The sequence below is a fragment of the Typopeltis vanoorti genome, chromosome 9 (genome assembly GCF_054136105.1).
Source record: "Typopeltis vanoorti isolate ZY-2024b chromosome 9, IOZ_Tvanoo_1.0, whole genome shotgun sequence".
Lineage (NCBI taxonomy): Eukaryota > Metazoa > Arthropoda > Arachnida > Uropygi > Thelyphonidae > Typopeltis > Typopeltis vanoorti.
This window is the reverse complement of record NC_143557.1, coordinates 138,243,631-138,387,809: the sequence shown is the minus strand read 5'-3', so window position 1 is coordinate 138,387,809 and position 144,179 is coordinate 138,243,631. Positions and strand designations below refer to the sequence as shown.

The following is a 144,179-nucleotide window of genomic DNA, read 5'->3' as shown; positions in this document are numbered from 1 at the left end:
GAAGTCCAACGCCAAACTAGGACCATAACATCACACCGCCACTCCAAATTTCATAGTTGGGGTTAAGCACTCTCATACGAGACTTCACCAGCCACCGCCACACCCGTAGAAGGTATAACGTGATTGGTCTATCTGTAGGGGGTGTAGGGTGATTGGTCGCTCCGTAACACAGGTTTCCAAGCTTCCCACTATACACGCTCTTTACACTACTGAAGACGAACCCGCATGTTGGTTCGAGTAGGGTGATGCTTGCAGAGAACACATAGCTAAACAGTTAGGCAGATAAGGGAATGGGGTGCTCTTTTCTACACCACCTCTAAGGTAGAGCATTAGGCACGTTTTTTTTAAGTGATATCCCCGATAGGGCTATTCCACTAAGATATTGTAATTTTTCTGGCAATTACGAAACAACCAATTTTTCCTTTAAGTATTTCAAATTTCTGGTAATTTTATAATTTTTAAAATTGAAATATTTAATTTCAATTTCTTAAAATAATAATAATTTTATTCCTTTAAATTTAAAACTATATTGAAACTTTTTTTCCGGTGAGGATTTTATTTTATTGTCAGATTCGTAATTAGAATTTTCTCATTTTCTCTGCAAATACAAATATTTCATCAAAGTCATTTTCTGTTCTGAAATGAATTGCAATCAGTCTTCCTTAAACATGTGACTCCACATCGCATCGAAGCAGTTGAATGAGATAAGTTTTAGGAGTCTGTCGGGCGTTGAACCTGAAGGGATGACAGAGAGGTCGCCATTATGTATCACTTTATTGCTTTCCATAATCTCAAGGAATTTTTGTATCTCCATCGAAAATAACTCGAAGAATTTGTGCACCCTTTTTAGAAAGCGATGAGGGTTGTGAATTATTATCTGTTCTTTGATTCAAAATTATTCCGATCTTTGCTTCTAGATGTTTCGTTTTTTGGATCATCAATGAAATGTTGATTCCAAAAATAATATCGTAAAGAGGATCAGAAAAGCTGAAGACTGTTATGAGATCAGACTTGTTTCTATAATAATTCTACACGTTTGGCTTTTCCTTTTCGGAAGAACACTCTTAGCAATGATGTTTTTCTAACTGGATAAAATATCTCTCTTAGTTAATGGTGACTCTCAGCTGTTCGTTTAAAATAACTCATCGAGTGATATTTGAGAGAGCATTTGAGTGATCATCCGATTTAGTATCGCAAATAACGCTATTTGTATGCAGGAAGTTCAAAGAACAAGAACTCCCTCCATCTGCCATGTAGATGTATTCTAAATATCGATATTTATCTCCAATTCGAATATTTTGGTTGTGTGAATATCGTTTTAATGACAAAATTGGAAGAACGGTATCGATCGATTGAAATTATAGAACCCTTATATTTTGGTAAGACATTATGTAAGAGAGCCTCCATAGCTCAGTCGATATAGACGAAGTCTTTTGCTTCGAAAGACCTGTGTTGAATTCCTGTCAGTGACATGAGAAGCCTTTATCTGGTCTCCTCGACTAAAGGTGAGTTAGTCGGTGTAATATGGAGATTTTTCTCCGGAAACTCAGATTTTTTCTCCTCCAGAAAGGCCCCTTGAACACACACATATACAGACATACGACTCACGAAAGGGCCAAACACCTTATCCTAGAGTTATGGTTGCCGTTGAAGAATATTTGGAAAAACATCGAAAAACACCATAAAAAGGTGTATGGGAGGGATTAACCTCACTCTTTCAATGAAAACAACAAACGATCCACACGCCACGCACGGGATATAGACCAATGTCTTTCCAACCAAGGGAATGTCTGAGCCAACTGGCCGACGGAGACTCAATCATACTACTTCTCCTAATTTATTGCCTCTTTAGCTTTCTCAGTAAACTTCAATGGACTGATTAGTACTTTAATTTTCTTGCCTTCCAGGCTTGATCTCTTGAACCAGATGTCGTGCTATATTTTGTGGTTGTGGGTGTGTAACTACAGATTTCATACAAAATGTGTTAATCTCAGGAGAGCTACCTGGCCAGTGAAATAATTAGATGGTCTAATTTTTCAAGAACTCTCGCACTGTTTTTGAAACGTGGAATGAAGCAAGTTTCTGTTGGAAGATGAGGTCTTTGTCTTTCTGAATCGGGACCAATCTTTTCTGCAAAATGTTTATGTGTTGGTCACTTTCATCATACTGTCAACAGGCACGAGTGATCCTCATGTGCAAAACAATCCCAGATCATCTTTTTAGCTGGGTATTTACGAGCTTGTTGAAGGTGGGCGGGAGAAGTCTTCTCAGCCGCTGATTTGCAAACATAGAGTACTCGCTCTATTAGTACAAAGAAATGGCTCTCATCTAAGAATACGACCTTCTTCCAATTCTCAATAGTTCAATAGCTAAGGTGTACACTTTTGCTATTAGAGCTTCTTTTTCTGCACAGCCTTCGTCAACAGTTTTTTTTTCTCTGCGGGCAGTACTACTTGCTTCCAACAACGTTTGATGGACTGTCGTACGAGACACATTAATCCCACTACCAATTCTCTATTTAAGTCTACAGCAGACAATCTTGGGTAAGTGTAGTAAACCATCTTGAGTAAGTATAGTTTTCCTTTTACGCCCACATTTTCCTTTTCTGTCAGGAGAAAAAGTACCAATTTCCCTATACCTGTTTAAAATCGCATTATCAGTACCCAAACCAACTCCGCACTCACTGTCAATTTGTCTTTGAGTCATGGATGTGCGCTGAGAAAGAGTACATATTTTGAACCCATCTTGGAGATGCACCCATTTTGTAACAACACAAAATGAGCAAACAACTACGAATGTCAACTTATTCATACTATTAAAACCACACAGTACTATTAAAAATCATCTTAGAGACAGTTAAAACACAAAGCAATCAAACAAAATGGTGAGCTAAAACCAGATTAATTTGTTCGCTACCGTATTGGGATTCAGTATACCTACGCCCATTTGTTGAAAGACTGCGTTATTGGGTAACGTGCTACGTCGTGTTTCAGTGGTTCGGCAATTTTCTTCTCCAAAAATGAAATGGCGAATGTTGAGGAGCCTCCCAAGTTCGCTGCAATGTGAAGACAACATTGGTGGATTTTATTATTATTATTATTTAATCAAAGGCATTGTGCACAAGGAATTCCTCCCCACTAGCCAAACTGTGAAGGAAAGTTTTAATGTGAGGTTAGAAAGAGGCTAAGGGAGATCGTTCAGTGCAAACCTCCAGTCCAGACAAGTGGAAGGACAATGACTTGGTTCTGCAAGAGGACTCGTTGTTTGACAGTTCCTAGTTCAAAAACACGATAATTATTCCCCATCGCAATAATGGCCTCCCCCCCCCCAAGCAACTTTTATTTTCCAAAGATGAAATTCTGGCTGATAAGGTATCGTTTTTGTACTGTTGAGGAAATCCAGGCAGAATCGCAGGCGATACTCAAAATAGTCACTGGTAGAGAGGTAGAGAGTTGCATGGAATCATGGAAAACCGTTGGGATTGGTGTACCCAAGCGGGGGACTACTTCGAAGGAGTCGGTAGAAACTAGGAATTAGGGTAAGTAATATTTTTGTATGGTCAAATTCTCCAAAGCTTTGCGTAACACATCATAGTTCTGCACTTTGTCGAACAGCCACCTCCACACTCTTTTGGTGGCGATATCCTCGTATGGGAGATTGTTCGCTTGGACGTCACCCGGTCCTCCCATGTCCATTAAACGCGCGTTCGCTATTAATTCTTGCCTGGGATTGCTTACGAACAAGTTCATTAACAAGTATTACCGTGCACGTTGACAATGGGTCCTGATGGATTTGGACTCTTTCACCAAGAAAACTCCACTCGTCACAAGACTCGCATTGTGCAAGCATGGTTGAAAAGCATATCCAAGCATTCCGCGTGCTCGCTGGACGCGAAATTCTTCTGATTCGAGTCCTATTGAACATATGTGGGATCATGTGGAAAGCAGTATGTGTGTGTTTGTGTGGTTGGTTCGTAATTCCACGCGCACCTTTTAGTAGTGATTTAGTAGACTGATTTAGTAGACTTAACGACAAGACGGAGAGCAAGAAATAAATACAAAGTAAAATTTATCTTTCTTTATAAGTAGTCTAATTGGGATACAATTGCGACCTTTAAGAAAATTTTAAGAGGAATCGTTTTAGATATTTTGTTTTCTTCTCACCTTTATTAAAAAGTGGATGTACAATTAATGTAGAGAGAGAGAATATATAATAAAAAGGTGGTCAGCATGTCTATGAACAGTACAAGGCACAAGCAAGAACGATGACCTCTCTGGTACGGAAGGCCAAAGCTAATTACGAAAGAAATCCAGCAGATGAGTCCAGAAAGAAATTCGGACATCTTTCTCTCTGTTGCAATTAAAAGGAGGAACGATTATTGAAAGATGACTTTAAAAAGTGCTGATGGTAGAGAGAAAGCAAAGCAAATAGTTGAGTTAGTAAGCGATACTTTTGTGTACGACCTTGGTGGTAATATGTCAGTGCCAAGGATGTGACACTGACTAATGGAAGCCGAAGAATCAGAGAAGGTGCTCAGCTTACTGCAGAACTTCAATGCGAATGGAGTTGAGTTGGATATCGACCCAAGTGTTACGAGATTGTGCAAGAGAATTAGAACTTCCTCTGATCGAGCTGTTTAATTCAAGCCTTTGTACTGGTTAGCCTCTAATGCAGTGAGTGGTAAGAGACAAAATAGTCCCCTGCCATAAAGGAGACTCCAAGAGAGAGAACTGGCAAATTATAGGCTAATCAGTATATCATGAGTGGAGGTGGTTAAGGTTTTGGAGTAGTTAGTAAAAATAAGAGTTCGGGACTGGGTGGATACGAATATGAAACTCATTAAGGGACAACTTTGTTTGGTGATCAGTCTTCCGTTAGTAATTTCCTTACTTTTAATAATAAAATGAAAATAGAGTTGGATTAGATTCCACGTTCCAACTAAGAGAACAAAGATGTGGTAATATCAAATGAGTCGTATTTTTCGGTTTTTATGCATGCTGGTCAATAAATTTCGAAACCTTTATTCTATGTATACGCATGCGATTATCTTCCTCAATTGCTTGCACATAGTTCGGGGAGATGTCACAGCCTTTATTAAATGCTTCAGTCAACTGCTGCAGAAAGGAAGTTCTGTTTGTCCCCCCAGAGTTCCCGTACGAAGGCGATCTCGTTCCTGACAGATTGTCTAAGGACCATAGTTAAGCCTCTTAAACAAGCAATGTGGGTTATGTTTCCACTGATTAAACGCCCGGGAATCTCACCTTTTGAGAAAACAGTCAGCCCGATTGTTTTCCAGATTGTGGTCCCAGTCAGACGGGCACCCACAAGAAGCCTTTTTCGAACTCGAAAGATCCTTTGTTTTACCCACTGGAAACAACACTGCTGATAATTACAGAGTAGCAGCAGTTTTAAATAATTGCCTAGAACACGTGTTGATGCATGTGACTAAATCGTTTGTAAGTGATGTGTCCTTAAATCGCCGAAAGTTTCTAATCCAGTGCTAAGTATGTGTGGTGTAAGAACATCATTCCGCACCAAGAAAAGTTGAAATTAAATCTTTTGATGTTATCAGAAACATCAGCAGCTTTAAAGAGAGAGAGTGTGTGTGTGTGTGTGTGTGTGTGTGTGTGAGAGAGAGAGAGAGAGAGAGAGAGATTAACAAAATTCAGTTGAAATGTAAATGCCAATTTTGACAACTGTTTGCTTCGATCTTTACTACACGATACCAAGAGAGATGAATCGTTCATGTACTAGATGGCGCTGTTGGTGCTATTCCTTGTCCGCTGACAAGGAATAATATTATAAACTCTGTTTGCCAGAGTTCATAATATTTCCACATTCCAACTATTAAGTTCTAGGTCGAATCCTGCTTCTGGAATGGATGTTTGTGAATGTTTTCAAGTTCCTTGTTTGGTCTTTGGAGTAAGATTTATGGGAGGCCCACCGCTCCCGTGATATTAAAGTATTGCAAATTGAAAACTTTACACGAATGGAATCCACATGAAAAATAAACTGTCAGCATTAATCGATTTTTATAATAATAAATTCTTAAAAATAAGTAAAATATCTTTTTATTTATTAATTTTATGTCGTTCCAACCCGAAAAATGTTGCGAAAGGAAATATGTCTCGTAAACCACAGCTAGAGTTGGTGCGCACAACATAATCGTACTCCGTTTTGCACGTGTCCTTGAACTCGCCTTAGGACGAACAGATCATGGAAAAGCCACGAGTCATCACACTGGAATTAAAATATGTGGAAGAATGAAGCTCAACATCGGATTTCTGAGTCTTCCCTTGAAGACACGTTTATGATATCGAAATGCATAAATAGCACGTGCAACTTTACCAGAAGGCAACATTGTCCTAACAAAGTGGGATGCAAGGACACTTATCTCAACGGCAATGTGTCTAATCCTGTCGTAATGGCTCCATTGAGTCATGGATGAGCTTATTAAATTCCTCTTCTGTGAACTTTTAATAATCGAGGATAGTTTATGATAATCCCCCAATTATTATTGTTCGGGGATTAAGAAAAGGAAATCTTGTTTCAGAGACCAAAGATAGCCGATACCAAACACATCCGACCGAAGCTGAATTCTTGTCGCATTCACTCTATCCGACTAACAGAGTTAGCACTTTCAAACCAACAGTCTGAGAATGTATTCACACACACACACACACACACACACACACACACACACACACACACACACACACACACACACACACACACACACACACACACACACACACACACACACACACACACACACACACACACACAGAGAGAGAGAGAGAGAGATTTAGTCTCGTTACCACGTTCGTGTGCATAATCTAACGTTGTAAGACGACTTCATTTCTTTCACTCACTAAGCTTGGAATATTATCCTTAATTTGAGGAAAACTGCAGAAGAACACACGCTGTGTACAGGACCCAAACACACATATTGGATGGCTTCAGTCGATTCTGTTATTAATTAAGCAGCAACCGAACCCAACCCTTCTTTCTCCGACGCATTACACAGTGCACTTATTAACATTCTTTGTAATAAGGAGAATATTAATTCTCAATATTATCAAAGAGGATAATTAATAATCAGACTAAAACTCCTTATTAATCAATTCTCCTTCTTATAAAGTCTTTATGAATGTCTCTCGCATTTAGACAGGATTCGAATCCGATCTTTCAAAGTCAAAATTGAAGGTGTTGAATGTTGCTGTCGTTTTTCGTGTTTTAATCGTACACTTGTCATTACGAGAGAGAGAGAAAGAGAGAGAGTTTTTTCTTGCATTGTTCTTAAATATCATTTCCTTCATCACAATTTTCATTGACTAATGTGTGTATTCATCGGTTGCGTTTCTTTCTTAGATCATCTCAATGCAACTGTGTTCATTTGACCACAGTTGCAGTGAGAGGATCTAAAAACATGACTAGTTTTTGTTGTAAATCTTTTAAAATGTTACTAATGGTATTCACTCAGTTTGTTTAATTTTTAGTATTCACTAAAAATTAAACAAACAAACAAACATGAGATTGTGGTCGGTGAAATTTGTACTTCTCACGCTGTTAGGTGCTGTCTACAAGCAGCAGCATCATGCGTTTGTACATCCCTAAGCGAGGAATTTTATAAGGTCGCATCATTCCTATTCAAGCGAAACTGATAACGAAGCACTCACAGTGATAGCCCTTAAGCTAGTGTTTCCCAACATTTTTTGGATCATGCCCCTCCTCAACGCCTCAAAGATTTTGATGTCCCCCCTCTAGCGTAATAGTCATCCAAGTTCTGAAAAAGTATAATATAAACTTTACTTAAATTAAGGGATATTAAATCCCACATTGTTTCAAAGCCGTATAATATAAATATGTACTTTAAATAAAAAAAGGTGAAACTGTTTTTAATTTCACTTTCTTCAATGAATATAAATTTTATATTCCACTTTGCATATTATAAAACATAAACCGAACTGAACTCGGGAAAATAAAATCCAAGTTAATGCGATCCTTGAGCTTGATGTCTGCTGCAAAGAGTTTTTATTTGGGGTACTAATTTAGTCATTTTCAATCTCAAATCCCCTGGTTTGTGATATGCAGATGATTTCTTTTTTTCAGAAGCAAGTTATGTAAAGCGACATTCAACTAAATAAGACGACGGGAAGCGAATCAGAATTTTTTCTTGCAAAACTAGTTGAATTTCGATATATTGCGTTTCTGTCTCGTCAGAAAGCCATGCCATTGCTTTTTATGTTGAATAAAGTTATAACAGACTCATCATTTTGCTTTTCTGAGAGTTCTTCTTGATACTGTATTTATGTTGACTGCTGTACTAGTGATGTCAGCTTTTTTTCTAGGAAAGTCAGGGTTGCAACATCGACAATTTATCACCGACAATGGTGAGTTTTTTGAGTATATCGGTGATGAGGTGACGAATGCAACATCATTTTCGAAATACCTCCAAAATATTCAAATTTCCCCGCTGTGGGGCGTGCGTCCCACGTTGGGAAATACTGCCTTAAGCCCGGTCCTTATAAGGACTGGCTTAAAAGGGCGAAGCAAGAATGCTTTTCATATTCCCCGTTATCTGTAGAGGACAGTGTACGGATAAGGTGTTATTGAGCTATTAAAGCTCTGACCATGGCAGGAGGGTAACAGCAATAGCCGAGCCTCAGTTAGAGCTTCATTGGCTACAGCATTGCTATCCATTACCCTCCATGGGTATTGGATTGAATGAATCAATCACCGCATCTCACGGTCGATTGATCGATTGAATGACCATTGACCATTGACGTTACTGACAGGATGGTTGAAGCACAAGTGCTTTTCATATTCCCCTTTATCTGTAATGAGAGTTATTTGGGAATGGGAGATTTGTGAGCAATTAAGCTCGCCCTCTGAGGGCAGTAGTGTTAGCTATGATCAGTTGAGAGAAGAATAGCCTTCGGTCTTTTGTGTTTGTAGTAATCAGTCTCATTGTAATTGACAGCTTGCACGATTAGTGGGTTTGAATGTGAACTTGACTTCATGAAGAATTTTTCTGCAAGATCACGAAGAAGGGAGGAGATGTATGGAGTGCCGGTTTCTCGGTGAATTTGTGAATTTCTGATGAACCACGGTGCATCCAGGATCATCTTAAGGCATTTGTTTTGGATTCTCTGTAATTTTGAAATGTTTGATCTTGAAGTGTGACTCCATGCTGGTGAGGCGTAGGTAATGACTGGACGTATTACCATCTGGTAAAGAAGCAATTTATTATGTAGGTTCAATTTGCTCGTGCGGTTGATCAATGGGTAGAGCTGAGCTATGACTTTGGAAGATTTGGAACAAACGAGATTGATGTATTTGTTGAAAAGGAGTTTCTTATCCATCAATACCCCAAGATATTTGGTCTCTGAATGCCATGGGATCTTTTGACCACAGAGCAGGATGTCTTCTTTGTTGCAGATCTTTCTTCTTGAAAACATCATGGCTGAGCTTTTGAGGGGCTTTATTTGAATTCTCCAGTTGGTGAACCAGTTTGCTAGCTCATTGATACTTTCTTGGAGTCCAGATCGCTCAGTCCTCACCTAGCAATCTCTAGAATAGCGGTGTCGTGAAAAGTATTAGGGCCAGAAGAGAACCTTGAGGTACTCCCGCCAGGATTTTGCGCCTTGAAGAAACAATTCCGTTGAGTTTTACTTGCATGTATCTTTCATTGATATATGAATATATGAGTTTCACTAGTTTAATTGGGATATTGTTCTCAATTAGTTTGAAGATAAGGCCTTGATGCCAGACCTTATCAAAGGCCTTGGCAACATCCAAAAATACAGCAGCAGTATGAAGGTGCCAGTTAAAGCCATGAGTGATATGTTCTGTTAGTCGGTGAATTTGTTGAACCGTGTTGTGAACTTTGCGAAACCCAAATTGTTCATTTCGGATTATTTTCTGTTGGTCCACTGCTGGTTGTAGTCTTGATAGGATGACCTTTTCTGTTACTTTGCCAAGGCAGGAAAGAAGACTGATGGGCCTGTAGCTTTGGGGAAGTTGTGGGTTATTACCAGGTTTTTTCAGAGGTATAATGTCCGCGACTTTCCAATCAGAGGGAAAGTATTGGAATCTTAAGATGGAATTGGTAATATTAACTAGATGAATTATGGCTTTCCGTGGGAGTAGCTTTATTATTCTATTGGTAATGCCGTCAAGGCCGGGGGCCTTTTTATTCTTCAGATGGGAAATGATATTTATTATTTCTGTTGGAGATGTAAGGGTGATGGTTTCTTAAGCTGACTTAGTGCATTTCTAACTTTACGATGGAGACTTTGTAAATAAGATTGATATTTAAGTTTGCATAAGATGGACTGCATTGATTTTCCAGATTGTCAATTAGGGCTTCTGCTTTTTCTTCATCTGTGTGTGGAACTCCAAGATTGGTCTTTAAAGGGGGAGATCGATTGAGTGACTCCATCGCGATTACTTATATAAAAATGAATTAAACTTTAAAAGGTATAAGGAACGATTTAATAAACCATTTTAAATTGTTTAAATTTTAAAGCATTTTTATTGCAATTTACAATAAACATAAAACTTAAACGCATATTTTATAATAAATATATTTTATATATTTTAATAACAAGCCAGTACAACTATTAAAATAAATTGTATGCGCCGATGTCGTCTAATTATTGGTATTCTATTAACGTAAATTGAAATCTTTCCTCTGTTTCTAGAAGTAGTCGAACAGATTTCTTTAGCACATGTTAAGTTAGGTATTGTTAATTCTGTCGAGGATAGAGGAAGCAGCTGCGGTATAGAAATGCGGGAGAGAGTGTGACACACACACAGAGAGAGAGAGAGAGTGAGGTATGAAAAAAATGTTATGAGGTGGAATATGAGATGTGAAATCGTTCGGCTGTATGCTTTCCATGCTTTCCTCGGCACATTTAAATTTCTCAAGGTCACCTGCGATTAAACTAATGACGATAAAAACCAAAGGTAATTAATAGTTAAACAGCATAAAATAGAAATAGCGTAATGGTTATGCGAGATCAAGTGGGAATATTTTATCACTGATTAATTACGAATAAAAACGAAGAGATTTTACGCATATTGACGAACGTTTGCCATACATGAGACTGCAATTAATACATTGACATGCACATCAATGCCGGATTTTAATAAAAAGGTACTTCTGATAGAGAATTTTCCCAGTTTGCAACATTAGTGACGCTCATTGTACCAATGTTGTGTCCTGAATAATCACAAATTGGGACAAAAGATTAATTCTATTCAGGAACAACTATCTTTGATTGTAGGCAGAGAATGTTGTGCTTTGGCAAGGAAATAAAATTGTACATTAGAACTTTAAGGCAAAACTGAAGAAATATTAGCATAAGAAACGTGAGATTTAACCTGTTTGTACACAGTCAAATAGAGAAATTTATACAAGATTATAATTTAATTAGAGTATCCCATTTTATGTATTGTATAAATGCAAGTGGAATGTAAGCCAAAGTCAAGGGTCACAGTTTAGCCGTCTAGAATAGCGTATGGCCTGAAGGAAAGAGAAATTATAAGGAAAACGAAGGGAGAACGCATTTTCGGAAGAGCGCCAGAGCACGTGGGTGAGTGCCGTGACGTAAAAAACGTAGCTAAGCGCGAGAATCTCAGAGAAAAGATCGAGGATCAAGCTCCCCCCCCACACACACACGACACTTTTTGGTTCCTGTTTCCTGCGCTCGTGGACGTTAGCCAGCGCTCTCCGCCAACGTGAAGATTCCGAGTCGGCCGTAGAAGTCGTGTGAGGCCGATCGATGTTAGCGAAGCAAGGCTAGCTATCTCTTCATAACAGAGTAGCTAAGCCATATCGAGTGACCGGTAATCCAGATGTGTTCCCGCGGTACCAGAGAAAGTCCAGAACGGCACATCGCCTTATCGACTCGGGGAACCAGGCCGTGCTGTTACCGTAAGTGACCCGGAGAATCGCAGAACAAAGGTGCCTTGATGTCCAGACAAGGCTGATGATAGAACAGAAAGTCATTCCATGGGACGGTAACATAAAAAAATGTTAAAGTATCTGAATTCCTATTAAAGATTTGTGTGAACTCTGTAGGCTAATTTGTGTATGGACAGGCTGTAGAGATTATCCCAATTTGGCAATGACCTGTTCCTGTTTTGAAAAATGTCTCCCTAAAAGGGATCTGTGTGTGAGATAACTGAGACATATTGTGAGATATGAGTAGTGATCAGAGAGTGATTGGAGATAATGTTAAATTAAGCCAGAAGTTTGTATGTTTATAGAAAACTCTGTGGATCTAATTATTATGCGTGTATTCTTGTGTTAGTAATGATATCAGAATTTTACTAGGAAAGTGATTATGTTAACCATGTACTTTAATTTTCTCGTGTATATCTCTTAAACCTAAATAAAAATGTTTTATAGCATTCGCCTGAATCTAGCCTGTCTTATGAATTCAAATAGCCACTCATAAAATTATCTAACCTAGCGGGAGAGATATGTGAATATTAGTTGATTTTTTAGACCACGACTGCCTGCAAAGACAAAGCGAATTGAAATTACTCGAATTAGTGTTAGAAAGTTTATTACTGTGTATTACTCTGAGATAGCCACCTTGGATAAGAGTCATCTATCCTATATATTGGCTGGCGCAGCAAAATATAAATTCGTCAATATTTAACAGGCTCAGAGCACTGTTTCAGAGGGTAGATTTTAAGGCCTTGTCCCATACTTCGACAAAGCCCTTATGAGTGAAAGAATTACACGTGACTAAACTTAAGAGCGGCCTAAATTTTAGTTTGTTTAAGGATAGAAGGGTGATAGCTGATTTGCTAGACTTATTGGAAACTTATTACAAAAAGGATAGAAGGGAAATAACTGTGTATGAGTGAGTAGTGGAACATACAAATATATATAGATAGTAAAAGGTAATAATAGAAAGAAAAGGGTACGCAACAAATGGCACAGCCGATAGGATAATGATAGAAGAGATTGAAGTAAGAAAGGATATACTTGAATATAGCGCATCGATATAAAAGCAATAAGCATAACACAACACCAATATACGAGGGTGGTCTGAAAACTTTTCGGCTTAAAATTAAAAAAACGAGTTTATAATTTCAAAATTATTTTTTATTTCGCAACATAATCTGCCTTAAGACTAATACGTTCATTCCGGCGATGTTCCAGCGCCATTATCCCGTCCCTGTAGTGGTTTTCGGTAAGATCTGCAAAATACCCCCTCTCAGCTGCAATCACCTCTTGAATCGAAGAAGAGTTTTAGTTTTGGGAAGAGGCTGAAGTCAGAGGGAGCCAAATCTGGGGAATAGGGTGGATGTTCCAACAATTCATAGTTCAGATCCCTTAATTTTCCCATTGCCAAAACACCTTTGTGGGCAGATGCATTGCCCTGATGAAAGATGATTTTTCCTTCTGTAAACCGGGTCTTTTCAAACGAATTTTTTCGTCTAGTCTGGTTAAAATATCAGAATAATGTTCCCCGGGTATTGTTTTGTCCTTTTCAAGATAATAAACAAAATGCCTTTAGCATCCCAAAACACCGATGCCATGACCTTTCCAAGTGATGGAACCGACTTTGTCTTCTTGGTGTTGAACATCCTGCTTCTGTCCACTGTTTTGACTGCTGTTTGGATTCTGGTGCGTAATGGTGAATCCAAGTCTCATCGATAGAAAAATATCGACGCATAAAATAAGTTTTATTATTGTTGAAACGCCTCAAGCACTGTTCAGAGATTTTCATGCAAGTTCATTTTTGATCTACTGTGAACAAGCGCGGCACCCATCTTGCACAAAGCTTTTTCATTTGCAATTCTTCATGCAAAATATATCCTACACTTTCTTTTGAAATGCCTATAGTCTCAGCAATTTCACGCACTGTGACTCGCCGGTCATCCAATACGTTACCGTGCAATTGATCAATTATTTCTCGGGTTGTTACACATTTTGTACGTCCTTAACGTGGATCAACTTCAAGGCTGGTACGGCCACGTTTAAACTCGGAAGCCCATTTCTTAATTGTCGAAAACGAAGGAGAAGAGAGCCATAAACTTTTATGAACTTCGAATGAATTTCTTTTGGCGTTAAACCTTCTTTTACAAAGAATGTTATAACCACACGATACTTAATTTTATCCATTTCAAGGAATATAGACAGCACTTTTGCTTCAGACAGCTGTATAAAATAAACTACTTGATAGAATGACTTGAAATTTCACAGGTATGCTTACGACCGATGTACCAACTTTGAAAAAAAAAATCGTGCCGATGATGTTGCTATCTATGGTCCAGAACGCTTCAGACCATCCTCGTATATCGTAAAAAGTTTTCTTCTTGGAGTTGATGGGCAAAACGTGTAAAGCAATAAGCACTTTTCTATGCCTCTTCTAATTAACATAATACTTCTAAAGTAAGGGTTTCAAAAATATCTTCGATATATAATATAATATAATAGATAACTAAACGAAGATTTTACAGCTATACATTGCTTCTTTGGGACTAGTTCTTATAAGGACTGGCTTAAAGGGGCTTTTCATCTTCTCCGTTATCTGTAGAGGACAGTGTAGGGATAAGGTGGTATTGAGCAATTAAAGCTCTGATCATGGCAGGAGGGTAACAGCAATAGCCGAGCCTCAATTAGAACTTCATTGGCTACAGCATTGCCATCCATTACCCTCCAAGGGTATTGGATTGAATGAATCAATCACCGCATCTCACGGTCGATTGATTCGACTCTTCCTCGCTCTTCTTTCGGACTGATAACTGATGTGGCATGATGGATATCAGTCCCATGGACTCCGATCCCTTCGTCACTATGAAATAGTCTTGTATTAAAGATTAGCGAGCACCTGGCTCACCCTATTTAGGGCTGTACGGAGGCACCTGAACCGATAAGCAGAGCTGCTTTCGGGCACTTATGTTTCCACCTGTCGTGTTCGTCATAGTTAGATGACTCTTGAATGAGTTGATTTGGATGAACAGCTGCTTTGGCAAAATAAGCAGCAGCACTGTTATGGAGGAACGTGGGAATATCGGCATTACGGTATGAGAAAGCATTTCTGACAAACCACGGAGCGTTAAAAATCATACGGAGGCACTTGTTTTGAATAACTTGTAGCTTTTTGATGTTGGTGGGGGAAGTGTGACCCCATGTCGGTGATCCGTAAGTTAAGGATGGTCTGATAATTGTTTTATAGATCCGTAGTTTGTTTTCAGTGCTGACTTGACTTCTTCGATTGAAGAGAGAATAGAGTTGCACAATTTGCTTTTTTGCATGCATAAACTATGTGGGAGTTAAAGTTTAAATGATTATCAAGTTGAATGCTTAGATATTTGGTGCTAGTTCTCCATGGGATAGCTATGTTAAAAAGTTTACTTTCTCCAAAGTGAGATGCTTGTCTTCTTGTGAAGAGAATGGCAGTGCTTTTATCGGCATTTACAGATATTCTCCATTTCCTGAACCAGTCCTCCAAATTTGTTGCTGCAGTCTGCAAGGGCTGCGTAGCTATATGTGGCCTGAGAGATCTGCTAAGAATTGCCATATCATCCGCATAACTAGCTATAGTAGTTACTGACGTGCTAGGAACATCAGAAACAAATATTGGGAATTCAATTTACGTTCTCTTAAGGAATTTTTTTCTCTTATAAAATAAAAGGTGTATAAGAACATCTTGGACTATTTATTTTATATTATCTCTATTTCGACGATAAGTAATTATTTCATTATAGTTGATTAGTTTATTATATTGTTTATATCGAAGTTCTGTCATTATGCAAATTAAATTATGCAACACGAATTTTTTTTAATTCCTGTCAATTTAGAAGCAGTTATCGTTACTTTTCGTTCTTTGCAAATCACTTCGATGTTTATTCGCTGAAAGACGAACTTCCTACGAAATATCTGTTTCTTTCTTATTGTTCGATCTTCTTACAGTGTTTTCAATCCGCAAAAGATTAAACAACTTGTTATATTGGATTGTACGTATTACCTAACTGTGCAGAATGTAACACAAATAGTACATTTGCAGCTTAAGGGAGTAATACCACTAATCGCTTAATTAATTACAGCGAGGTTTTCAGGCAAATCATCTAAACAACATCGCTTACTTTTGAACTGGTCAATGATTTATTTATTCTATCATTCGTACCATTTTTCCAATTACAAAATCTCCTCTGCACAGGATCGCGTTTTCTCTTTCTTGTATCCTAATCTGCCTTTGAGATTATCCTCCTTATTAGGCAAATAGGCTAAGGGTTATTTGATTAGGAAATCCAGCTGCAGGAATCAAAGAAGGAGGTTTTGGTAAGCTACAACCTCCAGTCATCGGGAGGAGGAGGAGGGATTATCGCCCACCGACTGATTTAATTCATCCTCCGCATCAACACATTTGCAGACCGTAGCAGTAGCATTCGATCCCAGAACGTTGCTTAGATGTCAGCAGCTGCGTCAACTCCTCCATCGAGGCTCGAGTATCTTAAGTACACCGCAGAGAAGTTCATTCTATTTGTCCAACGTCAGCGAATGTTACAGCGTGCAAATTAACGTGCGCTGGTGAGTGGGTGGGAGTTTTCTCGTGCGAAGTAGTGTGCTCGTGGTTAGCCGACTGCATTCCTGAGCCCTCATCTCGTCTTCCCGGGATCAAACCACCCCATCCTACATGCGGATGGTGTCAAAGGGCTTTCAGATTTCCGTGTTTGGTTACCAGAGCAGTTCACAATTATGTGTTCATGTCAAAAAGTTGCAACACGTTTGCAATCCGTAATGGATTGGAATTGTATAAAAAGACCGTGAAACGCCTACTGTCACGCATTCTTTTTTTCATGCTGATATAAGTTTTATTGAATTAAGTTACTTGGTTGGAAGAAACGGAGACGGGACTTCAAAATCTTCACATTATGTTTATGGTAATAAATATGTAAAACGATTAAAAGTCATTTATAAATTACACATGTATTCATATTTATTAAGTCTACTTAACTTAAGAAATATGTATTATTTAAAAACTGTTAATGTTTTAATTAAATTTAATAGTACACCTTTTGATTAAGCATATCAGGGGTATCTAAATAAAAGAAAAAAGAAATGCAATTATTATTGATTATTATTATCGATTTTTGTCAATTATTTTAGCATATTCTTGTGATTGTGATATTGATGAACTAGGCTAGTCGGTTAAGATTTTATAGGATGTGCATTCGTATCGTAAGTTAGATAAGTTAGACGTTATTCAGTGGTGATATCTGGTCTTAGAGCTACCGTGGGAACAAGTTAAGACTTTGTTTCTCATGAGAATTCAACGTAAAGTCTATATTTCCAAGTCGCGCTGTTCATCGTCATTCGAGTGTGTTTTGAGTGTTGATTGCGGTCTCACGATAGTCCTTTAGTGTGATGTATTTGGTGTTTATACGGAAGTCCTTAAGATCCAGCACAGGTAAGCATATATTTGAATATTTTAAACACGAACAATTTAAGACCTGATGACTTTATCCAATCGTTGGATAAGAAGCTGGCGCTCGACCTCCTCAAAAAACTGTTGAAGAAATTTGAGGTAGAGTGGCCAGGTTTTCTAAACCTATATTCAGCGACAGACGACTCCACAGAAGGGAAGACGAACCTGATAATCTCTGCTCCCACTTCAAAACATGATACAGAAACCCATGCTCGGAAAAAACGTAAAACAGCGGAGACTCAGATAAACGAGGGGATGGAAGAAGATAACCACAACACTGACCTCCCAACAACGAAAACGTTCCTCCAATTGTTCTACGGGAAAAAGAACGTTGGACGGCCCTTAGGCCTATCATGCAAAACCACCAAATTGCCTATTCATGGGCAAAAAACGTAGACGACGGAGTTAAAATCTAGCATCCCACAGTAGGCGACTAGCGACACCTCAAAAAAACCATGGATGAGTTAGATATTAAATATCATACTTACTCACTGAAGTCGGAGAAAAACCTAAAAGTTGTACTCAGGGGAGTAACAGAAAACATCTGCACAGCTGAATTACTGAAGACCTCTGCCTCCACGATCACCCACCTGTCAAGGTTAGCAGAATGCTACGGGCTGATAAGAGTCCAATGCCCCTAGTATTCGTTGAGATACCCAAAACACACAGGAACATAACAACGATCTGTGGTCTGAAAATCACTACAGAACCACTAAAGAAAAGAGCCTCGTCGGGACAATGCTACAGATATCAGAAATGCGGACACGCACAGAAACTATGCAGAGCAGACTACAAATGCCTCAAATGTGGGCAAAACCGCCCCATAGCTAACTGCTCAAAACCCAGGGCCTCACCAGCCAAATGCGCGAACTGCGGGGGCACCACCCGGCAAACTACAGAGGCTGCAGTCATTACCCTAAGAATATAACAGACAACAAAAGGAAGCAGATCTCTCAACCCTGCCCACAGGCACCAGAGTTGACGGCTGCCCAGTTGCCTGACACCCAACAAAAGACAACAAAATACCAGCTACCACAAATGGAAAATACCAACAGTCTGGAAAGCCACCGTCGAAGCAGGACATACGCCGAAGTAGCCCGCTCATCCAAAATTATATCCCACAGGACCAAATTCTTCCAAACATGATAACAGTCATCACAGCCTCATTGGCAAACATGCTTCAAGACTTCAGTACGTCAAACCCTTCACCAAACTCCACAAAAAGATTTCTAAAAGAAACTCAAACCATCTTATCAATGCTTGTTAATGAACAAAACTAGTTTACTCCCAGACTCACTACAGATCGCCGTTTGGAACGCCAATGACCTAAAAAGAAGACACTGGAGCTTCACGAATTCTCTCACAGATACAACCCTGACATCATCCTAATTAATGAAACTCATCTAAGACCTGCAGACAATCCAAAACTGGGAGGCTACACAATATAGAAATGACCGACTGGACTACATAGCCGGTGGTACAGCCATATTTATCAGGAACTGCATCAGGCACAATGGAATACTCATCCCCCCAACCTCCAACCTAGAACTCACAGGTGTCGAAGTCCACATAAACTCAACTGGAAGACTTAAAATCTACGCCGCCTACAACTCCACCTCTTAAGAACCTTTTATTTTCTGACTTGTATGCTGTACTAGGCACAAATGAGTCCATCATCGTCGCTGGGGACTTAAACTCCCAACATCCCTCCTGGAACAGCTGAACCACAAATAAAAATGGCCGTATCCTCTTCGGATTAAACAACGCTGTCGTAACAGGACCCACGGAACCAGCCCAACTGGCACAGCCGACATCCTAGACATCGCCATTCTACACAACATCAAATACCAGCACAGCATTCAAGCACTGAACGAATTATCATCAGACCACAACCCAATCCTACTTCACTTAGGGAACAAAGACCAGTCACCTCTCCCCCAAACCTCGATTGTCTGGGAGAAACTTAGGAAAGTGCTACCAAAACACATTGGTCCGTTTCCCCATATAAAAGTCAAGGAAGATATAGACACGGCAATAAAGAACCTCACTAATCAAATCAATAAAGCCATACTAGCAGCCACAGTATACACGATTACCTACAAACAAAATCGTCTCCCGGAAGAAATCATGGACTTAATAAGGGAAAAAAGTAGACAAAGAAAAAGATATCACAACACTCGTGCTCCCCAGGATTAGTGATATATTGATTATTTTTTTATATCTAATACAATTTAATGACGGTTGTGGATTTTCTTCTCGGTAGAACGTGTTAATCAAATATGAGAAACTCTGGTTTTGTAGTGTAGCTGCTAGATTAACGTGATTGAAGTTATCAAATTGCTGATTATATTATACAGGAATACCTTGCATAGCGCGGTTAATTGGTTCCAAGAAGCGTCCGTGCTATACAAAACCGCGTTGTTCGAGGTCTCTTTATAAAAATTTTCAATTTAATTTGTTTATTACAAAAATTTAGGATAATAAAAATGTTTAAAAATTTTTAAAAAATTGTTATTTTTATTAACTAAATAACAAATAAAATCCTTTTAAACTGCTATAAAAGTTGTAGAAAACAAAACAAATATTGCTTCAATTTTAGAATACAGTAATTTACTTTTTACTAAAGTAGTCTTTTAGTGTTCGCTGAACCATCCTTGTCTTCTTTATCTCTTCAAGTACTAGATCTCTGTAGAATTTGATGGATTTATTGAGACTTTGATGCTTCTTTCCAAATTTGGATCGGCATTTATGAGAAAGTCGAAAGCTTGGTTGATTTTTTTCGCAAAAGTTGAAAAGTCAGCAAAGGAAAATTCTTCAACCATGACATCAGTGGGTCTTCTTCGTCTTCTTCCCCTTCATAGGCTCGTTGTTGTTCCAACTCCAAAAACGTTTCATCATCCAGATCATTTGAATGAGAATCAATACATTCGTTCACATTGTTACAATCTAAACTTGTAAAACCAAGATCTTTGCCCATCTGCACAATTTCTGTCGAGATTTCCTCTTTCTGTGTTGCAAAGTCCTTTGAACAATGCTGCAAGATATTATGCCATACGGCTCTCATGTTGCTTTGAGTCACCTCTTGCCAAAAAAAAAAAAAAAAAAAAAAAAAAAAAAAAATCAGCTAACGCCTTTTTATTCCCGTATATACGGGAGTAGGCGAGGCCATTTAGCCCTGTCTAACTTTTGGAGACTGAGTGGGCAGTTCAATCTCCACTGGTACCCAATCAGAGACAGACGGCCCAAGGCTATCACTAATTAAGCGGTATGCAGTGAAGAGAGACGGCTCAAATGTGCCGCCATCTCGTGGTCTCTAACCCTAACACAATATATTTAATGTCTGAAATAATGTGGGTTCTACGGTCGATTTTCTTGAGTTTACAGGACGAAAAACCGTGCCAGAGATCGACTAACTCAGGAACCGGTCGAAAAAAGGCTTAGAAAAATTTCCTCTAGTCGCCGACTAGACTCGAAACCAAGACTTCCTTCGTGCGGCCTAGCGCGGTGGTGTGCAAACGCCACATCCACTGAGCTACACAGGCTCCTAATGAAAATTGCCTCTTGCCAAGATTCATAAATATTTTGAATGGCATCTTTTATGTTAAATTTCTTCCAAAATTCACTCAAAGTCCAAGAATCTTCTTCTGCTGTAGCTTTAATAGCTTGATCAAAGTTCGTCTTAAATAGTAAGCCTTGAAAGTGGAGATAACGCCTTGATCCATCGGCTGCAGAACTGATGTTGTGTTTGGATGGAAAAAACGAATCTTGACATTTTCATCTAAGTCAGTCAATAGAGTTGGATGGCGTGGCTCATTATCGAATAAAAGCGAAATTTTGAAAGGAATATCATTCTTTTTACAATAGTTTTTAACTTCAGGGCAAAAACAAGTTTTAAACCAGTCTTCGAAAATTGAACGAGTCACCCACGCTTTTTTATTCGAACGCCAATGAACGGGTAAATTGTTCTTTGTAAAGCCCTTAAGAGTTCTTGGGTTTTCCGCTCTGTACACTAGCATTGGCTTCAATTTTAAATCACCTGATGCATTACCCCCTAGTAAAAGTGTCAATCGGTCTTTTGACACTTTATACCCAGCTTGTGTTTTTTCCTTCTCTGCTAGAAATGTGCGCGATGGCATTCTTTTCCAGAAAAAGCCAGTCTCGTCAGCGTTAAAAATTTGATCATCTGTGTAGCTTTCCTTCTCAATAAGCTTCTTCAATTCATTGGGAAATAATTCTGCAGTTTTAGTGTCAGCACTTGCGCTTTCACCTTGGATTCCCACGTTATGGAGTCCCATACGCTTTTTGAAATTGTAGAACCACCCGCGACTTGCTATAAACGTTTCACTGGTTGTACCTCCTTCGTTTTCGCTTTCAGTTTCTTTTATTTTGTCATATAGACGTGTTGCTTTTGCCTGGATTATCATTTGACTCAAAGGAATATTTTTCTGATTACAATCTTCAATCCAGATCATTAGAAGGCGTTCCATATTTTCCATCGTAGAAGATCGATTTCTCGTGATCACTTTTGACATATAAGAAGCGGTGCTCATTCCATGTTGTTTAATCTTTTCTTTGCTCTGAATAATTGTTCGTACAGATGGCTCATTCATTGAATTCTCACGCGCTATTTTAGCAAACGAAGCGCCATTCTCGTGACATTTTATAATTTCAAGTTTCTTCTCTAATGTCAACCACTTGCGTTTTTTGTTTACTCCAACAGTGTCATTTTTGTTTTGTCTTTTGTCACTCATAATTAATAAAAAATATTAAATACTAATATTAACGTAAATAATAAAATGCCGCGGGGAAAGAACGTGTTTACGTGAGAACCAATCGAATAACTACTGCATAAGCGTGGTAGTAGTAGTTATTGCAGTAGTTATTCGATTATTCTCGTTTATGCAGTAATAAAAACCGCGTTAGACCAACACCCGCGTTGTTCAAAACCGCGCTATACAAGGTATTCCTGTACTGTATTTAAGAACAGCAGCACAGGTAAGTGGACTGTAATTGCAACGAGGGCGATTCGTTAGGCCTAACAGCCGCTAGAATCGCCGTTGCTAGCATATCTATTTCAGATCCGTATACTTGCAGGATTTACTTGCGTTTATACGCAAATCGTTCATGATGAATGTGTTAGATTTGGACGCGCTCACAGATTCTCTGGATGAAGAGACAGCGCTTATTCTTGTAAATAAACTTCAAAAGAAGTTTAAGCTCAAATGGCCATCAAACATGATAGATCCTGACATCATTATAGACTCTCTAGATAAAGGACTGGCATTCAGCTTCATAAAGAAACTCCTTAAGAAGTTCGAATGGTCCAGTTTCCTAAATTTTAATTCTTTACCCGAGACTGATGAAGATCAAAATGGAGACGCTCCTCAAATGGAGGAAAAACTAAATCTATGGATGAAGATGCCTCCAACACAGATCCCTCTGCCTCCACCAATGAAAAGATGCCATTCTTAGGGAAAAGCAGAGATGAGCCTTAAGCAAAGCCTTAAGAACCACCATGGCCAACTTGCAGATAAATTACTCCACTGCCAAGAACACAGAGGAGGGCATCAAAATTCAGCCCACTACAATGACTGACTATAGAAATTTAACCAACGAGCTGGATGTAAGGTATACAATACCATTAATCCGAGGAGTATCAGAAGACATTGAAACAGCTGAAATAGCTGCTGACCTTATCAACATGCAAGATCTGCCTTCCATAAAGGTCAGCAGAATGTACAGATCAAACAAGACCCCTATGCCTCTGGTATTGGTGGAAATACACAATATACAATAAATACACAATAACAATGACGTCACTGATATTCATCTGACAACAACAAACATTCATGTCACGATTCCTTATCTTATCTTGATCTTCATCTGGTTCAAAGTGTCCCACCAATCACAACACGAATCCTTATCTCTACCATCACCCATAATCCCATACGCATGTTGTGATTGGTGGGACAATTTAAAGGTATACAATACACAAGAACTGAAGCCATTGACACATATACCCCCAGGGAAATTCCTAACATTCCATACCCATGACGTCACACACGATGACGTCATCAACCAATCACGTCACGATTCCTTATCTTATCTTGATCTTGATCTTGTATAAAGCGCATCCCATACTACTGTGGTCACTACCTATTTGATATCCTCTGTGAACTGTAACATCAAAAGAGAACTTTGATGTCTTTTCATTAAAGATAAAGTAATATTATATTGTAAGATTAAGATTCTTATAAAGTAATCTTAATATTGATCTCCATCCTCTTGCTGCCCAAGTATATTTATGTAGGTCTTTATGTTTATAGAAAGAATTCATTATTTTTAGGTTGTTATAAACTACAAAGTCGATCAATTTTTTACCATTCCTGTTTAGAGTAAGTTCTCCATATATTCCTATATTATTATTAATTTGTGTGGTTCCAATTCTTGCATTTAATTCTCCTGCTAAAATTATGTAATCATTTTTATTTTTTTTATTACATATATTTTGTAATTTATTATAAAATTCACTATTATCCACTTCTCTTCCTTCAAAAAAAAAAAAATAATAATTATTAAATAACCTGTTGAAGGTTATTTAACAGATTTTAGTGGATTTTAATGTGCAAAATCTGCTATTATAAGATATTACCCCAAGGAATATCAGAAGAAATTCGTTCCTTTCTGGTTAGACCCGTTTCTGGATGTCTTAATGTTGTATGTCAGTGGGACAAAAAGGAACAGTCCATTAACTTTTCTTGTGTTTTAAAATGTTTTCAGATTTGGTTAAATATATCTCTTCAAATTCCCCAGCTGTTATTTCTTCACTTTGTTCTGCATAAATTCAAACATAACGGGAAAAAGATGAATTCGAAAAATTCATAAAGTTAGGTTCCACCGAGATTTGAACTCGGATCGCTGGATTCAAAGCCCAGAGTGCTAACCATTACACCATGGAACCACACTTCATCATTTCATAAATGAAAACCACTATTCGATTAATTCTAGATGAATAACAGAATAGTATAATTGTCGTACGAAGTAGATTCTAGACGCAGTACAAGAAAAACATAATTGGTAAAATACGGTGCAATAATTGACATTATGTGAACACAAAAAAGGTCAGCTGGGGAAAAAAACACCAATCTATTAACGCAACTGGTATATTATTAATATATAAACAGTGTTAATTATTAATTGATAATTATTAGAAATTAATATTAAGAAAATTATTTTTTTCCATACTTTTCTCTCTCACAAAAAAAAAAGAACGTGCGGAAATGCGTCAGATCAATTATAAAATCAAGACTTAACACGTTAACTGCCCCAATACTAATTTTTTTTCCATCTTCACAGGTCATTGGGAATGATAACAAGTTTACCTGTGAACCAGATACGTATCACATAGCTGTAGCATAATGTGTATGTGTGAGGCACACTTGTTGCCCACGGCAGTCAAAGTGTTAAACATATAACATGAACACAAAATACTGCTACGATATTAAAAGAAATTATGGTGCGTGCATTTCACGCTTTTAGCCCTCTGGTGATTGGAGCAAAACCTAATTCTCTTTATTGTTGACGATTTTTTTAAGTCTGTGCTATTTTTAGTCAACAATAATGATAAGAATTTTTGTAAATTACTCTTTTAATTGTATTTATTTTTATTGTTTTTAGTTCAATTTGTTATTTTATTATTTTCATTTGGCACATTTTAATTAAAATGTTGTAAATCAATGCTTTTTCTAAGGAATCCAATGATTCTTTGTTAGTTGCAAATAGTAGAAGGCAAATCATGGGATGGTAGTTTATTGAATCCATCTGATAGACCAAATAAAATGAAATACAGTGTCGAGAGCCTCCAAGCGTGATTTTCTCCAAACCTTTCCATGGCTTAAATCCCGAACTGGATAGCGAAGGCTACAAGATCACCTGTGGATGGAATTTATTTTTGGAAATAATTTTCAATGATGCTAAATCCCATTAAAAATAATTAATAATAATAATTTGAATAAAATTAAAATAATTAAACAGAAATAAATTAAAATAAAAATATAAATAACGAAGTAAAATATTTAAAGCTTAAAATAAAAATAATGAAGAAAAATATTAAATTAAAAATAAAAATATTAAAAATAAAAATGTTAAAAATAGTTTTGAAATAAAAATATTAAAACTAAATATATTACTGTAAAAATTCAAATATGGTTATAAAGATAAAAAAAAAAAAAGCGTTTGATTCGAACACTCTTGAAATAGAACCCCAACAATTTATAGACAAAAAATACTATTGTTGTGTGTGGTGTGCGGTAGATGGCAGTAATGTCGTTGTGTGTAGTTCGGGAATTAAGTTTTCAGATGTGTGTGTGTGTGTGTGTGTGTGTGTGTGTGTGTGTGTGTGTGTGTGTGTGTGTGTGTGTGTGTGTGTAGTGGAGTAGAGCAGAGCGCCCTCTTGCGATAAGTCCTTGAAGGTGACACGCAATAATAGTAATAATAATGATGATAGTAATTCTGCTTTAAATTATAAAATTTTTAAAAGCTGCCAAGAAATTTTGAATAGTAGTGAGATTAGTTCCCTAAAGATGGCGCCAGGTTAGTGTATTGCGTTTAATAGACATAATTAGTACTTCAGCGGTAGAATAACGAAGATAATAGATGCAACTGCTAACTGAGAACATTCATTTAATATTCTACAAAAAATATACATTCTCATTCAGTTACATTGAAATGCGATGTTAAAAATAGTTATATTCATGTCTATTAATTGATATACCTTGCATTTGAACCCGGGTCACTGATCGATCCGAAATCGATTGTTGTATTTTACTGAAAATTTACTCAGTCAACTTCGATGCCTATCAAGATGAAAATACTGCATGAATATCTTCACACATATCCAGACCACATACTTAGATGTCGATAATGTAGGCAAGGAGATCGAAATACGAAATATCTCGTGGCGGCCTTCGATTAGCCGGCGAGCAGCGGGGAAGTGGGAGAGGTTCGGTGCAATTGAGTGTTCTACGCTTCGGAGAAAATATCCATCAGCAGCAAAAGAATAAAGCAGCAATAAAGGATAAGAAACAATATAAGAATAAAATGAATAAAATAAATTCGTTTGTCTAAATAAATATGATTTTCCAACATGTCTGAGAATGTCATCGATTTCAAATTATTTTTCGATGCCTAAACAGGATAAAGACAATTTACATTTGGAAAACTCCACATTTGTTGATAAGTTCTGGTCCCTTTGCTTCCAAAGACCAGGATTCGAGCTGTGTCTAGGAGCCGAACAAACTTTATATCGGATGCATAAGACTGAGTTAATCAGTCTTATGCAGGGGTTGGAAGACTTTCCTACCAGAACATTGAGGGGTTTCGTTCTGGTCAGAGAATCAATGCAGTTAACAAGCATACTGTGGACTCATGGCCTCGACTTCTGTCTGAATTGATTGATTGCCTGAAAGATTTTTATCGGATTCCTATAAAAGTATGATAAGTTTCGTGTCATTTTTGCATTATATTGCTAGAGGCAAATTTCAGTTACTTCTGTTTAAATCTTCTGGCACTGATATTGAGATCTGTGAGTACTAGAAAGTACTAATAGGTCCTAAATGATTCTAACCAAAACCCAAACCATTCCTTAAAAATCTGTGATTTGATTGAGATGATTTTTCTTCTTCTCTCGAAGAGCAAAGCTAGAAGAATAACAGTGTTCTTTGGGTTGGAAAAGTCCTGATGAAGCTCTTATTAATTGATCCCTTAAAACCAAGAGAATCGTATTCTCACATTTCAAAACAGCCCTTAGAATTGCCTCCGGTCTTTCACTCGATTAATTGTGTATTACTCTCATTACACAGTAACATTCCACCATAAAGCACACCCAATGATAAAAACAATTACGGAAATTATCTGGGAAAAATCATTAAAAATGTGAGTTTTGCAATATTGTATAATCATCTCATCTCATTGTATAATCATATTGTATAATCATCATAAAAATAAAGATAAACGCAGTATTAAACCTCAGGATGATATGCGAAGTATTAATTGTACAAACATAATCATTCTTTGTTTTATAAATGGAAAAAAATGACACTATCTCTAAAGATAAATCTATAAGGATATCAAAAAACATTGGGCTGAACCTAAATGATCTATGGTCTCAATAGTTATATAATAAACATACTTGAGTTAATAATCTGTGATAAAAATATGCAACAAACTTTCAGAATGGATAGATATAAAAATATGTGTCAGACAAGGAAGTGGGTTATCATAAGTTTCCCTTTTAGTGTTCTTAAAAAGAGTCATACAGGAAATGAAAACACAAAGAGCCACCTCGTACTGGCAGAATAAACATAAAAATCCCTGCATGCAGATAACAGTATTAATCACAGAAAGAGGATGCAAGTAGTAAGCAAAAAGAAATAACATTAAATAAACATCAAATAAAGGGATGGTTAAAAAAAAACGAAAGCATTTAAAAACCAAACCATAGAACAAGTAGATAGATTTTTATAAGTGAAAGTGTAATCATCCACCTGTACTGGGAAAGGGGAACATTAAAACGAAGAGAATAGGCACGAACGACCATCCTTAGCATGGACAGAATACTAATTATTAACTTTCTGTGTTTATTCTATGGTAATTTACTTCGGAAACGCAGACTACAAGGTAAAAATAAGAAGACTGATAGATCCAAAATATGGTTATTAAGAAATATCCGACCTGGACAGACAAAAAATTACCATTCAGGTCTTTAGAGATGAACATGACAGCAAGAAGTCCAGCACCATTATTTTAGAATACATACTATGGATAAAAATATACTGCATTAATAAGAAGAGATTATCTACATTAACATCTGTATTAAAATCAAATGATTGAAACCAGGGTCTGGCTAATAAATTTAGATCCTTTCTATCGGGACAGCGTTCACTAATCCAGCTGTGATCCGTTTGAATTTATTTTCTCGGCGTACAACACTGCGTCATATATTACAGACAGAATTACCTCACTGCGAAATCCTACAAGACGAGGTACGAGGTGGTCTAAAAAGTTCTCGGCCTAACTTTGGAAAACAGCGTTCACTAATCCAGCTGTGATCCGTTTGAATTTATTTTCTCGGCGTACAACACTGCGTCATATATTACAGACAGAATTACCTCACTGCGAAATCCTACAAGACGAGGTACGAGGTGGTCTAAAAAGTTCTCGGCCTAACTTTGGAAAACGGATTAATAATTTCAAAATTAAACATAATCTCCCTTAAGGCTAATACATTTATTTCAGCGTCATTATCCCTTCCCTGTAGTGGTTCTTAGTAAAATCAGCAAGAGATTTTCATCCGAGGTCGTTTTTGATCTGCTATGATCATGCGCACACCCATTTTGCGCAAAGCTTTTTTCATTTGCAATTCTTCATTCAAAATATATCCTACACGTGTTTTGGAAATGCCTATAGTCTCAGCAATTTCACACACTTTGACTCGCCGGTCAACCAATACCATATTGTGCACTTGATCAATGATTTCTGTTGTTGTTACACTTTTCGGACGTCCTTCACGCGGATCAACTACAAGGCTGGTACGGCCAAGTTTAAACTCAGCAGCCCATTTCTTAATTGTCGAAAACGAAGGAGAAGAGTGCCCATAAACTTTTATCAACTTCAAATGATTTCTTTACCGTTAAACCTTCTTTTGGAAAGAATTTTATAACCGCACGATTTTATCCATTTCGAGGGAAACAGACAACACTTTTGCTTCAGACAGCTGCAGAAAACAAAATACTTGATAGAATGACTTGCAATTTCACATGGATTCCGATGACAGATGTACCAACTTAGAAAAAAAAATGTTGCCGATAGTGTTGCCATCTATGGTCTAGGCCAAAAACGTTTCAGACCACCCTCGTAAGCCTGTGAATTTAAAAGGGTTTAAATAAATGCTCTGATGGGTCTAACATAAATCCAGAAGTTTTCTTTTCCTTCCCTTAATCCAAGAAAGGATGCCAAAAACCCCTTGGTCTTTTGCTGATTACAATATCAGTATATTAGTAACTGTTTGGCCTATAGATTGCAAAATTTTATAGAGCCAGTTGGATTGTATTTCCATAATGATTAGGTAGTTTTTTTGTCTTTCCTTTAATATGTTAAATAATATGTTTCTTTTAACTTTGTCAAATGCTTTTTCAAAGTCAATAAATGCAATATATGTTTCTAAATTGTATTCTCTTCTTTTCTCTATTTTAATTTTTAGGCAAAAAGCCGGGACCATACATGATCGTCCATTTCTAAATCCATTCTGTACTTCTAAAATAAAGTTTTCGGAATATTTCATTAGTTCGTTACTTAATAATCTGCGATATATTTTGCAACCGGGATTTAGAATAATTATTAAGTCTATAATTTTTAGAATAACTTCTACTACTTTTTTTTAAGATAGAAAATCTTAGAACATTTTTTTATTTCAAACTTAAAATTGTTTAAAACAGAATTTACTTATTTTAATTTGATTATTTCCATTGTTCAAGTTAAGGGATATTACATCCCATATCGTTTCTTAGCCGAATAAGAAACTCAAAGAGTTTCATGCCGAATATAGTAGAAACTGTATAAAGTTCGGCGATTCCAAGAGTAAGCAAATACCTGGATACAGCAGCAACTGACCCTAAAGGTAGTAGTGCAAGCTGAGGCAACTCGTGTCTAAGATGGAGCAAGCTCCGATCACTATTCTTGATATTTACCCATAAGGTGAACTTACCTCCTAGGAGCTGTTTACTGTTCTACATTATGTTCTACATTTCTGTTCTATTACTGTTCTGTATTACTGTTCTACACTACCTTAAGGGTCAGTTGCTGCAGTATCCAGGTATTTGCTTACGCTTGGAATCGCCGAACTTTATATAGTTTCTACTATTCGGCATGAAACTCTTTGAGTTTCTTATTCGGCTAAGAAACGATATGGGATGTAATATCCCTTAACTTAAACAAGTCATATGTCGCCGAATTGAAGCCTTTGGCTCTTCATATATCTAATGATTATTTGCATATATACTTGTGATGGCTTTCAGAATATTATTTGGTATTTGTTTTTCTTTTATCACTATTGTTGCTTTTTTCCATTCTATTGGTGGGTTACTAGTTGGATAGATTTTATTTAAAAATAATAAGAATCTTTTTTTGAATCTTGTTGCTGCGTGTTTATATAGTTCTGAACCCAGCTTATCTTCTCCAGGTGATTTTCCGTTTCTTGTTTCTTTCAGGCTGATTTCTAATTCTTCTTCAGTTATTTCCTTTTCAATTTCAGTAAATGTTTGCTAGTTATATTTTTTAAAATATTTGTCTGTGCACAATTCTGTATAGTAATTCAGAAATTCTTCTAATTTCAATTCGGTCTTTAATTTTATATTTTCTTTAGTATCTGTACTTTAATGGTGCAAAATCGTATATACATCGGGTCTTGTTTTATATAAATCATGTTCTAAATTAGAAACAAATTTGTTCCATGATTCTCTATGTCTTTTTCTGACTTCTATTTTAGCTATGGCTCTTATTCTTTTATATTCTATTTCATCTTCTAATCTTTTACTGCTTAACCATTTGTGATAGGCTTCTTTTTTCTTTTTGATTATTTCTTTGATTGAATCGTTCCATAAAGTCAGCTTTTTCTTTTTATTGAATTTTTTTTGTCTTTACTCAGCTTTCATTTGCGGTTGCATTTAGTATCGTTTTTATATTAAGCCATTCTATTTCTATTTCTTCATTTTATTTTATTTTATCAAAATATTGGTTAATTCTTTGTTCATATAGCCATTGTATATTTGTGGCATTTAATAATCTAGTTTTATAAACAAATGTTTTGAATTTTCTTTCTGTTCTCGTTATTTGTAGCCATTTAGGTGGTGATCGTAATTTTATTTTAACGGGGATGTGGTCACTACCTATTTGATATTCTCTGTGAACTGTAACATCAAAGAGAACTTTGATGTCTTTTCATTTAATATAAAGTAATATTATATTGTAAGATTAAGATTCTTGTAAGATTCTTATGAAGTAATCTTAATATTGATCTCCATCCTCTTGCTGCCCAAGTATATTTATGTAGGTCTTTATATTTATAGAAAGAATTCATTATTTTTAGGTTATTATAAACTAAAAAGTCGTTCAATTTTTTACCATTCCTGTTTAGAGTACGTTCTCCATATGTTCCTATATTATTATTAATTTTTGTGTTTTCCAATTCTTTCATTAAGTCTCCTGCTAATATTACGTAATCATTTTTATTTATTTTATTACATATCTTTTGTAATTGATTGTAAACTTCAATATTATCCACTTCTCTTCCTTCAAAAAAAATAATTATTATTAAATAACCTGTTGAAGGTTATTTAACAGATTTTAGTGGATTTTAATATGCAAAATCTGCTACTATAAGATATTACCCCAAGGAATATCAGAAGCACTTCGTTTCTGGATGTCTTGATGTTGTATATAAGTGGGATAAAAAAAGGAACAGTCCCTTAACTTTTCTTGTGTTTTAAAATGTTTTCAGATTTGGTTAAATATATCTCTTTAAATTCACCAGCTGTTATTTCTTCACTTTGTTCTGCATAAATTCAAACATGAGGGGGGGAAAAAAATTTATGGTATCGTTAGGTTCCACCGAGATTTGAACTCGGATCGCTGGATTCAAAGTCCAGAGTGCTAACCATTACACCATGGAACCACAAGTCATCATTTAATAAATGAAAACCACTATTCGACTAATTCTAGATGAATAACAGAATAGTATAATTGTTGTACGAAGTAGATTCTAGACGCAGTACAAGAAAAACATAATTGGTAAAATACGGTGCAATAATTGACATTATATGAACACAAAAAAGGTCAGCTGGGGAAAAAAACACCAATCTATTAACGCAACTGGTATATTATTAATATATAAACAGTGCTAATTATTAATTGATAATTAGAAATTAATATTAGGAAAATTATTTTCTTCCATACTTTTCTCTCTCACAAAAAAAAAAAAAAAGAACATGCGGAAATGCGTCAGATCAATTATAAAATCAAGACTTAACACAATAACTGCGCCAATACTATTTTTTTTTTCATCTTCACAAGTCATTGGGAATCATAACAAGTTTACATGTGAATCAAATACGTATCGCATAGCTCTAGCAGAAAGGGTAAGTGTGAGGCACACTTGTTGCACACGGCAGTCAAAGTGTTAAACATATAACATGAACACAAAATAGTGCTACGATATTAAAAGAAATTATGGTGCGTGCATGTCAAGCTTTAAACCCTCTGGTGATTGGAGCAAAACGTAATTCATTTTATTGTTGACGAATTTTTAAGTCAGTACATTTCAGTGCTATTTTTAGTCAACAAGGGTAAAGGGGATGCACAAGACTGTAAAAATTACAGAGGAATAAAGTTGATGTCCCACACAATGAAGATCCTAGAAAGGGTTCTTGATGGTAGATTGAGGGAGGAGGAGGAGATTGCAAAGGAATAATTTGGCTTCATGCCTGGTAGATCAACAACAGATGCTATCTTTGGGTTACGACAGATGATGGAAAAATATCGAGAGAAACAAAGGGAGATGCATCTGGTATTTATTGATCTGGAGAAAGCATACGATAGAGTGCCAAGGCAAGAAGTCTGGAGGTGTCTGAGGGAGAAGAAGGTGCCGGAGAAATATGTCAGGTTGGTGCGGGAAATGTACAGAAATGTGAAGACAAGTGTTCGGACCTGTTTGGAACAGACAGAAAGTTTTCAAGTAACAGTTGGCTTGCATCAAGGGTCAACATTAAATCCGTTTCTGTTTAATATTGTGATGGAGGTGGTAACAGAGGAGGTGAGAGAAGATACACCCTGGACAATGATGTATGCAGATGACATCTTGCTGTGTGTAGATTCAAGAGAAGAAGCGGAAACTAAACTGGAAAGGTGGAGAAAAGTACTGGAAGAGAGAGGTATGAGACTGAGCAGAAATAGGATAGAGTAAATGTGTTGCGCAGTGGGCGGTGGCCAGGAGACAGATCTGGAGCTGGAAGGAAATGTCATTAGGAAGGTGAGAGACTTTAGATACTTAGGTTCAACAGTGGAAGAAGATGGAGGAGATGAGAAGGAAGTGGGAAGCAGGATACAAGCAGGTTGGATGAACTGGAGGGAGATGGCTGGAGTGTTATGCGATAAGAGGGTGCCGATCAATCTGAAAGGCAAAATTTATAGGACAGTAATGAGGCCAGCTATGACATATGCTATAGAAACTGTGGCCCTGAGGAAAAATAACATTAGCAGGATGGAAGTAGCAGAGATGAGAATGCTTAGGTGGATGTGCGGTGTGACCAGAAAGGATCGTCTGAGAAATGACTATGTCAGGGGAACAGTGAAAGTTACGAACTTAGGAGCGAAAATACAGGAGGCAAGGTTGAGATGGTTTGGTCATGTGATGAGGAGGGAGGACGAATATGTGGAAAGAAGGGTCATGCAGATGGATGTGCAAGGAAGGCGGAAGCGTGGGCGGCCAAAGAAGAGATGGAGGGAGCTGGTAGAAGAGGACTTGAAGATGAAGAACTTGGATGTGGTGACAGCCCAAGACAGGAAGGTGTGGAGGAGACTCATAACAAACAGTGACCCCACTTAAGCGGGAGAAGCTGCAGAAGAAGAAGAAGAAGAAGAAGAAGAATGATAAAATTTTTTGTAAACTGCACTTTTAATTGTATTTATTTTTCTTGTTTTTTAGTTCAATTATGTTAGTGTTTGGCTCTTTTTAATTTAAATTTTTTAAATCAATAATTTTTCCAAGGATCCAATGATTCTTTGTCAGTTGCAAATAGAAGAAGGCAAATCATGGGATGGTAGTTTATCGAATCCATCTGCTAGACCAAATAAAATGAACTCCAGTGTCGAGAGCCCCCTAGCGTGATATTCTCCAAACCTTTCCAGGGCTTAAATCCCAAAGTGGATATCGAAGGCTACAAGATCACCTGTGGATGGAATTTATTTTTGGAAATAATTTTCAATGATGCTAAATCCCATTAAAAATAATTAATAATAATAATTTGAATAATATTAAAATAATTAAACCGAAATCAATTAAAATAAAAATATAAATAACGAAGTAAAATATTTAAAGCTTAAAATAAAAATAATGAATAAAAATATTAAAATAAAAATAAAAATATTAAAACTAAATATATTACTGTAAAAATTCAAATATGGTTATAAAGATAAAAAAAGCTAAAATTCAAAATAGCGTTTGATTTGAACACTCTTGAAATAGAACCCCAACAATTTATAGACAAAAAATACTATTGTTGTTTGTGGTGTGATGGTAGATGGCAGTAATGTCGTTGTGTGTAGTTCGGGAATTAAGTTTTCAGATGTGTGTGTGTGTGTGTGTGTGTGTGTGTGTGTGTGTGTGTGTGTGTGTGTGTGTGTGTGTGTGTGTGTGTAGTGGAGTAGAGCAGAGCGCCCTCTTGCGATAAGTCCTTGAAGGTGACACGCAATAATAGTAATAATAATGATGATAGTAATTCTGCTTTAAATGATAAAATTTCTAAAAGCCGCCAAGAAATTTTGAATAGTAGTGAGATTAGTTCCCTAAAGATGGCGCCAGCTTAGTGTATTGCGTTTAATAGACATAATTAGTACTTCAGCGGTAGAATAACGAAGATAATAGATGCAACTGCTAACTGAGAACATTCATTTAATATTCTACAAAAAATATACATTCTCATTCAGTTACATTGAAATGCGATGTTAAAAATAGTTATATTCATGTCTATTAATTGATATACCTTGCATTTGAACCCGGGTCACTGATCGATCCGAAATCGATTGTTGTATTTTACTGAAAATTTACTGAGTCAACTTCGATGCCTAACAAGGTGCATGCATAGTATGCATGCACCTTGTGCATACATACTATCTTCAAGCATATATGCAGTATCTTCAAACATGCATATGTTTGAAGATACTGCATGAATATCTTCAATCCTATCCATAACACATACTTAGATGTCGATAATGTAGGCAAGGAGATCGAAATATCTGGTGGTGACCTTCGATTAGCCGGCGAGCTTCGGGGAAGTGGGAGAGATTCGGTGCAATTGAGGGTTCTACGCTTCGGAGAAAATATCCATCAGCAGCAAAAGAATAAAGTAGCAATGAAGGATAAGAAACAATATGAATAAAATGAATAAAATAAATTCGTTTGTCTAAATAAATATGATTTTCCAACATGTCTGAGAATGTCATCGATTTCAAATTATTTTCCGATGCCTAAACAGGATAAAGACAATTTACATTTGGAAAACTCCACATTTCTTGATAAGTTCTGGTCCCTTTGCTTCCGAAGACCAGGATTCGAGCTGTGTCTAGGACCCGAACAAACTTTATATCGGATGCATAAGACTGAGTTATTCAGTCTTATGCAGAAGTTGCGAGACTTTCCTACCAGAACATTGAGGGATTTCGTTCTGGTCAGAGAATCCATGCAGTTAACAAGCACACTGTGGACCCATGACCTTGACTTCTGTCTGAGTTCATTGATTGCCTGAAATATTTTTATTGGATTCCAAAAAAAGTATGATAAGTTTCGTGTCATTTTTGCATTATATTGCTAGAGGCAAATTTCAGTTACTTCTGTTTAAATCTTCTGGCACTGATATTGAGATCTGTGAGTACTAGAAAGTACTAATAGGTCCTAAATGATTCTAACAAAAACCCAAACCATTCCTTAAAAATTTGTGATTTGATTGAGAGGTTTTGTCTTCTTCTCTCGAAGAGCTAAGCTAGAAGAATAACAGTGTTCTTTGGGTTGGAAAAGTCCTGATGAAGCTCTTATTAATTGATCCCTTAAAACCAAGAGAATCGTATTATCGCATTTCAAACAGCCCTTAGAATTGCCTCTGGTCTTTCACTCGATTACTTGTGTATTACTCTCATTACACGGCAACAGTCCACCATAAAGCACACCCAATGATAAAAACAATTACGGAAATTATCTGGGGAAAAATCACTAAAAAATATGAGTATTGCAATATTGTATAATCATCTCACTCCATATTAGTAGTCGATTCGTTTTTGGTTGACAGATTGAAGACAGTTTATTTATTACCTATGTTTGTCCTAATATCGAAATGGAATCAATCTAACCAAACTAAAATGAGATGACTCGATAAATTTCTGTGTAAAGATTTCAAATTTCGTGTTTCTATAAAATACGCGCGCGCGCGCGCGCGTGTGTGTGTGTGTGTGTGTGTGTGTGTGTGTGTGTGTGTGTGTGTGTGTGTGTGTGTGTGTGTACGTACATACACACACAGACAAAGGGAATAGAATCAGTTCTTGCCATTTCTTAATACTGAAAGCTGTTCTAGCTTGGAATATATAGAAGCGTTATTGGTATGGACGCTTTGAAATTTGTATGCAATTCGTTGTCTCGATGCGCGCGATGGGTACGTGTGAATATTGAAACGTATGTCACTCTTCCTCCACTTAAGTGTTAATAATAAATTGTACGAAAGTGAAGAAATATTTTTTTTTTTAAATCTACAATGAAATTATTCATATTTTACTAACAGTTTTGGAAGATATCTTGTACTGGCGTGTATAAAACTGTGTTGAAATCTGAAGGAAGAGATGATTATTAGTGTTTGTAAAATTTACGTATCACTCCGGCACGAAAAGTGCTTGAAGGAGCCATCAAGGTACGATGCAAATGCAATATCATTCCCTTTATTGCTATGACACCCACAGTGTGGGGTTAACACCTGAAAAGAAGTGGTTATTATATTTATCGAAGTAATGAAAGGAGAAAAAGATAAAAGAAAAAATAAACGCAGGGACATTTTTAATGAGCGAAAAAAAAAGTTTTTATTAATCTGTGTTTATGTTAATCTGCATAATACAGTGTGTTTCAAAACGAATGACCCGATTTTAAATAATTATATTTAATAATGAAAATGCGATACAGTTAGAAAATAAATTACGAAGTATGAAGTAAGGCCTAAAGTTTCACTCACCACAATTACAAATACTCGATGTGCTCTCCACCTGCTGCACAGACAACATCAAGCCGATAGCTGATCAAATCGGGACATTCTTTTTAAAACACCCTGTACTAATCATCATCATGCGATTGGAAATTCATTTCTAGTTAAGTTAAACACCTAAATAAATAAATAGTGAATTAACCACAGAAATAACAGAGATAATAATCATAGAAATAAAGATAAACGCAGTATTAAACCTCAGGATGATATGCGAAGGATTAATTGTACAAACATAATCATTCTAGGTTTTATAAATGGTAAAAAAATGACACTATCTCTAAAGATAAAGCTATAAGGATATCAAAAAACATTGGGCTGAACCTAAATGATCAATGGTCTCAAAAGTTATATAATAAACATACTTGAGTTAATAATCTGCGATAAAAATATGCAACAAACTTTCAGAATGGATAGAGATAAAAATATGTGTCAGACAAGGAAATGGGTTATTATAAGTTTCGCTTTTAGTGTTCTTAAAAAGTGTCATACAGGAACTGAAAATACAAGGAGCCATCTCGTACTGGCAGAATAAACATAAAAATCCCTGCATGCAGATAACAGTATTAATCACAGAAAGAGGATGCAAGTAGTAAGCAAAAAGAAATAACATTAAATAAACATCAAATAAAGGGATGGTTAAAAAAAACGAAAGCATTTAAAAATCAACCCATAGAACAAGTAGATAGATTTTTATAAGTGAAAGTGTGATCGTCCACCTGCACTGGGAAAGGGAAACATTAAAACGAAGAAAGTCGACCCGAACGACCATCCTTAGCATGGAATGAATACTAATTATTAACTTTCTGTGTTTATTCTATGGTAATTTACTTCAGAAACGCAGACTACAAGATAAAAATAAGAAGACTGATAGATCCAAAATATGGTTATTAAGAAATATCCGACATGGACAGACAAAAAATTACCATTCAGGTCTTTAGGAATGAACATGACAGCAAGAAGTCCAGCACCATTATTTCAGAATACATACTATGGACCAAAATATACTGCATTAATAAGAAGAGATTATCTACATTAATATCTGTATTAAAAGCAAATGATTAAAACGAGGGTCTGGCTAATAAATTTAGATCCTTTCTATCGGGACAGCGTTCACTAATCCAGCTGTGATCCGTTTGAATTTATTTTCTCGGCGTACAACACTGCGTCATATATTACAGACAGAATTACCTCACTGCGAAATCCTACAAGACGAGGTACGAGGGTGACCTAAAAAGTTCTTGGCCTAACTTTGAAAAAACGGATTTATAATTTCAAAATTAAACATAATCTCCCTTAAGGCTAATACATTTATTTCAGCGCCATTATTCCGTCCCTGTAGTGGTTCTCAGTAAGATCTGCAAAATACTCCTGTTCAGCTGCAATCACTTCTTGATTCGAAAAAAAACGCTAAGAAGAATTTTAGTTTTGGAAAGAGATAGAAGTCAGAGGAAGCCAAATGTAGGGAATAGGGTGGATTATCCAACAATTCATGGTGCAGATCCCTTAATTTTCCCATTGCCAAAACACCTTTGTGGGTAGGGACATTGTCCTGATGAAAGATGATTTTTTCCTTCTGCAAACCGGGACTTTTCGCACGAATGTTTTCGTCTAGTCTGGTTAAAAGATCGGAATAATATTCCCTGGTAATTGTTTTATCCTTTGCAAGATAACTAATAAACAGAATGCCTTTAACATCCTAAAACACCGATGCCATGACCTTTCCAGTTGATGGAACCGGCTTTGTCTTCTTGGTACTGAACAACCAGCTTATGTCCACCTTTTTTTATTGCTGTTTGGATTCTGGTGTGTAGTGGTGAATCCAAGTCTCATCTGTAACAATAAATCGATGCACAAAATCAGTTTTATTCTTTGAAACGCTCCAAGCACTATTCAGAGATTTTCATGCGAATGCGTTTTTGATCTGCTGTGAGCAAGCGCACACCCATCTTGCGCAAAGCTTTTGCATATGCAATTCTTCATTCAAAATATATCCTACGCGTTTTTTGGAAATGCCTATAGTCTCAGTAATTTCACACACTTTGACTCGCCGGTCATCCAGTACCATATCGTGCACTTGATCAATGATTTCTGCTGTTTTTACACTTTTTGGACGTCCTTCACGTGGATCAACTACAAGGCTGGTACGACCATGTTTAAACTCAGCAGCCCCTTTCTTAATTGTCGAAAATGAAGGAGAAGATTGCCCATAAACATTTATGAACTTCAAATGATTTCTTTGGCTGTTAAACCTTCTTTTAGAAAAAATTTTATAACCGCACGATACTCAATTTTATCCATTTCGAGGGAAACAGACAACACTTTTGCTTCAGATAGCTGCAGAAAACAAAATACTTGATAGAATGACTTGCAATTTCACATGGATGCCGATGACAGATGTACCAACTTAGAAAAAAAAATGTTGCCATCTATGGTCTAGGCCAAAAATGTTTCAGATCACCCTCGAAAGCCTGTGAATTTAAGCGGGTTCAAACAAATGCTCTGATGGGTCTAACATAAATCCAGAAGGTTTCTTTTCCTTCCCTTAATCCAAGAAAGGATGATAAAACCCTTGGTCTTTTGCTGATTACGTTATTGGTATATTAGTAACTGTTTGGCGTATAGATTGCAAAATTTTATAGAGCCAGTTCGATTGTATTTCCATAATGATTAGGTAGTTCTAATGAAGCTAATCTAGTAAGCACTTGGTTAGATTTGCGATCTTCATTCAGCAGATCCCCTTTAAAATAAGCCAGAAATCGCGAAGTGTGACATTAATAGAATGGACATTTTACAAGTGTGCTTTGATCCATTAGACGTAGTAATACTATTAAAATTTTTCTTAAACATCTGGTTCTTCTTTTTTGGTGAAATGTTTCGCATAAGACCAAACACAAAATCATAATATCATCTTAATCTGGTTTAGTTTTTCTTTTAATACTAGGTTATTTCAACTCCCCTTCCTTCAGTTCACAGTTGTCCATTTCCTGTCATTACTTCGTCATATTTCCTTCTTTTAAGCCTGTTGAGCAACTCCTTGTGTCTTCCTGTTGCTATATCTCATTGACTTTCGTAATAGTTGCTTTTATCGCAGCAGAATAAGACAGTTGCTCTGTCAGACATATTGTTTACTTTAGATTTCAACTGGTTTGAAATATGAACTAAAAACAAATTTTAATTTAAACTGAACACTTTCATAAAAATTATCCCGTTTTGACTACTAAATCAGTAATTAGTTGACTTAATATTCCACTAAAGGAACTGGGTGTAAGAGTGTTGACATAGAATGACGGATAAAATCCCTCATTTTTGAAAAGGAAGGCGCGTTGTTACCTTTAACGAGATTAATTAACTCACATTTATAAAAAAAAGAAAAAAAAAATCTGAATGTTCCCCTTTGCCTAAGAAGTCAAACTGTGGCGTTTCCAACCAATAATAGATGCCATTCCAAAATCAGTGATAAAAGACATTTTGACAAAACTTGGCATTTTCTAGATAAAGATTTACGGTTGAATTGTTTAAGATCCCCGTAAACAATTGTTTTGGTCAAAGGCCAAATTTTTTAATGTTTTTAAAATAATTACGTAATATTTTGCAATTTGATTTAAGGATGGTGGCGCTGACAGTATGAAATGGACATTTTTTCTTGTTATTATTATATATGTATAATAGTTCACAATTCTACCGATAGATTACTCTCTTGTATATTTAACTAGTTAAGTTTTTTATCACTACAAAATCTGTTAATGTCATCAAAATGTATCGAGCGGTATGAATAAACGCATTGAAAACACATAATCATAAATCGCTATATTTAGTAAGGGATCTTTAAGTATTAATGAAGCTATGAAATAAAGAGTGGAATTAAGTGCTTACCGCCATCTGCTGGCATTTCAAATACACAAAAATTAGAACTTCGATTATAAAAATTGTGGCAGAATTGTTTTTAAGTTCGATACTTAATGTAAGGATCGTTGAACTGATCTTACATTCATACTGGAACACCACTGCATTAGTCATTGTGTTTATTCCTGCGGAAGCATCGCAATCGGTTAGTTGCAACTATTGCGTTAACTGTGCAAACCGAGTTACATCACAAGAATTCGATTTTATGGTTAATGCCCAAGTCCTTAAGGACTTTCGACTGCCGAGTGGTGATCCAGTTCAGTATGGAGGAGATAACTGTTATTGTATGAGTCTACTTAACCAACAATGTAAAGTCCATTTAAATTATACATTTTTGGTCGTTTTATAATAGAACTACAATTTTATTAATACAGACCAGTTTACAATAAAAAAAATTTAAAAAAAAAAACATTTATTAAAACCTACCAGTTTCGCCAGCAAACTGTCTGGCCTTTTCAAGACATTACGGAGATATGAAAGTTAGTAAATGCAAATTAAAAGGAACATAAAAACGTTGTAAACCAAACTAGTAGCTATGGTTACGCGTTTCGCGTGACAGAGATGACTTATTGTTCTTATTCATTATCACGCATGCGTGTTTGTTGTAGACTTGTAATGTGATTACTGGCTAGCTGTAGTTCAGATTGATTGAGAGAGAGGATCAAGTTTTTCCACGAACTGTTTAGAATTGCAACCCGTCTTGCCTACATCGGACAAACTTCAAGAAGTTTAGAAATTAGACAAAAAGAACATGTTGGTGATGTAAATCACAACAGAAGCATCTCTTCCGGCTTAGCACATCATTTCTGCACGTCTAACCACGCGATAGATTGGCAAAACAGCTCCATGCCCTATCTCGATGACAACTAAAGGCATCGTGTATTTAAGGAAGCCACAGTAGTACTAATAACCGGCGGAAACCTCAACAGAAATCAGGGCGTAATTCTAAACAGTTCGAGGAAAAACTTGATCCTCTCTCTCAATCAATCTGAACTACAGCTAGCCAGTAATCACATCAGAAGTCTACAACAAACACGCATGCGTGATAATGAATAAGAACAATAAGTCATCTCTGTCACGCGAAACGAATAACCATAGCTACTAGTTTGGTTTACAATGTTTTTTATGTTCCTTTTAATTTGCATTTACTAACTTTCATATCTCCGTAATGCTTTGAAAAAGCCAGACAGTTTGCTGGCGGAACTGGTAGGTTTGAATAAATATTTTTTATTGTAAACTGGCCTGTATTAATAAAATTGTATTTCTAATGTAAAGTCCAATTTATTATTTTGTTGTTATATTATCGGGAAGGAGACAAACATGTTCGGGTCTTCTAGGTTGTGTGACCAAGCCATAAATATGTCATCAATAAAACAGAATCAACATTTTGGCTTCTTAGATCATTGCACCAAAGGACATGCTCCGTAAAAATCAAATGAATCTCCGATTTCAACCACTTCGAATGCGCATTTAAATAATTCAACTTGCAAAGGAAATCTAGTATGACCACAATATAATTATGAAAGTAAGAATATATATTTGTGGTGTATTTAATCAGGAATAAAGTTAGATTTCAGTTTAAAAACATATAGTTGGTACAAAATGTATTTTAATAAATATACTGGTGTTATGACGCAGAAGAAGCACGTGTGTGTGTGTGTGCGTGTGTGTGTGTGTGTGTGTGTGTGTGTGTGTGTGTGTGTGTGTGTGTGTGTGTGTGTGTGTGTGTGTGTGTGTGTGTGTGTGTGTGTGTGTGTGTGTGTGTGTGTGTGTGTGTGTGTGTGTGTGTGTGTGTGTGTGGTGTAACGATCATCATAACCTAATTCCTTCAATTTTTAGGTCTTGAGTGTAGGTTGAATACAGTTGGTTTAAAATAGGATCTTGATTATTACTGGCTAATTAAATTGTTCGTCAAATAATTTATTTTTTAAATTGCTTTGCAAAAAAATGTATTATTAATTATCAGCAGAATTTTCAGCCATTTTGCGACCAATTCTCAATGCATAGAGGAAAAGAGAATTCAAATTGGAATAACAATGGAACTTAAAGCACGTGCTGTGATGTATGACATTAACTTCAGGAAAAAAGCGCCATCTACAAATTATTAAAATTCAGGCGTAATCAGTTGTATTCGCTAAAAATTGTGATAATTTGGGGCCAGTTGTGAATATTTTAATACTCAACAGAATCGGTCTTGCTAACTTAATTCCTTCTAAGCTTTTTCTCCCAAAATTCTTATTGTTTTAAACAATGGAACAAACTATCAGACTGTAGTAAATACACACGAACAACTCCAAATAAAAAGTTGGTTTGTGGTCATTCCATGGGATGAGTACATCCAGCTGTGCGCATACATGGCTGCATGTTATGGCTAATAAAATGAGAAGGAAGCATGAAAGAGTCTACTTTGGAATGGAAGGTTGAAAGAATGGAAATTATGTTAATATATAAGCGACTCTGTTTATGTATGTGTAAAAAAAGGGGGGGAATTCGAGTCAGTCCTTCAAAGGGATAACATCAGAAGTTGTGAGACCAAAACGTATTCAGTCTATTAAGAAGAAATGTCGGTCAAGGATAGCGGAAAGAGAAAATCGTGCTGGTACGAGGTCACGAAGGTTTTTTTTTTTCTCTGCGTCTCTTCCATTCTTTGAATTCTGTGAATGTTTGTTTCGACATACTAAGGCGGCCATAAAGGGTCATTTCGTTGAAAAGAAATTGATCACGTTACTTCCCGGACTTTCCTCATCATTAATCTTTTACTAAAATACCCACAAAAAAATCAGCGCCATATTTGACCTCAACAAGATACTAAAATCGAAAAGAAGAAAATGGGTAAGATATTTATTTAGTTCGTGTTTCTCAAAGCACCTTTTCTATTTACCTTGCCCTTTCCAAGTTCAAGGTATATTCCACACTCGCATTTTCTGCTTTCTTGTTCTCCTAAGAAACTTCTGATGAACATGCTCTCAAACCAAGAAGGGGTGCGTTATTATTATTATTTATTTATTCACATTATTGATACACAGTCAAAACAAGATTTAAACAACATTATTTAAACAACAATTTGACTGGTGATACAGAGCAATTCAGATTCTACCCAAGAATCTAAGAATAGTCCGTCAAATATGTAGCGTCGTAAAATATGGACTGATACAAGTAACGCTGTTTTTTGTAGGTCATATGGGGTCACTTCGTTGATGTTTAATTACTGTAAATAGTGGGATAGCTTCTTTGAAGTTGGACCAAGTTCACTGATAATTATTGGGATGACTTTGGTGTGTTTAAGCCACTGTCAGCCATCTTCGATTGCCAGATCTCGATATTTAGTAATTTTTTTCCAGTTCCTTGTTGTTATCACTGGGTACTGCAATATCGATAATCCAAACCTGTCAATGATCGATAATTGTGATGTCAGGTCTATTGTGTTCCAAATGCCGATCAGTTTGTATTCTAAAGACCCAGTGAATTTTTGCTGTTTCGTTTTCCAATACAGTCTCTATTTTATGCTGCCACCAGTTATCAGAAGTAGGAAAGCCATATTTTTTACATACATGCCAATGAACTATTTTGGCCACTTGATCATGGCGGTATTTATAGTCAGTTTGAGCTGTTTTGCTGCAGGCACTGATTGGATGTTCTACAGTCTCATCTTTCTGATCGCATAATCTGCATTTGCTGTTATTATTGCTGTTCAAAATTTTTGCTTTGATTGCATTAGTTTGTAATGCCTGTTCTTGAGCTGCTAGAATAAATCCTTCTGTTTCTTTTTAATGTATCCGTGTTGTAGCCATTTCCATGTCTTGTTCACTTCAATTTTGTCCTCAGTATCTCGAAGAAATTGTCCATGCAAAGGTTTATTTTTCCAGCGCATTTTTTATTTTGTAGTTCCTTTTTGTAATCGGATTTGTTTCCTGTTGCTTTTAGAAGGCCCTCTTGTGTAATTGCTTGAAGCATTGGCTGAGAGCTATTGTCGATGTAATTTCTTAAACCAATTTCTTCTTCTTCCACAGTCTGTCTCACTTGCAGCAGACCCCGTCCACCTATTCTCCTCGGTAGGTACAACCGGTCAACATCACTTCGTGGATGTAATGCATGATGCATAGTCATTAGTTTTCTAGTTTTGCGGTCTAATTTGTCCAGATCTTCTTTTGTCTAATTTATTATGCCAGCTGTGTATCGGATCACTGGTATAGCCCAAGAATTCATTGCTATAATAATAATAATAATAATAATAATAATAATAATAATAATAATAATAATAATAATAATAATAATAATAATAATAATAATAATAAATTTTTATTATTATTATTATTTATTATTATTATAAACAGCACGGAGAAGGCGTTAAAAGAGGAGAGAAAAAACCCAAAGATTTGAGAGGTTGGTTCGATATGTTTGGAGTTAAAATAAGTACGATGTTTACCAGTGATTGGGTGTATGCTCACGTGATTACTAACAGAGAAATCAGAGTGACCAGTTCAGTGGAGGAACACCATGAAAGTACCTATAAAAATAAATAATGATAAACTCTTAATGCAGAAACAGAGTGCTGATAAGAAAAAGACTGCAGAGTGAATAATTCTCAGAAAAGTTTTTAGTGCTATCCCAAACGTGAGAACAGTATTCCAAAGTTTGGATTTGGGATTTGTAATGTATTGGGAGTCGAGTTTTATTTTTTTCACGTGGCTCCCAACCACGAAAGGTATATTTGTAAACGTATAGTAGAATCGTATCGTGAGTTGACTAAAGATTTTTTTAAAATTCATTTTTCTATTTTTGGAATCTTTGTTTATTTTTACCTGATTCCGAAACTCTGCCCTAGAGATCAAACCTAGAACTTTTTCATGCCACTTCAGGCCTCCAATAACTATGAGAGAATAGTTAAACCAAACTATTTGTGGAATAAATTATAACTTATTAAAAAATTTACTGTGCATACTTGTTTTTATCATTTTTAGTCATTTATTATTTGGACTCTTTTCTGGATCATTCACATTAATCATCCCTAAGCTTTACATAGAACCAAACATTATTTTCTTGATACCACGAATGCAAAAATAGTCTATCCTGATTTTGACGATCAGGGAGACTACTTCCACCAGAAGGTATGAGTCCATCCAGGAGAGCATCGACATGATCTCCACAAATTACACTTTCTTTCCAAAAAGAAACCGAACTTTTCGAAAATAGAAGAAACTAGTGGCGCCACCTCTTGTATCTTTTTTTGTCGAAAGCGACAATCTCATTAGTGTTGTGTCAATTGTTTATGACATTTGTTTCATTAGAAGTCGAGTTATAGTGCCAAGAGTGACAGTGTGTTTTGACGAACGGTCGGAAAATGAGTTTCAAACAAAGAGCTGCGATTGACTTTTGTGTTAAACTTGGTAAACGTTTTACCGAAACGCATCAAATGCTTCAAAAACCATACGGTGATGAATTATCCCGTACTCAAGTTTACGAGTGCTTTAAGCGATTTCAAAGTGGTCGTGAGACGCTTGAGGACGACGAAAAGGGCCTTAAAAAAACTGGACTGAGCGATGTTAACATCCAAAAAGTGCGTGATTTCATTATAGAAAACCCGAAATCATCCATGAGATTGATAGAAGATGAATTGGGGATTCCAAAATCAACTGTGCACATCATTTTGACCCAGAGTTTGGGCCTTCGTAAATTGAATTCGCGATTTGTTCCCCACAAGTTGACCGACGACCAAAAAATGTATCTAATTGAACACTGCAAGGACCTCATTAAAACCGCTCGTAAGGACTCAAACTTTCTTGAAACGATCGTGACTGGTGACGAAACGTGATGTTTTGAGTATGATCCCGAAATAAAGCGCCAGAGTGCTGAGTGGAGACCACCAGAAGAGGGGCATCCGAAAAAAGTCGCTTGGAGAAGTCAAAAGTAAAGACAATGCTGATTTGTTTCTACCATTCTAAGGGCATTATCCACAAAGAATTCGTTCCGCCTGGCCAAACGGTCAATGTTGAGTTTTATCTCATACGGCATGAATATCGTAACGACCGACCGTTCGTCAAAACACACTGTCACTCTTGGCACTATAACTCGGCTCCTAATGAAACAAATGTAATAAACAGTTGACACAACACTAATGAAGGTTGCCGCTTTCGACAACAAAAAGATTCAACAGGTGGCGCAAGTAGTTTCTTCTATTTTCGAAACGTTCGGTTTCTCTTTGGACAGAGGGAGATTTATATTTATGCGTGAATGTACAGGTAAGTACTACCAACTGTTTTCAAGGTTTCGTTGATGTTTGTATTTATTGTGATGTAGAAAGAGAATATATTATAAAAGCATAACGACTTAACATTAAGAAGAATTCAACTAAAATTACTAGCTGAATTTTTTAAGATGGTGTTATATAAATGAATTTCATTGCATCTACTACCAACTTTTGTTTTATATCCCATATTTCAGTTTTGTACAGTAATCTTAGTACATTACAAAATTTTAAGCATCACAAACAGAGTTTATTACAACTGTTAATTTTTTTTAGATATTTTGTAATTTTCATCTTTATGTCCTTCTCATGTTCACTGTGAAATCGCTTCGTAAATAATTAAAAGAATTGAATTGTTTATCATTTTATTTATATGTCAAACAGTGCTCTAGACGGGGAATATTCCTGTCTAATTCCTTGGTTTATTTCTCTCTCCCAGATGACAGTTCAGAGTTCGACCGTATTTGTATTTCCTGATCCTCATATCTGCATGTCGTTGTTCTCCTAATCTTATTTGTTGTTGTGATATTTTAAAATTTATTTTTATCTTATCGATTACGTTTCATAATCTACAAATGAAATATGGATTTCTGAATTGAGTGGTAATAATATATCTCGGGGATGGTCGTAATTTTTACGCGACTGTGTGTATATATATATATATACTGCTTGAAAAAAGTTACTGGCACACTCTCCCTAGGGGTAAGGTGCATCGTATCACGTAACGAGTCACGGTAGCAGGTATAAATTGAAGCAATATGATGCTCCCAAGTCAGTGCAGCTGTGTCCAAGTTAAAGAGCTGCGAGAAGGAAACTGACAGAGTTTCCTGGTGGTGGGTGGCACTTACCGAACGTCACCGTAGGGTGCTAGGATAATATATATAAACTTCCATTCATTGGCCAACATGTTGAATGAGGAGTTCCGGACATCGACTGGAACACGAATCTGCACAAAAACATTCCAAACCGAGGCTCACAACATGGTTTCTAGGGTAGGCCCGCAAGCCCCACATTATCCGAACCAACATGCAACATCATCTTCAATGGTGCAAAGAGCGTGCACAGCGAGACCTGGGAGCTTGCAAAGCTGTGTTATGGAGCGAAGAATAACGGCACATCATCTACCGAGCAGATGAATTGGCGTGGTTGTGGCGAATGCTCGGTGAACGTCTTTTAGAGTGCGTAAACCCAACTATGAAATTCGGAGGTCACAGTGTGATGGTATGGTCTTATTTTCCTATGGATGGTATGAGCCTGGTATCTCTGTTCATGGTGACACGACCCTTGAACTCCGAAAGACATGTGAACATTCTGGACAATGTAATGCTTTCTAGTTTGTGGCGTTTCTACGAAACTGACCATTGTCTCTTTCAGCAAGGCAATACACTTGTCATAATGCTGTTGCTGTAACTGCATGTTCGTGGACATGAACTTCACCAAACTTGACTGGCCTCCACAGAGCCCTGATCTCAACTTTACTGAACATCTGTGGAATGAAGTGAAGCGTTGGGTGAGGTCAAGGGATGTCCGCCCTACAACAGTCCAATGCCTACAAGAAGAATGGTCCAAAATCCCCATTGATCGCTATCGTATGCTTGTGGACATACTTTCCACAAGTATACGATAGTGATCAATGGGGATTTTGGACCATTCTTCTTGTAGGCACTGCTTTTCACGTCAAAAAATATTTGAGGACTATTCGCCGAGTTCAACCCTCTTCTGCAAACTGCACAAGTTCAATCATTACTTTACCGCTGGGATGTCTCGATCAAGTAGTAAGGAGACAATACTAAAAGAGTGTAGCATGGACAACAGAGCTCTTATCGTAGAAGAAAAGAAAATGCAATTGAAAGCTCATACCTCTTCGTATATACTAGGAGACTGCTAGAATGAACTAATAGGATTAGGTGTTTCCTATTATTAAGTTTGAATGGGTTTCCGAAACGTATCCTGCAGGTTTTTGAAGCTACTTTGGCGTAATCTGAAGCCATTCCGATGGAACTTGATATTTTAGAATTGTCGTGTCATCGTTCTCTCTAAATAATGAAAAATCGCAGCTTAAATTGTGCGGAAGTTTATTTCTCTATCGTTTTCTTATCTCCGGATACAAGGTGCTTCTTATCTTCCGGATACAAGGTTCGTTCAGGTTGTGTGAAAAGATTTCAAAGTTCAATTTTACACTTTGACTCCATTTTCCACTGCCCCACGTGTGGCTTTAAGTATTTTAGCAAATTTTCTCGCATTATTAAATGTAGTTCGTGCTATTAATATTACTAATATCACGACGTAATAGTAAAAATGAAATTACTAATTTATTGCTGTTTTAAAAGGATTCTCATAAAAACCATGAATGTTCTTTTAAAGCACACATATGTACAGTGAAATCTTCTTCTACACACAGCTTAGTAACAACGATTATCTTAATTCTTTTTGAGATGTTAATCTTCCCTCACCCGATGTGTACTTGAGAGATCCATCTAAATTAGCAGATTTGAGAAAGTCTCCATACTGAAAATACTTGCGAAACCAAGAATTAAAACGAAGTCAATTCTCGTATTTAGTGATCAGAATGAGAGAAAAGATTGTGCACTTCTCAACCTTTGTTAAAATCAGCAGAAATTTATATAATTTCCTGTTATTATTTCTAGGAAAATATATCTTAACAACTTGCGTGGTTTTATTTTACAGTTTATGTTCTTCTGTCAACAAAAAATAACCCAAATAATCCTCTTTCTTGGGTTAAAAAAAAACATTCACGGGGTATTTTTATTCACAAGATAGCATAGAAATTCTCTCTTTACAATATGTAACACGTGATTAGACCGAAAAACATATACATCACTATGACGTCACTACTAGCCCGGGGCGATCGCATGATTTTGACATGAGAGGCTGATAGGCCTAAAAAGGCCTAACTAAAGAAAAATCGAACCACCGTAGCTCAGTTGGTATATAGACGACGTCCTTTGATCGGAAACACCTGGATTTGATTCCCGTCAGTGTCGTGAGGAATCTTTATCTGGTCTCTTTCGATTAAAGGTGAGTTAGCCGGTCTCGTACGGAGGTAGAGGACGAAAAACCCGGAAACTCGGGTTTTTCGTCCTTCAAAAGAGGCAAACCGGCCCAGTGAAAACACACACACACACACACACACACACACACACACACACACACACACACACACGCACAAGGATTTACACTCATAAAATACACACTTAATCCCTCATTAGGAGGCTCGATCACCCCCCCCCAAAAAAAAGGGACGTGCAGAAGGGGGGAGGAACCCCATTAGTTAGATGAAGGTGATGGTTGAGAGATAGGATGCGAACTTAGTTCGGCGATAATTAGAATTTTTCTAGAGGAAAGCATGGGTGAGCTAAGGGGATCTTGCTTCAGTTAATTACAATTTATAACCCTCGCGGTGAGTGTATTAGACAGATGGGGATGTTTATAAGGTGATTATTCTGGATTTTGCAATTGCATCCGATGGAACATTGCCTGACAAACTACTCTTTGTCGGGTGCTGTATTGTAGCAGGGGGATGAATAATAATCATCTAGCAACCACCCCTAGTTACAGGAATGGTTGCTAGATAGGACTAGCGTATTGTGTGAGGGAGAGCGACGCTTTAAAATAAACAGGGCGACAAGATGTGTACCACAGAATTGTGAGGCTTGATGCTGTTTAATTGATGTATTGGTGATAAAATTCAAAATTTGAGAGTTGATATTCATGTTAAGCTGGGAAGGGTAATGGTACAATGTGCTCACGTGATTTCATTATAGCAGGATTTTAATCAGTTGGCTCTTTGGGTATATGAGTAGGGATGCGGGTTCCATCCGGCAAGGAGTGAAGCCATGTATTTTCACCAAAAGGAGGTGGAACCATGTGTATTGTATAGGACAGGTAGTGCTCCTGGTAGCAGAGGAGGCAAAGGATGTTGGTGGATGAGCTTAATTCCAGGAAACATATGACGAAAGTTCTAAACGGCATCCAAAAAACCGATGCCATAATGAAGGACATTGACATGTAGAAATAAAGAAATATTAGCTGTATAAGGCACAAATCAGGCCACATCTGGATTTCTGTACACAGATGAAGTCAATAAATATCTGGATATTTCTGTGAGGAGGAAACATTAGACGTCAAGACTGTGACATGTTAGTTATGAGTGCAGATTAAGAGAACGTTGTCTGCTGAGATTGGCAGGTAGGAGGAGAAGGGGAAATGTGATATATATCATTGGGACATAAGCTGATGCGAGGAGCCTGTCAGATGGATGTGGGGAGGATATCGCAATAGGGTAATAGACAGTGTTTGAACGAGATCACCCCTGAAAACTGCATAAAGCTCACGTGAGTAGGGAAAAAGAAACGGAGATTTTTTTTATTATAGTGAATGGTGACTGAGTTGCCATTGTGTGTGTGTGTGTGTGTGTGTGTGTGTGTGTGTGTGTGTGTGTGTGTGTGTGTGTGTGTGTGTGTGTGTGTGTGTGTGTGTGTGTGTGTGTGTGTGTGTGTGTGTGTGTGTGTGTGTGTGTGTGTGTGTGTGATGGGTACCTTCTCTCCAACATTGCGTGCTTTGGTGAATAGGTACGATATGTATATTGTGGATTGTAGAAAGCCTCAATTCTATACAGAACTGGAAAATTATCATAATAATAATAAAAATAATACAAAGATGGGCACCTTGTCTTTCAAGACAGGTTTCGTAGCTCTTGCAAAGGTTCTCTGTTATGTTGGAAAACAAGGGTTGGGATATCTGTTGGACATAGGAAGCAATTTTATCCCTTAGTTCATGAAGATCTGAAGGCTGGTCATGGTGGAATACCCATTCCTTCAACATACCCCAAAACGAAGGCATCAAGTGATGTGAGATCAGGAGAACCTGAAGAGTACGGGAATTCTGTGAACCTCGAAATGAGCCTCCCGGTGAAGTGTTCTGATAAACAAGCTTCACAATCACGTGATGTGTGGTAGGTTGCACTCTCCTCTTGGAATAGCTGTGCACGAAATGGAATGTTTCTGGACCATTTGCTCTACCAACTCCGTATGAACGAAAATAATGCTCAACAATAAACGTCTTTTCTTCCAACTTCAACACCACTGCTGCAGCTAAATATAATGGCGTAGACTCTACACGTCCGCCACTGTTAATGTGCAAACAGTCGAACGGCATCCGTATAACCAACAACCAGTTGATGACTTCACACGACTGGCAGTATTTTATATCAATCCCACACATACATACGAGGTCATCAAAAATCTATACAGTCATATTTAAAAGAGAAGTAATTAAGGAGAAAGAAGAAACCTGTGGATAACTTTCTTGAAAGTTAGAAGTCCTAAGGCATTTCTATGTAGTTATATTGCCAGAGATTATGTTCGTTTTATACTAATTTTTTTTTCTAGTTCTTCCTGAAAGTGGCGTAAGTAGAAAATTAGATAAAATATTCAACGAAGCCAATTATTGTCAAACACTCATAATCGTGTTTGCTCGCTTCCTCCCTATTGTAAAATGTTTAGCAGAGAAAAGTGCGAGTAAACGTAGTAAAAGAGACAACGATAAACATTTTCCGATAAGAAGTGCCATCGTACCGAAAATAACGGGTGACTGCTGATGTAGAGAAAAGAATTTTCGTTTCATATCTACAGATGTCAAAATCCCTACAAAAAATATCAAGTAAAGATAAAAAGATACTGAATCTGGTTTACAGAAAATACTCTGAAGGTTAATGTGTAGGCAACAAGGGGAAAAGATCCTTCAAGGCATGTCTCGATACACCTATTCGCTTGTCTCTAAATGGAAAAGATTATTTGGGAGTTTTTTAAACCTTTCTCTCCTTCTTTAAAGCCATAGGAGTGAATCAAGGACCCCGAAAGGAAGGATGATCAACCCAGACAAAGGTTGTAACCTTCTTGGCATAACTCCAGGTGTACACCAGTAATTCCAAAATAGAAAAAGGAAATGAGATGTGATGTGGGATGTAACAAAACAGAACGGTACGTGATAAAAGTGATTAGTGTTCCTATTTTAAGCATAAAGAGAAACAGATATTGCAGTCCCTTTGAATGTTCCACCCTTTGTTTTCACAGATAGCAGTCTCAGCTGCAGGACATGATGATAAAACGTATGGCTTCTTTCTTTTTTTTTCTTTTTTTTCACTTTTAAAACCGTCAGAAGTACTGTTTGTATCAAATTCTCTCGAGCCATACAAACTATTAAGTTCTAGAAATCTGATCTGAATTAAGCACTCCTTCAGGCCATCTCCTAGAATAATATTATCTCCTAATCCGCTCCTACTGACAGGATTTACATGATTATTATTAGTGGTAATAATAGTAGTAGCAGAGGTACTAGTGGTGATGGTGGTGGTATGTCTTGTAAGAAGATAATCCTCCCGGGAAATGCAGCTTTTGGGGTTCTTCTTTGGACCCCCTGAAACCGTAAAGACAGGCTTGGACGCCTTCCTTCCCTATACGCAAGACTGAACGAAAAGCTTAGTCTTTATGATTACATAACGACTGCCCACATTATAAAACAGCGTGACCTCCTCTTTTGATGCATCACACAGGTCATCTAGAGCAGAGATTCTCAATTAATAAACATTACCTTTCCCCCAAGGGGAACTTGATTCATTACACTGATTGGGTGATCATTTAAATAAATTCAATTTAAATAATTTAAATTCCGGTTTTTGCAGTTCCATCCAGACATAAAATTCTTAAAAATATTTCATAATATAAAACCTAATAATACACAAAATTTAGAAAGTTTTTTAACTTGGGTATATTATGGTAAAGATATCAAGCAATTTTATAAGCTAGGTTTTAATCCTTTTTTCCGAAGTAAGCAACCAGACAAGTCAGTCAAGTTTGCGCCTGCACGTAATGCAAGTCTGAGGCAGCTCGTGGTAAAGGTGGAGTAAGTTCCGATCACTCTCCTCAGTATTTTTCCCTAATGCAAAGCACATCCCCTTGCGGATATGTATGATGCCATGCATATAAAGGCAAGGGCCACTACCCAGACCAGTTTCGACCTTTATTGAGGTCTCATCGGCGGGAGCCAGACCAAAAAAATGCCAACGGTGAAGTAATGCAGAGCTTATAAATTTTACCTAAACAAGTTGCCACAAGGCATTTTTTTGGTCTGGCTCCCGCCGATGAGACCTCAATAAAGGTCGAAACCGGTCTGGGTAGTGGCCCTTGCCTTTAATGCATGGCATCATACATCTCCGCAAGGGGATGTGCTTTGCATTAGGGGAAAATACTAAGGAGAGAGATCGGAGCTTAGTCCACCTTTACCTTACCACGAGTTGCCTCAGACTTGCACTACGTGCAGGCGCAAACTTCACTTACTTGTCTGGTTACTTACTTGGGAAAAAAGGATTAAAACCTAGCTTATAAAATTGCTTGGTATCTTCAATTTTAATACATAAAATTTTCGTAACAATATTTTAAAAATACGTTTTAAATTATAAATAATATTATAATTAAATCAGTTAACGCCCTTTATTTCAAGGAAGTAAGTTTCTTTAAGTCCTAACTAACTTTTGGAAACTTGAGGTTATCCACTCTCTGTCCTTAGCTACCAGTGACAGATAGCCCATGGATATCGATGCTTTTCCTAAACTCTCATAGGGAGCGAGTGCGGAAGAAAATTGAAGCCATCTTGTGGTCCTAATCCTAACACCCACCCACCCACATATATGGTCGATTTTCTAGAAATGCGCGATTTATGGGAGAGAAATCTCTTGCCTAAGCCAAATATCACCAATTAGGAAAACCAACGGAAAAAGGCCTAGATAAAGTTCTTCTAGTCAGTTACTAGAATCGAGCTTATAAAGATCTTTCTTTTGACAGTCTAGTGCTAGGAAACTAGGCACAATTTCCACAGAGCTACAGAGATACCTTGTAAAGTATACATTGTATATTTTTGGATGTCTGTGTAGCTGTGTAGATAAAGTATTTGCATCCACAATGCTAGATCATTCGAAGTAAGACCATTATACAATAGGTTCGATTCTTGTCACTCACCGAGTAGAGGAATACTGGTACGGGCAAGTGAGCTTTTTCTCCCAGAAACTGAATTTTAATCTTTATATCAAAAAATCGACTATAGAATTCACTCTATTGCAGACAACAATACGAGCGTCAGGGTTTAAATCCAGAGATGGCGACAGTTGCTTGCCTTACTGTGTCTCCTGAAAATCTTGATTCAATGATAGCTTGGGATTACTATCAGTGAAGATTTGACGTGTAACTGGTTGCGAATCTATCTTCAGATATGACTACTACTCAACTGCTTTTGATCAAAAGTAATTTAGTTGAATTTTATATGGGAATTCTTATGGAAATCCAACTAACGAGACTGTTGAACAAACTCAGTTTCTATCGGCGCTGAGTTCTTCGGTCTATCACTTTGTCTAGCTTCAATTTCCTTTATTTACCTTAACATGAAATAGCATCTTTCTGGTATGATGATTGAATTAATAAACTAATAATAACTTACGATGGTGCAGGCGAAAAACTCACCATAACATCACACAATTCTGATGTTTAATTAGCAGCTGATGAGTAAACATTTTGGTCTTCATTCATTGAATGAGTGAAACTTATAAATCTATTTTATTCTTCTTTAACTATTCTGGATCGACTCAGGAAGCAACATCAGTACGTAAATTCTCCATTATGAACTGGGCGACAAACTGTATGTTGGTATGTTGTGGTGGGAGAGGGATATTTTGGCTTCTGTTGTAATGTTTGTTAACAAATACCATGAGTATTGATAAAAGAAATAATAATAATAATAATAATAATAATAAGAGGTACTTACATACTCTTTAGTTCCTATGACCTGCCCAGATTGGACAGGTTGTGGATCAAACACCTATACACTCAAATTTCCAAGTGGAAAAAACGCCCTGTATGGGACAGTAAACTCACCTTCCGCTAAAATGGTCTAGTAAAGTTCATCGGGTCTAGGTGGATCTCGAACCCAGTCTATCCAACCAAAGAGCTTCGTTGAAACTGACTACGTGGAGGCCCCAGAAAGAAACTGCAGGAATCCATTTTCTATGGTAAACGCATACTCCATTGGAGCATGAATAGAGTATCGAACTGGTTTCACAACTTGGCTACTTGTATATAGAGGTTGATGACTTTACATCGATGCCTTAGTATCCCACAATGCAAACCATTATACACATCCTTTACTATGTGTATAATACTATGCTTTAAGGGAGAACCACTACTAGACTGATTTCGACTTTTATTGAGGTCTCATCAATAGAAGCCAGATCCAGAAGAAATACCAAGGTTGAAGTAATACACAAGTCATATTTCCCCTCTACAATTAACAAAAAGGTATTACCTTGCAGAGTGGATACTACAGCTGATTTTCAACTAAGAGGTTGTGGGTTAAAATCTGCTTTGCGCACGGATGTTTGTGAAAGCTTGTTTGTAGAGGTTTTTGTATTTATGAGGTTTGTGTTTAAAAAGTATCGAAGAATTATGATATGGACGATTAAATCTGTCCATGTCAAAACAATAAGCGTTTACTCCACAGACAGTCATGCCCGAATGACATACGAAGTCTGAGAAGGGAAATGCATTATGAATACTTTCGAAATCACCGATGCCATCAATCTGAGATGGACAGTGTGGTTTATGGGTGACAGTAATGAAGGTTCATAACTCTGTTACTAGTATGTTCTTTCTTTGGATTATATCAGTTGCTTTAATATCATTTTTGTTCTTGTGTTTATCAGAACTTTCCAGATCCCTCTCCTCGTACTCTTGTGAAAATCAAACGATTTCAGGTCCATAAGACGTTTCAACTCCAAGTCTTGTGTGAATAACGTCGTATTTTTAACGACAGGCCTTTATAATTCTACACAACCTTGACTGTGATACTTGTTCTAATTTTCGGAACATGTTCCAGTCCACCGAACAGCCATTCTCTACCTTTACCTGCACGTTCCTCCTGGTATATTCACAGACTATCATAGAACATACGAGGGTGGTCTAGAAAGTTCTGATAAACACCTAGAATAAAAATAATATCAAAGCAACTGACATAACAACAACAAAGAACGTACCAGTAGCAGAGTTACAAAGGTAACTTATGTTATTATATCCTTGTATGTTCTTTCTTTTGGTTTATATCAGTTGCTTTGATATTATTTTCTCTCCGTATCCGAGAGAAACGTTTTTTCTCTCTCTTTCTTTTTCGTTCTCTCTCTTTTCAGTAAAGCAGCTAAAATGGCAAGCGAACACATGTAATGACAAAGAGGACAAATTATGCAGTTAGGCTTAGCTGCTTGTGGTCAACATTAGCTCCAGAAGAAGCACAGTTACAATTCTTCGTAATAGATAGCTGAATGAAGCTCGTATACAAAGACAGGATGCGATAAACTGATTATTATTTCGTATCGTAACATAAGTTAGAGTGGTTTTCGATTATCCCATTAAAGAAATGAAAAAGAAACGGAAACAAAATCTCTGCATGCATCTGATGCATCAAATCATAAAGACCTTTCATGGATGAGACAAAAGGTTTGCTAAAAGGGAAATAAAATGTACAATAGGGTATTCCAAGGTTTGTTAAAAGGAAAAACAAGATGTACCACAGGATAGCCCATAAAGTTATCATCACTCGCAGAAATACGTTTAAGTTTCTACTGACCTATTCTTGAAGGAAAAATATTATTTCCGCTTGACAGATCTTAAGATGCGCCGAAGATCTGCTTGATCTGCCAAGCCATCCCAATAAAAACTCTTTAAGAGTTAGCTAACAGAAATGTTTTATCAGCACTTTCCATGTACCTCCTCGAGGGCTTCGGAAGCCTAACGTAGCATTCGTAAATTCCCCGCACTCCCTTATTTCTTCATTAGAAGCAGTAGGTGGAAGCCGTTGTAGCTGGTGACGCTGTAATCTTGGCATCCTCCGCTTCACACGAACTATGATCAAAGCAGTTTTTTTTTTTTTTTTTTTTTTTTTTAAACTCGGAAGGTGTGTTACTATTCATCATTTCTTAGTGGGTGTAGCTAAACAGAAATGACTAAGAATATTTTACATGACCTCGTTTGAAAAGGATGTTTTATACGTCCACCCACTTCGAAATATCTTCAAAGGAGAATGTAAAAGAATCCCATAATCGATGACTACGCTTTTTATCGACGAACTCCACTGCCGTTGCAGACCAGCTAACCCTGCCTTAGTTTTTAGGCAATCCAATGTTCCTCGCCTGACATATATTCGAAAATAAATCTTTCTCAGCAGTACGCATGCGTTGTTTATACAAAACTACAGAATTAACGGTTATGAGTGTTCTGAATGATGGTAAGAAACTAAGGTGATGCACATGTTCTTGCGGCAGATTGGTCTTTTTTGTGAGATGAAAACCTCACCTCCTCCGTATGAGACTGGATACGTCACCTTCAGTGGCAATGTTCTTTCTCAAAGAAATCCAACATTTACTGATTAATGAAAGAAAAATAATAATCCACCTTGCGACAAGTCTTTGTATGCAGAGACTCAAAAACATTCAAAAAATCACAGTTGAAATTACCGGAACTAATCTTGGAACGGGGAAATTACAGCGCGCATGTGCAGAATTTTAAGTACTAAACCCAAAAAGGACATCAGTGCATGAATATCCAGTTCATTGAATGTTTCCCTCCTTTTCCCCACCCGTACAGCTGTCTGTGATCTTCCTACTTACTACCGCGTGCTAGACACGCAACCCTCCAGATACTACACGACAGGTTTATCCCTCTTAGTACAATAATGAAGAAAAAAGACAGTCAGTGAAAAATGAATCTTATCTTTGGTTTCGTCACACTTTATTCTCTCTTTTTCTATGCTCTGTGCTTATTACTTCCGGAACAGGGACTGTGTGTGTTAAAGGGAGATCCTACGATTGCAATTAGTGCTGGGGGAGAGTTAACATCCAACGCTCATTCCGCATTCGCTAGGGTCATATACTTCTGAAGGACTTAGCAAAACCATTTGGTCAATCAAGATATTTTAAGGAAGTAAAGCAACTCATTTATGGCAGACCTCCTTCTTCCCTTTCGATCAGGATGCTGTCAACCTCTTCTCATATGGATCCCTTCCCTAAAAAGTGGGAAGATATCAATAGTCGGTTTTATAAACAGTTCAAGGTCCAGAAAAAAACCACCTTACCTAACTAACTCAGTATTAAGCAAAAGATCCCTAATAATATGTTCACACAGCAGCATGACATGGAAGCCCTTTTCGTGTTAACAAGAGGACATCGTCTCGACACGCCCATAACTTAGAGAATGTAGCTAAACATAATTCGGTTGGTTTGACAAACTTCGATTAAGATAAGGAGGACAGTAATTTTCGGTGTGATGCATCGAATAATGAGAACATTCTTACACATCCACAGTTAACCCTCTGTGGAGGAGACGGAGTATCATGCAATGCATCAGAACCTTCACAACGTAAGGAGACCAAAAAAGAAGAAAAAAAGTGTGTTAGGGAAGAGATGCACAGGATCCGTGATGGTATTAAGTATTTATATTAATAATAATTTACGATCAACGCCTTTTTTGTGGATTAATCCGTTATTTATTGTCTCTAATATTTCGGTCTTCTAAGGCTCTACTAACCGCATCAATCCAATTAGATCTTAGCCGTCTTTTTCTGCATCTCGTCATCAACTACTTCTTTTGCTAATCTTACTTTTTCTATTCTGTTTAAGTGACCATAGCATCTAAGATTAGCTCTGCTCATTCCTGAATGCTAACAACGTTTAAATTCGTTCCTAATATCCTCATTTTTAATATGATTATCCTATTGATGCCAGCTAGTATAATTTTTCTAAGAACCCTCATAACCGTGGTCTGTAGTCTTTGATCGAGTGCTTTATTTCTAACCCAACACGCTCCAATCCATATCTTAAAACTGGTTTGAGCAGAAAAATTGTACTGGATTTATGTAGCAGTACAACAGGGGCGGCTCGTGCATAGGCACTACGGAACTGCAGCACCCCCCAATTTTAATCGATATATAAATATTTTATTAATTTATTTATATTTGCTTGTAATATTTAATTTTATCGTCAACAATCCTATACAATTCTCTTATTTCGTATAAAAAGTAATAAAAATCCATCTTGTAGCACTTAGGAGGGCGAAGGACGCTAGCAGCACTGTGTTTACCACAGTGCCATATTGCTACGCGCGCAGGCATATCATAGTGAGATGCGAGCTATTAGCGTAATGCGCACTGTCCATTGCGCAGTCCACTGTTGTTCATATGCAGTTTGAGCCAGTAGTAGAGTGTTCGTACTGCTTGACTGCTTGTCGTGTTTACTCCGTCTCTTTAAATATTTGGACATTACAATTAAAGACATAACATTTGTTATAGTTTTTATTATAGAACGTTATTGGAGTTATAATAATGGATTTTATTTTTAAGTAATTTTGAATTATACTATACTGTATGATTTTGTCGATAATAAACAATATTTTTTCATGTTTAATTTTTTTTTAATTTTTATCATAATTTTGATCTTTTATCCAAACACGTATGCACTGTACTTACAGTGTGTATGTATATTTCGAAAGTTGCAGCACCCCCACTATTTCAAACCACGAGCCGCCACTGGAGTACAACATTATCTACATAAACTAACGCAGATCCACTCACAGTTGGAACAGAGCGCGCATTTGTATCTCATTTTGTATTAAACCACGTCCATGTACACAACTACCATATTATATTTGTGAAAGACATATATATTTGTGCTTCACAAATATATATCTACCAACACGCAGTATTAACTATTACAACTTAAAAAAAAAAAAACTTCTGCCAAAATGCATACATACATACATACATCTTCAAGGCCCACCCTTTCGAACTGGTTTGTGCCGGCAACAGCTGCAAGAGGAACTTCCAATGGTCACGATCCTCTGCTACCAAGCTCAGATGGTCTGGTGGGATTCCCAAACGTGTCCACCCAAGGTTTTGGATATAATCTATCCAGCGAGTCCTTGGCCTCCCACCCTCTGGCTTGGCAAAGGGTGGGAGGGAGCCTCTCTTGTGGCATTCTGACCAGGTGCCCGTACCATCGTAACTGTGATCTCTCAACACGGAGAAGCAGCGGTTGAGTATTGAGGGTTTCCCGAATTGCAGAGCTTCTGATTCTGTCGAGTCTTGTCAGCCCCGCAACCCCTCGAAGGAACCTCATTTCAGCCGTTTGGATTCATGTCCGCATTCTTTCGGTCATTACCCAACTCTCATGACCATAGGTGAGAATGGGGACATAGACTGTAATGAAGACAGACAGGTTTGCCTTCTGGTTTAACTCCCGCTTCAATACTACCGAACGGCCAAACTCCCCCAATATTGAGCTTGCTAAGCCAATTCGAGTATCTAGTTCTACATCCCATTTTCCATCATTCGTGAATATGGACCCAAGGTATTTAAACTTCTCCACCTGCCTCATTGGGACTCCAGTGGAAGAGCTAACTAGGTCATCTGCTTTTTGCAGATGACCTAGTTAGCACTTCCACAGATGACCTCCAGCGGACCCTGGATAGGTTTGTAGCTGTTTGTGCAGACGCCGGACATCTGCAAAAAGCAGACGTCCAATGCTACATCTTCCAATTCTTACACACTCACTGCCTCGGCTGTGCATATCAATCCAGTCCATAAATATTACGAAAAGGAGGGGTGACAGAACACACCCTTGGCGGAGGCCAACGGAGACTGTGAAAGGTTCATACTTTGCGCTGTTTACCCTGACACAAAACTCTGGGCATTCATACAGGGACTTGATGGCAGCTAATAGTTGGCAATCCACTCCATACTCTTGTACTACTTGCCAAAGCTTATTCCGAGGAACCCGGTCATATGCCTTCTCCACAAAACATGCGTAGACATTCTTGGCTTATTCCCGAGATTTCTTAAAGACTTGCCTTAAAGTGAAGATTTGGTCAGTTGTGCTTCTACCAGTACGAGAGCCACATTGTTCTTCCTGGAACTTTGATTCAACTATGCTCCTGCACCGTCTTTCCAAGCACATAGCATACACTTTCCCAGGCAGGCTGAGCAGAGAGATGCCACGATAATTACTGCAATCCTTCTGGTCTCCCTTCTTGAAGACTGGTATTATTATGCCTATCAGCCATTGCTTTGGTGCTCGCCCAGATATCCACGCAGCCTGACACACTCGAGTCAGCCAGAGAACACCGTCTCGATTTAAGGCTTTTAGTATTTCGGCAGAATTTCATCATCGCCAGCAGCCTTGCCCGATTTTAGCGATTTTATTGCTAAATGGATCTCTTCTGCTGTGAGACTAGTCATTGCCCCGATCTGCAGCTTTTGGATGTTCACAACTGCTGGGCCACCCGGGTTAAAAAGGCTCTCAAAGTATTCCCTCCATCTGTGGAGGATATCCTCGGTTGTTAAAAGTCACCATCAGAGGCCTTAACTGTCCTTGCTGTGCACGATTTCCTCCCTCGAAGGCGGCGGATGGTCTGCCAGAATACTTTGTTTCCATTTGCATAGGATTCCCAAAGCCTTCTGCTTTGCTGTCTTTACTGCCTCAGCATACCGCAAACGCATCTCAGGTGACCTGACCCTAAACCTATTAAGGTACGACTCCTTTTTTCCCGGACAGTTTTTTGGACTTATTGGTTCCGCCAAGGTGTCCTTTTCTCACTGCCCGTTGCCACGCCGAGCCGCTTTTTGCCCCCGCATGAGAGTGCAGAGGCAGTGACAGCTGTTCTGAACAGTTTCCACTCCTCCTCAACATCTGCAGTATGCTTGGGAATTTCTTTGAACCTGGAGGAAATGTCATCTGCAAAATTCTTCTTCACAGCCTCATTTTCCAATGCCTTCCATTTCACGCAGTATAGCTGCTTAGGCCTACCAGCGTTGATGGTAGCATCTGGTTTCTGAAGCCGTAGAGTGCACACAACAAGGTGGTGGTCAGTTGACAGTTCTGTCCCTCTTCTCACACGAACGCCCAACACTGAAGAAAATAGGTCTGCTGAGACTATAAAGAGTCAATCAGAGACCTTTGTTCTAGTGTATCCCTGTAGTAGGTATACTTCTGGACTTCTCGGTGCTGGAAGAAGATATTCATTATGGACAAGCTGTTAGTACAGCAGAAAGTCCAATAATTTCAACCCATTCGCGTTAAGGTCAGGGGCACCGTTCCTCCCAACCACACCCCTCCATGTCTGGTCATCTGTTCCAACATATGTATTGAAGTCACCCATTAGCAGGACTGATTCCATGTCTGCCACCCTGTCAAAAGTAGCATCCACTTCCTCTAGGAAGGCAGAGTATTCTGACTCCAGATTAGGTGCATAGGCTTGCACCACAGCCAAATCATGGTTTTTCATCTGAAGCCTTAACACACATACCCATCTCCCCCTCCCATTCCCCCAATGGGATCCACTCAGCAACACAATCTGACAGCTGGGGGTTTGTGATTATCCCCACACCCGCGTGAGCAGACATTGTCGGGTTCACACCAGAGTAGTAAAGCTTCCACCCCTTATCCAGTTCGACAGTTCCAAAGCCTCTCCTCTTGGTCGAAGAAAACCCGACTAAGTCTAGCCGGTAGCGCTTGGCTTCCTCGACCAGTTCCAACTCCTTACCTGCCTGAAAGAAGATGTTCCAGTTGCCTAAAGCCATAGTCTGGTGCCCTTGTCGTTGCCATTTCCGTCCTTTTGCAGAACCATTTCTTTGCGCTGCCCCTAAACACTTCCCCAAACGGGTAGCGGGCCCTTTGATGGAGTTTCCTCTAGCAGAGTGCTGAGGAGTGGTGTCTAAGGGAGACTGTAACATATTTTTCGAACGGTTCCCTCTGCCTAAAAACCGAACGCGTCTCTTGGTAACCCGCGGGACGGACGATGCAGTATGAACATTTTTTGATGGCCTGATCATGTTACAGTGTTTGATAATGTCCTGTTAGCACAAGACGAAATGACACAGCAAAACAGGAAAGATTCCCCTCCAATACTCTAATAGCATTCGGGGGAAGGAGCAAGAAGAGAAGAAGGAAAGAGCAAGGGAGGAAGAGGAGGGACCAGTCTAGAGATAATATAACAGATGTATATTACATGAAGTAAGGCATGGTCCAGCATCAGGTACCCACGCCGGTACTCACTGAAGTGATCCCCTGAGGCTCTTGTGCCAAAATAAAAACAAATAATATTCGTAAATCCAATTCCAGTTATATTTCAAAACACTTGTTTATCTCGTGAGATAGCATGTCAAAACTAAAGGATTTTATGGCCAGTGATAAATGATCTATGTAAACAAAATGAGGCCTAGTCGCTATGTATATCTATTTTGAGATAACGATTAGTATGTTTGGATAATTATTTATGGCAATAACTGCCGATAATGTCGCACGGTGCAACCATTTCCGTTATCAACTCTACCAGTGTCAACATCACGTCATTCAGACATTATTGCGTCACACACCCTTGTAGGTAATTTAGTAAGGAGATCTGATGCAGTATTCTTTTATATAGCTTATATGGTCGACGATGGAGGTTGTTGGTAGTACATACAATCTCATGACGTTTCCTTGGGCCTAACAAGTAAACCTGACGCTGCGCATCGATGACGTGCAAGTTGGCGGAGTTGTAACAGGTCGCGTTGCGATTGGTCTGCTAACGAAGGCCACAGTTGAGGGACTGAACCGGTTTGGAGTGTAAGGTGTTGCCCTAGCGTGCACAACCGACGCGGAAGGTTCAGTAGGAGTGTTGGTACACGCGAAAAACTTCAGGTACGGAATAAGAAGAAGAAGGGAATTGTGAAGGTCCAGTTGGATTTTGTTGGTCGAAAGGAGGGGAGTTTTGAGCAGGAGAAAAAGTGTGATTTTTAGCAGCAATCATGATGGGAGAAACCAATGTGCAGACTACGCAAAAACCGGACACACAAACAGCACATTCGGGAAATGTGACTGTGAACATGAAGGTGGAACCTACAGGGGTCGGACAAGGATTCCCGAGTCTAAATCCGTGGCACTTCCGGACAATCCCTGGAATAATTAAACTTGTACAACTGGTAAGATAGTTAGTAGTCTCTGGATTAAGATTGTTATCTATTACCATATTAAAAAAAAAAAAAAACGGGCTGTTATTTGAAAACTGGTATCTCGTAAGTTTAATACAAAAGTTCTCCTTATGCTGGAGTTGGACTCTTTCATTTCCTTTGCTTAAGTATCATTTTAACGCTTCTAATCTCTTAATAGAAGGTTTACAGTAACGAAAGAGAAATAAATAATGATAATAATAAACTTGTTTCTTCAGATGATTATATTATCTTTTAATTGTAACCAAAAGTATGACTCTCTGAGAAACTTTTATTTGGATAATAGATGTGAGATGACGCCTCCGATCCGCTGGTTGGTGTTCGGAGACCGAAATGATGTCCCCGTCCACATCAATAACTTTTGTTGGAATTTTCCCTAAACTTTCTTCTTATCAAATTTTTCTCCCAAATGCACTAGAAAAATATTCCATTTGTATACTGATAAAGGAAAAAAAAATGGTATAAAATATTTCATTGGGATTTTTACGTTAAATCGGGTTCGAATCTCAACTAGTGAAACCTCTTAGTATCGCCCTGTACTGAGTCGGCTAAAACTGTTCATGTTTCAAGACTTCAGCCTGGAAGGGGAAGTGACGTATTTCACTTAACTCCAAGGAAATGTCTTCCAACTTTTGATAGAAAAAAAAAACTCAACAGGAAAAGAGCAACGCTAACTTCCATTTACTGATAATGGGTAATTAGTTGTATGTTCGTACTTGGGCAATATTAAGCAATCTCGTATCTTATAATTACACACAAATGCGGAGTAGGAAATTTTGAAATGGGAAAAAAGACAAATAAATAAAAGAAAAACGCGATCACCAAATTATAGAACTAGTCTCATCTTATCCAACACATCAGGAAACAGAATCAATGTAAAACCATCACCATTTGAAGTTTTCGAAATTTCCTGGAAAATATTTTGTGAAATCTTCCCTACCCCCTCTGCCAACGTCCTAAATCTGCTATTTCATTCCCTTTCAGGAAACAACCTGATAACCTACTATACATTCTATGGGGGAGTTCTTAAACCTGTACAACATGAAGATAACATGTTGAAATGTTGAATTATATTATTCATGATATCCTGGAAGAATCGAGAATTTTAATAACCTTAAATTATTAGTACTCGTTTCGCATGAGTATTTAACGCAAACTTTTTTTAAAAAAGTACTTTTAATTTTTTATTTTTTTTTAAACAGGATTCAAAATATTTGCTATGTTTAATATAGCTAAGGCTATAAGGCTAGTGTGCGTGATCTTCTGGTTGGTTTGTCTGTTTTGTGAAATGAAAAATCATCCAGAATTACCGGCCGTAGAAAACTATGCACCCTCTGTAGAAGATGGGTGTGTGTGTGAAGAGAGTTACGTTGAAGACAGTAGTTTAAGAAGTTCCCACATTTTGAAGTACCCAACGAGATCGGCGCTTTATTCGCCAAATATCTAAAAGGTCACCAATCATGTTTGCTTGTGGTGAAAAAAGATTTGAAAATTACTGAATAAAAACAAAATTTAGTTAACGTTTTGCCTATTAAAATTTCATGGATTGATACATTAACTTTTCCTTTTAAAAAATGGAACATGGGATGGCCCAAAAAAAGAAAGAAAAAAAGAAGAAACAATTCCAATATATGCTGAAATGAATTCATAAAGTACGTAACCCTATTTTGTGAATCCACGTGGTCCTCTGCTCTTATTTCCCACTCCCCCAAAAAAGAACGAAATTATGAAAAAAACCTTAATATACTCAGATGAGGATACATGTGTATAGAGAGCTTTATGTATTTAATAGGTCGAGATGGTCGAGAAGGATGACTGTATACCATCATGTTATACGTGGGTATTTAGAATACTTTGACAGGGATAATGAAAAGTCAAAGTATTCTAAATACCCACGTATAACATGATGGTATACAATCATCCTTCAGTATTTCAAACTCATTGTTAAGAATACCCACGTTTCTTCACTCTATTTTGTGGCACTAATAATTCTGCTTAATAAATATATCTTGTGCAAAGCATGACAGTTAAAGGCCAAATTACACAATACTGCAAACATGGCTGCCAGTTGCTACCCTTAGGCGGAAGTGTACTCAATTACCCACATATACAACAATCATTCGAAGGTCTGAGTTGTTTCTATTAGCAGAAAGGCAATGATGCATGCTTGTGTTTATAAAGTGTGGAGTGGGTGGTTCTAGAGTTGTTGTTCGATCAGTTTTGCCAAGTAAAACCCAAAGAAATGAGTAAGATGCAGAATCATACGATAATATGGGTGTTATGTGATTTGAAAATTATCGAAAAATTCTAACATGATTTCAACAGATCTTTTATCACATGGATAGTCTACATTCCAGAGTGTAGAATTCTTCTCTACATTCTTCTCTCAGAAGAATTCCATTCTTCTCTCAGAGCTGCTACTAATGAATCATTAGTAGCAGCTCTGAGAGAAGCGAATAGAATTTAGAGGCGCATCAAGGCTAAAATTATAAATTCAATCCTAAAAAAGAATCGCAGACCAACTTTGCTAATTAGGGCTTTCCTATGGCAACAAAGTTACTTCTATCTCTACTACTCACGCAGTAGAGTTAGAAGTAACGAAAAACAATTTTAGAGGACACTTTTCGCAATGTCTTGAATGGAACTAACGAGGTGGATTGGATTTCTTTTCCTTTATAAATTAATGACTTCTAAAGAGAGACAATTTTGAGGAAGTGGGAAATAATAAGGGAAAGTCAGGAGAGTACATGTAATGCATCTTGTTTATCATCTATATAATGAGACTGTTACTTAATTTGTTGGAATATTGTGCAACAGGAACCTGCTGTGTTGGTCTTTTCCAGTTTCGTTTTTGTAGCTCAATCAAACTCTATTATCTTCAATGTTTTTCTTGTAGCATTTTTCTGCATGCCTAAAATACAGCATATTATTCTAGCACGCCTAGAATAATATTCGTACATTTATTTTCCATAATTTTAGATAACCATCGGTTATAAATCTTGCAAGTGATAATACAGAATTCGATGTTCATTTGCAAAGTACTATCCAGACAGTAATTGCAAAACGCTACATAGATAAACGTGTAATAAAAATAGACCATGGCGTCTATCTTAACATCCTGTTCTGTCGAAATATAAAATTTCATATATCAGTTAAAGCTCATGTCTTGGCTGATGCAGAATGGAACACTAATCTGTGCATTGTTTTCTTAAAAATACATCTACAAACATTTTAAAAAATCTCAATTGATATTCATAATACTAACTAATGATTGATAAATAAATACTTAAATAAAATCAGTTGGTAACAATATCATCGGGTAAACAACTTTAGCTAATGGTCAAAATTAAAATCAAAATTTACAATAATTAACTTTTTTTTAATGAAGAATAAACAAACAGGTTTTAATATTAATAAACAAACTAAAAATATGGAAAAAAAAACATTCTTATCTTCCCTTAAAAACTTCACTGCAACTGACATGCTTCATGACCAAACCACATTCACACACCCAAATATATTCATCTGCAATTAACTGGACCAAATAAAAACAAAAACCAGTTTCGGAACACATGTTAAGTACTTTGTTATTCACCGATGTCTTACTTGTTAGATGAAGCTAGCAGCAAAGCTCAAAAATTATAGGTTTTAACGTGTTCTTGTACAACAGATACCACATTATGGGGGCAGAACTAAATACGAACCCACCCACCTCCCATTTCGTCCACAGGCAGCTGGTAAAAAGAAAACACAGATCACTGACCTCCCTGGGCATTTAAATTATTTCAAGGCAATTAGTGGGAACCGCGAAGAGTGCATTAATTTGGCCCCTCAATTGAGTCTTGCTAATCACTTCTCTTGTGCTATCAACCATGCATAAAAAATTCTTCTATGCTGTCATAATGTTTCATCTTAAGTGGCCTTTGAAACCACTGTGATAACAGAGTTGGAGGTTGTGGTCGTAGCTCCAACAGACAAACGTATGCGGGGAAAAAAGACTCCAATACAAAATATTCTGGGAATGTACGCAAATACACCGAAAGAGAAGGGAAATTCTATTAAATAACATGAAACTAGTAAATAGAAATAGTTTCGCCATTTTAAAGAATAAGAACTTTGTTACCACACAGCACAGAGGGAAGCGTGCCAAAAAGGAAGCCACAGCTAAACGGCAAACTAAGATGTCGCAACTGTCACCTTTTGTAAGTGTAAACATTTCATAATAGATATCGCATACGACAGTTTCCCTTCCTGTAAAACCCTGAATCTTGTAAACTGCACCATTCATTTTTAAGTCCAGTAATGACAATAAATATTTTATTTAAAATAAAGAGCCAATGGGCTTCATTTTGGTCTAGCTACTCACTGATGAGATCTCAATAAAGATCGAAATCGGTCTGGGAAGTGACCTCCCACCATAATGTATAACATCATACATCTCCTAGGAGATGGGTTTTACATTATGAGAAATACTAAGAATAGCGATCAGAACTTTCCCCACCTTTGCTACGAGTAGCCCTAGTTTGTACTACGTATTGGACTACGTGCTTTAGCTTACGCTAGTAGTCGCCGATACTTTTATAGTTACTATATTCGGCATGAAACTCTTTGATTCCGATCTTTGAGTTTCTATTCGGTTTTGAAACAATGTGGGATTTAATATCCCCTTAATTTAAATGACGACAAATATATTAGTTAATTGCCTTACTCCATCTGGCGACAGTTTTCAATTTAACTGTGAAATATTTTCTTCATAAAAATGCTAAACACTCAGGATAGTGTCATTATTAAAAGGAAATAGTTCGCAAAATTAGTATTTTGTTGTTTAAATGTTCTATTATGAAAAAAAAAAAATGAACTTTTAACTATATTTAAAGGAAAATATTTCAAATACGTCTTTGCCAATTACGTACGGTGCAGTTGGACATAGTTTTGAGCAATTAATATTTCAAAGTTCTTTACTATTTACTCTCGTTTAGTATTTCTGATTACAATCTTCCATCATTCAAATAATAACAGATTTCAGTAATCTTTTTCCTTTTTTTTTTAGAGCTATCGATTATGTATCGTTTTAATTCCAAACTCCTTTTGGAATTTCAATTGGGATTGTTGCGGTGAAGTCTCAATTTTTTGTATACATTTTTATGTACATTTATAAAACTCCAGACGGAATTATAGTAATTTTATTTCGTTACTGTCCCATTTTCACTGCAAAAATCTTTCAAGCAGAACGTAGCCTAAACGTCCTTGTGTGGTCCAGATTGGAGCGGATAGCATTACTTCTCAATTTTCACCCTTCAACGACTTCATGTACGATTCATGATTTCTTTTTCTGTAAGTTTCGAGAAGTTCTTCCCTTCACGAAATACCCTCCCCATTAGAACAATTTTACAAATATGGTTTTTCCACACCAAATTTATAAAATTGGGATAAATTATTTATTTTTATCTTACTTTCAGTTTCCGGTTTTCTAAAAAAAATTTAATAGGATAACAATCATGGAGTGTACCAGTTTTCTTGTGTTGTGCCAATTTATAATACATACGTGATTGAGTACCCGAAATATGTCTGTTTTCTGAACTGGAGGAAAAAAATTAACTCTGTTTTGATTAAATTTCGTTTCTCTTTTTGTCATATTTGTACAGCTCTATAATTATTTTCTTGTGTGTTTATCTGATAACTTACATCTTTGGGTTGATTCAGTTTGACCAGTCAAGATCTGCAACACTGTTTACCGAGAGATTAAAAAAAGAGAAATATTATTAGCAGAAAGGGTGCGTTCATGGAACATTTCCACACACAGGAACTGGCTTATGGGGAGAGTCCTACAAGAGCAAATATCTTACTCCAGATCTCAATGGACAGCACACACTACTATATAATTCGCTACTACACCTACATTCATCCTTCTGCCATTTATTCTCAGGCAATTTTTCCATCATCAAAATTATATTGACGATATTGAATACAAGATTTATAAAGAAAGTTTATAAATAATATTTATTAAAGCAATTTCATTAACTAACCCATTGCAAGCTGTGTGCTGAGTTTCTCATAATCACCAACCTTCTGATTCCATACATACCCTTTCCTCACAGAAGTCCTTACATATGGCTGGCAAACACCGAGCTAATTGCTTCATGGTCACTCTCGCCAACTGGAGGGAGATTTGACACCAGAGGATGACATCTTCTGGTGTTATTATAAATAACATTCTCTAATGAGATGATCAAATCCAAGACATTCACTCCTCATATACCCTCTGTTACATAATGCCTAAGGTCCCTAAGGTAGTTAAGGGACAACTACCTTAGGCATTATGTAAGGTAGTTGTCCAAGGTAGTTGGACAACTACCCTCCGGAAAAGTCTCGTTTGGCAGTAGCGACCGTAAAATGAAAGCAAATAGCTGGTCTATAGAAGTCATCGAATGGTCATTTACATTCAAGAGTGATAGAAATATATGAGGTTGCCTGGTCATTCTATCAAGCAAATTACTGATGCCATAGACGAAGGATGAGATCAACTCTGGCTGTACGCATAAAACAAGTGCGAAATAGAGGTGCTTCTATTTGTAACCCACCTTCGATTAGAAATCAGATTTGATGATTTTTCCCTGGATGAAGAAGTCTATGTATCTTTTCCAATACAGGGGCCAATATTAGTTACAGCTTTTTACCTGCCATTGCAATCACCCTTTCCATAACTCTAACTTGAGAATATGTGATATAGAAGCAGAATCCATGGTATGTCGAATTGGTTCTGAAGATGTATGGAAAGCGCTGACCTACATGAGGGTTAGTAACCCGGCATTATGGACAGTTGATTATAAATATGTATTATTAAAGTTTCCTGTATTGGTTCCTATAATCTAAATTACAATGTTTTTCTTTTACTTGTTTGTTTTTTGTATATTTTGAAATAAATATAGTAATGGTTGTTAGATGTGTGTAAACTTCTAAGGGTTTAATATTTCTCAAGTGTAAAGGTACAATCTCATTTGGTATTGCGAAATGCTGAGGGTAACCAGTCCAATAAACAATGAAGAACTAATTATCTTATTATTGGCCTTCTGTCAAGAGTCTCGCATTGATGTAGGTTGGCAATTGTATTCACTTCATGAAATACCCAAATTCATATTTATAACAAGGGAATAGGAATATCTATAAAAATATATATAATTATGTTTAGGAAAAGAGCGTATATAAAAGATGGTAATTCTAGTTCTTTTTTAATATCCATGTTAAATATTATTAAAATCGAGCATTTGTTATTCACACTAGAGGGCGTACACAATCAGCCATTTAGAAGATTCCAGTTATATGACAATTCTTTGTTTGTAAATATCACTTCATGTTTATGACGGTGATAGCAAAAGGTCAATTTCGTCGATTACTAGGCGCCCTCAAGTGGCATGAAAACTATTATATTTGATATTTAAAGTAGAATTTTCTGGTTTATGTAACCATGCAGATCATCTTTGATTTTTTAATTAAAAAAAATCCGAAACAGTCAATGAAAAATTAAAGGGATTAGAATATGCACTTAAGCTTTTCAACTATCTTCAGATAATTCGACTTAACAGCACCATGCTGGAAAAAAAAAAAAAAAAAAAAAAAAAAAAAAAAAAAAAAAAAACTTTTATTGTTTTGCTAATGGTGCAGCAAAAAAAGCGAGTGAAATGTTCTTGCATTCCTCATTAACATGTGTTCCCACGACGGTTGCGTTGTGGGTGAGCGGCTGAACTAAGTGGCCATCTGGAGAATTTTCCTGCTGCGATAGGCACGAAAAATGTAGTGCGATGCAGGGAAAATGGCTTCTGATCGTACTGTAGCGCAAATTAACATACCACTTAGATGCATACTACAGGAAATTGGGGAGAGGTCGAGAAACGCCATTTTAATATGGAATCAGAGAGAGAGAGAGAGAGAGAGAGAGAGAGAAAGTAAAGAATATTCAGTTAGATTTTCTGATAGATTGTTCCCTAAGATTCGAAGGACTGTGTTACTATTTCATAAACACTAAGATAATCAATGTAGCACAGGGGGGGGGACTGATCTATATATTACAGCTTTTTATTGCGAATTCTGTTCATAGAAAGTTATACACAAGTATATGGTTCTTGTTAAACATAAGTTAGGCCAGACACATTAAGAAAAAAGAAACATTTAGGAAAAAAGATGAAGGCTTTAAGCCTGCAAAGCAAGGATATTCTTGAATTTCATGATTTTAGGACTTCTGACTAGCCCCAATCCTGTGTTATATTCCTTTAATAATTCATCCAAAAACACTCAGTTTCGTCTTTCAAATCTATATCTACTATAATAACTTCAAATATTTTGATACTTTTATTTTGTCGTTAAATTTACATGGAATAAGAAAGATACGAGTTAATAAATTAATCAAAAAGATAAACTACAGATCTACTTAGAAATACTATGGGAGAAAAAAAAACTATTAATAGAAAAATCGTGTGAAAACTGAAGATACTAAGAACTAACTTGTTGGCATTCAAGATTGTGGGTGTAGAGCTAATCTAAAATACTATGGTCACAGAAACAGAATTAGCAGAACAAGAGTTTTCGTGCCACGATGTTAGGAGAAAGACTCAGGGGAAGACATGGTGTAGGTGAATTGATGCAGTTAGAAGTACCTTAGACGATCAAATTGTTAATGTGACCATATTTGGAGATATGATAAATCACATGTAATTAGGGAAAAAATGAATAGAATAGTAGTCATAATGTATCCTCCATATGCCATGAGGGTCTCAAATTAACTGAATTAGCTGGTCGTAATATGGAAGTGATAAGGTTTTCCTCTACCGGAAACTCGGAATTATCGTTTCGCAAATGGCCCCACGAACACGAGCAATTAATAGACGTGATACACTAGCATCAGTCTTTGTTTCTTTGTTTAATTCCATACCAAACGTCTTTGAGATTACATATCAGAAATTGAAGTTTGAGAAATGTTTAAAAAACATATGGACGTGTGAAAATGGAGCAACCAATCACGAATGAATATATTTTGTGGTATTGTTATATAGCAGGTAAGTATAAAGTGAAATTAGAAGAATTCTAGAGGTTTGGTTCTTATTAAAACTCCAGGCATCGTATTAAAACCAAATCCAATTACACTGAGACCAATATAGTATGTTCTTGACGATTCAACGGCTGTAATAAGCAGTGGCTGGCTCGTTCCTGCTGATAAACTTCGTCTCTCATTTAAAGACATGTCCAAATAGTCGGATTCGAGCCTTTTGATTGGAGAATGGACGCAGTCTATCTATGCCACCGTACAGACAGCAGTTTCCGGAAGGACAAACCCTATCACCTCCGGTGCACTCACAATCTAGACGGAATCCGCGTCTTTCCAACCAAAAGGTCACTGATCCTTGATCCTTGCAAAATTGCGCCACAGCAGTTCCCCTTCCAATCAAATGCTGATAAACATTAATGGCAACTATGACATATATGGAAATAGAAATCATCAAAAGAATCCTGTTTTGTAGGATTTTATAGTTTTCCTGTTCTGACACCGAAGATAAAGTTGGCCTCCCTCGTTATAGCAATATGATATACGAAAATATCTCCACAGGTTTTCCATTTTACAAAACATTCTGCAACCTGAGACATTCGTAACCTTGAAATGATTTTTAAATAGCCAATAAAACACTAGTTTGCCATTACAACTACCGAAGTGTTTATGAAGTCATCTGGACTTTCTCTCAGGCTACATATAAACAGCTAGAGGGAAGCAATTTCAATTTTGCACAAGATAACCAAATGCCTAGAGTTACACTGGGTATCCTGTACCAAGGTTAATAAGATAAGCAATCTCTTTTGAATGATTTCAGTAAGCTAATTCCGTCTTTCTCCTCTAGTTTAAGTTTTTTCCTAATTTGGAGAAAAGGTTGTGGCAAGTCTTGATATGTTGTTGATTGGAGCTTTTGTCTCTTTGTAGTTACGTGTTTTGTGATATCATTTTGGTCATGAGTTATTTTTGCAAACCTCGGTTTTTCTTAACTTCTCTTCGTGGATTGAAGACAAACATCTGGTTCCCTCTGGTATTCTTCTACACTTCTTTGTGTCGTTTAGCTCTAACGAATTGTTTTTATAATTTTGAATGACAATGGTAAAAAAACAATGTCCACTGATATGTAAAACTTTGTACTATAAATAGTACAAAGAGAGAAAAAAAAACAGTAACGTACAAGTATTGTCAGGAAATACTATAAAAAAAAGTATTTTTTTTAATTTTCAATAAAGAAATGTTAGCATAGAACTCAGCCATACAACTCTCACTGAACGAAACTGACAACCGTTCATTACAGGGGCAAACATACAAGGGCAAATGAAACGTGGTTTCTTACACTCAAGGCTACCTCGTAATCAGACATTTTTCACCACATAATTTGTTTGCAGCATTTTTTAACTTTGTTTTTCCTCCTTCACTACCCGTCAGTGCATGTTAATAAAGTAAGTAAAAAAAAAATGTTTTTACTTTTTTTTTTCTTTTGAAGATGGCATTTCCTTCTTCAGAACCAGATTTCAAAAATATCCATTTTACATTTAGAAATACTGAAACCATGACATATTTCCAGAATTTTTATATTTCTGGCATTAACCCAACTTATTACTCTCTATAAAATATATAATTGCTCCAGAATTGCAACTCGTGTTATTTAAAAAATTTCCTGACCAAAATGGACGATACTAGTCAGATTTTCATAATATGCGCCAAAAACAAAATCAGTAGAAAGTCTCTAGCACCTTTTGAAGATTTTTTTTTTTCATTATCTGGTAAGAATGGAAAGAAGGTTGAATAAGAGTGAATTTAGGAGAATGAGGTGCATTTTTTTGTGAGTGGAATAGTCTCCAGGAGAGATGAATCCAGTGACGATTTAAGGAGAGTCTTATCTTTTGAATTCTTTCTTGTTCCAAAATAATAAAGAAAAATTAAATTAAAATTTAGCAATCCCTACTTTACAGATTATGATTATTCACAAACGACGTAACAAATATGTAACATCCCTTCTTGAATCACAAGGTCTTATGTAAAATTCAATGTTCCTCTTCTTTTCAGGGGCCTGTTTCGGTTTCGTCGATCTTCCACTATTTATCAGTCGCTTTGGTCTACAGACATTCTTTCCATTTATGTATGTTTTGGTGTCTGTTTTATTTCTTTCAATGTCTTCGTTTTCTAGTCTTGTTTAACCTGTTCTCGTATATTCCATTTTCCACGTCAATGATTCTTTTATCTCCTTCTGTCATTTTCCACGCTTCACTTCCATACAACAATGCAGTTCATGATAAAATACCATCCATTCTTAGTCCGCTTTTCTGTTGACTCTTGTGGGTGTTAAGTTTGGTTTAAATTTTCCTTCTTTCTTCTTTTGTTTATTGGAAATCTTTTGACAACAGTCTGCACTTTTCATCAATGGCGTCCATTTCTGCCCGCAATATTTAGACTTAGACATGACGATAATATGGAAAACATCTGCCATCCCGTGTTCCTAACTATAACTGGTAATATCATGTGAAATAGTGTGAGCTCTTACAAAACATAAACTGGAATGAAGTGCAGATTCTGGGAAAGCGCAAAACTGAGGAAACGTAAAATCAGTTAATTCAGCATTTTTTTCCTGATTTATGTTCGCTAATATCCGATCTTCTACTGTTAATCGGATAAAGATATCGTCTTAGATTTTGAATATTAACGAGAAATTAAACTCTGATCAACTGAAGTTTATGATGACCAATTCGTAGACTAAAATGATTGTTTCCGAACAGATCTATCCCATGTATATATATATATATATATATTCTCATATATATATATATATATATGAGAATATATATATATATATATATATATATATATATATATATATATATATATATATATATATATATATATATATATATATATATATATATATATATATATATATATATATATATATATTCTCATTAACAAAAATATCAGACTCTGAAATATAGGCGAAATATAGCGTGGAAATAGCAAGCACAGTATTCATATGGAGCCTCTATAGAACCAGTTGCAAGAATAACGCAACGTTTTTATTTAAAACCATTTAAAGATCTCGTAGAATTTTATATAGTGGAGATCTTAGGAAGGCTTTTTCAACTGAATGTATAGTAGATGGTCTCATGTCGATGTGGTAGGCTTTTTATCCAGCAAAACAGATCAACCGACCGCTTAGATCTAAATTCGGTTGAAGACTTTAATTGTTTGTGCATTTTTGATTGGAGTGCCTGTTTTGCAGGATGATTAACCAAAAAACCGGCCGGGTTAGCGTATCCGCTCTCCAGTCAAGGGGTTGTAGGTTCGAATCCTCCATGGGCATTGATGTTTGTGATTGTCCTACTAACTTCGTGTGGAAAGAGAATCTGCGATCCTACCACTTCTTGCAAAAGACTTCACTCCCGAAACCCAATGATGAACGGGAGTGATTACACGGCCTCAAAATGAACGTCACATTGGAATAACAAACTTCTGAAGGAAAACTTACTCCACCTCGTATGGGACCAGTGAACTCGCCTTCAGGTGAAAAGTCCTTATGAAGGTTTCTTGCGTTTCAGAATGGATTCGAATCCAGGTTTTTCAACCAAGAAGCATCGTCTTGTCACCTGAACCATGGATCAATTCACACACCGACCGCAGAACACACAATTAAAACATAATAATATTTGACTTACCTAGGCAATGTTGCTTCAATCGGAACTTACACCAAACAGTACTCACAACACTATTTGAATATATAGCATCATAATAAGTTTTTCCTTCTAAAAGGTAATTTTCAACATATTTAAAACAAAGTTGGCTATAATGACCATAAATAATGACATATTCACATGGCTCACAAACCAAGAAATCTGTTAATATATAGGAAAATCATTCTGATACTTCAGCATGCTTCTTGCTTCATTTACTAAAACGCGAACTTTAAAATATCATTTATATTCAAATAATAATAATTTAATATACAGAAACTATTTCCAATTCTCTTCTATAGTCCTGTCTCATATTTTTGAGACAATATTATTATTATTATGTGACACCTCCAGGGAGTCCAAAGACTCATCGTGGGAGAGTGTAACACATCAAACGAAAAACCCCTCCAACTACTAACCGCGCTCAAACTTGCTTAACTTTTTGCGTGAGCCATTAGTAGCAGAGTCTCTACTAATCGACCAACCTTTGCTGGCACGATATTATCACGTTGCAAATCATTTGTCATCGAGTAGAGATTACCAAACAGCTGTTTATGTTAATAAGCGCAAATTCCATTTATTATTATATCTTCCTTGATCCATAAGACTTCTCCATCTAGTGTGGCAATACCATAAACTTATGTCTGTTACTCCCAACCACAATATGTTAACATTTTATTATTTTAAATAATATATTTCATAACAACACACCCTACACTTACAATTTTATACAATGTTTTTAACTATAGCTTATCAGGAAAAGAAAATATTTTTCTAAAATGACAACCATATTCAAACCAAACACGCACAACATTCGCCCATCGACATCTAATTTGCAAACACTACAAATTAAAAGCTCTGGAATATGTACGAAACAATTTTAAGTTTGGATTATTCTAAGAAATTACCGCTTTGACTTCTTAGTTGTCTACAATCAGTTTTCTTTTCACAGAAAAATAATTATGTACGACTGTAAACATACTTATAACATTAAGCAAATAATTTATTATAATTTACTTCATTAACTGTAAAATAAATCTCCCAGCGAGCATAAATGTAATATGTAAAACACGTTAAACCAAATTAAATTCACCCGTTTTTCCATGTAACGTTATCACATTAGAACTGCAATTCAACTTTACCCTTTACCCTATACTAGTTCTAAGTGGCATTCTGGAATACTGGAACTGGTTATTACCACGTTGGAAATAAGAATTTGGTAAATGTGCATCAACGTACTGCACAAATGACGTTCGTAAACAACCAAAATTAGGCCTACTTTTGTGAAAATATGAGGTACGTGACCAGCGCCACCTGGACCGCCTACAGCGTAAATGTGTTCGTGGGTGAAACTATCGGTTATTCTCATTGGTCAAGAACTTCTCAGTACTTTCTACTCAGGTCTCTGACCCTTGAAAAACGACTCTACGCCTCGATGCGTGTGCCCTTTCGTGCTTTTCGAAGGTCATAGAAGGTAAGATGAAAAGGCACGGGACGAAGTAACAGGAGGTGGTAGAAAAAAAATGCACTTATGATATGTACCTTCGCAAGTGTATCATATTGTTAATTGGACTAGATAATGCGCAAATAAAACTCCGCTAGGTGGCATTTCCTTTCAGATACGGCGAAAATCTAGGATTTGTTAAAATGTAAATGTATTTTTTAAAATTGCATCCAGAGATACAAAATTCCGAAAGGTTAAGAGATAGAAATCCATTTAAAAATAAATAAATAAATATAATAAATATCTTTAGTGTATTATTTGCATTTATCACCTTGAAATAGGGAACAAAAATTATAGTATTAAGTTAAAATATAAGCTTGCTTATGCAAGGCAGAAATATTTATTTGTAAGTGACATTTTAATTGAATGACGTCACTGAGATAACTAGGTAGAGATTTATAAAAGAGTTGCTACCGATAAACCTACCAAAAATTTTATTTACTAATTTGGGAAGTAGGTTAGCGAGAAGCTGTTTGCATTGTTCTAGAAAAATTATGCTTAACAATGAAGGTATTAATTCATACAAGTTCTAAAAGAACTTGTAGAGTAACGTACACACATACGGTCAGTCTTTATATCCTCCTCTGGGGAAGTTATATTGACCTCGAAAGAATTTTGACTCCTCGAATGCTTTATTTTCATATTATAGAATCAGGACTACTGATCCACCAGACAACAGTATACTGTTTATCGAGAGATGTGAGTTAGAACTTTAAACACCAGTCTTTGAAAATGGACTTGTAAGTTTTTACTAACAGCGAAGAATGATATTGCAATCTATCGGTACTAGTATTGGTCTATTGGTATTGATTCGTGGAATTTCATGGACGACAGCGCTAATGGTTAATCACTTGTAAAGTTACGTATTTGATCTACAACTAATACCTTAATAAATATAGGCAATTAAAATTTTAGCTTCTTTTGTACTGCTGGATTTGCAGCCTCGAATCCGGGCTGTAATTATCTCGTGAAAGAAACAATGACAATTTGGTTCTTTTTAAATTATTCATCCCACGTCTGCACTGCAATTGACCAAGGACGTGTGGTTCAGACACACTGCTTACGGTCCCTCCCTTTGGTGGGAGTTGCTCTTTCATCTGTAAGTTGATGAAACCGGACCACCCGGAGGGAAACTCCACCTAAAACAAACCGAATGCATGACAAGGGAAGCAGAACATGTACGAGAAATGTTTTTATAGCATCCATTTAAAACAGAAGTCAGGACCACAACGAATCTTTTGGTGTTGCTAGAATCGTGTAACAACGAAAAACATTTGTCAATGAGTGAATCAAACATATCTTTGAGAATTTGTAATTTTTGATTATTATCTGCATGGAAGCAGCGGTCATTGCCTGGAGTTTTATCTCACTTGAATTAGTTAATAAGTGAAGTGTCTTGACAGGCTTTTGGGGAGTCCACAGAATACTTAATATTCTGCAAACCTGTAACCTAATTCAAGCAACCATCAAATTGTATAACTTAAATTCGCTTCTGTTAAAAATAAGCGATAGATTGACAATAATTGCGTTAGGGGGAAAAGTGGTGACAAGACGCCTATATAAGTGAAGTAGCATAACAAAGAGCGAGCAGGTTGGTGCAAGCACTGTTATCTTTCTTACTCATAAGATGACTAATGAAGGCATAGCCAACTTAGTTTAATTCGTGGGTTGACAAACAACAACCAAAAACGTCTCATCTGTTATGGAATACTTCAAGTGGGCATAACGAAGTGAAGGCAAATCCGATGTTGTGTTGCCCACGAATGACAACCTCACAGTAGTCTATCAACTATTTTTTATTTCATTTTGGAAGTGCCAAATTTTAAAGCTGGATTAGCCGGTCTCGTATGGAGATGAACGAGTTGGTTTTATTCCATTCAACATTCAGATCGATCAAATAACACAATACGTTCTCCTTAGACTAAAATCCTTGTCGTTTTGGTATTCGAAAACAATCTTCAAAACAAAAAAAAAAAAGTTTTTATTATCTATAAGCACTATGACTGATGCATGTTTTTCTCCTTTACACATGTATTTTTATAGGCATATAATATTTAGTAAAATGTATTTCAACGTTTGTTATATTCTTACAGTAAATTAACATTTATATTACATAATTCGTATTGAAGTTTCTGGAACAATTATGTTATGCAAATGTTTGATATTAAAATACAATGAAACATTATCATGATTGATAGAAAACGTTCGATGAACTTTCTCATTATTTCAGAGGGAATTAATGACTTTAAAATTCACGAGTTAGTGAAGAATACCACAGACAAGTAGGGGTTTTCTTTTCCAGTGACTCGTGTTTTAACTGTGCAGCTATCAAAATAGATTTTGTCCTATCAAGTGTAATTTCCATTCAGAGGATTGACTATTATGGATATCTACCTGAGAACCCATAATAATAATAATATTATTATTATTATTACATTACACCTCCAGGGAGTCCAAAGACTCATCGATGGAGGGCACCTACTCTACAACTCTGTCTTCACCAACCGCAACTACCATCATCATCTACACCAACACTATCTACCGCTCACCATTACCACTAGTATTTTCACAGACAATCACAAACATCCAAGCCCACGGACGAATTCGAACCCGCAACCTTTTGGCTAGAGAGCGGATACGCTAGCCACTCGGCTAACCAGGCCGGGCAAGAAAGATAAGATGGTGAGGCTCTAATCTCTTTCATCCAACAGTTGGTCTTATGCCTGTAGATATGTGTTAACAAGGTCAATTTGCCTGTTTTGAGGGACGGAATCCCTTATTTTCTTGGAAAAAATCCTCCCCCACCCTGTGAGACTGACTAACTCACCTTTGATTGAAAAACCCTGATAAAGGTTCTTTGCATCATAGAAAGGAATCGAATCCAGGTCTTCCCTTGGTGAAAGTCATTATGTATATCGCTTTGGTCACAGTGGTTATCATGTAGTATACCTTCGCACTATTTTTCCTGTTTTCCAACTTCTTACATGTAGAGTTGGTGTACACGCTTCATCTACTGTTTTTTCCTGCACTGTGTTAGATGGTTTCGGTATGTTGGGATTGGTCCTTTCTCATGGACTTTCCAAGTTTCCCTTCACAAACATAAAAACGACCTCAATACATTTGACAAGAATTAGGGAAACTTGTGGAGTTTATGCTTCTTCAGATCGACTGTATCTTCATCGAAGACCAATGATTACAATACTTTTGCATTTTAAGAAATTATTTTTCCTGAAAATGCGGAATTATTTAAGTTTTTTAATTCATTTTTAGAATATTTGAAATATGAAGAACGAATAATTCACAATTCTTGTTTTAAATTTAAAAAAATGGCAATGTTCTCTCTTTAAACGTCTTTTATATGGTCATTTTAAAGAATACTTGGACAGTTGCATGTTCGTCACTAAGACTTTCAACTGGATAGACAATGAAAGTGATTTTATTGCAGAAATTTGGTCGACTGAGTGCTCCATCCGTATTACAAATCGCCTACTCATATACGGTCTTGTAATCAGAGAGCTGCAAATCATAGCCAAAACCATCCATCGAATGATTCATTAACTCAATAAAAATCTCTAATATTCTACTATTTCTCAATGATACGCACATTTTAACTTCCAATTTCGAAAAGCCACAGCTAACATTTTGCAACATTAGCACAGCTGGTTTCACATTTTTAATTGTAATGTAGCATCTCCCAACTTATCCTTCTAAGGCCTGAGGTCTGGCGTGTTGTTCTGTCTTCCGGCTTATTTTCCACCCCCTTAACAAGTTCTTCTAGGGGACATTTATTAGCAAAACAGGCTGTTCCGCCCACTGTAATAAAGACGGAAAGTTGTGAGGTAACTATAAACATGCCTACATATAGAAAAAGACTGTGGAAGCCACACCTAAACGTGACTCTCAGTTTCGCATAACCCCCCCACCAATCTCCCCCTTCCTCCTCATCAATCCAGTTACATTTTATTTTTACACGTGCTAGAGATTATATTTATCGACCTTGGCTTTATATTTTTATCATACGCAAATAAAAACTAAAAACTATGGAGAGCTGAAACACATTACCATTGCCAGAAACGTGTTACTAATTGCTTTCTGTTTCTATTTTTGCATAAATATTTTGAGTGTTATGGAACGATGAACTGAATATCCTGTAGCTGATCGATCATAAAACGTCTTGTATTCTGCACGAAGTGGATTCTATTTACTGCCTAAAATTCATCACGTTGCGTAACCACTGTAATATTAATTGCCGATGACAGTGGGCTACTCATCCACCTTGTAATGCATCCTGCAAATTGTAGATAACAAAGCAGGATAGTTTCCGTTTGTTCCTTAAAACTATATTTCTAAAACCGTAAAAAATATTTCTAGGGAAATAAATATGGACATTATCATCTTCAGAGTTGCCAACGTTTCATGGAATAAATGTAATATAATATGAGACACAAAAAGACAGAGAAAGCTGTGGGTCGGGAGATTTAATCACCCATTGTGGCAGATGGTTGTATATTTAGGCAGATGATTTTCGCTCACCATAGCTTTTGTCGTCCGAAGCGCCATCACTACCCTGCTTATTGAACTGGGTGAAAAAAAAAAGTCCATGTTTTCTTTCTGGAGTTTCACAGATTATTCAACCTTTCTTATCCATACAATAGATTGCCAATGTCATGGTGCACTGACATAAAAATATATAGATAGCTAAATATCTTGAAATACTTAAGTTTAGTCTTTAGAGTAAGGAGGATCCGGAATTATGTATCCTTTAACACTTTGTATTGATGTGCTCTTGGTTTACGAATGGGACCGTCATGAGCAATGTTTCATTTGTCCACAGATAGATGTACGTAAGATTTTTATGGTAGCGATAGTTTCTACCTTTAGTAGATGCGTGGTAAGTTCAACACCACCTGCCATAAGCATGATTCTCTATAACTCTGCAGAGATGTTTTACTGAGATACTAAAGTTATACTGAGCTTGAGCCTTGGCTACGAATTGCCTCTTCTAAGCAATATTTCAAATTGATTGAGAATGTGGCAACCTCTGGTGGCAAAAGTGGCTCAAGTTCCATCTCGAAACATTCTTATTCCTTTGCTCAGTTTCAAAATATGGACTCGTCCCTTGATCTGTTAGCAATTGAGTAATTTTCTGAAAGTAATATTATACCAAGATTTTTCGGAATATTGTTCTCGGGTTATTTTGACGTACTACTATTTAAAAAATGTGATTGGAAGATCTGAATTTGTATCTTTTATTGGTGTAATTTAATGTTTAGTTTATTTTCAGTAAGTAATTAATCGGAACTACTCTCTCTACCTTCTTGGATCTCCTTTGCTAGGTATCTATGACCCTGAAGGCCGTAAATGAAGAGCAAGGTTTCTAATTCTTTAAATACATGAACATTCCCCACATTATTATTCGCATTATGATAGGAATCGGCCCCCGATATTACTAATTGTTCTTACCATCTAGTGCGGTGTTTCTCAAACTTCAGATATCCGCGTACCCCTTCTTAAATTTTCATTATTACCAAGTACCCCTAATTAATTAATTAAAAAATTAATTCATTAATTAATTAAAAAATAAATTAATTTGAAATATTGATTAAAATTAAATATCTATTTTATTTGAATTTATATGTTCGTGTAAACAAAAAATATAATTTATTTTTAATTTTTGGTTCTCTAGAGATGTCAGACGACACACTCTTATCATCATTTGATCCAGATGCATTGTCAACGTTTTTTTGTTGCTTACAGCTACTTGTATTTGCTATATTGCTTTCTTTTGGGGGTTTTATAAATCCAATCTTTAACCAATGATCCATACATAAGAATTTGAAAGCTAAAAAAATATTGTATTTACTCGAATATCACTCTAACTTTTTTTTCCCAAAATTAAAGCTAATTTTGCGAGAATTTTCGGAAACTAAAGTTTTCAGAAAAAAACTGAAAATAGGGCGACTTACCATGAAGCTCCTACTCGCTATCATTACTTTTGGCATCGAGAACAGTTTCTTTATGTGCATCGTCAAAGTCATCTACCGAAATAGCGTCATATTCTTTCCCATTATTTCAAGCAAAAATTATCAGTAATTTACAAGACTTGAGATGCGTAGAGCAGCGAAGAACTGCATATGATTGGTGCGATATTAACAAAAGATCACGTGAACCAAAGACAAATTAGCATTTCAACAGTTGAGTTGAAATGCTAATTCCCTTCAACCGAATTCCATAATATCTGAAACACATTCACTATATATTTCTTAGTTTTAACACGTAAACGACGGGGGTTGTGTCAAGCAAAACCATATGTTCCACCGGCAACATATGGTTTTGCTTGGTCTATACAACAGTTTCTGTTGGAGAGGGGATGTGATTCATTAGTTAGTGCCGTTTTATTCCGGTTGTCTCTAATTGCACTGTTTCTTGAAAAATATAATGACTCCTTTAATTATGCATAGCCGAAATTTGCCACGGATCCCCTAACGACCTTTCGCGTACCCCCGGGGGTACGCGTACCACACTTTGAGAAACACTGATCTAGTGGAAATGGACAAGTGCAAATGTGGGTAATCTAAACGACAGCGGCTGTCATCTAGCACGGAAAGTCAAATTACTTCACTTTGATACAGTGGAGTATTGGCTGCGTCTGAAAAAAAAGTGGTTGATAGTAAAATCCTTAAGAGTAATTATCATCTCCGTTGATATTTAATCAGACAATGTATCGTTTTACGATATTTTAGACCTGATTCTTTAAAACGATGTTCCATAGCATTGAAGTATATATACTGCTAATATAAATTACAGTTTCATACTTTATAAACCGTAACCATAGGATCTTACGTAACAGTGGAGATACAATGTACATTGAGTGATTCCCCCTCATTTATTTGATCGGAATTTATGCGGTACATTCCCATCAGTACTGTGAAAGAAGGCGGTCCATTCTACATGTGGACAATGTAAAATTTCCTCTGTGTTGTCCCTCTGTAAATTGAGTTGTCTCTTGTTCTTTGGATGGTTTAATACAAACCAGTCTAATGGCAATTACAATATACCAGCATTGGGTTCAATCCCTTAAGTTCGCCTCATTAAAAATCACTGTAAATGTCGTGTTTTGACAGAGGACAGATTGTAAATGGAGGAGATCATCCAATTTATCTGGGCAATGCTTCAATGATATTTGCAGATAGTCCTTCTAACGGACAAGGATGATTCCTGTTGAGAATTACCCTGGACATTTATTGTCATTGCTGTTCGAATGTTCACTGTAGGGATCTTTGTATCACGCTGCATTTATTGAGATGACACATATTATTGAGGGCTTGCGAGGCTTAATGATTATCAAAGAATAACATGATGTAATTCTATTCGCTTTCTTTTCTTTCCATTTGTTAGTTCTTTGAGGTCTAGAATATCTGCAATAACAAATAATTTCTTCCTAAAATGTTATCTTAGTACACACCCTTAATAACATTGCTTACTTCCGAATAATGTCTATGCCCCGTTATAATTCACCTCAGTTTTCTTCGGATACTTTGGTTTGTTTTTTCAGGACCTATAAAAGTCAATCTACAAATGAATGCGTTTTAATTCAGCAAATAAATCAACTGTGTACGAACAATTATAGGACAGGGATCAAAGAAAGCAACTCTATTGTTCTGCTATATCGACTGGCTATCTGGTCTGGGTAATCTCTTCTGACATCCGTGGTATCCAGGAAGTGCCAACTGCAGAGCTGGGTTTCTTAGTTTCGGCATGGCTCGTAGTTTTCCTGTTTGTGCTGAAACTGAAAGCTTCTGCCCTGGAGTGCATATTTTATTTAGCAAAAAGGTCAAAGTGAAGTGTACTTACATCAAGGAAGCGGCATAGACACTCCAGTATTTCCTAGTTTGTTCAGAATTCACTTGTTAGCTCTTTGATACTACTTTAGAAATCAAACAACAGATTCTACTTTAGCTTCGTGTATTTATATGTAATACTTTGTGTGTACTATGTAGTAGACGCTGTACAAGAAATTTCCAGTTTATGATCTAAGTTTTGATAGCAGTTGTGTTCTGATCATTGATATTTCGGCACTCTACCATTAGTCTGCCGAAGAATTCTATTCTGTTGTAGTAAACAATCTCATTAAATGGAATGTACAATTTTATGAAGCGTCGACTTCTCTCTTTCAGAAGTCCAAGTGTCCAAGTCCTTGCAAGTTAGTATCGATGCCATTTTTGACCGCGATTTTGAACATTTACAAAATATCCTTCAACGCGAGTGACAGCTTTCCAATATATTCAAATTCAAAATGAATGATTCTTTTATGTCTATTCATTTCCAAGTGAGAGGCGATGGTTGCATTTTTATACCTCACTCACCTGTAGAAGAAGAGATACACAAGGCACACTGAGAACCACTTTCAAATTATGCAAATCGGCAAGAGAACACACATTTATTTACAGACAAAATACGCTCATTTTACCTTAGTTACTTAGCTTAATTTGAAATAGCCAATGCAGATTTTATTCTATTAATTCCCTGTTGAACTAGTTTTAAGAACATGTTCTAGGCTACTGGTCATTGCGCCTGCTAGAAGATTGCTGTGATTATGGCTTTTGTTTAGTTAGTTATTAACAATGCCGAGATCTATTTGATTATCAAACGTTAATGCTAAGGCGATTTATGTAATATCCTAGAAGACTTCAAGCATTCAACAAGAATGCTTGAAGTCTTCTAGGATATTTCTATAGGAAGAGAGGACTTAAATTTGCTGGAAGAAAAAAAGAAATACTACCTCAGTATGACGATGCAAATCACGCCAATATTGTTATTCACTGTCCCTTTATATAGAGTATTAGTTTCTTTGAATTAATCCATAAATTTTCATAATTCCATCAGAATCTGTTTTAGAATCGTATTACGTAGTCAAATCAAGTTTTTGAATTATTTATTTATCCTCAGATGGGTTTATGTGATCACTGATTATGTCCAGCAATTCAAATAGATACCAGGACAGTGGAACCCTTAATCAAAATCCTTAATGATTTTGAGTGTGCATAGCTATGTATAGTGTGCCCAAGGTTGTATTCTCATAATTTCTTGATCACTTGTGAAACTTAAGTTTTTTTTTTTTTTTTTTTTGCTTTTTTAAAGCAAACATTGGTTGCCTCCTTGGCTACAAAAACAACCATGGATATTTATCCCTTCTTCTTTTAACATTATAAATTCTCTTATCATTTCATTCTCCAAATAGAACAGGCAGGACACTTTTATTTCTAAATTTTATTTTTTGCAAATTATTGACTAACCGGTTTCTCTATTCCTAGCTTAAGTGCGTTTTTCTATAACGTCATGATAGGTTAAGAAAATGTTTCTAATTCCTAACTAGTATTAATTTTCTGAGATCGAATTTGCTGAGTTTCACAACAAGCAATATAACCAAACCAAACGCTAAATTTATAATGATTAAACTTTATATTTTAATTTTAAGTTTTTAATTATTACAAGAAGAACTAAAGTTAAGCCAAACAAGGGAGAGGAGATGCTGCTGTAAAAACCTTGGATAACTTTTTTGTACTAATCCGAATAAATCTTTTCTAATTTCGATTTTAAATAAAAGCAATCGCTTGAACTGCACACACACACACACACACACACACACACACACACACACACACACACACACACACACACACACACACACACACACACTGTTTTCGTATTTTGTGTGTGTGTGATATTAAAATAAATTTTACTGAAGCCTTATAAATGAATTAGATTTGATAGCCTTGACCATTTTCTGGAGAAAAAATTCCAGTAGATACTTAGAAGAATAATCGAAGATTATTCGGAATATTTCCCATGCAATCAGAGGTCAAAGTTCAAGTTGTATGCGATCTTCATTGATTCCTCTTATTATAATGTTAGATTATTTTAAGCAATTAAGTAGAGAATCAAAAACGTGACAGGAAATTTTATTTAAACCATATCCTGCAATTTCTTTAATAAGTAGATGTCTTAATAAGGATAAAGTTCAAGGTGAACAAGAGCAGGTTTGTTGTTGTTGTTGCACTTTGATGTCTTGGATCAAAAGATTGCCACTGCACACGATTCATAAAATTGCATATGAAGATGTATAATTTCCTTCATTTCTTGTAAATTTTCCTTTTATGTTTTCCTCTACCTATATATTGACTTTTACCAAATAAAGATAAAACATTTGGGGTTATTTTAACACCCCCCCCCGTAAAGGAAAAATTACAAAACCTCTAACCTATCAAAGATGTCGTGCTTTCACAAATCATGTACAGTATATAATAACCCCAAACTGAATTTTGGGATAATATTTTGTGTAAATGCAGAGCCTTTAGCCTAACCCTCACACATATACTACACCTTCTGTCCAAAAAGAAACCGAACTTTTCGAAAATAGAAGAAACTAGTGGCGCCATCTGTTGTATCTTTTTCTCGTCGAAAGCGGCAACCTTCATTAGTGTTCTGGCAATTGTTTATGACATTTGTTTCATTAGAAGTCGAGTTATAGTGCCAAGAGTGACAGTGTGGTTTGACGAACGGTCGGAAAATGAGTTTCAAACAAAGAGCTGCGATTGACTTTTGTGTTAAACTTGGTAAACGTTTTACCGAAACGCATCAAATGCTTCAGAAAGCATACTGTGATGAATGCTTATCCCGTACTCAAATTTATAAGTGGTTTAAGCGCTTTCAAAGTGGTCGTGAGACGCTTGAGGACGACGAAAAGCCGGGCTGTCCAAAAACTGGACTGAGCGAAGTTAACATGCAAAAAGTGCGTGATTTCATCAAAGAAAACCCGGCATCGTCGATGAGAGTCATTGATGATGAATTCGAGATTCCAAAATCAGCTGCGTACAACATTTTGACCGAGAGTTTTGGCCTTCGTAAATTGAATTCGCGATTTGTTCCCCACAAGTTGACCGACGACCAAAAAAAAAGGACCTCATAAAACTTCAAACCTCAAACTTCCTTGAAACGATCGTTACTGGTGAAGAAAAGTGGTGTTTTGAATGTGAGCCCAAAAGAAAGCGCCAGAGTGCTGAGTGGAGACCACCAGAAGAGGGGCATCCGAAAAAAAGTTGCTTGGAGAAGTCAAAAGTAAAGACAATGCTAATTTGTTTCTACGATTCCAAGGGCCTTATCCACAAAGAATTCGTTCCGCCTGGCCAAACGATCAATGGAGTTTTATCTCAAAGATTTGATGCAATTGATAGCGAGAATTCGTCGCGTACGGCATGAATATCGGGACGATCGAGCGTTCGTCAAAACACACTGTCACTCTTGGCACTATAACTCGGCTTCTAATGAAACAAATGCCATAAACAGTTGACACAACACTAACGAAGGTTGCCGCTTTCGACAACAAAAAGATACAACAGGTGGCGCCACTATTTTTTTCTATTTTCGAAAAGATCGGTTTCTTTTTGGACAGAGGGTGTATTAAATATGACATCTCGTATTTTACGAAACAGAACGTAGTTTAAAAATAGAGAACAAGTGCAATGATCTCTACACAGTAAATGATTAGTTGTTTCTTTTAAGGTCACACGGTGGTCAGCATTCATATTTAAGATTTATGAAGGCACAATACACATGTTAAAATAATTACTTTACTTAATGTTAGGAAAGTTACATTCGACGTTTCGATGTCTGTATGAAGTCATCATGAGGAAATGTATAAGATATAAGCTACATGCCACTGTACTTTACAAAGGTAAAATGAATCTAAGCTGCCGCATATTAATCTTTAATCTAGCCTGACCTCTGGTGGAGAAAAAACCTAAATTAATAAATAAAATAAAATTTTTATAAAAATCATGAAAATATGAGATTGGCAGGACATATACTGAAAGGTTCACCAGAACAAAGGATGTTTTGGAAGGGAAAATTATGGGAAAAGGATCAAGAGGCAAAAAAACGAAGGATATGGTCTGAAGATATAAGATCATGGACAGGATCACATGGCTATGCAGAAACAAAAAGGAAAGCCACAACAGAGAGAGAACTGGAAGGACATGGTGCTGCACCCTCTCACTGAAAAAGCTACATGAAGAAGAAGAAGAAATAAAAATCATTCCAAGATTGTGGAGGACCCATTTACAACCTTCATGGCAACTGGAATAAGATCAGAAGAAAATCTTAATACGAGAGAACTTAAAAATCATCTAACGCCTTTTTATTCCCTGTATATGGGGAGTAGGCGAGGCCATTTAGCCCTATCTAACTTTTGGAGACTGAGTGGGCAGTTCAATCTCCACTGGTACCAATCAGAGATAGATGGCCCAAGGCTATCACTAATTAAGCGGTACGCAGTGAAGAGAGACGGCTCAAATGTGCCGCCATCTCGTGGTCCCTGACCCTAACACAATATATTTAATGTCTGAAATAATGTGGGTTTTACGGTCGATTTTCTTGAGTTTACAGGACGAAAAACCCGAGTTTCCGGGAGGAAAAACCTGCTTGCCCGTGCCAGAGATCGACTAACTCGGGAACCGGTCGAAAAAAGGCTTAGAAAAATTTCCTCTAGTCGCCGACTAGACTCGAAACCAAGTCTTCCTTCGTGCGGCCAAGCGCGGTGGTTGGCAAGAGTACGAGAGAACTTTAGAAATGTTTAATGTACTTCTGTTTTTAATTTATTTTTATGATTAGGTTTTATTATTAAATTTTATTTTTTTTTCTCCACTAGAGGTCAGGCTAGATAAAAGATTAATAAGCAGCAGATTAGATTCATTTTACCTTTGTCTAGTACAGTGGCATGTAGCTTATATCTTATACATATGTATTTTCCTGATGATGACCTTGATACAGAGGTCGAAACATCGAATGTTACTTTCCTAATATTAAGTAAAGTAATTATTTTAACACGTGTGTTATGTTTCCATAAATCTTAACGATAAATGATTAGTTATTTTTCATATTCGTGTTATTTAAATAAATAGGCTTGTCATTGCAGAAATTCTGGGTTTGATTTCAAACTATCACAATTGTTCCAAAAGTAAACTTTGTCTTTATCTATTAAATAACACTAATATTCTCCTTCTGATATACAGAATTATCCTTTTAAGGAAATCTAATTACAACCGGATTCAACTGTGATAGATGCTCTTGCTCGCTTCTTCCAATCTTAGAAATCAAAAGCCGAAGACTGGTTTTCTGAGGAATGAGTAGAGTTCCTCCTCCTCTATTCGAGAATAGGTTTCATGATTTTCATTAACAATCCCAACTTTTCTGGTCTATAATCCCTTCTCCCCCTACTACTACTTTTTTGTTCCCTACATGGCGCCTCATCCGGAACAAATACTGGTTTGAATTCAATGCCGAAGTCGTGGGCGACCTACTTCACCAGAGAACTACGCCCTCCCTCGGCACCTGTCAGCAACTGACTTGACAAGCAAGGTAGTTTTCAAATTGGCAAACAATGATGTACCACCTTCAGATTACCTATACTTCCGCTACATGGACTTCCTGTGTTTTTCATCGCAATCAGTGGAGAGGTTATGTAGGTAGGATAATATCCCTTCCACTATTAACAGGAAGTTCAGATTAAACTGGTAGAATTAACGTTAACTTTCTCCAGTTGGGTGAAACTTTAAACAATGAACGAACCCCGTTCCACACGGGAATCCTTGAATGCCATATAATCTAAGTTAAACACTTTTATAACTCATAATATTTCGAATAAAGAAAGATTTAAAGGATATTTTGTATTCTGTTTGTTATTCTTTGTTGGATAATCATTGATTAGATTTTTTCCCACAGAAGATTGAAATGATCTAATAAAGTATCTGTAACGGAAATTCCTTTTATAGTTTTGTAAAGCTTTTCCCGATCGACTTCTGTTCATATTTCGTGTTTTATTGTTAGACGCAATATTTCTTATATTTTATGCTTGTAGCTGAGTTAAAAGAAGTAAATGACTTTATGTTCATATGTAATTTGAAAGTTGAAACTGCTACCATGTTTTTAATTTCTTAAGATCAAATCGATTAATTCGATGTCCAAGAGGTTATATCTACAAAAAACACTCAGTTATTATAGATGGCCTAAATTCGAGTCTAAAAATAAAGAGTTTGGAAAAAAATAACCATTCTGAGCTACGTCATTCACTGCTCTAATTTTCCGCACTTTAATGAACGATCATAAAGAAAAAAGTGTTATTTGATGAAAAATCGCCTCCCTTCAGCCCAAAAACAAACGTTACGACAAATATACATATAAAAAATGTGAACAGCGCCACCAATGCAGGCTATACTGTGCTAATTTAACAATTGAGGTTACGCGTGGTTATGTAGGGTGAGTTTTTTTTTTTTTTTTTTTTTTTTGCGTGTTTGTGCGCTGGTTTTTTGTAATAGATTTTTTCCCTTTTAAGTGACTATTATAACGTATGTAGTACTTTTGATTTTACTGTTTATCCTTGACCAAATAATTCTTGTTTTTTAATTATAAAAGAATAATTCTTTGTAATTAACGTTGCAAGTCGCGTCTGTTTAAGATTATACCACACGTACTTCCTACAAAGACGTGACTTGATTTATAACGTAAAGTTCGTTTGGTAATAAAATTCATATAATTGTTATACTTTACCATTTCGTTTAATTCTCTCTTTACGGATTCAGACCACGTTTTTTACAATAATGCGTAAAGAATTATTATTATACAGATAGAAAACTAACCCGTAGATCAAGCTGAACCAGTATTAATAAATAATTTGCTATGTAAATTATAAATTAAGTGTTAACTGAAAGCGCTACTATATATACAAACATATATTTTCAGATACATACCACATATATGCTGTTTTTTTATTTTCTTCTAAATACTCTTAAGTTTTGTTTCGAAATCTGACGCCCATTTGTATGGAATATCAAATATGTCCAAGTTATTTACAATATCAGTCTGGAGATTACGATGAATTTTCCTGAATAAGGATATTATGGTAACGTTATATCGAATAAAATTATTTGTTTGCTTATTTACTTTGTCTTATTCATTTACTTACTTTTTTATTATTATTTATATTATTATTATTTACTTATTTATTTTTAGCAAAGATACAGTAGTTAAGTTAAATATTAAATAAGACTGCACACGTTTTATTTTATTTATTACTATTTATTTATTTTATTTTATTATTATTTTTTTTTTTTTCGCAAGTACGCATTTCTTGATATTTTCTTTAGTTGTAAGATTTAATTCTAATAATAGCCATACAATAAATAGCGAACTCACAGGTTGCTAGAACAAATCTCCCCCTCTTTGTGACTAATACGTTTGACTGTCTTTGTTTCTTGTCCTCATTATTTCCCAACTGTTTCTGAGTTTCCTCTCTCATTAAACCGTTACAGCAGTTGCATAGCGTGAGAAATTCTCGATTTCCTAATACGGTGATTTGAAATTTCGCATGCGCACTTTCTTTACAAAGTAGACTTTGTGCGCACCTTACTCAATTTTTGTACTGATCTTCCTTTTGTGTGGTTTTGGCAACTCGAAAATATAATTTCCATTCTGCTACCTTCTCGTCCACTTTTAGAACTGTTGTTTACTGATTGAAAATTGTTAATATCACAGTGGGTTTCTTATAATTCAGATTTTTTCGATCGTAACATTAATTGATAGACGTTTTGGCTAGTTTAAAATGTTACTAAATACTTTGAGATGGAGGATTAGTAAATTATTAAAAAAAAATCTGTGCATGAGAATATTGAAGTCTTTGAATGTAGTTACCCTGATTGCGTTATTATTTGTATAATCTACTGTAAAAATTTATTTTTACATTTTTTTCTTCCCCCTTAAAAGTAATTTATGTAAACCTATGTACATCAGTGCAGTGGAGAGAACAAGAAATGTTTTACCATTGTTTTTTTTTTTTTTTTTGTATTTTTGTTCATTTTAACATAGTCTAAAAACCTCCTAGAGACCAAACATGGAACTGTGTGTGTGTTAATTTCATTCTCAGAATAAAGGTATTTCAGTCTCTTGCTAACTGCGTTGAACAATCTATTGTGCAACCACAAATGCGAGATCCCTCAACATCTGTGGTCGCAGTCAGAAGGCGAATCCATTCCAATAATAAGGTAATCAGTACATTTCGTGGGATGAGTGTTTATTATTATACGTCGGAAAATTAGCTTTTCTTTTAAAAATTCTAGTTTCTAAAATGGTAACTCTTTTGCTTGTATAATAGTTGGAAATTTTACGTATAAAGCACATGATTTCGCGTGTTGTGACGAATTCGTACATCACCTTATTCCTTTCACCCCTTCAACATGAATTGACTCTTCTTGGCAATCTGCCAGCGACGGCTCTCGCTTCTGTGGTCGCGAATTCGTACATCACCTTATTCCTTTCACCCCTTCAACATGAATTGACTCTTCTTGGCAATCTGCCAGCGACGGCTCTCGCTTCTGTGGTCGCATTGTGGCAATTTTTACTCGTTTGCATAGTGCAGTAATTTAATTGATAACAGACGGTGTTTTTTAATCAACTTTTAACTAATTTTAATTAATTTTATATTATTCATAGCTAAGAAATAAATCCTCTTTCGCCTCTCTTTCTCTGAATGAAACTCTTTACCTGTGGGAAAATATCGGTTGTTGTTTGGAATTATCGAATTACTGAATTTTAGGAGACCGGCATATTTTATTAATAAATTAATCCCTGGCCAGGGTCGAACTTACGCACAAGCGCAGGAGGCTCTAGCTAACCCCCCCGAAAACTTAGGACCAGTTTAAGGGCCCCAAACGATGAGGGAGAAGACCTGGAACACTCTAGCCCCACCCTCCTTGGAAAAAGTGTAAGAACAACCCTGTCCCTGGCTTATTTTTCCGGATGAAGACTGGTATTTTCCAGGAGGACGCACCTTGACAGAATATTGGACTCACCTTCTTTGAAAAACCCTTATAAATATTTTATGTCTCCTGAACTATTCACACAGGTGCCTTTACTTTGACCAAATGAGCTTGGGAAAAAAAGGAATTTTGTACGTTAATAAAATAAAATTTGAATTTTAAAGAGTTTTGGTGTACAAAGGACGATCCAGACTAGCTAAAACGAATGAGGTGACAAGTGAGGTTTTTTATAATGCGATTGGTTAATATTATGTACTGTTTTATTTCAAAGTTTATTGTTTTTTCTTTAAATTTTATAATTTAGTCACATTTTTCATTAAACGTTTCATTCTTTGTAGTCATCCCTAGTCGCACTTTAGAGAACTTTTTAGGACAATTTTCACCTGGTTCCCGAGTGAGTTGGACAAACATCTTTTTTCTTTTTTTTCCCGGAGTGAACTAGATTTTTAATCTGAAACAAAAAATCGATTCACATATGGTATAAATCAGTTAGTATTAGGATCCTCAAATGGCAGCAGTTGTTTATCGCATATTTGTATTGCTTTGATGTGTCGAAGCCGACTAAAATGTTCTTCATTTATGACGCGCATGAAGATGGATGCCATCCAATTTTCAAAAATTTGAGGCTAAAAATATACCCCTTTGAGGAACAAAAATGCCATTAGAAATTTAGTTATTCATTTAATATTGCCATGGACATTTGAAGAAATTTCCTCGCAGTTCATTTTGTTTTTTATTTTTTTGTTGTTGTTGTTTTGTTTGAATTTTCTGCCGACCGTTCTCGGTCGTTCATAACGAAGCATGCAGTGCACTTGTTTGTACAGAAAGTACCTTATGCAAACTTTTTTATAGTACCATGACCTATCTACTGTTTTCTACTATCATTCGTGCAGATTGATACTTATTTATCTTCTTTAGGCTTCAAAATCTTCCTTTTTTTTTCTGGGTCAACGATCTCCAAATAATTTTTGAGTTAACGAGTCCTCTTGACGTCATCATCTCCAACTGCTTTAATGAATCCTATCGCTACTCTTGAAACAAATTTCATCTTTAGAAAGAAATAAGTGAATGCTTCCATCTTATCCATCTTATATGGATAAGATGGAAGCATTCAGTGTCATACCGCAGTGTTTTATATAAAACTTTTAAATTCACAAGAAAATAAGTAAAAAAAAATTGAACTCCAACTTGACTTAATAATTTATATATGCTCCGCTGTACCTAATAATAAGTTCATTAATTCGCTTAGACCCACAAATATTCTATTGGGTTCATGTCACCGGGCCACTAAAGCAATTAGATGTTGTGATTGTTGAGGAACTCTTTCACTTTTTTTTTTTTTTTTTTGAAGTGTGGCATGGAGCGAATCTTGTTGGAAAATGAGTTCTTTGTCTTTCTGGATCTGTGGGACCACTCGTTTCTCCAATATTTTGATGTATTTGTCACTTTCCATCACACCGTCAACAGGCACAAATGATCCTCGACCGTCATATGTAAAATAATCCCAGAACTTTTTGGCAGGGTGTTCAGCTTCTTGAAGGTGGGTGGGAGAAGTCTTCTCAGCAGCTGATTTGCGAGCATAAGGTACTTGCTCTCCTTCAACAAAGAAATGGCTCTCATCTGAGAATGTGACTTTTTCCATTTCTTAACAGTTCAATCTTTGTACACTTTTGCCAGCTGGAGCCTCTTTTTCTGCATAGCCTTCGTCAACACAGTTGCTTCTTCTTCTTCTCCTTTTTTTTTTTTTTTTTTTTTTGATCTGGAGGCAATCTTCCCTGCTCCCAACAATCTTTGACGGACTGTCATATCAGAAACATTAATCCCACTAGCTGCCAAGTCTCTATGTAAGTGTACAGCAGACAATCTTGGATTCATTTTGCTTTTCCTAACTAGTAAACGATCTTGATGATTTTCTTTTTAGGACCACATTTTCCTTTCCTGTCAGGAGAAAAAGTACCTGCCTCCCTAAATCTCTTTAAAATCACATTTTAACAGCACTCAAACCAGCACCGCACTCATTGGTAATTTGTGTTTGAGTCACGGATGTGTGCTGAGAAAGAGTGCATACTTTTCAACACTTTCTTGGAGTTGTATCGATTTTACGGCTACAGGAAATGAATAAAACACTACGAATATCAGCTTGTTTACGCTATTAAAAACATACAAAACTGTTATAAACATCGTAGAGATAGACCAAACACACAGCACTCAACCAAAATACTGAACTGAAACCAAAATTACAATTATTGTAAACGGAAAGAAAACAAAATCAAAAACTTGACGAAAATTCGACTTGTGCGGTTTAATTTGTTCGCTACTGTAGATCTTCTTTCGGAAGTAGAAATTTTTGACGCGTTTTTGTCTTTCTTTTTTAACATTGCTTTTTATTATTTCTGCCTTTCATCAGTAGATTAAGTTCATCAACGATGGCTGAGCCATCAGTACTCAAGAGTGGTCGTTAAAGGTTTAGAATAGAACACAGGATTGAGTAGATAAAGAAAAGATTCTGTATAGAGGACAAAATGGTTTTGTTAAAGGGAGGTCTTGTTTTACTAATTTACTTACATTTTATAATAAGGTGATTACAGTTCTAGATAAGGTTGATTCATACACAATGATACTTCTGGAGTTTGCAAAGGCCTTTGACAAGCTACTACATAATAAATTGGTGTATCAGTTATGCAAATTGGATAGCAAACTGGCATTGTAATCGATATCAAATGGTAGTGTATAGAGGTGCTATGTCTCTCAGGAGGAGGAGAGTTACCAGTGGAATCCACAGGATTCTGTTCTAGGGCCACTGCTGTTTAGTTTGGTTAATTATATTTCAAGTGGTCTGTAAGCTGATATTCACTTGTTTTCGGATGATGCTAAGCTGGGAAAATTTATCAGGAACGATGCAGATGTACTGGTGCTTCAGAGCGATTTGAATCACGTGGCTATGTGTACTAACAAGTGGGGATGTCAATTTAACACCAGTAAATGTAAAGTTTTGCGACTTGGATCTCAAAGAAGTAAAGTTGTGTATCATATTGGAGGCGCTGTATTACAAGAGGTGGAGAAAGCGAGGGATATTGGTGGATTAGAGAATTGGAGTTTAAGGGACATATTGCATAAAAACAGCACACAAAGAAATGCCAGTATATATACTAAGAAGAGCACTGAAAAGTATAGATGAGGATGTCATTCCACTGCACAAGACTTTGCTTAGACCACATCTGGACTATTACGCATCTGGGCAAGAAGGAAGTTCTGGAAAAATCTCAGAGGAGTATAAGAAAAGCAGTTTGGGTTTTGTGGAATAGTATGAAGAGTCGCGAGAATGTGAACTGCAGACTCTGGTAAATAGGTAGAGCGATATGATTAAGGCACAGATTGTTAAGGTGAATTGAGGCAAATTTTTATTAACTTGTGCACGTCCGTACAGCTGTAGCAATATCAACGTGTTCAACAGTAGTAATGTTTATGTCAAGCAGGTCTTTGCGTTTGGTCCGTTTCTGCTTAGTCCTTGAGACAACCCAACAGTTCAAAACAGGACTATTATATCAGTGAAACGTCTTAAAAATAATCATAAACAGCAGTAAAAGAAGAATATATACGTATAGATTCATCGGAGAATTCTTAAAATATTTCTGGTTTTAGATACTTTGTTGTCTAAATCTTATCTGTAGATAAATGCTGTTCTCGAATCACCTACACGTGACTCTTCGCTTTGTATTAATCTCTGCAAGGTTATCTTGTAAACAAGCGAAAATGTCCTCTCATACCTTCGTAACGCAGGACATCCGAGGGATGACGAAGCTTTTTGTGTTTGTGTTGCCACACATATTTTGTAGTCCTCTGCGTCATGATTTGGCAGAAAACCATTAAACGCAGGAAGCGAAAAAGAAATTGTCGTTTAAAAAACATCTTAGAGATGGGGTAAATGTAAAAGCCGATGACAATTAATTAGTTGAACTCTCTTAGATGAGGACACGGTTTAAAAACAACGTATCATTGGTGAAGACATCAGAAACAGTATATTATAGTGTATTGTATCTATCTGTTTATCGATTAATTTGTACAAACTTTGTGATAAATTTGTGAATCTGGAAGGGAAAAGAATGGGTTAATTTTTTGTTTTATTCTGTGGTTCGTGCAGGTCGGTTACAGTTTACCAGATGGCTGACTGATAGGTTGCCTAATGCATCGATTATCAAGAAATAAATGCTACGAATTCTTGCTTGTATCTTATTTTTATTTTTTGTTATCTTAAGATTTTTATCGTAGACATTCTAATTTCGTGTGTTATTAATTCTACATGTCACACTTAGCCCTGGGTATTTTGCTAGAATCCGAGAAAAGTAAGTTTACTTATGTAAAAAATCATTTTAATAAATTCGGTTTCATAAATAATTTTAATTAATCATTAAAAGTATTGAGATAACTATTAAAATATTATTAATAGGTTTCATGAAAAATCACTAAGTTATTGATGGTGAATTAAAATAAATGAGATTCACCAAGAACACCATCATAGAGAATAGATACGTGAAAATAATAAACTGTATATTTGCAAAACACATTTATTGTATATTGATACCAATTATTTTTTTCTTTGAAGCATAAAACATTATCAGTTCGTATCAGATACCTTCCGTTTACGTTTTTCTTTTTTGTTTCTCTCTCTCTCTCTCTCTCTCTCTCTCTCTCTCAGCTTATGAGCTAACTAGTTAATACTTGTGGTTTCGTATTTTTAATGATATGTGCGATATGGAGAGAAAACTCGTGTGCTCTTAAGTTTTGTTTTTCATTTCCACAAAAAATTAACGTTACCCTGGTCTTGTTAGGTGGTATTTGACGCATAACCAGGGCCGACAAGAGGAAGTTCTAGCCCTGCTGGAAAAGTCCTCACCAGCAGCAAGGGTAGCCCAGCCAATTATGTTACCGACTAAAACAGAAATATATGCAACATAGTGAGACTCCGATAATTTGTACCCGCTTTCTACTCCCATCTAGTTGGTCTTGCGCATGACCACACCACAACTAGAGATTATTTTATGCACTGGAAGAAGTCACTACGAAATAGTCCGCGCGGTTAGCCTAGTGACTTTGCGCTTCGCAACCTTAGCCATAGCCAAGTTAGCCGGTCTTTGGCGTGGACAGCAGGGTTTTTTCCCGCAGTTGATCTGGAGTTTTTCATCCGCAAGCAGGCAAACCGGTCCTGTGAACACACACGGATTTACAGCCATAAATACTTACTCAGCCATAGGCCTGATTCGTCAGTGCCGGTTTCGGAGCCCAGATAAAATTTGGGGGGGGGTGACTTAGATGGTGCCGTATATTCCCGTAAAAGGGAACTTACGCTGTGTCATCACACGGTAATTAATTAATTAATTAACCATGAAATATATTTTTTTTGAAATATTTGAATTACAATTTCAGTAGCTCTGTGTAGAATCAGAACGGTATATCTGACAAATTGAACATAGCAAAAGTAAATAGAAGTTAAGAATGTGAGACCTCCAACGTACCAATTACCGTATTTTTCGGACGATAAGACGCACCCCAAATTTATGAGACGATTTTTAGAAAAAATATTTTATTATATAAAGATATTTACAAATTCGTACTTAATTTTTATTTATTGTTACAATCATTCGTATTAGCAATATTCAGTACTATCACTCGTCTCGTTGATGTCACCGTTCGTATTACTTTCGTCTGAACTGTTGTTGTCACTCCCTTCAAAAACTGCGTCATCTTCGGTACCATCCATCGCATTACTTATCCCGCATTTCTTAAATGACTTTATAATCATCTCTTCTTTCACAGCTTCCAATGAATTTTTCACCCAAGTACATACTTCTGAAATTGTTGGCCGTTTCATACGTCCTGTTGCTGTAACATCGCGATTTGGCTTTGCCATCCATTTGTTCCACTCTTCCCGCATAAAAGTTTTGAATGGTTTATTAATAGATCCATCCAAGGGTTGTAATTGACTTGTAAGACCTCCAGGAATGACAGCTAATTCTGTATTCATTTCTTTTAGAAGCTTCTTGGTTGATTCTGTTTTATGCGCTCTGAATGGATCCCACACTAACATCGCAGGCTTTTTAAACAACGCCCCTGGACGTTTTGCCCATATCTTTTGTATCCATAATTTCATTCCTGTTTCGTCCATCCAGCCTTTATCTTGAACGTGGATAATAATGCCACGAGGAATTTCATCTCTCGGTAACGTTTTTCTCTTGAAGATTAACATGAGGGGTAGTTTTGTTCCGTCCGCGCAACAAGCTAAAACTACAGTGTAGTGAGTTTTTTCGTGATTTCCTGTTGTTTTGATTTGGTGCCTTTTGAATCTACTGTCCGATTTGAAGGAACATCAAAAGTTAGAGGCACTTCATCCATGTTCGCAATTTGATTAAGCTAAAGTTAAATTTCCTTCTCTCTGATATGACAAATCTATGGAATTCTGTAATTTTAGCTTCATAGTCAGCCGCCATTTTTTGGGCTAAAGTGGTTTTTTGTACGCATGCATAAACCGTGTCTTTTCATAAATCTAAAGCACCAAGACGGTGATCCGGTAAAATCTAAAATTCCATTAGCAGTTGCCCATCGTTTCGCTTCAAAAATTATCATTTTCGTAGAAACAGATATTCCCATGTTTCGATGATTTGTTACCCGATTTTTCATTTGTACTTCTAATTCTGACCATTTTACTAGGTGCGAACGGAATGTTTTCTTGAATTTACATGCCTCCTTAAACAAGAGGAGCAATTTTAATTGTTCCTCTTGTTTTCTCCACTCGCGAACCATATTTTCTGTGTGGTGGACCAAAATGTCTTTCTGCTGCTTTGTTTCCATATTGTTTTGCATAATTTATCACATTTAATTTATAACTCACGTTATATGAGAGTCTTTTTTTGTTTTACACTCATTTTTTCTAATTTTAAGATAAAAATTTTAACGACTTATAAAAAATAATTCAAATGAAGCGCATATGTTTACACACCAATGACTATTGACGCTCTAAATCGGTGATTCACCACATGTAGCTAGATAACTTAGGTACCTACCTTCAGTGGCGTACCTTATTAATTTTATTAACATATTGCGCCAGTAAATGAACTTCGCTAACAGCTTCGGTACAGTGTAAAGATTCGTATTTTAATGTTACCTTCGGACCATAAGACGCACCCCAATTTTAAGTCGATTTTTCCATGTAAAACGTTGTTAAAACAAATTTTAGATTTTTTTTTTTTTCATTTTATTGTTGGTAATTGTTATTGGTCGTATGCAGTTGAGAATTAGTCTTTCTATTTGTTGAGAAGGAACAAGAAAATGTTTAGTTTGCGGAAAACCCAACTTGCACTTTTTGTAATAGATTAGGACAGACTGATTCTTAGTCATTGAAAAGGCTTGCTGCGTAGGCTGTTCGATTTGAAACCCTTGCGTACATCATTCAAAGTAATATTTTTGCTTGTTCGCCTCAGCTATTCTGAAAGAAGCCAATAACAGAGTTCGGTGCTTAACGATACGGTTGAGCAGACCCCCTTAATGAGAGATGCGCAAAACAAAACAACAACCAAAAAAAAAAAAAAAAAAACTAACGCTTCTTATCTTCTTCAATCGGATTTACTTCGTTTATATCAGTTCCTAACATTTCTCCTTTTTTTTATTTTTATTATTTTTAAAACTTTTATTTTTGTTTTGTTATATGCTGTATTGCAAGTCATGTCACCGATGATACTGTATGATAAAGCTGAGTTGAGGCGGAGAGCAGCGATCACGAATGAGTCCATGCGCAGATGAGGTTGATGGAAGGAAGGATTTATATAAGGTGGATGACTTGCATCTAAATGGATTTGGAGCCATGAGTCTTGAGAAAGTGTTCTGAAGTGCAGAATCAGGGAAAGGAGAATGTTTAGATGGGTCCACACAACCACTAAAATTAATAATCATTCAACTGAACGTTCTCAAGCAACACAAGGTGTCCGTGATGCTTCTGGATGAAGTGAGGACTGCAATTTATGTACGCTAATGTGCCAGAAGTATTCGGAATAAGGACGATGAGTTTTTCGAATTGATTACCTCAACTTGGCCAAACGTTATAGGTATTAGTGAGACTTGGACGACCGAAGATTATACAAGAATACAATGCAAAGGATACAGTATCTTCAAGGAGGACAAAAGGAATTGATGATGAAAAACTTTGAGAAATATCGATAATAAATGAAGGTGATGTAGAGATCCTACAAGATGTTTGTTATAGTGACACCTATGGGGTATCCGTAACTATAGAATACACGTATGCCACACTAGTAGTTTTTTATTATGTAAATATTTCGTCTTATGTATCATAAGATATCATCAGTACAATTAACGAACAGCAATAGGAATTGAATTTAAAAAACAGTAATGCGCATGCTTAAATTGGAATCCCTCTACGTGTTCATGGATTAAAAACTAAGTAATAATAAGAAGCTAACGCCTTTTATTCCCTTATAGGGAGTAAGTGAGGCCTTTAAACCTTATCTAGCTTTTGGAGACTGAGTGAGCAGTTCAATGTACACCAGCAGCCGATCAAAAATAGCTGGCCCATGTCTATCACTAATTATAGGCAGCCACCGATGAAGAGACTAGCAAACAAGTGCTGCCATCTCTTGGTACCTAACCCTAACAGGATATGTTACTCTCTGAAACAATGTGGGTTCTACGGTCGATTTTCTTACTTTTACGGGAAGAAAATCCCGAGTTTCCAGGAGAAAAGACTCTTGCCTGTGCCAGAAATCGACTAACTCGGGAACCGGTCGAAGAAAGGCTTAGGCTTAGAAAAAGTTCCTCCAGTCAGCAACTAGACTTGAACTATAAATCTATCTTCGGGCAGCCTAGCGCAGAGGATGCAAGTTTCAAATCCACTGAGTTACAGAAGCCTTTGGATTAAAAACTACTAGGCTGAAATTAAAATTGCTTAAATTTAAAATATATATATATATATATATATATACATATATATATAGTAGATAATTATTGTGCACAGAGAACGCGTGGCAAAAATTATGAGAAAATATCAGAATATACTTCAACTCATTGCTACCTACAAACCTATCAACCAAATTCACAACTTGTTACCTTTTCCAAAAGACAAACTCTCACTGATGATGCTACCTGGCGTATACCATGTTCGCGTAACTTGTCTTACTATGGACAAAGTGGAAGATCTATAAATAAACGTATCTCTGAACATCAAACCACATCTACCTAATCAAATCTCACAAATCTGGCCTTGCACAGCATGGAATTGAAATTGCTAACCACAGCAACCAATGGCAAAACGCCAAGTTTCTACCTAGATCCACATCATATAAACATGAATGTTTATATAAAGAAAGTGCTGAAGCTTTACGTCATAGACCCAATATTAATCGGAACGACTGTCTCGCTGTTCCAAATATTTGAGAAATTGTTATCCTCAGTTGTATTTAATAAATTATCTGCTATATTTTTATTTTAAGTAATTTTAATTTCAGCCCAGTAGTTTTTAATCCATAAACACGTGACTGTATATGTAGAGGGATCCAATTTAAGCATGCGAATTACTACTTCTTGAATTCGATTACCGTTGTTGTTCATTAGTTGTACTGATGATGTGTTATGATACATAAGACGAAATATCTACATATTAAAAAAGTTATTACTGTGGCATATGTGTTTTCTATAGTTATCTTACAAGATGATTTACACTAGCAGTAATTGTTCTCCTATATATTAGGCCACATCTGGACTACTGCGCACAGATCTGGTCATCTGATCACTGGGATTCCGTGGGATGAAAAAGTGATGGAGAGGATCCAGAGGCGAGTGACTAAGATTGTGGCAGGTGTATGGAATGCTCCCTATGAGAGTAGATTGAGTGTCTGTGCTCTTCAAAAACTGACTGAGAAGCGAATAAGAGGAAACATGGTAGAGGCAGAAGTTATTGAAAGGATTTTATAGGATGGACACTAAACTTTTATCAGTACTTGGCAGAAAGGGAGAGAACGAGGGTTACCCATGTGAATTTATGTAAGAGTGTGGTGAGCAAGGATGTTAGGACTACATTTTTTGCTTGGGGATTGGTGAATGGGTATCATAGGTTGCCAGAAGTGGTTGTTGTGAGTGTTTCTTCGATGAATGAGTTTAAGCAGATATGTGATAGGTAGTATCTTGTGAACGATGAATCTTCCACGACGAGTCTTCTGACTCCATGGAGATGCCTGTATAATAATGATAAAAATCTCTATTGCAGACAAATGAAGCGTAGAAACTTGAGTTGCTGTGCCATGAATGATAAAATGCCAACTTTCTGATGTCAAATATTTGCCTTCTGTGCATTGCATATCTATATATTTCACTCACGCCCACATTCGTATGATCCTCTGAGAAATTCCAAGTACAATCTCAGTTTCTCCAGGTCTATAGTTTCATGGAAGGTAGTTGCATCCTCTTTTCGGAATAATGTGATAGTGCACTTGTTTCCAGGATGCTCCGTGCTGATACTTGTGCATAATAAGCTGTAGAAATGATAAATAACAGGTGTTATTTTAGGAACGGCATATCTTCAGAGGTATACCAAGAGGATCAGATTTTTTGATATCTCGATTGGTCGGGATTCTTCTGATATATTTCTTAATAGCATTAATTAGACCACAGGAGGCATGTGGTGCGAACTGTTCCTTGTATAATTGGAGGTAATCCATGCAACAGTTGGAAGCGAGAGAGATCTTGCCAGAAAATTAACTGTCTTTATGTGTTGTTACAACAGTGTCATCTTGGTTAGAGAGAGAGAGAGAGAGAGAACAAGAGCACAACACATCGAAATTGAGAGCAGATGCACACTGTCACTTATATATGGACCAAACCTATTACCAATCATATTCTTTCTAAAAACTCAAATACTTTTCTCCCAGAAACTTGGGTTTTTCGTCCCGTAAACTCAAGAAAATCGACCGTAGTACCCATATTATTTCAGACAGTAACATATCCTGTTAGGGTTAGCTACCAAGAGATGGCAGCACTTGTTTTCCAGCCTCTTCATCGGTGGGTGCTATAATTAGTGATAGACATGAGCCAGCTATCTCTGATTGGCTACCGGTGGAGATTGAACTGCCCACTGAGTCTCCAAAAGCTAGATAGGGTGTCAATGCCTCGCCTACTGCCTATAAGGGAATAAAAGGCGCTAGCTGATTTATTTATATTTTATTTTAAAACCCGAATACAACAACCACCTTCCACATATCATTGAAATTAAATGCTGCTCGACTTATTTTGCCGAAAGGGTGACACTCGTGCTTTTCGGGAATCGGACATTTCTAAGTTCATTGATGAATTTATTAATGAATTTATTTTATTAAGTCTTTAAAAGGGAACTTTCGAAAACTTCTGGAAAAAACATACTCTTGAACCAGGGCCTCTTTAAGATTTTATCCAACATGCGGAGTTAGTATAAAAAATGAAATTTATATCTTTTTTTTTTTTTTTTGCAAAGAAGTATATATGCAGATAGAAAAAAATGCAATTAAATGCATGAAATTAGTTTCGCAGATTTTGCACGAGGATATGTTTGTTCACTTGATGCCTGTTAGTGTTCTAAATGGGTTTGTCTCAAATAATTTCTCCACATGAACCAATCTAGGCAGTTTTCTCTTGCATCCTTTCTATCCTTGTGCGCTCTCTCTCTCTCTCTCTCTCTCGGAGTGTCAGTTAGGGATTGGGGGCAATTGTTTTCAGATATATAGGTGCTGATTTGTTTGTCCAAGCAATGCCAGAAATAATTACCATCCACATTATCATCCTGGTCTTAAGATAGTTTGGATTTACTTTAGACTAGAAAAACCAAATTTTGTGAATGGCTACTGTGGTTATACATGTGTCACTGAACTGTTTTTATAATACCAATCGCCTACATCAGAGCCTTAAAAATCTATTATAGTGAAGAAGAAAGAAGGGGCAAGTTGATTTGTTTTTGAATAAATGGTGGCAGTAGTCCTTAAGGGAAACTGAGTGGAAAAGGCTGCTTGAAAGCACAGAACGAAGGAGCAAGAATTGAAGTTGGTCTGGTATGCTTGAAGCTGGGCAGCGAACAGATGTTAACGTACTCATGTGTCTACAACCTTAACGGGAAAGCGGAGGAACTACAGACAGCTAAATAGAAGAGTGTTTATAAAAAATACCCCATAGAGGAAGCATAAGAAAGGAAGCGAATGTTTGTAGGAAAGTGACGGAACAAGTCTCTGAGAGATGGATCATCAAATAACCAGATTCTAATTCTTCTGGATTTCTAAGTAAGTATTTTAATGGAAGTTTTATTTGCACCACTTCATATGTGAAAATAGTATTGTATGGTAGGGCAGTTTGGGATTTATATACTGTTAGAAGTTGAATACAGAGGCCACAAATAATGTCTGGAGTAGAAAAGGTCCTGGTGGTAGATCTTATGCCAGAACAATTGGAGGTTGTAAGTCAGTCCAAAAAAAGCAGTCTGATCTTGCATGAAATCTGGGTACTATCTAAGCGAGTGGGGGATGGAGTATGACCTTTCTGGCATGAAATAAACAGGAATCTGAAGTCTTCACACCGTTGAAATATGGCTATGATAGTGTTTAAGGATTTGATCGTAATTTACGATAACTATGATCACTGCAGCACTTGTTTTGTGAAAATGAAAAAAGAATGGAGTGTACTGTTATCAGCAAAACTATGATAGCATTTGGGATTAATGAGAGATCATTTATGAATAGGAGAAAGTGTGCATGCGAAAACTCGAGTCCTGGGCTCCCCCAAAAGAAAAAGGGAAAAACACTAGAATTTTTTCCAAAAATCTTTTCCTAATTAAAATTATTTTTATTTTATTTTATTTATTTATGTTGTGTCGTGTCTTTTCTTTCTATACTACTTATGAATTAGCGGTCATATAAGGTGGGATTGCCCTATAACTCTCGGGAATCACGGCCTCTGTGAACGCAAGGCGAACGAGGTAGTACTCGGGGGACTGAGTTCGTTTGTCGAGCCGGGCCAGAGAGGATCACGGGTATCATGTATTGGCGATCACTGCGGATGCTCAGTCATAGATCGTATGCAATGTGTATTCTCAAATCATCTACTCAACTCGCCCCCCCCCCTCCAAGATTAATTCCTGAGTGCGACACTGGTCCTGAGGTACGTCAGCATTGGTGAGAAAAATCTGAAGAAAGGCAACTATCCACCATGACATGCAGTAAACAGTTGGCAGTGGAGCTGCAATAGGCAGACCACCTTTCAATTGTTTGAATATGTTTCAAATGTAACATGTTTATGTAAATCTGGCTTTCTTTTTTCGTTTACAAAAGTATTTTTATGTATTAATATCGGTGAATTAGAAGAGGGGAAAAAAAGGAACAAGCAAAATAAATACGTAATATCAGTAGCATGCTATAAATTATAATTAAACGTGTTTTGCTTCCTTATGAATGTGTATTGATGAAGATATAAAACATTTTCGATTATTCATATTTAAATTGCAGAGTATTAAATAGGGAAATGTGTGTGCACTTCGTCTTGATGTTTTAGAAAGGTAACTTCCTACCTGTGGACTCCGAGGCAATGTTATTTATGTTTAACTAGTACTTATGCAATACGAAGTTGCTAATTATAGAAGGACACGTCAAACTGATTTACCTGTGCGAAATTTTCATTCGCACGACCGGAGGAAGTCCATAAGTTCAGCAAGGAGACAAGAACGCGGAAGCAGTTGTGACACCTCGATCGGATTATATCCAAGGTTAAACCTAGAGGGCAGGTGTATATGTGTGTGCGTTGTCCCTCCCGAGGACAAGTCTAATGGTCTGCCCTCGTCTAGACCTACACGCTTTGCTTAATTATTAAACCCGCCCATTGTTCGCATGATGTAGCGGTATCGTTGTGATAGTAGATGTTTACAAGCCCAACTTCTATAAATATAAAGGGAGAAAATCAGAGGTACTGGAAAAGTGCTTCTGTTTGTAGCAGTGTGCGACAGGTACAGTTTTGTGAGCGGTGTTCTTGTATATGAAAGAAAAGTAGGTAACTGAGCATGCGTCAAGTCTGCGTGAAAATCAAGAATGAACAGTTTCCTGTGAGTAGCGCTCGTGACTCGAGATGAATGGCAAAATAAAATAGATGTGGAACGGAAGCAGCTAAAGAGATGTAGTCGTCTCTAATATTTCCGCAGTTAATGTTTATATTCTCACGGGGGTGGAACGTTTTATTCTCGCACGAAAAATAATAATAATAAAATAAAATAAATAATAATATAACGTCTCCATTTCCGGTTTCGTTTTGGAAGAATTAAAAAAAATGATAATTTTTTATATTATTATTATTATTATTATTATTATTATTATTCGTGACACCTCCAAGGAGTCCGAAGACTCATCGCGGGAGGACACCTACAACTGTCTCAACCACTACACCGAGCCTCTACTACGAATCATCTCCGTCAACGCCATCTACCGCCCACCTTCACCACTACCACAACTAGTATTTTTTGTCTGTAAATTGCGTGTGTTCTGAAGGGCCGATTTGTCTGTATGCGGGATGAAAAACCCGAGTTTCCGGAAGAAAAAACCCTGCAACCTCCGTATGAGATCGGCTAACTCACCTTCGATTGAAATCGTCCAGACAAAGATTAAAATGTGGTTATTTGAAATGCTTCATTTATTTATTTATTTTTAACTATAAAAATGTATTTTAAAGCCTCTAAGTTGAATATTTTATAAATACTCAACAAAAGAACGTTTTTCGAATACAGCAGATTATAATCATAATAACCATTATTATGTGAACTGCACTTTTACCGAATTTTCCCTTTCTTGGATATTTATGTCAGAGGGCGCTTTCACTGGTTGCCGAAAGCCAGACGATGATATGTCAACACTTTTTATTTTTTTAATTAAATTGTTTGACGAATGGTTAAATTTGCCAAATAATTTGATAAATATCATAAAACGCGAAATTCTCAGTTTTCTTAATAAGGACACAATTCAAAAACTTAAGTATTTATTATTCCGGCATCTTCATTTCTGAAATGGGTGAAATGGGTGTAGCAGTAAAACTCGTCGAAATACTTGGTGAGTGGCAATACTTAATTTTATATTTTCTTTTTCTGACTATTTACGTATACGATTATATTTTAAAGTTTAGATTGTTACATTAAAATAACTTAGGCAGACCTGATTATTATTAAAATAATCTCATGCATGCATGTGTTTAAGTACTGGAGAAATCGCTCACTAATAGTCTGCAACTATTAGTGAGCGATTTTTGATCATTGTAGGAAAGGCCCAGGTTTTAATCCCGTCCTGGTTTATGAAGTGCCATTACCAGCTCAAGTGAGGTAGTCGACTCATAAAGAACTGGAAGTAGGTCTTCTTCGGAAATCCAGGATTCTCATCAGGTATAACAAACCTACCAGAACAACACACGTGATTATTTCATTGCCCTTATATAGCCTTAGTTGTTTCAACCGTATTTCGTCTAAACAAAACTGTTGTTAATTAATGAGAAATACTATGATAAATTAGATGTGTATTTGAAACGTGTTGTTTCTGAGAATTGGATGTGGGAAAAAAAAAGCTTACAATGCTTGACAGCTATTTGGATAAAACTTCATTAACTCTCGCATACCAGTACCCTGCCATTTTTCACCAAACGTTATCAGTATTTGGTTTCAGCAAAATTGAATTTTGTTTAATTTTTGTTCATTACAAAAACTATATATTTTTCACATTTTCAGATAATATAGTAAAAGAGAAAGGTGGCGTACAGTCGTTTTCGCGAAATAGCATTCCTTCACGTGCGTTGCCATTAGCAACCTAACAGAATAGATCGTTCACTGGAAATTGTATTGTGATTTTTTATTTGGGAGCAATTTAAATTTGCTACTAATGCATAAAACTTCATTAACTCAAGCATACCAGTACCCTAAAACAACCTACCATTTTTCACCAAACGTTATCAGTATTTGGTTTCAGCAAAATTGAATTTTGTTTAATTTTTGTTCATTACAAAAACTATATATTTTTCACATTTTCAGATAATATAGTAAAAGAGAAAGGTGGCGTACAGTCGTTTTCGCGAAATAGCATTCCTTCACGTGCGTTGCCATTAGCAACCTAACAGAATAGATCGTTCACTGGAAATTGTATTGTGATTTTTTATTTGGGAGCAATTTAAATTTGCTACTAATGCATAAAACTTCATTAACTCAAGCATACCAGTACCCTAAAACAACCTACCATTTTTCACCGAACGTTATCAGTATTTGGTTTGAGCAAACAAATTGAATTTTGTTTGATTTTTGTTCATTACAGAACTATATTTTTCACATTTTCAGGTAATAGAATTAAAGAGAAAGGTGGCGTACAGTCGTTTTCGCGAAATAGCATTACTTCACGTGCATTGCCATTAGCAACCTAACTGAATAGAAGTTCGTTCACTGGAAATTGTGTTGTGATTTTTGATTTGGGAACGATTTAAATTTGCTACTAATGCTGATCACGAACCTTAAATTGCGTTATTGCTTACATTATAGTGAGGAAAATACAACTACTGTGACCTCTTGCGTACACTCGCTCACCTCATATATCTGCTTGTCGAAAACTGATTCCTTCTGTCGAGGTCAATGGTATTTCCACCAATAGCAGGTAAGGCGGCCAACTTCCTAGTACTGGTAATTCCAATGGTTAAACACGCTCCGTATTTAGCATTAGCTGATGCGATACAGAACTTGAAAAGAAAAAAAAAAAAAAAAAAAAAAAAAAAAAATCCTTTTAACGTTCGTAATCGAATTTTGACATTCATTTCATCTGAAAGATTAGCCTTTAACCAGTTTCAAATTTGCGGCGTTTCATTTAATTCACCGTGAAATCCAAGTAAACAATTTTAAGCATATAAGGGAATATTCAGAGCTGCTCCATAATAATTTAAATAGCTTCGAAAAAGTCTAGATTTCAAACGATAATGTCTTAAGACGATTTTTTTAATATTAATTTTTTTTTTCTATTAAAAGTTTTAATTTTAAATGACTAAATTCTAATGTTTAAATCAAAAGTAGCAACAAGTTATACAATAAATAAAATAAAAACGTAATGTTGGAAACTAAATGCTTTAAACTTATAGTTACAATGCCTAATAATAAACGTTTCTTCTTTCTTCAAAAGCTATTTCAACAAGCAAAAGTCGTCATAAGATTTATAATTAATCAGTCCTAATATTTTGAGACTATTCTTTGATATTCAACTTCAATTCGTATTCATATGAATTACTTGTTTTTCACAATCGAGTAAGCGCCATCTTATTATACTTTCTTTCCCTAACTCGCAACAGCTTCGTTAGCTGATTGGTTGGTTAGCCAAAACAGTTAAAGCCGCGCGGCGCCTGTAAATTGTCTGTTTTATCGTCTGTTAATGGGAGAGAAAAAAAACTTCAAGCTTTATATAACTGATAAAACTTGAATGCTGTTGAAATTATGAAGATTCTCCAGTAATAGCATTACAAATGTTGCATCAATAAACAAATTGTTGTGTGATTCCAAAACTTGCTAATCCATGATACTTTGTTAACAAATACCTGACATAGATGTCATATTTTAGATTTTTTTTAACGAACCGAATAAATAGTTTTTTTTTTTTTGTCACTAGTTTGAAATAGAACTTTAATACTTTTTAGTGAAAGTATGATCTAAACTTGTATTTCAAACTCTCAGTAACTTTATGTTCTATTATTATTATTATTATTTTCTCTCTCATTTCCTGGTTAGAAACAGCAAAATATTAGTTATTAAATGGCATTATATATCCCTACACGTGTGAATAATTTTGGAAAGGAAGTAAAAAGGCCATCGCTTTTTATATATTTTTCATAATATGCATATATTGAGATGATTTATATGTTCACTTTTACAATTTCTATAGCAATAGGCAGGAATGTAACCAACCTACCTGATGATGATGATAATAATAATAATAATAATAATAATAATAATAATAATAATAATAATAATAATAATAATAATAAACTAAGCCAAATGTGGACAAAACGGTCATTCTGAAATGTGTTCATAGATGGCGCCAAGCATTATTGTGACATATACTTCAAAACAAGTTCGTAGATTAAGTCCATAAGGTAAACAGAATAAATAAATAATATGAAAAATTATTTTGCTGTTATGCTCCTCGGAGTTGTGATGAGTCTGATAGACTACGCCCACGGAAATTCTCCGCAGAGCATGCCACAGTACCGAGCAGCCTTAGTGTGTTGGTGGCGCCACTGTTATGCGTTAATGGTTTCTGCTAATTAACTAAATGCTGGTCATGCATGCCAAGTCGCTTACGAATAGATAAAAAATAATGCGATAAACAGTTTATGAGGTTATAATTCCGAGATCTGTTTTGTGTGTTTACATTTTTCTTATTCCGGTTGCATTTATTAGCTCTTTCGTAATTCAATGCATGACATCATTATCCACTTTCAATAATCTACATCATTTGTACATGGAGTGCACAATTAGAAATATATAAAAAAAGTTTTGATATCTTTATGCGATTTTTGTAGGAAAAAACCTGAGTTTCTCCAGAAACGTAGATGTTTGATCTCACATAAAAGCAAATCACTAATACACTCGTTTAATAATAATAATATTTACATTGACCAAAATATGAAGCTGATGACGATAGCGCCGATCAGCAATTGTACATGGATAGCACGGTGCTCTTGGCTGACACGGTTGCCATGACTACATTTCGTACACCAAACAACACATGTTGCGAGCTAACCGCATTAGTTTTTGTTATTCACGGACCTGCAAACCTTAGCAAACCATAATTCTCAGTATAACTCTTCAATAAAACAATTGGTCTTTATTCCCACTTACTCGTTACACTCAATCAGAAAAATCTCCTCCCAAACTTAAATATCACTCAAATAATCTCTTCCAAAGATCTCTAATTTACATTTCCTTCAACTTTAACTCATAAATAACCAGGGGCGACTCGTGCATGGGCACTATGGAACTGCAGCACCCCAATTTTTCTCGATATATAAATACAGTATATTTATTAATTCATTTATATTTGCTTGTAATATTTAATTTTATCATCAACAATCCTACACAATCCTCTTATTTTGTACAAAAAATAATAAAATTCCATCTTGTATCAAGGGCGAAGGACGTTAGCAGCACTGTGTTTACCACAGTGTCATATTGCTATGCGCGCAAGCATATGCACGTCATAGTGAGATGCGAGCTATTAGCGTAATGCGGCACTGTCCGTCGCGCAGTTCCACTGTTGTTTATATGCAGTTTGCGCCACTAGTAGAATGTTCGTAGTGCTTATTACGTTTACTCCGTAAACATTATCGCGTTTACGCCGTAAACACGACATATCCCATGATCGACAAAAAAAAAAACCTGAAACTGAACTTCGAGTATTCTACAGTAGACCCGACAAGCATGATTCTTGTAAATTAATTGACTTGTTAAAATTTATAACAGAAAATAATTTAGGGTGTGTTCTTAGTGAAATTACTGTATTGATAAAAGTTCTCTTGACAATTCCTATGACTACATCAGAGCCTGAACGCTGATTTTCAACATTAAAGAGAATAAAAACATTTCTGAGGAGCACTATGAATCAGGATAGGTTAAATGCCCTTGCGATGATTTCAACGGAGGAAAAATTCTTCAACAGTCACATAAACATCGAGGAAAAAGTTATTGACCTTTTCGCTCGAAACAAAACAAGAAGAATGGATTTTATTTAAAGTAATTTTGAATTAAACCAAACTGTATAATTTTATCGATAATAAACAATATTTTTTCATGTTTCATTTTTTTTAATTTTTACCATAATTTTGGTATTTTATCCAAACGCGTATACGCTGTACTTGCAATGTGTATGTATATTTCGAAAGTTGCAGCACCCACACGATTTCAAGCCACGAGCCGCCACTGGAAATAACATTCTGATTTCTAATAATCTTGCCTCGGTTATTCATTAATTATTCATTTCCAGATTCCTCATCACTGTAAACACCAGCTGACTCAATCTGTGCACAATAATTCAGATGTGTGCTGGGCCACAAGGAGATACATTTTGTACTTGATTGTCATATTTATTATACACGTCATGTGGTCTCCTCTAATCTTGCGGCGTGTTTCCGGATCTCTTGACTCTGTCCACCATCATACACTTCGTGGTGCGTTGTTCCTCACAGCATTTCGCAACATTGAAACAGCAGCCCAAACTACCAGCTTATCTTTCTAAAGGACTAGATGCATCATTTTTTATAATGCTTCCTAGAAAAAAAATTATCAGCAAAAAGTTCCCTGTCAAATTATAGAGAATATCATTACAAAATTAGTTGAACAGCAGTGGTCCCAAGAGGACAGTTCTGCCGAATTGTTTCCCAAAAAGGAAGGCAATTCAGCTTAAACCCACGGCGTGTTCATATCTGACAATAAATATTCTATTCAGCTCACTAAACTCTTTCTCTTGGCTTCTACCCAACTTACTATGGTCTCCATCTGTGAAATGCACTGGCGAAATTTAAAATCTCCATATGTGAATATTCATTATCCAGCACATTCACCACTTTATCTTGTAATGCACACAATACTCAGAAAACAAGAAAGAGCACCAACCCTTGCAAACTTATGCTAAGTCTCAGAATCTTCTATCAACTAGTCCGATTCTGTATGCTTGAATGGTGAAAAAAACATTCGTTGCTCTGTACCAGTGTTATGTTATTATCTATTCGTCTCCACAAGTTTGAAGACTCATTATAATATGAGGCTAAAAAAATCCTATAATCTCATCCTTGCTAGCCACGTTCTTACTCAACTTGAAGCACTGATCTCATGGCTCTCTATCACTGCTGTCATACACTGAAAAAAGTTTTCTACGTCTATCTTATCATCCCCCCCCCCCTTTAGCAACTTGTTTCTCTCAGTATCCCTTCTTTTCCACCAAATTATGTACACAAATCTTTCCTATAGAGAACATTCCGCAGACGGTTGCTATCTTCGTCACCTGCGTCTGGATTCTTACCCCCCAAGAAACCCTAATCTGAGTAGTAGGCCAGTGCAGTCCAAATCCTTAGAAAGAAGGATAATAACTTCATTATCCCTATTTGTCAGCGTATTTTTCAACATCTTGGTGATCTTTTATTCTCCTTTGCCAACTTTTCAGTGTATTGTTGGAACTAGGCCTAAAATTCGTAGTCTTACCAGTCTCCTTAACTGATCTTTTCAGCGCAGTCGTACACTTTGTCACATTGAACTGTCAACCGTCAACCCGCCCTAATTTAATAGCATCAACAATACGTGGATATACTCTCCCCTGAAGAAAAAAAAAAAAAAAAAAAGGGGACCGCAAAGTTCAGAAGTATCATAGTGCAGCTATTTTCCCTTGTCCAACTCAACTGATACCTTATTATAAAAAGTAAGTAAATTACTAAGGCAAGATCTCCTGTTCACGAATTCATGCTAATTTCTCAGAGTATCTGATTCCTATCCCATTCTTCCCTTAACCAACTTTTTTTGCAATACCATAACTATCACTTCTGAGATACTGATTGGTCCATAACTGAATCCCTCTGTCTTGGATCATCCTCTATGCAATGAAAGTAGTTTGCCTTCTTTCCACCCCTAAGGACTCGGCCCGTTATTTCGAAAAAAATAGTTAATTTTTTTCGAAATAACCATTCTGTAATATTACAGCGTTCTGAACAGTCTATTTAAAGCATTTATTTACTTGTTTTTACAGAGAAAAACGGTAAACGCAGAAGTAAAAACTAGGAGTACCAACTAGTTGAGTATATTGCATGTCTGTCAGCTGTACATATTTCGTGAGTGGAAAAATGGAGATTTATACAAGGGATAATAACAAACAGCATAACTTTGCTACTTTGTACCCTCTCTCTCTCTCTCTCTCTCTCTCTTGCCTGGATTCGAACCATCTTTCCTGCCAATGCTTGCCAAGCAGAGAAGTACGTGCAGTTCTTCCGACTGTCCTAATATAATAAATGCGTCCACTTAGCGTGACCGCAGCGATGCTGATAATTTGTTTGTTCTTTTATTTATTCCAGTTGCATAATGTAGCTGAGGCTACATTATTGCAAGATAGCTTCGCTACCCCCATTGTTAGTCACTTCCGGTTGGTGAGTTCAAGTGCCGAAACAACGTTTCAGGCAGCACCGCCCTTCGTAGCGTGTACAATTTGGTAATGAGCTTTCTAAAGGCGGATCTGGACTCGAAATTCAACTAGTGTGACGTATGTCAAGAGTCTCAGCACCCATTCTAAGCCAAGTATTGCGGCGAGTCACTAACTCTTTGTACACAAATCACGAAGGCCAAAATTCGATCTGAAAATTCGATCAAAATTCGACCAAAACTCCCTTATAATTTGAATATTATCGATTCACCAATTTTATTCCAAAGAAGTATCTACCCAGACACAGCCTGCCAACTTTCGAACATTAAATCCATTTATGCAGCTTAACTAACAATAAATAGTTATCGAAGCGGAGGGGAGGGGGAAACTTAAGATTGAGAATAATATTTGTCATATATTATCAGTAGTCTGTATTTACTTTCAAAGAAAGCTCTGTAAAAATCGCATTCGAGTCGAAACGATTGCGTCCTTCTTTTTAACAACAGTAGATAGGTGTCAGATTCAGTCGGTTCAACCTGAAATAGAATGAATTAAGCATGGTAATCAGTGTGTGTGCGTGCGTGTGTATTTTCTGTAGATTGCTTGCTTTACGTGACGTTTGTTTTCATTTCGACTATTTAGTGAATCGTAATAGTTTTCGTTTACGTTTACATGCCCAACCCACAGCTATTTGAATCTCTTACCAACAGTCGTAATAATGAGATACGCAATTCATGTGCGAGTAAACTAACTACGGTTCGAAATGCCACAGAATGTAAGAGTATACACCACGCGTAAAGGCATTTTCGGCAGATCTTCATGTGGGCATTGTAGAAGAAAAGTTCCACGTCGGTGCTGAGTTTTGCCTATTGGTGGGTGCCCCAATGGCCAACGGATTTCTCTCTAATTTTGCACTTGCCTTCTTATAAGTTCCTTGTCTTTCGAGTCCGCATCGTCTTAATCAAGAAACATTGTGTTTTTATTCTGCCCAAGTTACAGAAGTTTAATCGTGCTCTTTGGGTTTCATTATTGATTTGACAGCACTATTTTCGACTCGGGGTCTTTTTAGAGGTCACGTGAGGAACTGTAAATTGCCCATCGCCTCTGCGTTTAAATTTCGCAACTCTTGTGGCAGTCGCTCACGTAAACTCCAGTCAGGAGCACTCCAGGATGTTTTTTCGCAGGAATAAAGAAAAAGCAGTAGCCATTGTGACTAGGATCACGGACGGATTGAATGTCTTAAGCGTCCATTGGCACTATTTTTCCCTTCCACAAATTGCATAATTCAGTGTAGTAGAAACAACACTTTGATGACATATGCTTGTGTTTTCTCCATAAACATAAGCTTTCAATTATTTAATTACTCTTATTATATTAACTTCGTATAAATTAAAAGAAATCGAATATCTCATGCTGTACGCCAGTGGTTTCGCAATCCTCTTCTTCCTTGCGTAATTTTCACAAATAGCTATGAAATGCATTTGAAAGAACGATGGTACGCTGGGCCTTTCCATTCGAAAAACAGTTGGAATCTTCGTGGTGAGAGGAATCTCTGTATAAGTTTTTTTTTTTTTTTTCGACTGATGACGTTGTTCAATCTCATGCAGAAGATTTTTTCCCTTTCCAGAAACTCGAGTTTTTCATCCCTCATACAGGCAAATCGGCCAAAGAACTAACGTAACTAACTGACAGATACTGTTGGTGGGTGGTAGATTAGCTTAGTTAGGATGGGGGTTTTACGCAGTATTGCAGTGGATAATGCTGAAGGTGAACTGTATGATGTAATGGTTTTCCCGATGAATCCTTAGACGACTATGGAGGGTTAAGTTCAGATGTTCTGAATTACAGCAGAATGATCTAAGGCTATGAGGTTGTTGCATATGACTTAATAACTATCGTAACAAGCAGTTTACGTGAAATGTATTCATAAATCCACACATTTTGAGACTGAGTTAAAAATAAATTACATGACATAAAAACTAACACATCGTGTATTTCAATTAATAGAATAACTGTAGTATTACATCATCATGCACATCATCTAAAAGGGTTTAATATTTAAGCTTGTTTTTTAGCGCCTTAATAAAACTTCATTTGTTATTTTAAATGCAGCATTCGACCTTATTAATTTTAAATAAATTTAGAAAACAGCATTTTTAATTATTTTTTTTTTATAAGAGCTGCTTTCAAAGTAATGTTTGCAAATTACAATTCAAGAATTCTATTTGGGCTGTCGCGCGGGAGCCTGTGTGTGCGTGTGCGTGCCTACTAGATAGGAAGCTGTTCTCTTTACGTGAAAAAATTTCTTCGTTTGTATCACATTTCAACTACGTGGAACTCAATGTTAATTTGCGCTCCCCACAAGCATCTGACTGATATCTCACTCAGATGCTTCCGCATGGAAGTTGTGGACTGACGAAAAGTGAGACGAGTTTTAATTTGGACTCCTTTCTTACTGCAGGAATTGGCGGCATGGTAGTTACTCCACTATAGAGACAGCTATTGAGATACAATTGCTTGCACGCATACATTCTCCTATCAAAGATAGTTCAGACTGGCCATATCTTTCAGAATTTCCAAGCGCGTTCCAGTTGCTTTCTAATTCCCATCTAATTCTTGGTCTTCCTCTTCTCCTGCTTCCATCAACTTTAGCAAGCATCATCATCTTCTCCACACTGTCATTTGCTCGCATAATATGTCCGAAGGATGACAATTTTAGGGAGACACCAGGCACTTCTTATTTTAGAGTCACATGTCTATCTGCATAATGATCGCGCGCTAAGGCTATTGAACAGCACAACTTCTACCCTTCGACACCTCCACCTCTCTCTCTCTCTCTCTCATCTTGATGATGCCTTGAAAATGAGACTCGAGAGTAAGGCTGACCTCTGGTCTTCCTACTGATAGATAGAGGAGCAAAGGGAAATTTTCTCCCACTATACTGCGAACACTCGCTGCATGTGTCTTGGGAACTTTCGCCAGATGAACAGAATATTCAGTAGTTTGGACATTAGTGTCGCTTGGTCCAGATTGGCCTCTTACAAATTGTGATCCATCCTATATTGCTTTTTACAAACAATCATACTCTTCTGGCAACAGCATAGAAGCTAAGCCGGCCTCTCCCTCAATGGGATGCTAGCCAACCATCGAATTATCGTTTCATTGTTCTGCCTTAGTTCTCTGGGAAGTAACGGAGAAGGGCATCAACAGCCAACTTCACTATCTGAGGCACACCAATTCATTGACGATGCAATGTGGATGTTCCATAGCAGAACTTCTTTTGGCCATTCTCATCCACCTTTGGAGGAGGACCATGAAAAACGAGAAATTCTTTAATTGATCTTGATATTTCTAAGGCATTTGATCAAGTCTAACAGCGAGGCTTTCTTACCGATCTGTCGTCTTATGTTTCCCTTCTGCCCTTGCTTGTAATGCCATTGTCCACTCTGCTCATCCACGTGTGGGTCATCATAGACGATTTCTTCTCATCAGAATTCTCACTTAATTTTGGTATATTTCAGTGCTCTGCGCTTATGTGTGCGGAGGTGAAACAGCTCTTATGGCGCTAGAGCATCGCTGGAATAAATGTATTAGTCTTAAGGGAGATTATGTTGAAAAATAAAAATAATTTTCAAATTATAAATTCGGTTTTTCATTGTTAGGCCGAGAACTTTTCTGACCACCCTCGTACTTCCCTGTTCGGTTGTTTAACTGGCCTGACAGCTATTTTGGACTGTTGGTTCTCATCAGAGACTTTGAAGAAATCTTAAAGAAGGAAAGCACACTCCTTTCGATACCTTAGCATTCCTATATCGGAAGGCTGTATGACCTTCCGGCAAATTATGGCTTCCTACGTATTTTTCCTCATTAATATAATTTGTATATTCTTTAATAACAATTGCTTTTAATATTTACTTAACAAGCAGTTCTAAGGGACCGTCTCTAGCACTTGATAAAACCGTTCTTGACTACCTTCCTGGTGGTTACTGATCGCTCTACACATAAAAAAAACGAAGTGCTTAGATAACGTTTGGGAATGTTGAATTTTCCCTACACGTGTCCATTCTCGTGTTTGGATTGAATTTGGGGAAGTAGGCCCACAAGATTTAGCTCCTTTAATCTTGACTTAGTTAAACTTTATGAGAGTTGGTCTCGTCCTCGTATTACAGTAAGGTGTTTGTTTAGTCATGGATTAACTAGCGGCTAGTAATGATCGCAGTGTTGGTAATAAGTTATTAAACTAGCAAGAGCGATGATCTTGTTATTGCGAACACGACATACTAGTTGCAAATATTACTTCACTGATTATGATGTCGGCAATGAGTCATTGATAGAATCCAGTAACGTTATTCGAATCGCTCATGAGCAAACGCTAAAATGAATAAAATTAATTTTCGAGTGTAAAATTCTGCATTGTACTTCATTTTTTTTTAAAAATCCTTTGTTAAAAGTAAACTTGTAACTAAATGGAACTCCCTGATTTCTAGTTGCACATTTGCTTCTAATATAGAGGTATTAAACTAGTGTTTAATAATTATTACTATTTAAAATGACGTCATGGAATGCTTGAAAAAGGTCCTCGTAATTTCATCATACAGAATCAATCGCTTTTGCACACAATGCTTTTCAAGTGCTTACGACATCTTTGGATTATTGCCAATTGAGATATTCATTCTCTCTCTCTCTCAAAAATCGTTTCAAAACCGGTTTTACTTCACTATTCAGCTCAGTAAATCACGTATGGATTTATATTGATTTAGGGTCCTTCAATTCCTGTTTGGAGAAGGATGACCAATTAGCAACATCACCCAGAATTCATCACTTGGACTTTCTTTCACCTGACTTCATGTGCAGTTTAAGTAACATTCAATTATTTGTTCGCCATGCAAGCTCTTTTGTCTCATTGCACGTGGAAAGATTTCTTGTGACATGGAAAGGTGATCGAAATCACCAACCTACTCTCCTCGTTTGCACGCAGTTTTGGATCGTCAAACTATATCAGCGTGGTGTCGTGAGCTTTTGAATCACGAAAAACGTGTGATGTTGAACAATTATCACAGGTGGGACTACAGTTTCATAAACGGTTTCTAGGAAGATAAAATCCTAGTAACAAGTGACGCTGTGAAACGATCCACTTAACTGTTTCACCAAGCCTGACCCAGGTTAATGGATCCCCACCATTTTTAAATATCGGTTTAAATTTCAGAACACCGTAGACAAAGTACCACTATCTCGCGTTCATAGTACTAAGTATAATTTATTCTATGTTGTGTAGTCGATTTTTATTTATTTTTATGATATCTAATAAGTTGAGAAAAAGAAGGCCTCGAAGTTCCTGTGGGAGCCTTTTTTTAAAATTCATTTAACAGAGTAGCATATGTCAGCTTGGGTCAGCTTTTGTAAAATGTAATATTAATTTTATTATATATTTTACATTTTTGCATCTTCCCCACTCTAGAAACCAAACATGGAACTTTTCGCGCATCTCGAGGCCCTCTAAGGGCGATGGTCTCACACCTAAACAAATGTTTACAAATGAACCATCGCGTATACTTCAAAATTTTTAATAAAATTTAACTTTTTCAACATTGAAATGTTCGTAGGTGAATATCAAAATCACCCTTTTTTATTAAAAAGGTTTTTATTAAATGATGCTTCAGAATTTTTGCTCATTGCAACATGCTAAACCAATTTGCGAAATCTGACAATGTAATAACTGTACTTGGATAAAAACACTATTTATTTGTTTGTATAAAATTATAATTTCCCTTTCTGTAAAAACACCTTATGGCATAGGTGGATTTGGAAAATTCAAACGGGAATAATCTGTTCCTTTTCTAAAACTACAAGGCAGCAACGTGCACGACTTGTGTATTGCGCATGAGCAAAAGTGCTATTTGTTTAAACAGACGTCATTTCCAGACACTTAGCGTAAATTTGAACAGCTGTTCCATTAAGGGTTTCTCCACACTTCTATTTTTGTTTTGAGGTGAATCGCATATAAATAACTCGCAAATTACAAGAATTCCCCCCCCCCCCCCAAAATGCATACCTCTACCAAAAGTTTTGGTTATTTTGCTTTATTGTTTAAATGAATGATAAATTGATATTTTATAATGTATATGTTACTGTGAAAGACCGATATCTGGCAAATGTCGACATTCTCCGGTGAATGTCAGCATTCAAATAGTCGCTTGGTGTATGTACGAAATATTTGCTAAATATTTCAGCTAAATATCATTATTTCTCACTTACACCGGCAAATGTCGACGTTCAGCATGCACTGATGGTGAATGTTGAATAAAAATATTTTTATTACGTTAAGACAAAAATGCACCTTTTTAATATATGATATATGTCAAAATAGGAGAAAGTTTTGCTTTTACAGCTGCATTTAGCCCTGGAACTTCTTTTTTAAGTTACAGCGTGTATAGCCTTGTCCTCCACTTCTCGAATTAGTTGCAGCTGCTTCTCTCAGCGACATTTCTTGAGAAGAAACCGCATCTATGGAAAGTAACTTTTCTTTACAAATTACGAACTGATTACGGGTGTAAAGCTGCTTGAGGGTACCATTCTTGTTTGCTAATTTATAAAAGTCTGAGTCTTCTATTCCAACCACAACCGCCAACACATTTCGGGCATCTGTACGACCACGGTCGACATCAGGGACTTGTATTCGTACGGTGTCACCAATTTGAGCAGAGGGAAATGTTCTTTTTGAGGTTCGTAACATTTTCGTTGCTTGCAGTAGAAGATTCTCTTTCGCGACCGCTCTTTTTATAGAAATAAACTCGTGTTGTTCAGTCAGGGCTTGATATGAAGACGTGGTAGGTTAGGTTAGGTTCTCGGCTTGTCGTTTCGACCCCCAACAGAGCTTATCTGTGCTTGACGACACATACCGGCGATGGTTCGAATGCATAATAATATAACCATTCTTGGTTATATTATTATGCATTATATTTTATGTAATGCTATCATTCTTGCTTGTCGTTAGCGCTGCGATATCACCTGTGACGACAGCTGCCAACCGAATCCATTTATTTCGTTTCTTCTGTCACGTAAACATAATAGTTACAGGAAGTTCCTGTTCGCGTGCATGGTATTTCCTTGCGATTTCGTGCTGCCATCTAGCCATTAAAATGAAAACTGTTGGTAAGAACGGAAAATCAAGTGAATAATCACATTGTATTGTTTCTCAGCAGATGTTTTTATTTTTCTTTTAGAATTTTGAAAGGATAATTTCCTTTCAACTCTATTATGTAATGCGAGTCGATTGAATTATTAATATACGCAAGCAATATTAATTGTAAAAAGGGATACAAAAATTGTAAAAAAAAAAAAAAAAAAAAAAAGAGAGAAATCTGCACTTTTAATGCAACAAATTATCTGCTGATCTTTTTAAAAATTTGTTACGATATTTTATTGCTTTTTAAAGAAATTCTTTTAAGTGAAACACTTGTTAAGATTTCATATTTTTGGAGTAGTTTTGAAAATTTTTATTATTTTTGGAAATCGTTAAAATTAAACGCAAAGATTAAAATTATTTTTCTTACATTAAAAGAGCCTATAAACATTCGATTGGCCACATAATACTATTTAAAGAAAGCATATTTCCTATGTATGTTTACTAATGTGCTTAATATTGTTTTTTTTTTTTTAACATTTATTTATTGGAAGATATCTAAACCTTTTTTATGTTAATTTCATTGTGTTTCCGTCTAGGTCATTGGCATCATCTGCATGGCCTGTGCTTCGCCGGTGTTTTTCAGTTATACTCATTTCTTCATGTTTGTCAGTGCCTCTTACTTCCTCTTCACACTTATCTGGTGTATAGCCTACCTCATCAACTTCAAGACTCTGCAACCCAACGTGCCTTGGCTTACCATTGTACGTATATTTATATTGATATTGATCTAACACTAAGACCATGCATTATAATGTAGCCAGTTTGAAGATTTTGAATTTATGACAATACAGTTAATTCTTCATCACTTTTATTTAGAGTTTTTAACTGACTGTAAGTTAGCCTTGTCTCCTCAGGAGGTGACAGGAGTTTATTATTATTATTATTATTATTATTATTATTATTATTATTATTATTATTATTATTATTATTATTATTATTATTGTTATTGTTATTCAGAGTTGAAAAGAATTGTATAGATGAAATAGCATATCTTGTATACTTTTTCTTATATACCTTTTAATATTGTAACATCCCATTCCTTTGTGTATTTTCAATGTCTGTTAATTCAGTCGTTTATCACTTCCTTGCAGGAAGTTGGCTACACAGCAAGTGGAACTGTGTTCTACTTGATAGCGGCGATCGTACAGCTGGCCATGACCACCAGATTTGATTACGCATATGCCTTGAAGGTCCACCGCTATTACGACGCATACGTTACTGCCGGGGTGAGTACTGTTTCTGTTCTCTCAACATTTATCTTTCATGTTATCCATCGTAAGATTCTACTTATACCGTTGTCCAATTGAAATTATGCTAAACTTCGGTCCCTTGGTGAGAACTGTACATTTTACATGTAAAACATTTGTTTTTTCATTTAACTAAATCAAAATTTCGAATGCATTATTACTACATTTAGTTTATATATATATATTTTAATTTTTTTTTTATTTTACAGGTATTTGGAATTTTTAACGTTGTTGCCTATGGAGCCGGTGCTTTCTTTTTGTACACCGAGTGGCGTCAAGCCAGACAACCCCCCGCACACAACTGAATATCGGCCAGCAACATCGCATTGCTTTTCTCCAAAGGGTAGCAATTAAGTCCTGTGGAGAGATCATTGAAACTTTGGGAACCTGGAGATTCTCAAAGCTTTCAACAGCTTTATAAAAAAAAACCAGCCTAGAAAATAGCTAGGAAAGTGTCATTCGTTATATTACCGTTATTGCACGCCATCTCCCGGAGAACACGACAATCAGAAGCCAGAAGAAAATATGATAAATAGTCAATCATATTTTGTGATTCATACGAAACGAAATGCATGGGAAGAGTGATGACTCGATTTTGGCCAAGCTTTAATTACTTATAATCATTAAATTAAGATAATAATATTAATATTATTTTTGTATCGAATACCGCGAAGAGAAAAACATTAAAATTAAATTTGGATAAGAAAAGATAAGCTGTTACTCGTAATTCCATTGTCATTTTGGAAATCTGCGCATGCTCCTTTACGCGGTCTCTAACGCACTCGTAAAGAGTTTTTTAAAATTCTCTAGTTATTAATTGCAGTGTCTATAATTTTACGTAATTTTCCGCCAACTACTGCAGGCGTTATTTGAAACTAGTTCATTTATCACGTGGTATGTCAAGACGCATGCGCATTTCAGTTATAAATTTCATCTCTTCTGCAGTTTTGTGTCATCGTCTGCTGTTCACGTGAGTGACGTAATGTTCTATATTCGTATTTGTACATGTATTAGAAATATCGTTATATCGTTAATACAGTAAATAATTATTGTATATTTTTAAAAATAAGTGTTGGAGTTATATACATGGCACATCTAAATTTTTAAATTAAGAAATCTCGTAAAAATTTCGTCTGACCTGTCATAAAAATACTAGATTCAATAAGTTAAAATTCTATGACAATTGTGCTAAAAATGGAAGCGGTTCAATCTTGAATATGCATATTTTGTGTTATTTCTCCAGTTGAATGTACGGTATGCATAGTGTAGTGGAACCGTATTGTGTATAATTGGATAACTTTTTATTATTATTATTTTTTTTTTCATTTAATTCGTTTGTACACGATAAATGCCGGACCTTATAAAATACGTAAACAAACGGGGGAAACTAGGTATTTTTAATTTCTTTTTCATGGTCTAGAAGAATACTTTGTAATATAAACACACATGTTTCAACTGATTTGTAATTTTGATTAAGTCTATGATTGTTTAGCATTATGTATGGCGTGCAATGGTTAATATTTATTCGATGTTTTGCACAAATAATTTTCGCGATGTAATTTTAGGAAATCTTCATGGTTGATTGTTATTGGCAGTTCTTAATGTTTCATCTTTGTAATAAAGAGAATAACCAATATTCACTCTCAACCTACTTAAAAATCAGGTTTTCAGAGCAGGTGGTACAAATGAAGTTATTTTTATATGAGAAATATAATTCATTTTATTTATATAATGTTACATTATTATCGCTAACCTGTTAAGTGTTGTGTGCAGACCATTATTTTCTTAAACATATTTCTGTAAGTTAATAATACCCCCCCCCTCCTTTGAAAACGAGGTTAATGTTACATTTTGAGAGCGAGAGAATGAATACCAAAAAATAACTGTTATTTACCGAAAAGTCCACATTTTTTTTTCTCTCATAATCTCGTCCATTGGCTAAACGCTGCTGGGCATGACAGGAAACACTTCCGCCCAAGAAATCTTGACGGGTTTACATAACACCTTCTGCCCCAGACGTGAAGATTTCCTCATGGATTCATCTTATAATGTAATCTTCATGCATTCTGTCATCCCTGTAGAATCAATCCCTCAAACGTAGATCGTTGTGTGAAAATGTGTTTGTACATAATCTTGGTGTTGTAATATGATCAATAAAATTACTTTTCATGTTTGAACTGTGAAAGACTGGTGCAGGTTTGACATTTGGTTCGTTAATATATGCATACAGTGTGAACCACTACAATTCTAACACGGTGCAGTTGTGCAACGAGGTTTTTATTGTATGTTATATTGAGTTGAATAAAGTTTATTATTTAATCTTAGAGAAGAAATATTTCGTTTTAGTGCTAAGACACCCAAAATTTTTTTAAATCATTTTAGCAGCCGAAGTCTGATAGTTTGTATCGTATAATAGCTTTCTCCATTACTAGGAACTTACACGGAGTTCACGCTGAACTTGTTTAATGTAAATAAAAATAATAATAATAAAATTATACCACAAAATGTCGTAACAATATTTTTCTCTGAAGAACTAGTTTTTTTTTTTTTCAGTTAAGCGAAAGAAATCATGAAAATAAGTGACGCACTTAATAATAATAATTAGTAACATATGTTATTTAGCAGTTGTAATTTATTTAAATCAGAATTAATTGGATTAAGAACAAAGCATTACAGAAAACAAGCCTAAAGATTCTTGTCATATGCAATTCCTGTATCATACTTCTATTTAAATTACTTTTAAATTAAATTTTTAATTTAATTTTTAAAATTACACGCGTAAAACTCTTCCGTAAAACTGAATTAAAATTGACAGCGTTATAACTATTTTGATTTATAAAAAAGTAAGATGATTATTATAATCTTAGCTACAAGAATCAGTTAGACGCAACTATTAATTAAAAGATGATATGAATGATCTATTATAGCTAATTAATAAATACTTGAAACAAAATGCAAACAGCCAATAAATGCATGTTGATACCTCGGATAAGCTATCATTTAAATGAATAAGAAAGAAAATCACAATTTCGGTATGGTTACTTAAAGGTTACTTATTAAGTAATAGGAGCTAGGATAAGACTAGGACTCCTATTACCGGTTACTTATCCGGAAATACCACTTCCATTGACCGGTGAAATGTTTGATTGTTCTCAAATGTATTAAAGTGGCGTTCAGTGGTTGAGTAATGTTTACAGAGTGCGTCTGTTCAGAGCGAAGTAATGCCTATGGAAAAACAGAAAAGCTAATTTTTTGTATGTTGGAAAATAATTATTTGTTTATATAAGAAAGTCTGGAGGTCAGAGAGTTATCCAAGAAGAGATATTTTATCTTCTCCAGAGATGTGGACAATCTCAAAATTGAGACTGCAAGGAAGGGGTTCATCTTTTTTATTTATGTTTTTGAAAGATACAAGACAGAATTCAGTTTTGCAAGCATCAAGGTTATCAGAATCCCACTAAAGGATGGTTGAGTTTAGAAATGAAAATAAATATGTTGAAGTAGATATTTTACAGATTTTGTTTTTCCATTGTGCACTCATCCAAAAACTGTATTGGATTTACGGTCAACTAAGAACTAAGTGGGTGAAACACTTAGTTCTTAGTTGAGACGAATCCACCATCGCATTTATTGCGTATCCAATCAGAAAATTGGCACTTCAGGTGCAAAACTCAGAGGAGATGCCATATGATGGGATCTTGCTTAAAAATAAGTCTTTGCGCCAAATCCTTCAAATAATTTAAAGATATTAAGAACAATTTCAGTTTTTTCCAAGTTTTCCAGCACTTTTCTCTGCAATTTGGTGACCTAAGGCAAGAAGTCGACTCGATGGAGAGTGGCACAATCCATACTGGAGTTTGTTTATTAGTTGAGTATTCTTCGGACAACAAACATTTGACGGTAAATACACAAACCAGAGCCAGGAGAGAAAGCAATGGACCAAAATTCCAAGTTCTCTTTCGACATGATACAAATTTATTATTTTAGAAAATATTTCGAATTAACATACATTACAACCGTGTATTATACAAAACACAAATAAACTGAGTTTAACTTGACGGAGGTTTTTTTTTTTTTAGTGTGAAGTAATAGCCAACTAGTTTCGCCAACTTGACTGTCGGCTTCGTCTGGGCATACAAGTGACAAAACAGCTTAAAAGATAAAAAAACAAGCTAAGGATATCAGGTTAAAACATAAGCGAATGTTAAATATCATCTACAATTGAAATAAAACGCTACATCAAACGCATGGAGCGTGTATGTTATCAGTCATTGTTGTACATGTACGATCTATAATTGGCAGCAAAACTGAACTCCGATTTGTTGAGTGATCTTATGAGACTTTTCCATATGTCACTAAGGACATGCCTTGGTTTCTGTTCAGGCTGCTTCTTGAACGGAAAACTACTGCAGTTTCTTTGAAATTGCACGAACGAAAATCTTCCAAGTACGGTATAGTACTTTTATCCCATTCGATTTGATGATTGGTGTTAGAGAAATGGAGTGTCGAGCAACAATTGTCTTTTCTGTTGTTAATAATGTCCCCGATATGTTCTTTTTTTCTTATATCTAGACTTCTAGAAGTTTATTCTATATAACCACAAGAGCAGGGAATGTTGTAAACTCCAGGACGTTTATAGAAAGCATTTTTGTCCTTCGGTGATCTTAACAAGTTGCGATTGTCTTTATCGGTTTGAAAGCTACTCGGATCTCATGATTTTTGACTCTTAGCAATTTTCTGTGAAACGAACTGTAAGGATTTTTGTCACGAAGACTTGCGAATTCTCTTTAAACTGTGTACTGGTGGCGAGGAGGCGCGGCAGTCGTAACAACGGAAGCAGACGACGCTTAGGACTTTTTTTAGCAAAGTTTCCGCCGAGTGGTATCCATTTTTTTTTTTTTAAATGTGCTCGAAGTGAGAGAACAAGTACAACATTAGTGTTTGTAAGCAAATATAATTTTCTAGTTAGATCATATACTACAGTATAATAGGTCATCGGCACTGCAAAAAAGAGCTATGAGTTAATTTCAGCGAGCATTCATTCTGCGTAATGATCAAGACTTTCACCAGCTTTACCATTCATCACGAGTCCGAGTTTTACTGGCGCAGCCGACAGGATCTACAAGGTGAGAGCAATTCGTTATGTAAATGCATGCTCCCATGTTTTAGAGTTCTATTTTGATTATTTGGGCGAAAGTCTGTTTTAATACAAAACAAAAAAAAATGGTGTTCGGAGTTTGTTCCATCCTGGAACAGTAGTAGTTTTGATTTCTCGCCAGAGAAAGAATACATCAGTATTCAAATTTTGTTCCATCCTGGAACAGTAGTACAATAGTTTGGATAAAAGAAAAACACGCCAGTGTTCAAGCTATATTTTCGTCCCAGATAATTCAGAATAGTTGTTTTTTTTTTTTCATTTTAAATTTATTTTGTTCTGTTCTGCATTTACCGATTTGTCCTGTTTTGCATGTTTGTTCCATCTTGGAACAGTCAGTACTTGTGATTTCTCGCCAGAAAAAGAACACGACAGTGTTATTATCATAGTTCATTTTTGCATACTTTTTTGATAGTTCTGTTTCGAGATTTAAGTTATTATATAGCGGCGGTGTAAAATCGAAACTATTTTTTTTTGTTTTGGTTTTGTTTATATATATATATATATATATATATATATATATATATATATATATATATATATATATAAAATACACAAATATATATATATACTGTATATATATATATATATTTGTGTATTTGAAAGTGTAGTAAATTGTGTAGTTGAAGTTTTTTTTTTTTATCTGATAATATTGTAAGATTTATCTATGTTTACAAATGATATGTTGAATTTAGTTATGAGTCCCATAATCGCCAAATATATACATCTCTTTCTGGGCATTTAAAAAAAAAAAAAAAAAAAAAAATTGCAATTGATTCCTTTTTAAGGGTGATTTTTTTTTATCAGTAAAGAGAGTTATTGTTAAGCACCATGGGTTATTTAACCAAAGGTAGAAAGGAAGATTTACGTAAATTGGCTGAAGAATTGGGAGAGAAGCCAACTGTTGAAATGAAAGTGATAGATCTTAAAATGATTATTACGGGAAGTAAATTTTATGAAGAAGAATTTGTTAAAGGGATGTTGGAGACGATTATTAGTACCAGACTCGAGGAAGAACTGATGAAGAAAGAAGAATTAGAAGCTCAACGGCGGAAGGAAAAACTAGAAGCCCAATGCCAGAAAGATGAATTGGGAGCCCAACAGAAAAGAGACAAATGGAGTTCAAGTTGAAGAAACTGGAAATTGAAGCGCGTGTTCAACCAACCTCAACTCCAGTATCCAGTGACAATAAACCATATTGTCTTGAACTAATTAAGCTAATGCCTAGGTTTAGATTACAAGAGGATGACATTGTGATATACCTATCCCTGTTTGAAAGACAAGCTAAGAGAACAAAAATAGATGTTAAAGACTGGATATCTTGACTTTGTTACCATTTGAGATTGTCCAATTAATTGGTAGAGAGTCAGAAGAAAATTGCGAAGATTATGAATATATTAAAACAATTCTACTAAAGAGATTTAGACTGAATCCTGAAAGTTTCAGAAAAACGTTTGTGATGCACCAAAAGGTTGCTGAAAAATCTTGGAGGGATTTCTGTTATGAAATAACTAATTATTTCGAAGAGTGGATTGGTGGCCTTGATATCAAGGATTTTGAAGGGTTAAAAGATCTAATTATTACGGATCAACTGAAGAAGAAGAAAGTACCGCATGAAGTGAGAGAACATCTCTTAGACGACTGGGCAAAATTCGTTTCTCCAACCAGGTTAGCTGACAGATTGGACGAATACGACAGTGTTCGTAGTACATCAAGGAAGCCCATTGGAGCTATTCCGAAGGACAAGGTTACTGAAAAGTTTAGACCTTATACTCCACCTGCTGAGCGAACATTCAAGAATAAGTTATTATCTCCCTCTCAAAATCCACCGAGATGGTACCAGCCGCGGCGAATTGATGATTCATACAAGCCTCACTACACACCAACTTGTTTTACTTGTAGAAAGGAAGGTCATATCGCCAAGTTTTGTATGAAAAATAGTCAGCCAAAAGGTACTCCTGCTACAGCACAGTAACCTAGTTCAAACGTCTACCACTGGGGATGACAATAAATCAGGTGTGTTGACTGCCAAAATTTCCATTCCAGTATCCAAATCAGTGGACATTGGTCGAAACGTAGATGATTTGAAGGTCGTCAAAATCAAATGCGGAAGTAGGGTTTTAAATGGAATAATAGATACGGGAGCGCAAATATCGGTAGTGCGCGAAGATTTAGTGGCAGATACGCCCCATGATGGAGAAAGTAAGATAGAAATATCTTCTGCTTTCGGAGAAAATGAAATAACACCCTTGAGAATTTTTGAAATGAAAATTGATGATAATTTACATGGTAATGTTCCAGTCACATGTGCCGTCTCAAGAAGATGACTGGTTACCGATCTGCTACTGAGCTCCTCTGCCTATGAAATACTGGTCGAAAGCGTCGAGCTACATGAGAGTAGTCATCATTGGGAGACACCAGTTCTGAAATCAAAAGATTTAAGTGATAAACGGTCAGAAGATGATGAAGACGAAGACATGCCTTCGAAAATAACCAGTACAGCATTGGCAGTCAGTACGATAGAGTCCCCACCACGTGCAGAAAATGAGTGTATACTAGAAAAAACAAAATTCGAATTCGGCAAACTTCAAGAGGATGATGAGACGCTCCGAAGGTGTTTTGAATGGGCAAAAAGGCAGAAAAATGCCTATGCGTTTGACAATAGGGTTCTGCTTCATAACGAACATATTTGTGGCGAGAATATTAGACAAGTAGTGCTACCGTGTGTGAAACGAGAAAATGTCTTAAAGATGGCACATGAAATCCCTCTTCCTGGCCATCTCGGCGAAAAGAAAACCCGTCAGCGAATCAAGTACTCATTCTTTTGGCCTACCATTAAACAAGATGTGAAAAAATATTGCGAAAGCTGCAAGGAATGTCAAATGAGAAGGACTGCTACATATAGAGATAGAATCCCCATACGACCTGTCGTCAGACCGCAAACTCCGTTTGAGGTATGAAGTGTGGATTGTGTCGGACCGTTAGAACCTCCATCAGGAAGAGGACATCGATTCATAATATGTGCTGTTGGTTTATGCACTAGATGGGCCGAAGCCATACCTGTCAAGGAATTAAGTGCTAAAACTACATGTAATGTTCTGATGAGGATTTTTACTCAGACGGGATTTCCTAAAATGGTCTGTACCGACCAAGGTACGAATTTCACATCTAAACTCACTCAAGCTTTTGAAGATCTGCTAGGCATAGCTCCACGTTTTTCCACTCCAGGACATCCTGAGAGTATGGGCGCTGTCGAACGTTGGAACATAACTTTAAAAGAGATGATGAATAAGAATATACAGGAGCATGGAAGAAACTGGGATTTACATCTTCCCTATCTTCTATTCGCATACCGAGAAGTACCACATAGCACTACTGGGTTATCACCTTTCCAGATGGTATATGGAAGATTACCTCCAGGCCCCTTATCTTTGTTAAAGGAAATTTGGACTGGTGGACGAGGCATCCCAACCACTGCCTCTCGCTCGATTGAAAATTATTTACAAGAGCTTCTTGAAAATCTAAGAAAAGCTCATGAAATTGCATCCGAGAACGCCAAAGGGTCTCAAGAACAATACTCCTCCAGATATAATCTTCGTTCCAAAGAAAAATCCTTCATTGTTGGTGAAAAGGTTTTAGTATTGTTACTTTCATCCTCTCATAAGCTTCTAAATACTTAGACAGGACCTGCTACAGTCGTCCAACTTACTAGACCACATTCTGCGAAGGTTGAGATGAAGGATGAAAGTATCAAGGAGCTCCACATAAATAAGCTTCGACCATATATTCAAATAATTAATCATGTCGGTCTAGTTTTCGAGCTAGATGAAGATTTCGAAACACTCCACTATGCACCCGCTGACAAGATGAATAAATCAGTCGAAGATATTAGGAAACACCTTGAGAATATGAAAGCTCTCTTGACGGGAGAACAAAAACAAGAACTTTTTGACATCCTCTGGAAATATGCAGATGTTTTTAGTTCCAAACCTGGTCATGCCAAAGTTGACGGACACTCCATCAAACTTACAGAGAACTGTTCCCCTAAAAGACTCAAACCCTATAGGGTGCCAATCACTCTACAAAAGGAAGTAGATCGACAAGTCAAAGAACTGTTAGATATGGGTCTCATTGAGCCAAGTGTCAGTGAATGGGCTCATCCCGTGGTTTGTGTGGCTAAGAAAAATGGAAGTGTCAGACTATGCATTGACTTTAGATTGCTAAATAGTTTTACTATTCCAGATGCTTATCCAATGAAAATAGCTAGAGATTTATTATTTGAGGTAGGACAAGCAAGATTTATCACTGTAGTGGACCTCACCAAGGGATATTGGCAAATCCCTATGGAAAAGGAAGCAAAGCCCTTCACTGCATTCGTGACACATTCTGGTCACTATCAATGGAACGTCTTACCGTTTGGAATGAAGAACGCTGGAAGTACATTCCAGAAATCATTGGATAAAGCACTAGCTCCTCATAAGGCATACTGCCGATCTTATATCGACGATTTGGCTATATTTTCTAAAACATGGTCTGAACATCTCACCCATATAGATGAAATCTTCAAAACATTAAGAGAGGTGGGTTTAACAGTAAACCTAGAAAAATGCGAATTCGGGAAAAATCAAGTGAAGTTCCTAGGTCATTTGATTGGATCCAGTCAACATTCCACGGACCCAGAGAAGGTCGAGGTTATAAAAGGTTTAGCGACACCAGCGACAAAGAAGGAAGTAAGAAGTCTACTTGGGCTGGCTAGCTACTACCGTGACTACATACCACGATTCTCCCAAATTGTATTACCACTGACAAATCTGACTAAGAAAAGTGTCCCAAATAATATTCCTTGGACTACTGATGCTGATGAAGCGTTTACGAAACTCAAGGAAGAGCTTATAAAAATGCCTTCTTTGCATACTCCAGATCTCGACAAGCCATTCCAGTTGTATATTGGAATGTATATAAGCATGCGAAATTGCTGATGCATCAGCAACAGCAATTGGCGCATGCTTAGCTCAAAACAACGAACAAGGAAAAGAATTGTCCATTGCTTTCTTCAGTAAGAAACTAAATTCCTGTCAAATGAAATGGTCAACCATTGAAAGGGAAGCTTTTTGCGTCTTGGAGGCGTTCAAAAAGTTTGACACATGGGTATTTGGTGCTGAAATACAGGTAATTTCAGATCATAACCCTCTGACCTATCTAACTAAAAGTGCCCCTCGTGGTGCCAAATTGTCCCGATGGGCTTTAGCCCTACATCGTTATAATATGACCGTTACATATAGAAAGGGTAGTCGTCATGGTAACGCCGATGCCCTTTCCAGATTAAAAACTGATTTAATTAATTAATGTTATTGGCTTGTTTCTTAATAATGATTATATATTTTCTTGATGTTTAGTTAATGATGATTATATAGTTTTTTTTTTTTTTTTTGTGGGAGCTGCATCGCACCATAAAGCTCTCACCTCATTTCTTGTATTTTAGAGTCAATTACTCGCCTGAGTTTTCTTTTAGATGCAACATCGACACTCCTGTGACGGATGTGCTTCCCCCAAAGGGAGTTGTAAGGATTTTTGTCACGAAGACTTGCGCATTCTCTTTAAACTGTGTACTGGTGGCGAGGAGGCGCGGCAGTCGTAACAACGGAAACAGACGACGCTTAGGACTTTCTTAGCAAAGTTTCCGCCGAGTGGTATCCATTTTTTTTTTTTTTAAATGTGCCCGAAGTGAGAGAACAAGTACAACATTAGTGTTTGAAAGCAAATATAATTTTCTAGTTAGATCATATACTACAGTATGATAGGTCATCGGCACTGCAAAAAAGAGCTATTTCAGCGAGCATTCATTCTGCGTAATGATCAAGACTTTCACCAGCTTTACCATTCATCACGAGTCCGAGTTTTACTCGGACCCAGCCAAACGAATGGATATTGAAGATCTGTAGTGGGTTTCTCGAGTTTGTTGTTGAGAGGGGTTAGAGAAAAGAATCCTAGCAGAGAGTCAGAGAAACTAAATTATAATGGGAGGAATGTGTGAATGTGAGTATAAAGAGCGACAGTGTTATATAACTGTGTTAATGACGCGAATGGGCTTAGTCATGGAAATGTTGACGGTGAGAGAACGATTTCGGGTTTGTGTTCGTCATGTGTGCAAATATGTTTACATGTGTAAGGCATTAGAGAAGAATGGAGATCTGCAAGTTGTCCAACTGTGTCATGGAGATTTGCAGACAAGAGTATACGTACAGTAGGTAGATTATTATGTCTGTACACGAATGCTAGGAGCAGAAACAAAGGGAGAGGGTTTGTTGCTTTAGTGTCAATGTGTTGCAACCTCAGATTGTAGGAACTAAGGAGAGTTGGCTATCAGAATCAGACCTATAACTGGTATCGAGTGTCAAGGGTACAGTATTTTAAGAAGGATAGGAGAGGAGGGGATGTGCTGCTAATGATATCGGATGACTTGAATCCAGTTAGAGTTGGGACCTATGATTGTAGTACTGCTACTACTAACAATATTTCATGTGGCACTGAGTTGGAAGCCATCTGGTGTGAGGTGGAATCTAACAAGACAAATTACATAGAGGAGTGTTGTTACAGACCTGGTGGATCGGTTGCTAGTGATGAAGAAATGCATCACCAAATAGAAAAGATGAGTGCGAAAAGAGTAATCATAATGGGAGACTAATTATCCAAATATGGATTGGGTAGCAGTAGAAGCTTATGAGAAGGATGAAAATGCATTTATTGAGCTGTTGCGGGACAACTTCCTCAAGCAGTATGCGACAGAAGGAACTCGAAGGCAAAGAGTGTTAGATTTGATTGTTTCAGAGGGCGTTTCACTTAAATGTGTAACTATTCTGCTTCCAGTTGGTAAGAGTGATCATGCGGTACTCACTTCGGAAGTGACCAAGTTTATGAATGTTCCATTCAGGAAAGGTTACATGCTGAACTACAAAGCAGGAAATTATGACCAACTGAAGAGTATGCTGAGTTCAGTGGAATAGGATCGGTTGATGGATGGGAAGAATATCGACAGCGAATGGGAAGCATTTATAAGTACGAAGAATAAATAAGGTAGGAATCACATGGATGTGTAATCATATTAAGCAAGAGATTCGTAAGAAAAGGATGATGTGGAAGGAATACCGTTTGCATAAGGATGACGTCCGTTATGAACGTTATAAGTAGCAAGCTAGAATAGTATCAACTGTTGTACGGAAAGCAAAGTCTGATTATGAAAAGAAACTGGCTCTGCGTGCTAAAGACAACCCACAAGAATTCTATCGATATGCTGCAAGTAAAAGAAAGAATGAATATAAAAGAATAACTCTTCTAAATTCAGATGGCGTGACGGTTACAGATGCAGAAGAGGTTGTTCAGTTAATGAGTGCCTATTTCGTTAAAAGCTATCAACCTGGTGAACGCAATATTGTGCTCACTGTTACCTCTTCACTATGAAGAAATGCGGGTGTGCAAGGTCGAGGTATTAGAGCTGTTGCACAAACTGAATAAGAATTCAGCAATAGGGACTGATGGAATACCAGCACTTGTGCAGGAAGAGTGTTCAGCTGAACTGGGTATTCCTTTGACCAAGATGTTTAATATGAGTCTCAGAACAGGGAAGATTTCGCAGGAATGTATGGTAATTCGATTGCACAAAGGTTAATGCATAGACCGATGTATTCAACTATCGACCAATTAGTGTCTCAGGAGTGATGGTGAAGATTTTGGAAAAATTGGTTAAGGCCCACATTCACAAATGGTTGACACTGAATCTCTACTTTGCAATGAGCAACATGGGTTTACTAAGGGAAGGTCATGTTTTAGCAACTTGCTCACATTCCATAACAATGTTACCATTGAACTAGACAAGGGGAATGGATACACCATCATACTTTTGGATTTTGCTAAGTCTTTTAACAGAATACAACATGGCAGACCGCTGCATAAATTGAAGAAAATGGGTTTGAGTTATACGATATTAGCATGGATAAGAGGATGGCTGACTGACAGATATCAAAAAGTGGTATACGGAGGATCTGAGTCTGCAAGGTTTAAGGTAACAAGTGGTGTACCATAAGGATCAGTGCTTGGTCCACTGTTATTCAATCTCTACATTAATGATATTGGGAAGGATTTGACAAGCGACACACAGCTATTTTCTGATGATGCAAAGATGGGTAGGGTAATCAGGAATACTGTTGATATGCAGTCTTTGCAGAATGATTTGAATTGGCTGAAATTGTGGGCATGCGAAAATGAGTATCAGTTCAATGTGAGTAAATGCAAAGTTTTCCCTTCAGCATGATTAGATATACAATGTCGTATTATATTGGTGGGATTAGGCTAGAAGAAAATGATGAGGCTAGGGATCTTGTAGTGTTGATTGATAGGAAGTTGAAGTTCAGGGGCCTTGTGGCAAAAATTGCAAATACAAGTCAAAAGATAATTGCAATGCTGAAACGAACGTTCACATGTAAAGATAAGGATGTCATTTTGCCTCTTTACAGGGCCTTGATAAGACCTCACTTGGACTATTGTATGCAGGTCTGGCTTCGTTGTGATTCTGATATATTAATGATAGTACAAAGGAGAGTGTTAAAACTGATATTAGGATGGTGAAATACTGATTACAAATACAGATTGAGAATTTGAAGACTGCAGACACTAGCAAACAGGAGAAAGAGGGGTGATATGCTTAAGACTTACAAACTTCTGAAAAGGTCATACAGGATTTCAATTGATGGGATTTTTTAATTTATGGAGGGTGAGGAAAGAGCATCCTTGGAAGCTGAGAATGACAGCCGCCAAGAAGGGTGGCTAGAGTTTTTCCTTAGAGGGTGGTGCGTGATTGAAATGGATTGCCTTTGGATGTTGTGAGTGCAAGCAGTGTGAATGAATTGAAGAATAAGTATGATAGCTGTTGTGTGTAGTGTGTGGCCTCCCTCGATGAGTCTCTGACTCCCTGGAGGTCCTCCTCTTTTTTTTTTCAATTGATGTCTAAAATATTTACACAATTACAATAATCGTCTTTAGTGACATTCCAGCTTGTAATTTTTACAAAATTCAGCACTAAATGCTGCATATGTGATTCATTTTCTACATTGCATTTCAATTAAAATTTTGATAAGAATACTTTTTTGCATCTCTATTTACAACACCTGTTCTTCTAATATTAACATTGAAGATTTCACGGAATTTTTGAATAATGGATAATAATAATAACAATAATATTATTATTATAATGTCTCAGATAAATTACATACATACAGACATTTTTTTGCATGTGTGACGTTACGTATAACATCACAAATCACCAGCATCCCATCCATAAACAGTAACAACAATATAAATAGCGAAGGCTAATCTCACTCTCCTCATAAAAGTAATCCAAGCTTCGAAGTAGATGGGATTAATTCGCCTCATTCATCCCCACGTAATCCTCATAGCCAAAGTACATTGATGCTGTGTGCATTATACTGTACGCAGTTTAAGGCACATTATTTCTTTTCACTGTTTTTCTCTTTGGATACAAATTCATATCCTTTTTTTTTTATATCTGCATCTTGATTATTGTTATACACCATACTGACTGTTTTGTTACAAAATTTGCAGTCTTTGGTTATGAGGATTACGTGGGGATGAATGAGCCGAATTAATCCCATCTACTTCGAAGCTTGGATTACTTTTATGAAGACAGTGGGATTACCCTTCACTATTTATGTTGCTGTTACTGTTCATGGATGGGATGTAGGCATTGGATGCTAGTGATTTGTGATGTGTATATTAGTGTTAATGGTGTATTAACTTTGTTGGTATATTTTCCAGAGTTCGTGTTTTAATGTTCTGTAGTTGTCAATGTGTTTTAAATTTCTTGGTAGGTTGTTGAGTAGCGTAGGTATCTGATGTGATCTCACCAAATAACCATATGAGTTGTTGAAGGGTGTGGGGATGTAGAGAGTTGTTGTAGGTCGTGTTATACGATATGTTTTTCTGTTGTTTCGATAGATGATGTTGAAGTAATTCTTAATGTCATGTAGTGTTTCAGGTTTTTAATGCTCAGAATTCTGTGTATCGCCATGTTCTTGTTGGATATTGGTTGTTACGTGTAAGGTGTCCAGATCACTGTTGACACGATTTTCCTGTGTAATGTTTCTAATTTTCTTAGGTGGCTGTTTGATGTATTTGCATAGACTGTTATTCCGTATCTGAGTAGGGATTCGCAGATACCGTGATATAGGAGTTTTTTTTTTATGTTGAATGGAATAATGTCTTTAACTTGGAAGAGTTTTGCTGCGATGATGCGGAGTTTGGTGTGTAGGTATTCTATATGTTTTGTCCATTTAAGGTGGGAATCTATATAGAGACCGAGGTATTTTGCGTGTGTTGCAGGTTTTATTTCGGAACATTGGCAGGTATTTTTGTTGTTAATGCAGCGGTATGTGTGACAATGTATCGATAGTGATGCGGGGCGTATGATTCTTGGGTTGTGTATTATCAACATCTGTGTTTTGGTACCGTTGGTTAGAATTGCGTTTTGGTGGAAGTATGTTGTGATTTCATTTAGGTCGTTGTGCTTTGGAGAGAGCCGTGTTGATGTCTGTGTGGATTGCTAGTAGTGCGGTGTCATCTGCCTACTGAAATATTTGACTTCTTATGGCCAGGTTATGAACATCGTTAATGTATATTTGAATAGAGTGGGTGATAATATGGCACCTTGAGGTACATCGTGTTTTATTTGTATACCCCGACTGTGACATGTACCTATTTTTGTTACTTGTGTTCTGTTTGAGAGGTAGTTCCTGAACCATGTATGCAGTGTTCCTCTTATACCTATTGAGTATAGTTTGGTGAGTAGTATGTCATGTTCAAGTGTGTCAAATGCTTTGGTTAGGTTCAGCAGTATAAGGACGGCGTACTTGTTTTTGTCGAGAGCTTTGTTTATTGCGTCGGTGATGTCTTCTAATAATGTGATGGTGCTTTTCGTTTTCTGAAAGCCGTATTGGTTTTGTGAGATGATGTTGTACTTCTGTAAATAGTTCTGTAGTCTGGTGTGTGTTATTTTTTCTAGAATTTTTGAGATGACTCGTAGTGTAGCTATTGGTCTATCGTTCTGAGTATCGTTTCTTTTGCCGTGTTTGTATATTGGCGTAATTACTGCAGTTTTTAGTTGTTGTGGAATAATGCCTGTGTCGAATATTATGTTCACGAGTTTCAAAAGTATTGGATTTATTTGTTCAAAGTGTGTTATAAGGTCTGTGAGTCTTATTTTGTCTATTCCTGGAGTGGTCTTTGGTTTTAGTTTTAGGAGTGCTTCTTTCGATTCCTGTTTTGTTATGGGTGGAAAATACATCGTTTGTTGTTGACTTTGTGTCGATAGTTTTTTGTTGATCGTTGGTAGTTTGTCTTTTTTGAGTTGTGTGATATTGTTTGTGAAAGCATGGTTGAATGAGTCTGCTAGTTCCACTTGGTTTGTGTCCTGACCGAAACCTTTTGCAATAAAATCTTGTGCTGAAGTTT

The 144,179-nt window shown here is 36.4% G+C and overlaps 1 protein-coding gene and 2 non-coding genes across 3 annotated transcripts; 1 reads left to right on the top strand and 2 right to left on the bottom strand.

Annotated features, from left to right (window-relative positions):
* Positions 1-24,348: 24,348 nt before the first annotated feature.
* TRNAQ-UUG (transfer RNA glutamine (anticodon UUG)) lies at positions 24,349-24,420 on the bottom strand. Its single transcript has one exon. It is a non-coding gene; the product is annotated as a tRNA-Gln (tRNA).
* Positions 24,421-32,115: 7,695 nt separating this feature from the next.
* Positions 32,116-32,187, bottom strand: TRNAQ-UUG (transfer RNA glutamine (anticodon UUG)). Its single transcript has one exon. It is a non-coding gene; the product is annotated as a tRNA-Gln (tRNA).
* Positions 32,188-65,208: 33,021 nt separating this feature from the next.
* Positions 65,209-129,677, top strand: LOC150103607 (MARVEL domain-containing protein 1-like). The gene is made up of 4 exons (XM_090397656.1): positions 65,209-65,744; positions 126,794-126,958; positions 127,349-127,483; positions 127,714-129,677. The coding sequence occupies exons 1-4, from the start codon at positions 65,571-65,573 to the stop codon at positions 127,807-127,809; spliced, it is 570 nt and encodes a 189-aa protein (XP_090253782.1). The 5' UTR covers positions 65,209-65,570; the 3' UTR covers positions 127,810-129,677.
* The last annotated feature ends 14,502 nt before the right edge of the window (positions 129,678-144,179 follow it).

What these genes read in the sequence shown, in the direction of transcription:
- LOC150103607 (XM_090397656.1), top strand. Translation starts at nt 65,571, where the DNA reads ATGATGGGAGAAACCAATGTGCAGACTACGCAAAAACCGGACACACAA. An exon ending in ACGTGCCTTGGCTTACCATT is followed by an intron (nt 126,959 to 127,348) that starts GTACGTATATTT and finishes ACTTCCTTGCAG; the next exon opens with GAAGTTGGCTACACAGCAAG. An exon ending in ACGCATACGTTACTGCCGGG is followed by an intron (nt 127,484 to 127,713) that starts GTGAGTACTGTT and finishes TTTATTTTACAG; the next exon opens with GTATTTGGAATTTTTAACGT.